Consider the following 144,179-nt stretch of genomic DNA (forward strand, 5'->3'; position numbering starts at 1 on the left):
TAGTCTTGCAACGAACTAGAGTGTTTGAGCTCATGAACCATTCGGTATGTCTGCCTCTGCGCATTTCTTGGCATAAAATAGTTACGCAACTCCATTTTGAAGTCGTCAAAGGTGTTTATCACACATTGACCCCTCTCCATGTCGCTGCGCTTTCGCCTACACCAAGCGATAGCATCTCCATCAAGTAAGGCTGCTGCAGCCTTAATCCTCAGATCTTCAAGGATCGCATTCTAGATATTCAAGTAGTCTTCTACTTTGAACAAGAAGTTCTCAATGACTTTGTTGTCATGAGAACCATTGAATTTCGCAGGTCTTGGCACATCAATCCTTGATGGCCTCTCACCATTTTCGCCATTTAGGGTCACCATTCACTGCAACGTACGGTTCTTCAACTGAAGCTCTCCTACTTCAATCTGTAAGTCAGTCACTGTAGTTCTCAACGAAGTGACCTGCCCCATTAGTAAGTTTACTTGCTCTTGCAGACTTGCCACCACATCATTCAATCTACTAAATGATTCACATGGGCGTGAAATCACTTTCTAATGCGACGTCACATCTTCCATCAGCTTGTTAACAATTGCAACCAACTCTTCTTGGCCCCGATGTGAACTCATGTCATCAGCTTTGACAATTGTCTTGCCTTTGATGTTGCGCAAGTTTTGATAAGGCGCCACGATGTCTTGCTCACAAATCGCAGCCTGTCGACATCAACTCTAGAGTTCCTTCTCCAGCACGAGAACGAGCTCTAGTACCACTTGTCACAATCCCTCTTCACCGCCGCAAGCCTACTTGTCAGCTCGCTTGCCGATCGTGGAAGCTTGTAATTAGAGTGCAAGAGAGCAAGAGAGAATAGAGAGAGAAATTGCAATCACAAGAAGCAATCACAATGAGGGTGAATAAAAGAAAGCTCAACGCATTTACTTCATTCACAATTTTGCCCGCATGCTATTACAGTTCAAGTATACGGGCTGCCCCTTCGGGGTATTGATTTACCTGAACAGGGCAGCTTACATCAGACTCAACAAAAGCAAAACAGACTCTGAGCTCAAATGTACAATGTAAGTCGCAAGGGAACAATATATATGGTTTGTTTAAAAAAAGGTGAAATTCAGCAAACAACCACAGATGTGTTCTTAGCAATCATGTATTTTAGTCTGCGAGTGGATTCAATTCAGGTGAACAGTGATTAGCATAAATAGGTAAGGTGCAAGAAATTTCAGATTTTCAATTTGACTGAAATTAATCTAGTTTAGTTCAGAGAATTTCTATTTTCATGAATAAATTTAAATGAGCAACATGCAGTCAGGTTTCAAGCTTCGCGTGTGGCTGAAGCTAAGACTAGCTGAAGCTGAACAGGGGTTCAGCGTGACCATCCAAATCTGTGTCCACGGCGTGTATGATGTCCAGCAGTTGACAGAAAATATGCGACAACAGGGTTGCTGATCACTGTTCGTGGGCATGTATGAACGCCAAAAACACTAGACAACAACAACTAACTGTTCACGTGGGGCGTTTGATTGCATGAAACAGGTTAGATAAATTAACATTCAACTAATCTCTGGTTAAACAAACTACAACAGGTCTTAATTCAGATTGCAGGGAATCGACAGATGCGCACAACAACCGTGGAGTTCGATCACACGTCAATAGCAACAACAGTTAATATAAACCAAATTTTTGCGTGAATCTTTTGGTAGCAAACATAGCATAAGAAATTCAGGAACTTAGTTCCATATGGAGCACTTCAAGTTCAGGAAATTAGTCCCCACAAAATAAGAATGACAAATCTGAATGATACAGTCTTGAAAATTCTTAATCTAAATGCAGTTATGCGGTTTGAGAAGGTGACCATGGCAATGATTTCAAACCCACAACAACGCAGTTAGTCTATGCTGTTGTCAGATAGAAAACACAATTACACGAATGTATACGCCTAGGCCATATCTCCAAACTGGAGAGACTCTGTGTTGTACTCACAGATGTGTAATTGTCAAGTGAAAATAGAATGTAAAATGCATGTAGATAGACCATTGCATGCATCATTTAAGCATGAAAATAATAATTTAAGATAAAAACCTACTCATGCACGAAGAACTTGCATCACTGAAATGGTAAGTTCATGCATCGTGTATATGTTCATATATTCCTATAAATGTATATGATTTATTGCATTGTTGCACATCTTAGCATGAATGGGTGTGCACTATCTTGTTATTTTGTAATTTAACATGATTTCATGTTTATTGTCTCCTAAGATATGTGTTGTGTGATTGATATGCGAAGTTGTGTTTGAATGTATTCTAATATCGTGCATTTATTGCATGTTATTTCTTACTCCGACTCGGGTTGTCTAACCCCACTATTTAATATTTTTTAGGTTCTGAGAAGGCCAAGTGATCTTACACCTACTTAGCTATTCGCATTTATGCTTGTGCACTTTGAACTTGTTAGTAGACACTTTGTTTGTGCTTAAAGGTGTCATACCTCTCTTTGTATGGTATCAAAGCTAGGCTCTTTTTGTTATTCTCATTTAAGTGCTCTTGTGTGAGTCATTGGTGGAGTGTTCGTGAGATCGTGATTGTGCAAGTGCTTGTGGATTGCGATCATGCATCTTTGAAGTTTTCAAGTAATCGTGTGACACATTGGTGGAATGCTCTTATTCTCCTCTTTTGCTTCCTCCTTCCTTCTATCTATTATCTCTTCTCTATTTTTGTAAAATGGATGACAATGAAAATGTCACATGTGAAACTCAATGATTTCAAATATGTAACATGGGATTCTATTATAAAGCACATTATTTTAGGAAAAGGGTTGTAGGAACTAGTAGATGGATCTGACCCCAAACCTAAGCTGGTTTTCAAGTGGTGGTTTTGGTTCTTCCTGTTAGGAAGATTTCGTTTTGGCTTGAACATTTTATTCGGAGATGCTTCCGAATCTAGAATATTATGGATGATTTAAACTTTTATTTAATTAAATTCAACTTATAATGATGTACTTTAATTTCTACAATTTAGTTAGTGAATGGTTTGGTATGACAAGTGTGAATCTCGAATTGTATGTTTTCCTTGAGTTTTAAAAAATAATGTTTTTCATAAAAAAATCAAGTTATAAATCGGAGTCTTTACACACATTGGTGGGCCTCTAGTTGGTAAAACCCTTGAGGTCCCCCTTGCCCAACAGAGAGTACCCAACTTCGACCTTGCAACAAAGGACACCACTCATGGGTTTTGAACTCGTGACTTCTGTCAACTTGGTAACATTCACAAGTCAACCCTATTAGATGAGCCGAGCTCTTGTGGGCCCCACCTAACTCTCCACGTTTTATAATTTCACCCCACTTCCTGAGCCAATAAGATAAAACAAAGTGAGAACTTCTCGTACAAAACTTAGATTTTTGCCAAGAACAATGTTGCAAGATACAAGACCATCTCACGTTATATGTATACTCTGATTAGTCATCAGCCGTGCATATTCATGTAATGGAAACTAAATGATGCCCCCTTCTTGGCATGGAGCTGAACACATAAATATGGGATTAAAATAATCGCTGTGTGTGAACACGCACGCAAACGCACAATTTCCAACACTTCTCAGTTGATCAATACTAACAAGCATATAGACAAAAACAATAAAATTTTGATGAAATGCCAGCCTAGAAAAAACTTGAGCTGGTGGTCCTCCGCTCCCACCATCTTTTCTTAGTCCTCTCTGCATTACCTTCTTCACTCCCTAACTTGTGCAAAATTGACTTGGCTTTCCGCAAACTTGTGTTGAATTGCCTTTTCCATGCTTTGAAATCATGTCTTAGTTTCCTTAGTTGGTCATCGACGTTGAGATCTGCTTCAGCCTTACCCAATTTCACCTCCTTCAAGGATCTTACGTCGTCATCAAAAACCTGTGTTCTCTGCTCAAATTCCTTTGCTAGACGACTGATTATGCTTAAACCAGTGCTCATTTCCCTCTCTAAAAAGACACCGTTGTTTCCCTGCCCTTTCTTTTCAGGAAAACTAGTACTCCAGCTTTGACATTCTTCATCTTCTCTACCATGGATTGATGCATCAGACTTCCTGTCAATGTCATCAATGGCCAGGCTCTTCTTTGCAGTCACAAGACTCGACTTCAATGATGTCATCTGCTTCTGCCAAGTCTCCTCCATTGATTTCATCTTCAATTCGTATCCAGACCATCTTGTCTCATACTGATGGAGCTTCTGGCGGAGGATAGCATTCTCTTCTTCTTTCTCTCGAAGGGCTGCCTCTGCCTTCAGTACTCTTCGCTGGAGTTCTGCCAGAATAGATGGTCTCACTAAGACATGTTGGCCGTCATACCCCTGAGACCCAAATTCAATTTAGTACTCTTAGGAGGGCACGAAGATTTAAAAACCATCAAAGCACTAATATATGTGTACATATAAGTTGACAATGCACAGAGAGATGAGTCCAAATGATTTTTCAAAAAAATTGTATGTATATAAGTTGCCAATTCACAGATAGATGAGCCCTTTGTGATTCAACAGCTGATAAAGACAGTTTATCATAAAAAAAGCACTACCATTATGGTACAAAAAGCATCACTGAATCAAGCATGCCAAGAAATTTACACACAAACAGATGGGGCACCGAAGCAGCTAACAGAGAGAATCATTACTGTTCCAAGAGACAAAAAGTGGCCAACTAGAAAGGAAATGGCTGGCTAGTCAGACTGAGAACTCAGCTGATTTATACAGTTCAAGATCATTCAGTAATACAAAAACTGTATGGAGACATACATAAGAAAAAGAGCCACAGCTATACACGAGAATAATGTAATCCTAAAATACACAAATAATTAATGCAAAAGCGCATGGTGAGAAATTTTCAACCATGGCAAGGCTGGATACCTTTTGAGAGAGTGTAGCCCTTGCAGATGGAGCCAACACCATGTGTCTAACATTGCCATGATCAGGAACAATTATTGCATTTATGAGTGTGTGTTCATGTGTGCAACTGTGCATACATGTGCTTGCATGTGCATGTATAATGGTACTGATTCTACTGAACCACCACAAGTTTATGTTGGTAACATATCCAATCACCAAAAACAATGTATCCTTTACATATGTCTACATTGGACTACTATTATGGAAGGTTTATTCATTGCTAACAAATTTCAAGATTTGATTTCCAGGAGGGTAGAAATCAAGCTTCCTATTAGATTAAGATTTCTATAATCATGAAGTCAGTGAAATTATTACATTGGACTCAACCTTCGCACTTGAAAATGGTAAACAGGTCATGCTGAACATATCCTGAAAACTAATTCTGGCTTCAACAATGGGATCCAAGCCAGCCAGCACGCATGCACACATGTATGCAGTGTGTATTTTCTGGTTTTATATTCTTGTTTACAAATTACAAGTCAAAAGAATGAATTTAGGATAAAAAAAGGCCTTCCATTTAAAGGCATTGATCAGTTCCCAGTGCGTAGAACACAACCAACCAGAAGAATGCAGCTCCACCTAAACCCACATGTCCATTTCATTCAATAAATAAACCAACAAAGCGTACCTCAGAGACTTCAAGTCCTCTAGCTGATTTAAGAAAAACAGCATCATTCGAGCACTTCCTCACAAACCAGCCACGAATAACTGTAAATAGAAAAAATCATGGCTAAAAAAAATTATGGCTAAGACTTGACTGTTATATAATATTTATATCTCAATAAGCAGCATAAATGATACTACCAGATTGAATCACTATTGAAGCATCACGGATAGCCAAATACTCTTTTTTAGCAATCTTGCACTTTATCTGCCGTTGTATAATACTGGCAGCTTTGTGCCTATGAATTAACATTGCATATTCCCTTCGTGCTCTCTCTCCCCTGACAACTGCAAGGATAGGCATTTCACAATAAAACAAATTGCTATAGTCACAAACTGAAAGGGAATTACATTTCACAAACCCAACTGAGAGACATTAATTCATACATGATTGAAGCACTGCTATTGCGCTCTTCATCTCTTTGAAATAGCGGCGGACTTGGTGACCTCTAAAATACTTCTGCACCCCAAGTATGCCATGAAGAGTGCGATTTCTTGTATCTTCAAGAGCACCAATCTGCACAGAAGAATATGAACCAGTAAAATTTTATTACCATGGAAACAAGAAAGCCAAGCAAAAGAAAAAAATTGAGAAAAAAAAGAGAGGAGAAAAGAATGGGCCTCCCCAAAATGGCAAAGAAAGTTTCAAGACAACAAAATATCTTGATGAAAATGTCACAGTTTCTCCTCTTATATCTCAAAGACTTTGATATAAAAATGTGGATGCCAGACCAGGATGACACTCTAGACCCATCAGATAGGGTTCCAATTGAATTATAAAAGAAAACGACAAATACAGTAGCATAATATAGAATACGAAAATGAAACGGTTGATAGGATTGTCTAGAAAATTTTGCATTTGGACCAGCTATGCAAACGTAGCCAGAGACCAAAGCAAATCATGAGAGGCAAAAAGAACAAAAACTGCACATCAAATTCAAGAATGATTTACCTGCCCAGTTCGGAAAAACAATTTACTATAGCCAACTTGATACATGTCTGGAAGAATATTGAACTGCTGAAGGATAGCAACAGACACGCTGAGAGGATCTTGAGATGCAACATTTTCCAAAAGAAGAAAACCGTACCTAAAAGGAAATGGACACACTGACAACAGGAAGGAGATGAATATTTACTAGTATATATGACGCAAAGCACACCACGTTACCTCCTGGCAAATTTTTGGTGTGACATCCTAGTAGGATATCCAGATCTAGATATGCGAACAACCTCCAGAACTCCACAGCATCTCAGTTGTTGCAACACAAGGCCCTGCTTATATATGCCAGGAACCTGCATGTTGTTTGGCTTTATGCATCTAATGAAATGAGGAGTGGTATTTTCCAACCTCTGCATCAACTTAAAGAGTTGACTCTGCAACATTCACATCAAAAGGAAAAGGTTAGAGGATTACACAGCGAAATCCATTTTGTACAAAATTTCATCTTCAAAAATGGTGCATCAGATTTTCCAAAAAATTTCCTCCTATGCCATGCACTCTCAAAAATGGCTCGTGAGTTTACCCAAAAATTTCCTATACATAAGTGCATGCATCCACACATATATATAAGGTAAATAGTTGGTGCTAATGATGATTTGATATCATCTAGTATAGTCATTGTTGCAGGTATTATCTACCTAATGGGACCCTATAGATGTTTTATCACAACTTTTTTTAGTAGGAAATATCACAACTTTCTATATTGTGAAAGTTTGGTGCATCGAGGGTCATTGATTTTTTAAATGTTAATTACAATACCCAAGTATCAACAAATTATAATCAAAACATGTTTTTTAATAAAATAAACTCTAAAGATAACATCTGTATTGACCCATGAACCACTCAATGGATTATTAAAAGTAAATGGACCTTCCTAGATATTATGTTTACCATCAATAGTATCAGATACAACCCTGATTTCCTTTGACTGCTAACATGAAAACCCTTTGACAACTCTGTAAGAATATTTTTTCCTTGGAAGATGGGTATAGTTTGGAGAATACATCTCCTGTCACCTGCATATGGAGAATTACTGTGTTGTAATGGCAAATTTGGTGTGAATTATTCAAACATTTTATTGACAGAATAATTACTGATTATATTTAGGCAAGTGATAACAGATGCATGGGTGTACCAGCATCAGATTTTCTCAGTCCACAACAGCGAGGGGGCTTTCCCAAGTTGACCATTGTGGTGTTGCTTGTATAAGGAAATGAGTTCCTTCAAAGATGTTTGCTCAATCACCAATAGTGGACATTCAAGAGAGTTTCACCAAAATACAAAAATGAACACTCAAAGAATAAAAAATGGGTTCTCTCACAAACACCCACTAAAGGGAAATAAAAACAAGAGATAAAAATACTGATTCTATTTATCTCAACATATGCAAGATTCATACATTTAACTCCGCCTGTGTAGTTATACACTGCCGGTCCCAAGCCCGGATAAAGGAGGAGGGTTGCGGTAGGCCTGTGACAGCCAGCATAAAAACTTTGTCATATCCTATGAAAATGAACCAATATGAGAATTTCGTTGGGGCGTTCCCTACTGAGCGACGCGCTGTACTCTCTAGGCCCGGAGGCAGTGATAAATGTGCAAGGGTTGCTAGGTCGTCGCCCAGAAGCGACGCGTCACACCGGCGCCCGGGTGTGGTGTCAAATAGGCAAGGGTTCCCTCACTTTGTTGGACGGGTGGGGGTAAAGAAGTTAGTCCAAGACCATAAAATTAGGTTAGCCACTTGGAACATAGGGTCTTTAACTGGTAAGTTGGTAGAGTTAGTAGATGTTATGTGTAGGAGAAAGATTGATATTTTATGTCTTCAAGAGACCAAATGGGTAGGTGAGAAAGCTAAAGTGATAGAACCTTGGGGATATAAGATTTGGTATACAGGAATAAATAGGAATAGGAATGGAGTAGGGATTGTTATGAGTCGTCAGTTTATAGATAATGTAGTTGAGGTCCGTAGGAAGGGTGATAGAATTTTACTTATTAAATTAGTATTAGGTACGAATATTATTAATATTATTAGTGTTTATGCACCTCAAGTAGGTTTAAATGATTCCATTAAGCATCAATTTTGGGAAGATTTAGATGGAGTAGTACAAGAGACATCCTATGGAGAAAAGCTTTTCATCGGCGGTGACCTTAATGGACATGTAGGCATTAGTAGGGATGGATTTGAGAATATCCATGGAGGCTATGGTATAGGAGAAAGAAATGAAAGTGGAGAAAGGATTTTAGATTTTTGTTTGTCCTATGATATGATCTTAGCAAACACTTGGTTTAGGAAGAGGGAGTCTCACCTAGTAACATTTAAAAGTGGGGTTAATACGAGTCAGATAGATTTTTTCCTACTTAGAAAGAGAGATAGGGGTTGTTGCATCGATTGTAAGGTTATACCAGGAGAAAGTGTAGCTACACAACATAGAGTCTTAATTTTAGATCTTAGAATTAGACAATGCCGCAAAAGGGATAGACATAGGATAGATCCTAGAATTAAGTGGTGGGCACTGAAAGGAGCTAAATAAGGAATGTTTGTAGAGCAGGTAGTTAAGGAAGTTGATTGGTGTCTCGAGGAGGATTCAGAATCAATGTGGAATAAGATAGCGGGTGGTATGAGAAAAGTGGCTAAGGAGGTATTGGGTGAGTTTAAAGGCGGTGCACCGCTAGGTAAGGATACATCATGGTGGAACGAGGATGTCAAATTAGCTATTAAGGTTAAAAGAGAGTGTTATAGAAATCTAAGTAAGAGTCGTGATAATGAGAATTTGGAGAAGTATATGATAGCAAAGAAGGAAGCTAAAAAAGTTGTTCGAAACGCGAGGGATAAGGTATATAAGGAGGTTTATGACAAGTTGGATACCAAAGAAGGCGAGAAGGATATTTATAGGCTTGCAAAGATGAGAGATAGGAAATCGAAGGATTTGGGTATGGTTAGATGTATCAAAGATGAAACGCAAAGGGTTTTAGTCAAAGATGAGGAGATTAAGGAGAGATAGAAAGATTATTTTGATAAGCTATTTAATGATAGTCATGCTCAAGATCTTGGAGACTTCTCCATTCCTTTTCATGAGATAAATCGTGACTTCATGCGCAAGATTCAAAAGAAAGAAATTGCAGAGGCTTTGAAGAAAATGAAATCAAGAAGGGCAGTTGGCCCAGATGGTATACCTATCGAGGCTTGGAAATGCTTGGGAGAGAAAGGTTTAGAATGGTTGACAAATCTTTTTAACTTGATTTGGCGAACAAATAAGATGCCTAATGAGTGGAGGAAGAGTACTTTGGTGCCTTTATATAAGAATAAGGGTGATATACAAGATTGCACAAACTATCGTGGTATAAAACTCATGAGTCATACTATGAAACTTTGGGAGAGGGTGATTGAGTCTAGGTTGAGGAAGGTTGTCATGATATCGGAGAATCAATTTGGTTTTATGCCTGGAAGATCAACTATGGAAGCTATACATCTTCTTAGACAACTTATTGAAAGATATAGAGAGAGGAACAAAGATGTGCATATGGTTTTTATTGATTTAGAGAAGGCATACGATAGAGTACCTAGGGACGTTCTCTGGTGGACAATGATGAAGAAAGGTGTTTCTCTCAAGTACATTAGTATAATTAAAGATATGTATGAAGGAGTAGTAACCAATGTCCGCACTTGTGGAGGGGTGACAACCAATTTTCCGATAACGGTTGGGTTACATCAAGGATCTGCTTTAAGCCCTTTCCTATTTGCGATAGTGATGGATGAGCTTACGAGATCAATTCAAGAAAATGTACCGTGGTGTATGTTGTTTGCTGATGATATTGTTTTGATTGATGAGTCTAGAGCTGGGGTTAATGCTAAGTTAGAATTATGGAGACAGACATTGGAAGCTAGAGGTTTTAAGTTGAGTAAGAGTAAGACTGAATATATGGAATGTCGGTTTAGTAAGCAACGAAGTAGGGATGGGAGTGTAGTGAAGCTTGGTGAGCAAGATATACCGGTGAATGATTATTTCAAATATTTGGGATCCATCATTCAAAAGTATGGAGAAATTGATGGAGATGTAAATCATAGGATAAAGGTTGGGTGGATGAAATGGAAAAGTGCTACTGGAGTGCTGTGCGATCGTAGAATGCCATTGCGGTTGAAGGGAAAGTTTTATAGGACGACTATTAGACCCGCTTTACTATATGGTACGGAATGTTGGGCTGCCAAGAGACATCATATTCAAAAAATGAGTGTAGCTGAGATGCGGATGCTTAGATGGATGTGTGGAAATACAATAAAAGATAAGATTCGGAACGAAGAGATACGTAAGAAGGTAGGTGTTGCACCCATTGAAAATAAGATGCGAGAGAATCGTTTACGGTGGTTTGGACATATTCGGCGAAGGCCTAATGATGCTCCAGTTAGAAGGTTGGAGAAATGGAAAAATATATTAGTTAAAAGAGGTCGGGGTAGGCCTAGGAAGACTTGGATGGAGATGATAGGAAAGGATATGAATGCTTTGAACCTCACCGAGGACATGGCGTTGGATAGAAATGATTGGAGGAAAAGGATTCATGTGGAAGACCCAAAATGAATTTCTTTTTTGGTTCATATCGCTGACCCCAATTGTTTTGGGATGAAGGCGTAGTTGTTGTTGTTGTTGTTGATGCAAGATTCATACATTTGTAGTGAGGCTTTGCCCCATATTTATGCACAAGTGAAGCATGCCATAGAGTCGTTGGGTCGCCATTGGTTCCCTATGTTGACTAGTCAACATGTGTTGACTAGTGCAAATGCAACCAAAAAACAAGAAAACCTAAAGAGACTATTCTTAATTACATTACATATGACTATATATATATACACATTTACATTTTTAACACTCCCCCCTCAAACTTACGGTGGATAACCAAAAGTTTGTCCAAAAGAAAGTGAAATCTAAGAGCATTGAGAGGTTTGGTGAAGAAATCCGCCAATTGATATTATGAAGTAATATAGGAAAGATCAATAGTATCGTGTAGAAATTCCTCTTGTAGATAGTGATAGTCCATCTCAATGTGTTTGGTTCGTTCGTAGAAGGTCTAGTGGTTGGCAATGTATATGAAACTCTTGTTGTCACATCATAATCGTGATGCTCCTTTACTTTCTACACCCATTGTCAACCAGCAATTTCCTTAGCCAGACCACTTCTATAGTGGTTGTAGTCATGACTTTGTACTCTACTTCAGTTAAAGAGAGAGAAGCTTTTTACTGCTTCTTGCACCTCCAGGAAATCAACGATTCACCTAAAAATACACAAAAACCAATGGTTGAGTATTGGTTATTTAGATCATCACTCTAGTCAGCGTCAGTATAAGCAATTAAATCTAAGGATGAGAAAGCAGACAAGAGAAGTCCTCAAAAATAGAAGTTTTAATATATCTAGTAATATACAAAACCTATGTCACAGGGATTCGGCTAGCAGGGTGCCGCACCCGCGTCGACGTGAGTGCGGGTGCGGTCAACCCCATCCTGGGTGCGTTGACCACACCCAGGATCATTTAGGTCCTTTTTTTTTTTGGATTTTTTTTTTGTTAAAAAAAAATTGCCCTATGAAATGGGCTGCGGAATTTTTAAAAAAAAAAATTCTGCTAACAGTTGTTGTTGCTCCTACCTTTTCAATCCTGATCCTTCTTTTTCGTAAAGGATTTTCTCTCTCCATAAAAAATGATAATGATGGTGGTAGCCTTGCTGGCTATTAGTATTCATTGTTCTCCTGACGAGATGGGTGCGTTATCGTGCAACTGTATATAAAATGAAATTTGAAAAAACCGCGTCGGGGGAACCCCCGACCCCCTTATATATATATATATATATATATATATATATATATATATATTTGCCCGTGCCACACCAAACTCCGCCTGTGTATAACTGTTTAGTTATACACTGCCTGTCCCAAGCCCGGATAAAGGAGGAGGGTTGCGGTAGGCCTGTGACAGCCAGCATAAAAACTTAGTCATACCCTATGAATATGAACCAATATGAGAATTTCGTTGGGGCGTTCCCTACTGAGCGACGCGCTGTACTCTATAGGCCTGGAGGCAGTGATAAATGGGCAAGGGTTGCTAGGTCGTCACCCGAAAGCGACGTGTCACACCGGCGCCCAGGTGTGGTGTCAAATAGGCAAGGGTTCCCTCACTTTGTTGGACGGGTGGGGGTAAAGAAGTTAGTCCAAGACCATAAACTTAGGTTAGACTCTTGGAACATAGGGTCTTTAACTAGTAAGTTGGTAGAGTTAGTAGATGTTATGTGTAGAAGAAAGATTGATATTTTATGTCTACAAGAGACCAAATGGGTAGGTGAGAAAGGAAAAGTGATAGAACCTTGGGGATATAAGATTTGGTATACAGGAATAAATAGGAATAGGAATGGAGTAGGGATTGTTATGAGTCGTGAGTTTATAGATAATATAGTTGAGGTCCGTAGGAAGGGTGATAGGATTTTACTTATTAAATTAGTATTAGGTATAAATATTATTAATATTATTAGTGTTTATGCTCCTCAAGTAGGTTTAGATGATTCCATTAAGCGTCAGTTTTGGGAAGATTTAGATGGAGTAGTACAAGGGATATCTTATGGAGAAAGGCTTTTTATCGGCGGTGACCTTAATGGGCATGTAGGCATTAGTAGGGATGGTTTTGAGAGTATCCATGGAGGCTATGGTATAGGAGAAAGAAACGAAAGTGGAGAAAGGATTTTAGATTTTGGTTTGTCCTATGATATGATCTTAGCAAACACTTGGTTTAGGAAGAGGGAGTCTCACTTAGTAACATTTAAAAGTGGGGTTAATACAGAGTCAGATAGATTTTTTCCTACTTAGAAAGAGAGATAGGGGTTGTTGCATCGATTGTAAGGTTATACCGGAAGAAAGTGTAGCTACACAACATAAAGTCTTAATTTTAGATCTTAGAATTAGACAATGCCGCAAAAGGGATAGACATAGGATAGATCCTAGAATTAAGTGGTGGGCACTGAAAGGAGCTAAACAAGAAATGTTTGTAGAGCAGGTAGTTAAGGAAGTTGATTGGTGTCTCGAGGAGGATTCAGAATCAATGTGGAATAAGATAGCGGGTGGCATGAGAAAGGTGGCTAAGGAGGTATTGGGTGAGTTTAAAGGCGGTGCACCGCTAGGTAAGGATACATCGTGGTGGAACGAGGATGTCAAATTAGCTATTAAGGTTAAAAGAGAGTGTTATAGAAATCTAAGTAAGAGTCGTGATAAGGAGAATTTGGAGAAGTATATGATAGCAAAGAAGGAAGCTAAAAAAGTAGTTCGGAACGCGAGGGATAAGGTATATAAGGAGGTTTATGGCAAGTTGCATACCAAAGAAGGCGAGAAGGATATTTATAGGCTTGCAAAGATGAGAGATAGGAAATCGAGGGATCTAGGTATGGTTAGATGTATCAAAGATGAAACACAAAGGGTTTTAGTCAAAGATGAGGAGATTAAGGAGAGATAGAAAAATTATTTTGATAAGCTATTTAATGAAAGTCATGCTCAAGATCTTGGAGACTTCTCTATTCCTTTTCATGAGATGAATCGTGACTTCATGCGCAAGATTCAAAAGAAAGAAATTGCAGAGGCTTTGAAGAAAATGAAATCAAGAAGGGCAGTTGGCCCAGATGGTATTCCTATCGAGGCTTGGAAATGCTTGGGAGAGAAAGGTTTAGAATGGTTGACAAATCTTTTTAACAAGATTTGACGGACAAATAAGATGCCTAATGAGTGGAGGAAGAGTACTTTGGTGCCTCTATATAAAAATAAGGGTGATATACAAGATTGCACAAACTATCGTGGTATAAAACTCATGAGTCATACTATGAAACTTTGGGAGAGGGTGATTGAGTCTAGGTTGAGGAAAGTTGTCATGATATCGGAGAATCAATTTGGTTTTATGCCTGGAAGATCAACTATGAAAGCTATACATCTTCTTAGACAACTTATCGAGAGAAATAGAGAAAGGAATAAAGATTTGCATATGGTTTTTATTGATTTAGAGAAGGCATACGATAGAGTACCTAGGGACGTTCTCTGGTGGACAATGATGAAGAAAGGTGTTTCTCTCAAGTACATTAAAATAATTAAAGATATGTATGAAGGAGTAGTAACCAATGTCCGCACTTGTGGAGGGGTGACAACCAATTTTCCTATAACGGTTGGGTTACATCAAGGATCTGCTTTAAGCCCTTCCCTATTTGCTATAGTGATGGATGAGCTTACGAGATCAATTCAAGAAAATGTGACGTGGTGTATGTTGTTTGCTGATGATATTGTTTTGATTGATGAGTCTAGATCTGGGGTTAATGCTAAGTTAGAATTATGGAGACAGACATTGGAAGCAAGATGTTTTAAGTTGAGTAAGAGTAAGACAAAATACAAGAAATGTCGGTTTAGTAAGCAACACAGTAATAATGAGAGTGTAGTGAAGCTTGGTGAGCAAGAAATACAGGTGGATGATTGTTTCAAATATTTGGGATCTATCATTCAAAAGTATGAAGAAATTGATGGAGATGTAAATCATAGGATAAAGGTTGGGTGGATGAAATGGAAAAGTGCAACTGGAGTGTTGTGCGATCGTAGAATGCCATTGCGGTTGAAGGAAAAGTTTTATAGGACGACTATTAGGCCTGCTTTACTATATGGTACAGAATGTTGGGCTGCCAAGAGACATCATATTCAAAAAATGAGTGTAGCTGAGATGCATATGCTGAGATGGATGTGTGAAAATACAATAAAAAATAAGATTCGGAACGAGGAGATACGTAAGAAGGTAGGCGTTGCACCCATTGAAAATAAGATGAGAGAGAATCGTTTACGGTGGTTTGGACATATTCGGCGAAGGCCTAATGATGCTCCAGTTAGAAGGATGGAGAAATGGGAAAATATATTAGTTAAAAGAGGTCGGGGTAGGCCTAGGAAGACATGGATGGAGGTGATAGGAAAGGATATGAATGCTTTGAACCTCACCAAGGACATGGCATTGGATAGAAATGATTGGAGGAGAAGGATTCATGTGGAAGACCCATAATGATTTTCTTTTTTGGTTCATATCGCCGACCCCAATTATTTTGGGATGAAGGCGTAGTTGTTGTTGCCCCTGCCACACCCCCGCACCCAGGTTTTTTGGAAGTGCCGAATCCCCGCACCCGCACCTGCACCCGCACCCACACCCACACCCGCACCCATGTGACATAGTACAAAATTGTTCCTATATAAACAACGGTAGGAGCATGCTAAAATTGGCTTGTTGTGTGACTTGCATGCGCAATGTCAGGTCTCGTAATTGAGAGATATGATAATGCCCCGACAAGTTGTATGCATGGTGTTGAATTTTTAAGTGGTTCTCCATCATCAATCTTTATTTTGACATTAACAACTTCAAGAGTGTCAACCTTCTTATCATTCGAGATACCAGACCTGACAATAATATCCAAAGCAAAACTTAGATTGAGTCAACATATATCCTCTAGAAGAATAAGCAACTTCTATACCAAGAAAAAAAAAACTCAAATTAGTCATTTCAAAATGTGTTTTGATAAGCTTTTTAATGTGTTCAACTCCCTGTTTATCACTACCAGTGATGATCATATCGTCCTGTGAACACCCCAAATTTTCCAAAAAATCCCTTTTTACCCCTGGGCCCATTCTCTGAATCAACTAGATCAATTTCTGATCAAATTTCCATTTATTCCTCGAATTCGCTAGAATCCAGACTCAATTTCCCTATCTGACCCAATCTTGGATCCAAATCGGATATCCGGATCCAATTCTGATCCCGGGTCTCTTATTATTCAAAAAATCAATTTCTTTATATTTTCTCAAAGGTTTTTCTCAACTCAGGATTCGATCTCAATTCAAAATCTGAATTCTAATGTTTTATCAAAACTTTCGGACCCAGATCCATTTTTAAAAATCAATTTCCAAAATTATCCCTATTTTTCTAAAAAAAAACTCATTTCAGAATATCTTGAATATTTTAAAATAATAATTTTACAAAAACCTTTCAAAAAACCCATTTGGGTCCCGCTTGTTAAAATCCTCACATTTTCGGGTTTTTTTTTCCTTCAAAAATTCAGAAAGATAGTTTGCCCTCCTTTTCTGAAATCCCTTTTCTTAAACCAAAAACCCCTTTTGAAAAAAAAATTCTTCTGAAAACCTTCTTTTGAAAATTCTGAAAAATATAGGGGACCCCTTTGGAAAAAGCCATAACGGTTTCCCGTTATAAATACACAGTCGAGCCCCCTTCGTTCTTCACCGCCTTCACCTCCCCATGTGCTCTTCTCCTTCACAGAATTCTTGATTCTTCTTCCCCATTCTCTTCCTCTACTTTCTTCCTTTTCCCTGCTTCTTCTCTTTCTTTTGTTAGAAAATTTTTGGATCGGGCCTGCAGGATGCTCAAAGGAGATCCCACTCCCTCTTCAATTGAAGATTAGCAATCTGAGTGCCATTCTTCTCCTCCCTCTCCTTCAAATTCTGAAGTCTCTACAAGCAAGAGGAACCAGAGAGCTTCCCCTCGGGTTCCACCAAAGCAGCATTGGCTCCCTCTTTCAGGATTTCTGCAAGGCACGTCTGTAAGTACCCCTCCTCCTCTGTTACTTTCCCTGAGTTTTCTATCAGCCTCTTTTCTTTTTTATTTTTTCCATTGAACGCACCATCGAGTTGCGATTGGGTTGCTTATGGCACCATTAATCCCTCTCTTGTGCAACAACAAAAGGAATTTCTTAATTCCAACATTTAGTTTTCTGCTCTATGATTCATTTTATTGGATTTCCTCGGTTTATATAAGGATCTATATATATGTCCCAACATTTATTTTCTTGCTCTACCGTGATTTGCATTTTATATATATATATATATATATATATATTCTGTTAGATTCAACAGACCATCATTTATCTGCATCTTCTTTTCCTTTTACTGGGCATCTGCATCAATCCACGGATGGCCATTTATGGCTAACGATGACGGTAGGAATTTAACCTGTTAAAATCCAATACCCAGCAACAACATTATGATGACCTCTGGTTCGATCTCATCGTGAATTCCATCTGTTTTAATTTGCTGCGAGAATTCATATTTGATTTACCTTGAAAACGCGTTATTCGGATTTAAAACCAGACTCACATTCCCTTGGGAATGGCCATGAGATCGACATTCATCAGATTCAGATCAGATCGGTAAGCCTTCTTCTTCTTGCAAATCTTTGTTATTATCTTCCTTATTTGTTCATACAAATGGTTTTCTGCATCTAAGGGCAAATCAATATCATCTATTCACTACATCATCTGTCGCGTGTCTTGCGGCTGTGTACATGCCATCGATTCTCTGCATCCAATGGTTTCCCCTTCTCTCTGCATAGCTTCTGCTTTAACGTCACAACACAGCATTGCTTGGTTTCCCATATGTCATTGTATTTTTTTACATCTTCGGTTGCATTTTTGTCATCCTCATTTTCATATCTGTGGCTTAGCATTTTCCCTTTTACCTTTTGCCATTCTGTTTTTCCCATTTATACTATGTTTCTTGCAGTTTAGTGGTTATAATTCTGTGTATTTGTGTTGTGATTTCATCTTGTTACTTTCTCTGCTACATCGCATCCCATCTTGATATAGGATTGAATGAGCTGCAATCCATTTACCTACGTTCATCATCCATCCCTGCATTTTGCATTTCATGTGCACCATATTTTCTGCAAAACACACTTTCATCCCCTCAGCACCAATATCATTAGTTGACAGTACCTGTTTATGCCTTTGAATAGGCAAACCTTCAGATTTTCTCAACCTTTCCTCTGATGCATTGTCATGTATCTTCAAATAACCACTCCCATTTGCATCAAGTTCTCTAAGATTCAGGAATGCATATAATCTGCCTTTTCAAATTGCTGAAGCTTCTTTCCCATTGCAAAGGGGTGACTCCATTACCATTAGAGACAGAACCTCCACTAAAGTTGCAAGTGTAACATGAGTCATTGCAGCAATACCAATGTCCATTAGCATCCTTGATATATGCACAATAGTGCCAAGATTCTGAACCTCTTGTTGGGAAAATTGTTGTAAGGCTTCTTTCAAAGAACCGCTCTGGAACAAATCCAGACTGATGTCCATCATGTCATCTATCTTATTTGACTCGGAACTGCAAGAAAGGCACTTGATCCGGCTTTGCAACAATCATACTTCTGTAATGAGATATTGCGGAAATATAAAGAGTGCATACAAGCACTTACAACAATGAATAAAAGAGACAATATCACAAGTCCACAAAGGGACAATACAAGCACAAGCCTTTAAGAAGGCAACAATATAAAAAGCCTCTTATTGAGAAGAGAGAAAGCTCTCAAGAATGAAAATACACAAGGGGTTCACCCCTATTTATACAAGAGGGAGAGGAGGAAAAAGGAGGGCCAAAGGGCCTCAAAAGGAGAGCCAAAAGGGGGCTCCCATAGAGTCGTTGGGAGCCCCCAACGGTCACATTTGTGACCGTTGGGGGCTCCAACGACTCTATGGTTGGAGCCCCTTTTAGTCCTCAAAAAATACAAAAAAGAATTCTAAAAAATAAAAAAGAAAATTACATTTTATGAAATTCGAAAATAGTTGTTTTCTAAAACAACTATGTGAAATTACAAAAATACCCCTATCGGGTATTGATGTAATATACAGTGTATATATATATATATTAGATACATTTTAACACCCCCCCTCAAACTTTACGGGGAAATGACGGAAAGTTCGTCAAGAAGAAACATGAAGCGAGGAGCCGGAAGAGCTTTAGTGAAGAAGTCCGCCAACTGATATTCTGAAGTGACATATGGCAGAGCAATAGTTCCTCGTAAGAATTCGTCACGAACATAGTGGCAATCCATTTCGATATGTTTAGTACGTTCATGAAAAGTATGGTTGCTCGCAATATAGATGGCACTCTTGTTGTCGCAACATAGCTTTGAGGCTTCGGTAATATCAACTCCCATGTCTTTAAGCAAACTGTGAAGCCATACAAGTTTCATTGTCGTGGTTGCCATAGCCCGATACTCAGCTTCAGTAGATGATAGTGAAACTTTCTGTTGCTTCTTGCATCGCCAAGCAATCAAAGAGTCCCCTAAAAAGACACAAAAACCAGTAGTTGAGACTCGATCATTGGGATTACCTCCCCAATCCGCATCAGTATAAGCAAGAAGATTCAAGGAAGAAGAGGAGGATAGAAATAGCCCTTTATTGATAGTATTCCGAATGTAGCAGATGATTCGGAGAACAACACTCATATGCACAGTTGTAGAAGCATGCTTAAATTGGCTAACTGAGTGAACCGCATGAGTGATATCTGGTCTGGTGATGGTTAAATAGGTAAGAGACCCAATGAGTTGTCTGTAAGGTGTAGGATCTTCCAGAAGAACCTCATCCTCCAACCGCAATTTGACATTAATAACCTCGGGAGTCTCTACTTTCTTATTATCAGAAATCCCAAACTTAGAACATATATCTGCAGCAAGCTTCATCTGTGACAAAATATATCCTCTAAAGGAATATGCAACCTCAATGCCAAGAAAATATCTGAGAAAACCTAAGTCAGACATATCAAAATTATCTTTTAACATATTTTTAACATTGATAATACTACTTTGATCATTCCCAGTGATAATCATATCATCAACATAAAGCAACAAAATTACGATACTAGAACCTGCATGTTTAACAAAAAGAGCAGTGTCAGTATAACAAGAGTGAAATCCTAACTTTATCATGATATTACTGAAACGATCATACCAAGCTGTGATCATCGCAAAATTTTTCCTCTCTCATAATGTTCTCTCTCTTCCTTCTCTTTTCCTTTCCTACCTCTTATTTTCCTCCTTTTTGAAGGGAGAAAAATAGAAGTCGGAAAGTGAAGAGAGAAGAGAAAAGAAGGGAAGAGAAGAGGAACTCTTTGGCGGGTCTCACTTGACCTTAATTTTAAAAATATTTTGAAATAACTCGCCTCCGTTTTTGAAATATTTGCGGGAAAACTAGGAGACGGGATCCGCTCGTCGGTACGAGGTTCGACCGTTCCCGGCGCCTTCACCAGGGGTAATCGAACCAAGGGTCGAATTAATGCCTTTTGCTTTGCTAAGAAATTATCTAAGTATTTATCCTAAGTCTAAAAATGCACAATGAATCATGCTGGTGAAAATGCAAAGATGTATGCCTTTTTAGAAAATGTTTTGAAGAATCCCCAAGTGAATCCGATAAAGTGAAGAAATGTTTTCTAACTTAGAACTTAAGATTAAAGTTCTAAGTTTTAGAATAATCAAGAGCTTGGGAAAATAAATCTGGAATTTGGAAATTGATCTTGAAGTCTTGAAATAAAAAGAGAATGAAGGAAATTTTCAAAGTCATAAATGGACTTTGAATTTAGAAGTTTTGAACTTGGATGAATATTTGGAATGGAATTGAATTCCAATTTTGAAGTTTTGATTTTAGAAGGAAATGTGGGAAATCTAAAGGAATTGAGAAATGGGATTTGTAACAATTGGAATTTCAAGATGAAATCCGAATCCAAGTTCTGGATTCTGAATAGAGTTTTGAGTTGATTTTTTGGATTTAGGATCCGAAATAGGAACTCGGTTTGAATGAAATAGAATTGGCTTTAAGAATTGGAATTTAAAGTGGAATTTGGATTTTGGAATTTTGAATGGAATCGGATTCAAGATTTGGAATCCAAGATGGTATTTGGATCTGAAATCTGAGATCCGAGATAGGGTTGGACTCTGTATCCTAAATGGAATTTTGGATCTGAAGTTTGAGATCCAAAGTAGAATTGGATCCTGGATCCTAAGATGGAATTGGATCTGAAAATCTGAGATCCACAATAAAATTGGGTTCTGGATCCTAGAGTGGATTTGGATCTGAAGTCTAAGATCCAAAGTGAAGTTTGAGTCTGGATCCTAAGATAAATTTGGATCTGAAGTCTGAGATCCAATGTAGAGTTGGGTTCTGGATCCTAGAATGGATTTGGATCCGAAGTCTAAGATCCAAAGGAGAATTGGGTTCTGGATCCTAGAATGAATTTTTGGATCTGTGATCTGAGATCCAAGGTGAATTGGGTTCTGGATCCTAAGAATTGGAATTTGGATCTGAATCTGAGACCCAAAGTAGGGTTGGATTCTGGATCCTAAGAATTGGAATTTGGATCTGAATCTGAGACCCAAAGTGGGGTTGGATTCTGGATCCTAAGAATTGGAATTCGGATCCGAATCTGAAATCCAATGGTAGAATGAGGATCTGGATCCTAAGAGAAATTTGGATCTATGATTGGAGATCCAAAGTGGAATAAGGATTTGGATCCTAAAAGGAAATTTGGAGTTAAATCCAAAAGATGAATCAAGAATTTCTAAGTTTAATTTGAACTTAAAAAAAAATGAAATTTAGAACTTGAATATACAGATGAATTTCAAAGTCAAATTAAACCTTGAATTTCTGAATTTGGAATTTAGAAGATGAATCGAGAGTCTCAAAGTTTAAAATTGAACTTTGAGTTTTGATTAGAGTTTTGAATATAAAGTGAATTTGGAATTTCAAAGTCAAATTGAACTTTGAAATCCGATTTGAATTTGAATAAAAATGACTTTGGAATCTCAAAGTTAAATTAAACTTTGAGATTGAAAATAAAATTGAATTTTGAAAATGAAAGGATGAATTGGATTTTATAAGAATTGAAGATAGATTGAGGAAGATGTTTACATCACTTGGAATTTTTGAAAAAGGAATTTTGAAAATATGATGCAGTTCTATCCTAAATGATGAATGATTTTGAAGAATTTTGAATTTAGACTTTGAAAAGCTATTTCATTCTTTAAATGAATTGAAATAAGATTGAAAATATAATACATCCTTGACTATGGTCATTGAATGTATTATATAATAATCTATATTTAAATTCTAGTGAAGAATAAAACACATTTTGTGCTTTTATAGAGTTTAGAATAGAATTAACCCTCAATATACCCTGACTATGGCCATTGGTATATATATTGAATTAATTTTAGATTAAATTCTGATAAAAGAAGAAAATATTTAAGAAAATATGATGAATTTTGAAAATGGATCCAGTGTTATTTTGTAAGAGATAAAAATGCTAAGTTTTTGTCCACACCCTGACTATGGCCATTGATGTGGATCATCAACTTAGTATTTATTATCTCTTACGAAATGGTGCATGTGCCATTCGTGTTTTACCATTGTGAGAATTTGAGAAATAAAGAAAAAAATGCATGAAAAAAACAGCAATTCATGACATTTACCATGCTCATTCATTCTACCTAAAGCAGGAAATGTAAATTCTCATTGATGATCTAATTATTACATTATGGATATGACTTCTGAAGGGATGGAAAATATCTAACTTGAAAAAGAGAAATCTATAATCCTGAAAAACAGGGTTAACAATTTATGACATTTGCAAGGCATAGAAGAAAATCATGCTGAAAGTGATATACACATGATCACGATTAATGAAAGGATGCCTATGCTATGTATAATATGTGATGTAGGTGATGGATATTAAAATATGCATGTGATATGCTAAACTGGTGTATATTATGGTACGCATGGTAATGCTAAAGCATATTAGGCAAATACAAAGGACTAAATGCATGCTAAGGCTGGTGTTAACATATGTTACAACATGTTGAAACTGCTAATGTGTATGCTTGATGGGAAAACATTAAGAAAATGTTAAAGACTGATAAAATATCTACTATGATGGTCAGCAATCAAAAGGGGATTGAAAATTACTTTTCCACAGTAAGCACAACAAGATTCAGAGGTACCAAGCAGCCCACTCAGCTTGCAAGACCTTACTGGAGGATGATGACACTGGTTATCAGAGTTACTCAAGCTGTTGGGCAATACACAGATGAGAGGACGCCGGATATGATAGTGAGGTTATTCCTTGGCTAAACTTCGAGTGAGAGAAGGGAAGTGCGGCTACGCGATCTTGTTGCAGGGGTCAGCTCCCAAGGGAAGAAGGGATGCGTGAAAATAGATGGATTCCAATGGCCCCCCCTGTTTTGATTTCAACAGCTTCTCACCAATTTCAAGAATGTTTGAATGAAGCGTATTCTTGCTGCAGATCCGGAAGGAAGAGGTTTTTAGTAGCCTGGTGTGTGGAGGGCTTGAATCTCCTTCGAACAGCTCCAGATGAGATACTTCGAGGGGTCACCTTTTGGCTCTTGCAGGAGAGATCCTTAGGTAGAGAAATGGGAAATGAAAGAGAGGATGCTAGTAAAGAGTTGTTGGAAAAAGAAATCTGATGCCCCTCAAGGAGATGGGGTGTCTCTTCTTAAAGAGAGGCCGGATGGTTCGAGAATGGAGGCTGTTAAGGATCGAAGGTTGAGGAGGGGGGAGGCTGTTGGAAGATCAACGGTGGAGAGAGAAGGAAAGAGGTGCGGGAGAAATCCGTTAAAGCTTTTTCCTTTTTTCAAAAAGATGGTCCTCTTTTTAGGAAATTTTTATAAAATGGTTTTGAAAATGAGGTTTCTGGTAAAAATGGCTTCAAAAGCTTGAAAATCATCCGTTTTCTTTGTAGCTCTTCTCGATTTTTTTGGTTTTTATGTTATTTTTCTATTTTTTTGTATTTTTAGAATAAAATCCTAGAGCTTTACGAGAAATAAAAGATTCAAAACTAATTTTTTTGTGTTTTTGTAGAATATTTACAAAAGGGAATTTTTCTGAGCTATTTTGAGAAAATTTCTTAAAAAAAATGGGTTTATGTCTGAATTTTTGAGACATATTCGAGGTTTACAACCTCGAACTGAGAAATATAGGGCCGAGGATCCAACAGAGTGCCGAATGAGCCGCCCGAGCCTTTCAAAATCATTTTTTGGTATTTTTGCGATTTTATTTTGGAAATCGGACAACGAGGCTCAGATTTGGATTTAAAATACTGAGTTCAGACCCGGAGTTGAATTTGAATATGTCAATGTGGAATCTAATCCAGAAATCTAAAGAAATAACTTGATTTTCTCAGAAAACGGGTTTAGGGGCAAAAGGGTCATTTTTACAAGACTTTGAAAATTTTGGGGTGTTCACAGATGCCCCTCTTTGCTACTAAGCCGGTTGAGAGCCGAGCTTAGTGGCAAAGACAACACTCCAAATTTTGAAAATGCCCCAGTCAGCAGATCTAAACTGGGTGTGGAAGAATTATTTTTGAAAATATGATTTTTCAGGCTTTGAAACTTTATCCTGAATGGTTTTGGGGAGACGAAATCCTCGAAAATGATATGATTGAGTGGAAAATGAGGAAATCGTGATGGGACTTTAGATGGAAATTCTGAAATGGTGGGAAATGAAAATTTTGATCAGGTCTCATGGGTGAGACCAGATACTATTATTTGGAATGATTCAGGTTTAGCCCTTAACCTGGATGGGACGAAAATATATCAAGATGAATTAGATGAGGAAAGGAATACATGAGAACCTTGATGGGACATTTTTTGGAAAACGCCTTGTGAGATGCGGCTCAAGTAAAATCCTTTCCTGCATGGATATACAAAGCATGGATTCCTTAATGGGAAGAGCCATGATGGGACTGGAAGAAAACATCTCATCAAAAACGAGGAATCTCATTGGAATGTGACTCAGGTTTAACCCAAACCTGCAAGGAAGATACCTCGCGAAGCGAGGTTCCGGTTTAATTTTAAACCTGGATAGGAAATCTACCATACGGGTTTCTCAAAAATGGAGAAAGCACGATGGGACCTTCGGAATTTGGACGAACAAATCCGAGAGGGATTTTGGCGAAAGAAGGAAATATAGAACCCCTAAAGCTTTGAAAAATGAATGATTCTGGGTGTCTCATTTGCTGAGACTGAAATAGCTTTTTGAAATCAAATGGCCTCTCGCAGAAAATTCAGGTTTTGACCCTTAACCTGAGTGGGAACACCATACGGAATTCTTGACTGAAGAAACTGTGATGGGACAGGAAGGGATACTTCAACTGGATGAGGCAACTCTTCTGGAAGATATAGACAACGCTAGGTTGCATCAAAATGGATATTGAATGTTTATTTTATTTTTGGAATAGCTAGAAAATTTTGCCAATAAGATAAAATCGTAGTCGGTTCAAACATTTGGAAATGTGCATGTATGTGCAAAAGATATTCTCTCTTTTACCTAGAGTATTTCCCCCAAATGAGGTTAACTCCTCAGTTCTAAGAGTCAAATTCAAAATTTTAGCACTGATGATTTCTTCAAGGAAGCTGTCCATTTCCCTGATATGAGAATAAAAGAAATATTCTTAATTTCATAAAAGCAGAAAATGAAGAAATATTGATAAAAGAATTTTGCATGAGAAAAGATGACTTTTGGCAACTTCGGCAGTTTGATATCTGGGTGTCCTCCCATGATGATCTTTTTGCACTCTTTTTGAGTCATTGGGCTTTCTCGGTCTTTCACATCATCCTTCATTTGGATGTCCTGACTTTTCTCTCTTTTTTTCAGGGAAGGGTACGTCACAAACTCCTTCATCTTGGAGATGCTCCGATCCTTTTTTTATCTCAGGGGTTCTATTGATCTCACTGGCTCAAAAGGTCTTTAGACGATAGCAGAAATCAAATATCTTTTAGGGTTTGTTGGTAGGTCCATCATACTCGCCTTCATCTCGACGGTGATCTGAACTTTCCCTGGAAGGATCCGTCACAAACTCCGTCATCTTGGAGATGTTTCAAATCTTCTTTGGCCCCGGGGGTCTACTCGCTTAATTCGCCTTCATCTTGACGATAATTGAGAGATCCCTTTTGCGGATATTTGATTGCAACTTTTAAACGAAAATGAGAAGGGATGGGTTGAGTGGATTCTTTTTATAGCTCAAGATATTTCCACTGCCTGATTGTCAGAAAGTCGTCTTAAAACATGCGTCATAGCCATGATCAATAGCAAATCACTCTTGGCTTTTCAACATCATTGAATATTTCTTTTATTGATCATATCGAGGACATTTCTTACATCCTTTTGGTTTGATCAACAGGAAAAGATTTGAATTTTACCTCTTTTCGCGAAAAGTTTCACCTTTTTTGGAAGGAAATAGAAGAGGTAATCTGAGAAGATTCTTTTCGTGCAGTCAGACTTTTAGAATCAACTAATGCTTTTAGCAAATTGGCAAAGTTTTCACGAATTTCTTATGAAATAATCACTCAATATAGATTTTGATTAGACATTTAGCTGTAATTTAAAGAAATGGTGCAAGAAATCAGTCTTTAGAAAACTGGACAGATGAAATATATTAGGTTTTGGAAATCCCGACCAGTTTATGAGAAACTGGATTTTTAAATCCCGACCAGCTGAAAAATACTGGATTTCAAATCCCGACCAGTTTATGAAACTGGATTTCAAATCCCGACCAGTTATGAAACTGGATTTCGAATCCCGACCAGTTATGAAAACTGGATTTTAAATCCCGACCAGTTATGAAAACTGGATTTCAAATCCCGACCAGTGAAAAATACTGGATTTTAAATCCCGACCAGTTATGAAAACTGGATTTCAAATCCCGACCAGTGAAAAATACTGGATTTTAAATCCCGACCAGTTATGAAAACTGGATTTCAAATCCCGACCAGTGAAAAATACTGGATTTTAAATCCCGACCAGTTATGAAAACTGGATTTCAAATCCCGACCAGTGAAAAATACTGGATTTTAAATCCCGACCAGTTATGAAAACTGGATTTCAAATCCCGACCAGTTGAAAACTGGATTTTAAATCCCGACCAGTTATGAAAACTGGATTTCAAATCCCGACCAGTTATGACAACTGGATTTCAAATCCCGACCAGTTGAAAAATACTGGATTTCAAATCCCGACCAGTTATGAAAACTGGATTTCAAATCCCGACCAGTGAAAAATACTGGATTTTGAGAATGAAGGATTTAATCTGATGGTTTGAAAGTGATTGAATTTGGGAGATTATAACCCAAGGGTTGAGAAAATGATAAGACTTTGAGGATATTATAACCAGAGGTTGGGAAACTGATAGAATTGAAGACCTTGAAATGATAGAATTGAGGAGTCGCACCCTAAGGGTTTGATCTTTTGGAATACACGACCAGCGGGAGCTGGATCTTTTGGAATACAGGACCAACGAGATGCTGGATCCTCTGGAAATACATGACCAGCGAGATGCTGGATCTTTTGGAAATATATGACCAGCGAGATGCTGGATCCTTTGGAAATACATGACCGGCAAAAGCTGGATCTTTTGAAAAATACATGAAGTTTTGGGAATACTTAAGTCAGAACTTGAATTTAGAAGGAGAAAGGTCTTTGGTCAGAAGACTGATTTTAGAAGGTTACCGGTGTGAGAACCGGGTTTTTCTATATATGATTGAAAAGTTTGAAAACAACCAGTGCGAGAACTGGGTTTTGAAGATGAGCTTAGATTTTTCAAAATGAGTTTTTAGAAGATAATTCAGGATTTATCCCCTTATCCTGAACGGGGAAATAAAAGGAAGAATACCTCATTGAAAGGAGGCATCAGGTTTATCCCTTATCCTGAAAGGGGTGATTTGAAGATAAAAGTAGAGAAAATAAGATTGGAAAATTTGTTAAAACTTGACATAAACGAGCATTAGCTTGATGTAAATCTGATCAAAGCAAAATGAATCAAATGAAAAGACAATAAAAATCACAGGACCAATTAAGAATTATCAAAATTTGAGGATAAGAACTTTCGTCTAATCCTGCCTGCATATGATGGAAGAAGATGATTATGGATTAAAATAAAATGCCCCAATATCATGGAGAAGAATGTAAGAATTGATAGAAGATCATTATTTTTATTGAAATGGCTCTTTGAATAGTACAAAAGATTTTTGAATGAAAATTCTAAGTATAAAATTTCTTCAAATGCAGAGCATTGATGGGATCTGGCATCTCCACTCCATCTGCATTGATTAGACGATACGAATTGCGAGGCAAAGCTTCCTTAACCACATAAGGGCCTTCCCAATTGGGTGACCACTTGCCTTGTGGTCGATGCTTGAGATGAGCTGTCGATCTGAGCACCAAATCGTTAACTCGAAATTTTCGCTCAATGACAGACTTGGCATAATGTCGAGCTATCCTCTGTCGATAAGCTTGAGCGTGCTCTGCTGCTTTGAGCCTCTTTTCATCCAGTAAGTCTAGTTGCACCAATCTCTGCTGCTGATACTGATCAAGTGGCAATTCTATGAGAGAAGCAAATTTGAGAGTGGGCTTTTGGATATGGAGAGGTAGCACCACTTCAGTCCCGTAAACAAGTTCTGAAGGAGTGGCATTAGTCGGGGTCCGAATGGTGGTTCGATATGCCCAAAGCGCGTCATGAATTTTCTCATGCCAGTCTCGACCTGTCTTCACAGTCCTTTCCAAAATACGAATCAAGATTTTATTGGTGGCTTCAGCTTGGCCGTTCCCTTGAGGGTAATAAGGGGCTGAGAAATGATGGAAAATTCTGAATTTAGAACAGAATGTTTTCATCCTCTCATTTTTGAAATGGGTTCCATTATCTGAGACAATATCATGTGGTATGCCAAAGCGGCAAAGGATGTTCTTATGAATGAAAGAAACCACATGGCGGCCTTCTACTGTGCGTAGAGTAACAGCTTCAACCCATTTCGTGAAATACTCTGTCGCAGCCAGGAAGTATTTGTGGCCGTTGGAAGCAGAAGGAGTAATCGGGCCGACGACGTCAAAAGCCCACATAGAAAATGGCCAAGGAGAAACAACTGATTGTAGATATGTGGCCGGAGCATGAATATAAGGCGCGTGTAATTGGCACTTGACGCATTTTTTCACAAATCCATGACAGTCCTGCTGCATGGTGTTCCAGTAGTACCCTGCTCGAACGATCTGCTTGACGAGAGTTTGATAGCCAGCATGACCACCACAAATCCCTTCATGTGCCTCTTGGATAACTTCCATAGCTTCTTCTTTGTCTAAGCACCTTGAATACTCAGAACTGAATCCACGGCGGTAGAGGACATTGGCGAGAATGAAATATCGGGTAGACGTACGCTGGATTGCACGTTGCTCCCTTTTAGGCATTTCTGGTGGAAATTCACCAGACTCAATGAAATTCTTGATACTTTGATACCAAGGCTCCTCCTTCTGATTGACCTGATTTACTTGCATAATTGAATCGAAAGCGGGTTGTTCGAGTCTGCCAACTTCGAAAGAGCGACATGACTCACCACCTTTGAATGATAAAATGGAGCCCAAACTGGCTAAGCCATCGGCTATCTGATTATGCTCTCTTCTGATGTGATTGAGCTGAAATTCTTCGAAGCTGTCAACAAGAGTTAAGACGATCTTCTGATATGGGATCAATTTGGGATCTTTCACTTGCCATTCAGTGTTAACTTGACTGACAACAAGTAGTGAGTCGCCAAAGGCGTGCACTCTCTTGACATTGAAACATTGCAGAATTTTGAGGCCTTGTATTAAAGCTTCATACTCGGCCATATTATGAGTGCATTGGAAACCAAGCTTAAGAGAATAAGGGATCATTTCTTTTTCTGGAGTGATCAACAGGACTCCAATCCCGATGCCAGACATATTTTTAGAGCCATCGAAGAACAAGTTCCAAACTGGGGGCTGTTGGACATTACAGATGTGCTCGTCAGGAAAATCATCCTCTGTTTTAATTTCTTCTGTCAGAGGGAAATCTGCCAACTGATCTGCGATCGCTTGGCCCTTAATCGACTTTTGAGAAACATACTCTAAGTCATATTGCATCAACAGGACTTGCCACTTTGCGATTCGTCCAGTGAGAAAAGGTTGTTCAAGAATGTATCTGAGCGGATTAAGTTTCGATAGAAACTTGATTTCAGAAGCCAATAAGTAATGTCTCAATTTCTGGCACATCCAGACCAGAGCTAGACAAGTTTTCTCCATCTGAGAATACTTCTTTTCATAATCAATGAATGTTTTGCTCACGTAGTAGATGGCGTGCTCTATCAAACTGCCTTCTTCATACTGAGCGAGGAATCCACCACAGGCATTTTGATTGACTGAAATATATAGCAAGAGAGGCTTTCCCAGCTTAGGCGGCTTTAAAACTGGTGGATTAAGGAGATACTGCTTGATGCGCTCGAACGAGAGCTGACATTCTGATCCCCATTCGAATTTAACTCCTTTTCTCAGCAAGTGGTTAAAAGGCTCACATCTCATAGCCAAATTGGAGATGAACCTGCGAATAGACTGAATACGCCCTTGAAGGCTTCGCAGCTCTCTCAGATTAGTTGGAGGCGGCATGTCAATAATGGCTTTTGCTTTAGCCGGATCCACCTCGATCCCTTTCTTGCTGATGATAAAGCCGAGCAGTTTGCCGGACTCTACTCCAAAAACACATTTCTGAGGGTTAAGCCTCAATTTGTAAAGAATAAGTCTTTCAAAAACTTGACTAAGAGCATCGAGGTGATCCTCTTCTTCTTTAGACTTAACCAAAATGTCATCCACATACGCATCCATATTCTTGTGCATTTGATCGTGGAAAATAACGGCCATTGCCCTTTGATAAGTCGCCCCGGCATTTTTGAGCCCAAATGGCATAACTGTATAGCAGAAGGTTCCCCATGGAGTAGTAAATGAGGTCTTCGACTGATCACGAACGGCCAACTTGATCTGATTATAACCTGAATATCCGTCCATGAAAGAAAACATGGCGTGACCTGCTGTACTATCGATCAAGAGGTCAATATTAGGAAGTGGATAATCATCTTTCGGGGTAGCCTTATTGAGATCCCTGAAATCAATGCAGATCCGAACTTTTCCATTCTTTTTAGGGACTGCTACGATATTTGCCAACCAATCGGGGTAATCAATGGCCCGGATGAAGCCTGCTTTCAATAAATCTTCCAGTCCTTCTTTGACTTGTTGCTCAATTCGAGGGTCTAATTTCCTCAGTTTCTGCTTGATTGGTCTGGCTTCTGGTTTCAACTTGAGTCGATGCTCAACCAGTTTGATATCCAACCCTGGCATATCTTCGTAAGTCTAGGCAAATACTTCCTGATGCCTTTGGAGGAATTGGATGAGTCTAGCTTTTTCAATTTCGCTTAGGCTCGACCCAATTTTGAGAATCTTCGGATCATCTTCCGACCCAATGTTGATATCCTCAGTTGGATCTTGAACCAAGGCTGATGGTTCATCCTGCTTCTGAATGTGAGCAAATTCTGGTAAATTCTGAATAGTGGAATAAAATTCAGCTGGCTCTTCAGTCTGCTCTGTTGCCTGACTGACCTCTGCTCTGTCTTTCATCTCAGGAAACCTTGCCAATTTTAGATACTTGGGATTGATAATAAATCTTGTCATTGATTCAGGAGTTTAATGGTCCTGAAAATGCCAAAAAGAGGTTGTTTTCAAGAGAAAGTATGAGCCAAATCAAAATTTTTGTATAAAGCAAGAGCAATGACATAGACAAAGTATAAGAAGAAAAATGATAGACGCTTGAAGAGAAGATTTGATTTTTTCATTGATTGAGGTAAAGTATTTACAAGACTTTAACAAAAGATGGGACTGTATTGTCCCTACAAAAAGAGAAGAAAAGAAAGCAGGAAAACTAAGGCATCATCTTCACTTATTTCCCCTGACGAAAACTGTCCTTTTGCTGGAATCCTGGCCGGTGAACCCCAACCCTGAGCTGTCTGAATGCTGAGTAGGAACGATTGGCTCCACTATACCATCTTCATTCTTTCCTATGCCCCGGAATGGCTGATATCCATGTTTTATCAGCAGATCAAATCCCTTTCTGGCTTTGGAGAACTGAGGGAATAAAGGGTGATCTTTGAAGGAGGCGTAATCAATGCGTCCTCCTAACTTGAAGAAGCAAGGTCCCTGCCATTGGACCGTAGCTGCAATATTCTCCTCTTCCATGACATCTTTCAGTTTCAGCATCTCTAGACTATCGCTGAGGTTGATCTCATCTGCTTCTCGAATGCTTGGGATATCTGCTGTAAATGTCGGTCGAGGAATCATAGGCTGTGGCAGCCTCTCTTCAGGATCTTCACCCAAAATGGTGGTGATCATTCCACCCTTAGACCACTTGATGCACTGGTGGATAGTTGATGGAACGGCATTGGCATTGTGGATCCATGTTCGTCCCAACAGAAGATTGTAAGTCGGTGGTACATTGACGACATGGAACAATATAGTATGCACTGAGTAGTTGATGAAGATTTCCAAAAAGACTTTGCCTTTGGCAGTTTGCCCATGATTATCAAAGCCATAGATGGTGATGGGATCAGGCAAATATTCTTCCTCCTTTAATCCCAATGCTTTCGCTGTCATTTCTGGGCAAATATTCAGACTGCTGCCCCCATCAATGAGTACGTGCGGGACAGTCATGCCCCTGGTCCTGACCACTATATACAATGCATTGTTGTGGAATGAATGAGGCTTAGGCAAGTCCTCATCTGAAAAGGTAATAGGCGCGTTAGTCATTGCTTGGTTTACTATCTGCGCCATGTCTTCGGGCGTGGTGCCCGGCTTTACTTTGATCTTTCTTAATAGATCATCTAGTTTTTCTTTATGCTGGGGAGAGTCGTGAGTCAACTCAAAGATGGAGATATTGGAGAGCGCTGTAATGGGCTTCTGAAGGCTTTTGGCCCGTTCTTCTGCTGCTTCCGAGGTTTCTGCTTCCTCTATGCAGGCTTCCCTTTTCACAAATCTTCTTGGAAAAACTTGGATCTTTCCACTCTCAACTGACATGTTTCTAATATTTAAAAATGAGAGGATATCCCCTCTGTGAAATGCAGGTTGACTCTGATGTAGAACCATCACCTGATGCTGCAAACTTATTTCTTTGCTGGAGCAAGGATGTATGTGACTCTGCGGGAGAAAAGAACCTTCTGAAACGGTTGACACTGAATGTTTCGGGAATGGGGCGGACAGAATGTCCATTTTGCCCTCTTCTTCATCCTCGATGAGGATGCTTTTATCAATACAATCCTGAATCAGATGCTTCAGGACGAAACAGTACTCAGTGTCGTGGCCCATCGCTCTGTGGAATTTGCAGTATTGTTCCTTAAATCTTCCCATGAGCACTGGTGGATCTGCCACCTTGGGAAGTTTTACCATCCCGTGAGACAGCAAATATTCCAAAATCTTCTCCAGTGGCTGGTCGAGGGGAGTAAACTTCCGATCCCTGCTCCAGTTTATATGTTTAGGTTTTTCTTGAAGGTCCCCCTTTTGTTGAGGACCGGTCGGGAGAGGCTTATCATTGTTTTTGAAGAATTTCCCTTTCCTTCCTCTGTTCTGCTCGGGCTTCGTGCCACTGCCACTGCCCTGTTTGCTGCTACTGCCCTGATCATCCCCTGGAACCTCGGCGGAGTAGGTGAAGTGTGCCTTCTTCTTAGGGTCTTGCACATTTTTGGCTAAGGCAACACCTTCGTACATCCCGTTTTCTACTCCCATCTCGAGCCATTCTGCTCGCTCCGTCAGTTCAATAAACGATTTGGAGGGATATGGGAAGAGGAGGCTTTTTAGGGGCTGGGAGAAGTTGTTGAGAATGACTTGGAGGGCATGCTCCTCAGAGATAGGGTTTCTCATTTTGTTGCACAGGCTTCTCCACTTGTGGATAAAATCCCTAGCCTTTTCATTGGGCTCTTGTTTCAGGTTGCACAGGTGGTTCAGGGTGGGCAGAGCTTCCGTGTTGAATAGGAAGCGTTCCACAAACATATTGACGACTTTGTCAAAATCCCTTAACTCGATGGGATTGACATGCTCGGCATACCATTTGGCGGCTATTCCCTCCAAACTGCGGGGAAAACAGAGGAAGAGGGCACGGTTGTCTTCGCTGAACCGGGCGCATTCTGCGAAGAACATGGCAAGGTGGGCCTTGGGGTCTCCGGATCTATCGAATTTAATGAATTTTCGGGGGAGATTCTCCAAATTGATGTCTCCTTCCAAACCAAGGTAGAAATCCTGCCTAGTGTATGCCCTTTTTCCTTTGTCCCGGACTTGCAGGTCTTTGACGATTTTGGTCAGTGCCTGGATAGAGTCTTCTGCAGGGGGCCCATGCTTGGGCTTGTTCACTGACACTGGCTCCTCTACCGGCCTCTTGGACTGCCGCAGATGTTTTGGGATGTATATCAACTGCTCTTCTTCAGAATTCTCTTCTGCTGACTCAGAATCTTCAGAGGTACTGTCACGTTGTACCTTTTGCTTGCTGATCTTGACTGGCTTTTTCATGGGCTTCTTCTTAGCCTTGGTCTTAGAAGCCGCCTTCTTTGGAGCCGCCTTAGCCTGCTCGGCCATCATTTTAGTCATCATTTTCTGAAAAACCCGGTACATGGCCGGATCAACATCGCTTTCATTTCCGGAGTCATGCTTTTTGGACAATCTAGGAGAATTCATCTCTTCTGACTCGTTGTCACTGTGTTGTTGAGCAGCCCTCTTGTCAGCCCTTGTCTGAACCATTTTCCAGATGCCTAAGCTTTCCTGCAGAATATGGGAATGGTTAGAGTATGGAGAAGCTTTTTGAAAATCATGATTCCTTCGAGAGAAAGCAAGAAATGAGGGGATTTGGTAGACAATTTCAAGAGATTATCCCATTACCCGGGATTGGGTCATCGCACGATTTATGATTATTGTGTTACCATTTGATGATAACAGAGAAATGTGCCTTGTTACCTAGGCGAGGTCGTCAACCATGATAAGATTTGAAGAAATGCGGAAGGAATATCCCTTTTACCTGGGATTAGGTCGTCACTCAAGTTTTTGTGACTTTTATTTGTGCTACAAACAAAATACAGAAAATAACATTTTTGGCCAAAAACTAAAATTTTATTGATATTTGTAACTTTCAAGGATAAAGAGAGGGTGGGCAGACAGTTTGCCACCACTCTTGATATTCAGATGATACATTTGGCCCAGGAAATATAGACAGAGAAATAAAGGAGTTCCAGGTATATTTTGCGACATGATATGCCCCAGACCACTGATCCGACTGCAGGTTGAATTCTGACATATTGCCTGTCGGGAAACGGGTGTTGGCACGGACCTGCCGCTGTGAAAAACTGCCTCAGACATCGTTCCGGCTGATAATCGACACAAAAGAAAGGGCCCATCAACTTGTAGCGCTTGTCACGAGCATAAGTGTATCGAGGAACAGTCTCTCTTCTGTCAAAGAAATCCCAGGTGATCTCCTCCTGATGCAGCTTCTCGATCAGAGCTCGGCATTGGATGACTGTCTTTGGTTGCTTACTGTTGAACCTGAAAGAACTGGCTTTTGAGGGAACGTGGCGTAGGAACCACGACTGCAAGGCATAAGTGCATCCTTCTACCAGAATGGTCTCCCCAAGAGCGAATCGAGCCAAACCTCTGTAAAGGAAGGCTAATGCGGCCATGGAGACTGAGAGCTGACGGGTCTGCTTGCTTCCCCATCTCCGAAAGAGCTGGGCAACTCTGATGTCTATAAAATTCTGACCATCTTGGAAGAAGGCTAACCCCACTGTGCACAGGATCATGGTGTGCTGAATTCTGTCCTTCGCTGCTCGGGACAAAGTGTCAACCTCTTTGTAGGCTCCGTACTTTTGATATAATTCAAACAGGTCGATGAACTGATTCTCACCAATCTCGGTGAGAGGCCAGGATCTGCTCCCTGTTGCTCTTGCTAAGGCTTCTCGAACATCTACCCCTTTGATGTTGATCAAAAATTGCTGCTCGACGGGATCATCTGGCTGACCATCTGGTTCGGGCAATCCCATAATGTCGTTGAACTCGTCCATCAGTAGAGTCATCTCTCCCCAGGGAAACCAGAAGGTGCAGGTACGTGGATTCCATCGTTCTGCCATGGCCTGAATCAACGCTCCATTGATGACTCGCTTGCCTACCGCTGATGCCATCTCCAACCCACAGTCATCCAAATGATCTGGGAACATACGTGAGAAGGTGGCGAACCAAGAATAATACCACCGTGGGAAGAAAGTACGAGACTGGATGACCCGCAGATCTGGGGTTCCATCCCTTATTTGATAGAGGACATGATCCCAAGGAAAGATAGTATCGGGAGATTTAGATGCCATCGGAGAGATACTGAGGCAAAGAAAATAAGGAGATTTAGATAGAATGCAGGACTTATGGATAGACTCTTTAAAGAATCAACCTGGAAATTTCTGAAAAGGTTGATAAAATTTTAAAGAAATTTTCCAGGGTTTTGAAGAAAATTTGATCTAGAAGAGAAAATGTAGGTAGAGAGAAATATACACCTGGGGTTTTTAGAAATAAGGGCAAGTTTTGAATAATACACCCAGGGTTTTTGAAAAAGGGTCTGATACACATATATGAGAGAATAAAATATCACACAACCAAAGCTGCATAAACAAGGATGCGCATACAGCACTCCCTAATGGCTGACTCTAAATGCAAAAGTTGAAATGGCTTGTAGGACCTTAATCCTAACTCTAAGGTTCAAATTATCTGATTCCAATCAAGATACGCCGATATACCCAAGCCGAAGCTCGAAGTACGTGGCATAGAAATATCTCTCCGGTTCTAAGGTAATGGCTTCCCGACATCCTTGAGCACCTACCGATATACCTCGGACTATGGCCCTTAGGTACGTGGTAGGGGGGCGCGAACCCAAATAAGTGGTCCAGTTGTGAGGCTCTCTCCCGAACTATGGTTCAGTGAGACAGCCCAGCAACGTGAAGACCGGGACAATATAGGTAAGGGATGTTTTTGAAAACATGTTTCAACAAAAAGTCAGATGGCTCTAATGCAAGTCCTAAAGAGATAGATTTAAAATAAAGAGGAGCATACACTTGCATACATTGTTTACATTCAATCCCTAAATTTGAGGAGAGTTGTATTCAAGACCTAAGTCTAATGTGAGCATGGAATAATCTCCTCAATATGGTACTACCAAACCATACTTAAATCCTATATGCAATGATGTCAGCTTTAGGACAGAGTCTAGGCTCCTAAGGTTTGCATGAAAATGTAGCTGACATATGTAGAATAAAGACTTAGATAATATCAAAGCAAAAGAAAAGGCATAATTCGACCGGACGGAGACGAGTCCCATCACGGTCGCCAAACCTGTGATCATCGCAAAATTTTTCCTCTCTCATAATGTTCTCTCTCTTCCTTCTCTTTTCCTTTCCTACCTCTTATTTTCCTCCTTTTTGAAGGGAGAAAAATAGAAGTCGGAAAGTGAAGAGAGAAGAGAAAAGAAGGGAAGAGAAGAGGAACTCTTTGGCGGGTCTCACTTGACCTTAATTTTAAAAATATTTTGAAATAACTCGCCTCCGTTTTTGAAATATTTGCGGGAAAACTAGGAGACGGGATCCGCTCGTCGGTACGAGGTTCGACCGTTCCCGGCGCCTTCACCAGGGGTAATCGAACCAAGGGTCGAATTAATGCCTTTTGCTTTGCTAAGAAATTATCTAAGTATTTATCCTAAGTCTAAAAATGCACAATGAATCATGCTGGTGAAAATGCAAAGATGTATGCCTTTTTAGAAAATGTTTTGAAGAATCCCCAAGTGAATCCGATAAAGTGAAGAAATGTTTTCTAACTTAGAACTTAAGATTAAAGTTCTAAGTTTTAGAATAATCAAGAGCTTGGGAAAATAAATCTGGAATTTGGAAATTGATCTTGAAGTCTTGAAATAAAAAGAGAATGAAGGAAATTTTCAAAGTCATAAATGGACTTTGAATTTAGAAGTTTTGAACTTGGATGAATATTTGGAATGGAATTGAATTCCAATTTTGAAGTTTTGATTTTAGAAGGAAATGTGGGAAATCTAAAGGAATTGAGAAATGGGATTTGTAACAATTGGAATTTCAAGATGAAATCCGAATCCAAGTTCTGGATTCTGAATAGAGTTTTGAGTTGATTTTTTGGATTTAGGATCCGAAATAGGAACTCGGTTTGAATGAAATAGAATTGGCTTTAAGAATTGGAATTTAAAGTGGAATTTGGATTTTGGAATTTTGAATGGAATCGGATTCAAGATTTGGAATCCAAGATGGTATTTGGATCTGAAATCTGAGATCCGAGATAGGGTTGGACTCTGGATCCTAAATGGAATTTTGGATCTGAAGTTTGAGATCCAAAGTAGAATTGGATCCTGGATCCTAAGATGGAATTGGATCTGAAAATCTGAGATCCACAATAAAATTGGGTTCTGGATCCTAGAGTGGATTTGGATCTGAAGTCTAAGATCCAAAGTGAAGTTTGAGTCTGGATCCTAAGATAAATTTGGATCTGAAGTCTGAGATCCAATGTAGAGTTGGGTTCTGGATCCTAGAATGGATTTGGATCCGAAGTCTAAGATCCAAAGGAGAATTGGGTTCTGGATCCTAGAATGAATTTTTGGATCTGTGATCTGAGATCCAAGGTGAATTGGGTTCTGGATCCTAAGAATTGGAATTTGGATCTGAATCTGAGACCCAAAGTAGGGTTGGATTCTGGATCCTAAGAATTGGAATTTGGATCTGAATCTGAGACCCAAAGTGGGGTTGGATTCTGGATCCTAAGAATTGGAATTCGGATCCGAATCTGAAATCCAATGGTAGAATGAGGATCTGGATCCTAAGAGAAATTTGGATCTATGATTGGAGATCCAAAGTGGAATAAGGATTTGGATCCTAAAAGGAAATTTGGAGTTAAATCCAAAAGATGAATCAAGAATTTCTAAGTTTAATTTGAACTTAAAAAAAAATGAAATTTAGAACTTGAATATACAGATGAATTTCAAAGTCAAATTAAACCTTGAATTTCTGAATTTGGAATTTAGAAGATGAATCGAGAGTCTCAAAGTTTAAAATTGAACTTTGAGTTTTGATTAGAGTTTTGAATATAAAGTGAATTTGGAATTTCAAAGTCAAATTGAACTTTGAAATCCGATTTGAATTTGAATAAAAATGACTTTGGAATCTCAAAGTTAAATTAAACTTTGAGATTGAAAATAAAATTGAATTTTGAAAATGAAAGGATGAATTGGATTTTATAAGAATTGAAGATAGATTGAGGAAGATGTTTACATCACTTGGAATTTTTGAAAAAGGAATTTTGAAAATATGATGCAGTTCTATCCTAAATGATGAATGATTTTGAAGAATTTTGAATTTAGACTTTGAAAAGCTATTTCATTCTTTAAATGAATTGAAATAAGATTGAAAATATAATACATCCTTGACTATGGTCATTGAATGTATTATATAATAATCTATATTTAAATTCTAGTGAAGAATAAAACACATTTTGTGCTTTTATAGAGTTTAGAATAGAATTAACCCTCAATATACCCTGACTATGGCCATTGGTATATATATTGAATTAATTTTAGATTAAATTCTGATAAAAGAAGAAAATATTTAAGAAAATATGATGAATTTTGAAAATGGATCCAGTGTTATTTTGTAAGAGATAAAAATGCTAAGTTTTTGTCCACACCCTGACTATGGCCATTGATGTGGATCATCAACTTAGTATTTATTATCTCTTACGAAATGGTGCATGTGCCATTCGTGTTTTACCATTGTGAGAATTTGAGAAATAAAGAAAAAAATGCATGAAAAAAACAGCAATTCATGACATTTACCATGCTCATTCATTCTACCTAAAGCAGGAAATGTAAATTCTCATTGATGATCTAATTATTACATTATGGATATGACTTCTGAAGGGATGGAAAATATCTAACTTGAAAAAGAGAAATCTATAATCCTGAAAAACAGGGTTAACAATTTATGACATTTGCAAGGCATAGAAGAAAATCATGCTGAAAGTGATATACACATGATCACGATTAATGAAAGGATGCCTATGCTATGTATAATATGTGATGTAGGTGATGGATATTAAAATATGCATGTGATATGCTAAACTGGTGTATATTATGGTACGCATGGTAATGCTAAAGCATATTAGGCAAATACAAAGGACTAAATGCATGCTAAGGCTGGTGTTAACATATGTTACAACATGTTGAAACTGCTAATGTGTATGCTTGATGGGAAAACATTAAGAAAATGTTAAAGACTGATAAAATATCTACTATGATGGTCAGCAATCAAAAGGGGATTGAAAATTACTTTTCCACAGTAAGCACAACAAGATTCAGAGGTACCAAGCAGCCCACTCAGCTTGCAAGACCTTACTGGAGGATGATGACACTGGTTATCAGAGTTACTCAAGCTGTTGGGCAATACACAGATGAGAGGACGCCGGATATGATAGTGAGGTTATTCCTTGGCTAAACTTCGAGTGAGAGAAGGGAAGTGCGGCTACGCGATCTTGTTGCAGGGGTCAGCTCCCAAGGGAAGAAGGGATGCGTGAAAATAGATGGATTCCAATGGCCCCCCCTGTTTTGATTTCAACAGCTTCTCACCAATTTCAAGAATGTTTGAATGAAGCGTATTCTTGCTGCAGATCCGGAAGGAAGAGGTTTTTAGTAGCCTGGTGTGTGGAGGGCTTGAATCTCCTTCGAACAGCTCCAGATGAGATACTTCGAGGGGTCACCTTTTGGCTCTTGCAGGAGAGATCCTTAGGTAGAGAAATGGGAAATGAAAGAGAGGATGCTAGTAAAGAGTTGTTGGAAAAAGAAATCTGATGCCCCTCAAGGAGATGGGGTGTCTCTTCTTAAAGAGAGGCCGGATGGTTCGAGAATGGAGGCTGTTAAGGATCGAAGGTTGAGGAGGGGGGAGGCTGTTGGAAGATCAACGGTGGAGAGAGAAGGAAAGAGGTGCGGGAGAAATCCGTTAAAGCTTTTTCCTTTTTTCAAAAAGATGGTCCTCTTTTTAGGAAATTTTTATAAAATGGTTTTGAAAATGAGGTTTCTGGTAAAAATGGCTTCAAAAGCTTGAAAATCATCCGTTTTCTTTGTAGCTCTTCTCGATTTTTTTGGTTTTTATGTTATTTTTCTATTTTTTTGTATTTTTAGAATAAAATCCTAGAGCTTTACGAGAAATAAAAGATTCAAAACTAATTTTTTTGTGTTTTTGTAGAATATTTACAAAAGGGAATTTTTCTGAGCTATTTTGAGAAAATTTCTTAAAAAAAATGGGTTTATGTCTGAATTTTTGAGACATATTCGAGGTTTACAACCTCGAACTGAGAAATATAGGGCCGAGGATCCAACAGAGTGCCGAATGAGCCGCCCGAGCCTTTCAAAATCATTTTTTGGTATTTTTGCGATTTTATTTTGGAAATCGGACAACGAGGCTCAGATTTGGATTTAAAATACTGAGTTCAGACCCGGAGTTGAATTTGAATATGTCAATGTGGAATCTAATCCAGAAATCTAAAGAAATAACTTGATTTTCTCAGAAAACGGGTTTAGGGGCAAAAGGGTCATTTTTACAAGACTTTGAAAATTTTGGGGTGTTCACACAAGCCTTAGGGGCTTGTTTAAGACCATACAAGGTCTTCAAAAGCCGAAGTGTTTGACCTTGCTTAATATTTATTCCGGGTGGCGGATCCATATAAACTTCTTCACTTCAACTTCCATTTAAAAAGTTTTTACGTCAAGTTGATAAATAGGCCATTTTTTGGTTGATGCGACAGCTATTAAGGTCCTGACACTAGGCATTCGAGCTACGGGAGCGAATGTTTCTTCGTAATCAATGCCATATTCTTGGGAGTATCCCTTAGCAACTAATCTAGCTTTATATCGTTCTAAAGAGCCATCGCTTTTAGTTTTAACTTTGAAGACCCAGCGACAACCAATAGGTTTTTTGTGTGAGGGTAGATTAACTATTTCCCAAGTATTGGCCCTTTTTAAAGCATTTAGTTCAACTTGCATTGCTTCAACCCAATGAGGTATAGATTTAGCTTGATTATAGTGGGTCGGTTCAAAATAAGAATGTAGGGTTATTAGACATGCCCGATAGTTGGGAGTTAAGGAATCATAGGATAAAAACCTATTTGGGGGTATTGATATTCTAGAAGAATGCCTAACTTGTGGTTCCTCAGTGGATTTAGAAATTTGAGAGTATTTTTCGAGGGAACTAATAGGATTTTCTTGATTTCTTCTTGAGTAAACATTTATATTGGTATCACTATCATGAACATTTATATTTGAATCACTATCATTTGAGAGTGTTATGTCAAGAGGGGATACCTCACGAGTATCGTCTATGTTTTCAAGAAAATTTTCTTGTATGTCATCAATAAGATCATATAAGAATACATAATCAATTTCATTTGTTTCTTCTATTTTATCAAAACCATTTTCTTCTTCTAGAAATGTTACATCTTTTGAAATATATAGTTTATCATTCTTAAAATCATAACATCTATACCCTTTTTTATTTTCACCATATCCCAAAAAAAACACATTCAATAGCTTTTGGAGATAACTTATCCTTTTTATGTAGGACAAAACATTTGCAACCAAAAATACGAAGACGATTGAAATCGGGTGAAAATTTAAAGAGTTTTTCATAGGGAGAAGCATTTTTTAACTTAGAAGAGGGCATTCTATTGATTAGATAGGTTGAGGTTAGAACGGCTTCGGCCCAAAACTTCTTTGGAATATTCCTAGAAACAAGTAATGTTCTAGCGGTTTCTATAATGTGCCTATGTTTCCTTTCCGCTAGGCCATTTTTTTGAGGAGTCCTAGGACATGACTTTTGATGGCAAATGCCATTTTGGGTTAAATAGCTTTGAAATTCGTGAGATAAGTATTCGCCACCGGAATCGGATCTTAAAATAGATATGTTACTTTGAAATTGATTTTGAACCTTTTTATGAAAGTCTTTAAAGAAAGTAAATACTTCTGACTTATGACTAAGGAAATAAACCCAAACATACCGAGTAAAGTCATCAATAAACGTAACATAATATGAATAGCCCCCTTTAGACATAACCGGAGAAGGCCCCCAAACATCCAAATGCACCAATTCAAAAGGCCTTGATGAAAGAAAAGTTCTAGTTGGAAATGGAATAGACTTCATTTTTCCAAAAATGCAATCTTTGCAATTAATTTCTTTTTCCTTACAAAATTTGTTTCCAAAAGGAAAGAGATACATTTTGGAATAACTTGGATGACCAAGTCTTTTATGCCAAGTTTCCATGTTTTTTTCTTGGACATAAGAACAAAAAAAGTTTGTAGGGAGATCAAGATGGTCCATATAATAGAGGTCTCCCTTTCTATAGCCTTGCCCAATCCGCTTCCCGGACCGGAGATCCTGCACAAAGCAACCATTAGATGAGAAAGATATTTCACATCCATGGTCGGCAATTTGAGAAACCGAAAATAGGTTTAAATTTAGTTTGGGAACAACTCTTACTTTTGGAACACAAAAATTTTGTGAATCTTTAAAAGAGCCAATACTTGAAATTTTCAAAAAAGTTCCATCGGCCGTAGAGACACAAGAGTCCTTTGAATTGGTGCAAACATCACTAAGTGCATTTTCATGAGGGGTCATATGAAAAGAAGCTCCAGAGTCAAGGATCCAAGAATACATACCGGGTGATGATGATGAAGCAATAGCCGCACCCAATGCGGAGGAAGAAACTTTTAGCATTTGTTGGAGAGCCATAGATATTTGTCCAAGAGTTTCTTTAATGTCATTGTTCTTGCCTTCATCTTCCTTGGTGGTGGTTTCTTTAAGAGAGGCCACTTTAGGCTTGAAGGTTCCAATAAGCTTTGGACAAGCGGGTCTAATGTGACCCGGCTCATTGCAATAATGACAAACAATCATTTTTCTTCCTCCATTGTAGTTTCCTTGTTTCCCAAAATAAGGAGGCTTATAGGTTCTAACATTGTTACCCGGTTTTGATACGGCAAGGACTTCATCAACATGCTTACTCATGCCAAGCCTTGTCTCCTCTTGAGTGATTTCGGCAATAGCATCCTCAATAGGAGGAAAAATAGATCTATGGAGAAGTGAAGATCTCACTTGCTCAAATTTGGGACGTAGCCCAAAAAAAATTGAAACAATCGCTCTTGTTCCATTTGTTTTTGCCTTAAATCAATATCTTCCATAGAAACCCATTTTGGCTCCAAGAGAGCCAATTCATCCCATAGTGGGTTTAGGGCACTATAATAGTCTTGAATGCTAGAATCACTTTGCTTGGTGGTTCTAATTTTTTCTTGCAAGAAGTATGCTCTTGCAAGATCCTTTTGGGTATACATACCCCTCATAAAGGACCAAGCCTCATTGGCTCTACGAAATTTAGCTATATTAGCATATACCTTAAGCTCCACATTGTTCATAAACCACGCAAGGATTTTTGCGTTATTGCTTTCCCAATCTTCCACTTCCTTTTGATGACTTTCAATGGCCTTGAGGCGAGCATCTCCCTCAAGAGCCTTTTCTTGACCTTCTTCCATCTTCGTGAGCATAAGCTTTGGTTCCGGAACGGTCCCCATGACAAAACCCCAAAGCTTCTTTCCTTTGAGTTTATTTTCCATTGTCGATGCCCACATCATATAATTCTTTCCATTGAGCTTGAAAGATAGGTCAATCTTTGTCTCCATGATGTTGCCAAGAAGTGAGAAGATGTCCACTAAATATGAGATACACGAACCACACCTTTCCTTCAAGAATCGAGTGGCTCTGATACCATGTAATGAGATATTGCGGAAATAAAAAGAGTGCATACAAGCACTTACAACAATGAATAAAAGAGACAATATCGCAAGTCCACAAAGGGACAATACAAGCACAAGCCTTTAAGAAGGCAACAATATAAAAAGCCTCTTATTGAGAAGAGAGAAAGCTCTCAAGAATGAAAATACACAAGGGGTTCACCCCTATTTATACAAGAGGGAGAGGAGGAAAAAAGAGGGTCAAAGGGCATCAAAAGGAGAGCCAAAAGGGGGCTCCCATAGAGTCGTTGGGAGCCCCCAACGGTCACATTTGTGACCGTTGGGGGTGTTAAAATGTATCATTCGACAATTGTAATCTTATATATATTTTATATATATAAAGGATAATACATATTCATATATGGTATATATGCATATGTATTATCTTAATTATATATATAAAATATATATTTATCTATTTATAGGCATAGGGGTAGTTTAGACATTTCACATTTTTTACGCATATTCCATTTGGAATATGTTTGTAATTTTATTTTTAATTTTCTTTTTTATTTTTCCTTTTTTTTATTTGCGCCACCTAGGGAGGCTCCCCAAAGAGTCGTTGGGGAGCCCCCAACGGTCACAAATGTGACCGTTGGGGGCTCCCAACGACTCCTTTGGGAGCCCCCTTGGTGGCCCCTCTCTTGTGTTATAAATAGGGGTCTCCCCCCTTTGTATTCTTTACTCCTTGGAGGAGCTTATGCTCCATTGTATGGGGTTTATACCCCCTTCTTCCTTCTTCTTCAATAATATTCAACTTATGACTTTATGTCATATTTTTGCCCATTGTGTGGGTTTATGTGTTACCACATTATGTGCTTGTGTTGTTCCCTTTAATGGGTTTGTTCGCACTTCATGTACATGTGTATGGGTTCTTTATTGAACCTAATGTATTCAAAGCCACTTTCTAACAGGGGGCTCCAACGACTCTATGGTTGGAGCCCCTTTTAGTCCTCAAAAAATACAAAAAAGAATTCTAAAAAATAAAAAAAGAAAATTACATTTTATGAAATTCGAAAATAGTTGTTTTCTAAAACAACTATGTGAAATTACAAAAATACCCCTATCGGGTATTGATGTAATATACAGTGTATATATATATATATATATTAGATACATTTTAACAACTTCACCCTCACGTATTTGCTGTTGGTAAGTATATTCACTATACCATTTCAGCATCTACTGTTGTTTTCTCCATAGCAACTCACCACTTTCATCATACAACACCCATTGCTGTCCACTTTACCAATCACATTTTTTTTTTTTAGGTTCATCAACCCTTCATAAGTATCCACTGTAGCCACATTACAAGCTCTTCACCCAACCTTCCAGCTGCACACACATTTGTGTCATTCACCATCACACTCTACACCATGTCAACATTATACCCTTGTTCATAGCTGTTACATCAGCTCTCGATTCTTTGACGCTGATAGTATTTTTCTTAGTAGTTTAAGTTATTATTCAGATTCTCTTTTTTTTTTTTGCTTGTTTATGTGCATTATGTATGTTGTTGGATTTGTATTTTTCTTAGCTTTCAATTATATATGTTATTGGATTTCTTATAATTTTGTTTTAATGGTTTTTTCTTCAGAACTCAGAGTTGTGGCATTGGGCACTGGAACAAAATGCCTTGGAGGCTCGCTTTTGAGTCCACATGGTGATGTTCTCAATGATTCACACGCAGAAATTATTGCAAGACGAGCGCTGATGAGGTTCTGAACGTGCTTATCCTTATTTATTTTCACTTTCAAAATAAAACCTTCAAAATATTTTTCCTGTCTCTGGTTGGTTGTCGTTGGAAGCGTACTGATAGTTCCTGGGCTCTGTTATCGCTTTTCGTTGTTATGTGAGCTAAATTGATTGCAACTGGGGGGAATCTTCATGGGCTAGAGGACTTACTCCAATCCCATATTGACTTGGCTATGTCACAACCATATACCAGTTGAGTTCTGTGGACAAATCACCAAGTCCCAAGACAATTAGGCAATAATAGGGCTTTGCTGAGTCCAGAGTTAATGCTCTATCCAGTTTTCATTTCTTGGTGTAACTATGTCACCCCTGCGATTCAGGTTCTTCTATGGGGAGATAGCACGCCTCAACAACTTGCATGATGATAAGATTTCTGACACCACTGATCTGCTCTTCGAGTAACACTTACCATTTCTCACAGTGTTTACTTTACCTGCTGTGACCCGTACACCACACAATGCACCTATTATACAGGTATACTTTTCTGCTAAAAGCACTGTTCCTCCATATCTGTAGTTACATTCACTACCACCCACTGTCTTCCCCTTTTACCACATTCATCATAGCATCCTATGCAACATCTTTATTTACCATCTCCAAACAATACTAAACCATTCCACAACTACTGTCTACCCTCTATCTGCTGTAAATTACAGCAAAACCTCCAACCTACTCACTGCCTTTAACGCTTGCTGCCTTCACTTATATGCAGCAAACATTATTTTTCCTCTGCTATACCATTCGTTATCCAGCAATATCTTCACTACAGCATTACCATCACCCTGCTGGACATTATCATATTCACAGTTGTTACTATGTTCACCCCCTGCATCTCATCATCATCAGCTCCTTCATCTTCTTCATTTCATATTCATATCCATACACTTCACCATTTCACCCACATTGCTAAATACCATTTCCACCTTGCAGATCACACCCTCCATCCCAAGTCATTACCAGCACTAATGCAGTAACACTCATCTTCATCACACCATGATGTTGTGCTTCTAGTACTTCACCTAATCACTTAGTTCCCCTGCACTATATTTTCCCACATTTCCATCACCCCATCACTACTACTGCACTCATATTTCATCTTGTGCATTTCACATTTATATATTAAATAGTGCATTTGCATAGACATTTAGTACCTCTCCATTTCACCCTTGCATGTTCATAGCCTCTATTTGATATTGTAGCTCATCTCATTGTCTCCTTTGCATATTAGATATATGTTATCGTCATGTTTGCACTTCCACAATTATATATATTACATGCATCTCAGTTCCAATATAACATCGTAATATTTAGCATATTGTTCTATGCTAACTCTGTTTTGCAGGAATATATGAAGAATTTAGATTTTCTTTCTTAAATTAGAGACTTTTTATCTTTTGCAGAATTCCATTCAATGATGTAATAGTTAGGTATTAATGAGAAACTTTGTTTTCCAGTCTTAGATAGAATGTACAAGCATGTAAACACCTTGAATTACCTGTTTCATATTATTTTCCTCTTATTTCTCAAAAAAAAAATCCACCATGGTGAAACACGAATGGCACGTGCACCATTCTAATGAGAGGTAATTAATCTTAAGCAAATAACTCACATTAATGGCCATAGTCAAAATGTGGGCAATGCTTAGGATTCTTATCTCTTATGAAATAACACTGGATCCACACTGGATCTCTTTCAAAATCATCATATTTTCTGAAATTTTCTTCCTTTATTAGAGTTTAACTTAAAACTAACTCAAAATATATATCAATGGCCATAGTCAGGATATATTGAGAGTTAATTTTATTTTAAACTCTATAAAGGCACCAAAATATATTTCGTTCTTCACTTGAATTTAAATATGATTATTATATAATACATCCAATGTAAAACCCGAGATTTTTATTAGAAAATATTTCAAATTTTTCAATTTGGGCCTAGATCCACATTACGGATCCAGGACCCATAAAGGGGGTAATTAGGATTGATTTATTTGAAATCTTGATTTAAAGGGTAATAATAGATAAATGAAAATTTTTCTGATTTAAAATTTTAATTTAATTCGAGGATCCACAGTGGATCCATTTGGATCCACTTGTGGACCCATTTTGTTTTGGGGCCAGGTTGCGGGTCCCGGGTTCGGACCCGAGCCCCACCCCAACTAACAGCCCTTTTAAAACAGAAAGGGCAACCCGATAAGGGTTGCCCGATAAACCCTAACAGGAAAGGAAAGGGGGGAAGGGGGTGTTACGCAGGGCGTAACCGACCTCCCCCTCCCATCTCGGCGAGGAAGGAGGGGGCCTGGGGTCGATAAAAGGGGAGTGAAGAGAGGGTTATGCCCTCTTCACTCGGGCCCTCTCTTCCCCATCTTTCCCCATCTCTCTCGCTTGCTCGGTGCGCACACGCCGGAGGAAAGGAGGTCGCTGGAAAGCTGCGACAGCCATCAAAAGCCCTCCAACGAGCTCCCTGTCACGGCAGCAGCAAGGAGCAACCCCAGCCGACCGTGTCTTCGCGTCCCCAGCATCCGATCGCCGGAATACTCTTCAAAAGGTACGGTTCTTCTTCGAACCTGGGTGAGGAATCGAACAGGGGTTTTTCTTGATAAACCCTAAATACCCAAATCAAATTGATTTGGGGGTTTTCTTAATATGCCCTAAATATTGAAATCGGAAAACTGAAATCGTATATGCTTATGAAAACAATAATCGTATATGCTTGAAAAAAAAAATGTGTTGTTTCATGTTGCAGGCCAATAGTGCATTGGTAGGGGGCGACAGGCCCAGCCGACCCAGTCGGCTGGGTGCTGTGTTAGCAGGGTTCCAGCCGAACCAGTCGGCTGGGTGCTCTACTTCTTTTGGATCCGGGCCATAGCAGGCCCAGCCGACCCAGTCGGCTGGGTGCTGGCCTGTGACTCGTATGATTCAAAAAAAAAAAGAAGTATGTATGCGGTGTACGTTCAATCCATAGGGGCTGAGTTTATTTTTAATTTAGGTTGAAGGCTTAGATTAAGTTGCTGCATAAAAAATTGGGCATCACGAGCTCTTATGCAAGAATTGTTAGGGGTGCATTGTGCATGTTGTTCTATGAACATGATGGAGTTTCAACAGCAGTACATGGTTTATGCATCCTATTGATTAGATCAAAGCGTGTTTTCTGTATTTCACAAGCTTATTCTTTTCCTTATATTGCGTAGTTTAAGTAATTGTTCCCTAGTGGTGTCCTGGAACAATTGCTTTTTGGCTATTACATTCATTTTAAAGGCTGAATCTACTATGCAAATGAAGTTGCGTTTGACAGTATGAAGTCGATGTGTTTTAAATAGTTCTCTGTGCTTTTTAAAACTTAGCAGAATTAACTTCATTGCAATAATTTACTTATTATGGTAGACTGTCCTGAAGAAGTCCAACTTAGGTTGCCTTCTTGGGTTTTGACACCAGTATATCCTGAACCAGATATCCTTTAGTATAACTGGAACTCTGACCGGGAAAAATACCTGTTAGGTGCCCACCTTCTATGAGCTATTCTAGTGCTGAACAGAAAATAAAATCCCTGTTATAAAATTGTATGTGTGTGCGTGGGTTGTTTTGACGCAGAATTGGTGAGGATAAACAGCTTGAATATGTGTTGGTATACAGGCATTAAGCTAACTATGGTGGTTAAAGTTAGCGTTATCCATAATACTGATTTCATTCATGCATAATAGCTGAAAACATTGCTTATGCTTGAGACTGTTTATGTTCATGCAGCATATGTATATAGCTGGTTTGGTTAATCAGATTCATCATTTAAATTATGAGTGAGTCCCTATGAATGTACCTGTAATCATGGATTCTGAAAAATCAAATTTGCTCATGATAGTCGGTTCTTATGTGTTTCCCACATGCTTTCCTTTTGGTATAGATCCTCAGCGGTATGCGAACAAAAATTTGATGAAAGCTTATGTTGTGTCAGCATAAACAGTGGATTTGGTTGGACGACCCACTCCAGCTGACCCAATCGGCTGGGATGGTTGACAGGCTCAGTCGATTGGACTGAATTGACTATTTAGTTAGGAGGATAGGGGTCCGAGATTAGTAAGCCCGACCACCTTCCCTAGCATGTGCAGAAATTTACATTTTGCCCGGTGAATATGTAAAATGTTATATTAGCATCTTATTGTACTGTTTGTGCAATCATGAATGTGATCATAGATCGGTTGTTGATATTTTTGTGAGCATGTATGCTTGATGAGAATGTGTAATGTATGTGCATACTGACACACTCAAAAGAGGTGTGCATTGGTGAACACCCATATGTGATGTATGTAACACACACATATTGAAATTTCATATGAATGAATTATGACATGCATATGTTTGAGTTTATTATTTCATATGTGCATATGCTTTTGGCACTTTGGCTTAATGTTATAAATAAAACACTACTTTTGTTTTGTGATGTGATGCATTGATGGCCTGGTTGAACCATCATCGGCCTGGAGAGCCGTGGGTTTGGTGCTTTCACATAGGTTTTAAATACACCACTGGAACCACATAAGATGATTTGGCACATTACTACACTGTTCTAATGGTTTATACGGGCTGGAGTCCCGAATGGGTCCCTGCAAGGAAGGATGCGGGGTTTTTACTTTACTTTTGCATATGTGTGGCAAACTTAAAGAAATGGACTTAATTAAAAATATTATAAGAACAGTGAATATACATTCTGGGATATCTCATCTGGAGTATGAGAATCTTAGTTATCCGGTCTTGGGGAGACTGTGAGGATACAAAAACTCCGTGTGCGTTGTTGCCCCTGAACCCGATATTGAGGTTCTTCTCCTGGCCACGGTTTTAGGGAGAGCCCGCCACTTTACCCGGGAGTGGTGTGTTAGTCACAGCTGTGAGTTTATGGTACCAAAAAAGTGACACTTGTGGGCGTGGGGTGTCCCTTGTGTCCCCGACATTAGATGTGGAGGTCTAATGTTCCGATGGATGGTGTTGTTTCCTGATATCGGTCGAGGGCTAAGTTGGAACCTAGTAATAAAATATAAATTGTGTGTTAAGCTACCCTGGGAACTTACTTGACCTCGGGGTTTGTACCCGTTTGGTGTATCCGCGGGCCACGGTAATTAAAAAGATGAACTTAAAGATGTGTGCATTTAATAGGGCATGCATATGGAAAGATTGAACATAAATGAAAGATAACAGAAGAAATCATGCATTGCACATCATCATGCATTTTTCTGTTATGCATTAGATCATGCATGTTTGAATCATTCTTGATATCATGACATCATTTGGTGGTAGCATACGCTTTACTTTGTGAAATCATGCTGAAAGGTTGGTTATTTAGTTGTTGATATATGACACTGTTTACTGTTATTGATTGGTGAGTAAATGAAATCATTGGTAGTTATGGATATTTAAATGTTGCAAATTTTATATCTGCACTCACTCCAATCACTGCATGAAATCTTATCCATGTTCTTTCTCTCACCTGGTTTCTTTAGAAGTAGTTGTGCTCAGAATTTCGGTTCTGACACCCTACTTTGTTGGTTTTTCACAGGAAATGGTGAACAGGGAAGTTGGTCATGCATCTGGGGATGGATGAGTTATACTTGGGCTTGTCGGCTTCAGTAGAGGACTTAGTGGCTCTATCATTTGTCTTTTAGTTCTTTTAATTTTTGAAATTGTTACTTTACTTTCAGTTGAAGAAAACCTTGTCTTTGAAATTTGCTTACTCATTAATAAAAGAGTTTTAGTTGGTTGATATGGATGATAATTGCAACTTCGTTTGTGGTGGATGGGCTATCCAATGGAAAGTGGAACTGTGAGGACCCCAGATCTCTGGGAAGGTTTCTGCAACTCTTAGAAGAAAAAAAAAATTATTCCGCATTTTTAAAAGGGTCTGGATTGGGGTCGTTACATCCAATGACCATAGTCAGGGATATATTATATTCTCAATCTTATTTCAATTCATTTAAAGAATGAAATATGCTTTTCAAATATTCAATTTTCAAAATTCATTAATTCATTCATCATTTGGGATAGAATTACATCATTCTTTTTCAAAATCCAAAGTGATAATTCTTCAAATATCTTCTTCACTTCTCAAATCAATTTTCAACTCCTGTAAATTCAAATTCTATACTCAGATTCCAACTTCAAAGTTTAATTTGACTTTGGAATTTCAAATTCATTTTTATATTCAAAATTCGATTTCCAATTCAAATCCAAATTCAAAGTTCAATTCAAATTTGAAAATTCAGATTCATTTCCATTTTCAGGATTTGATTTTAAATTCAATATTCAAAATCAAAATTTCAAAGTTCAATTCAACTTTGAAATTTCCAGATTCATCTCCTGATTTCAAAATTCAAGTTTGAAAATCAAAGTTTCAATCTCTTCTTCCCAAATTTTGGAAATTGATCTAGGATTTCCCAAAATCCAAATCCCATCTATATTTCCAAAGCTCAGACCCATCTTCGGATCTCATTTAGATCTCCGAAATCCAGATCCATCTTCAAATCTCATCTGGATTTCCAAAATCCAAATCCATCTTCTAATTCCATATTTGATTCCGGATTCAACTTTATCTTGGATTCCAGACTTCGGATCCAACTCCCTTTAGGATTCTAGATTCCAGATTCAACTCCATCTTGGATTCCAGACTTCGAATCCAACTCCATTTAGGACTCTAGATTTTAGATCCAATTCTACTTTTCAAATCCCATCTTGGATTCTAGATCCAACTCCATCTCAGATTTCGGATTTCGGATCCAATTTCATCGTGGATTCCAGATTTTACACTCAATTCTAAAATCCCATCTAGATTTCTTCCACCTTTCATTCTGATTTCAAATTTTAAATCTAGAGTTCCACTCTATTTTCAAATTCCATCTTGACTCTCAATTCTAGATCCATTTTGAAGTCTATATTCAACTTTCAATTCTTATTTCCTAAAACTCCCTTTTTCAAAATTTAGGTTCATCTCAATTTTTTATTATTTCAAAACTCACGATCTATTCTAAATCTTAAATTAGAAAATCTAACTTTTCCAAGTCCGTCTTCAACTTTCAAAAACCATTTCTTCATCATATTCTTCATAATTTCAAAATCACTTGGATAAAATTTCCAAATTCGTCTTAAAAGAGCATACATCTTTTGCATTTACACAAGCATGATTCTTTGTGCATCCTTAAACTTAGAATAAATTCTTAGATAATATTTTAGCAAAGCAAAAGGCATAAATTCGACCCTTGGTTCGATTACCCCTAGTAAAGGCGCCATGAACGATCGAACCTCGTACCGATGAGCGAGCCCCGTCTCCCAATTTTCCCGCAAATATTTTAAAACGGAGGCGAGTAATCTTTTTTTCAAAATTAAGGTCAAGTGAGACCTTCGCAAAAGAGTTTCTCTCACTCTTCTTTCTTTTATCTTTTCTCTTTTCTCTTTTCTCTTCTCTCTTCTTTTCTGTCTTTTATTTTCCCCTTTAAAAAGGGAAATAGAGGTTAGAAAGGAAAAGAGAAGAAAGAGAAGGAATACAAGAGGAAAATTTTTGGGATGATCACACGTCCATGGAGAAATATAATAATACCTGTATTACAAATCTTAACAAACAAAGTTGTGTGAGCCAGACAAGATTGAAATCCAACATCAAATATAACTTGGCTAAACCTGTCATACCAAGTCTTTAGTGCTTGTTTAAGATCATACAGGGCCATCTCTAAGCGAAGAGATTTTCCTTAAGGAATATTTATGTCAGGCAATGTTTTCATATAAACTTCTTCAACCAAGTTTCCATTAAAAAAAGTATTTTTAACATCCATTTGATATATAGGCCATCTCTTCAAAGAAGCAAGGGCTACTAAGGTCCTAACTGTGGTCATTCTAGCAACTGGAGCAAAGGTTTTTCATAATCTATTCTATATTTTTGAGAATATCTCTTGGCAAGTAATATGGCTTTGTACTTTTCAAGAGTTTCATCACTCTTGGTTTAACCTTATATACCCATCGACAACCTATAGGTTTCTTTCTTTGGGGAATGTCTTGGACAGTCCAAGTATTCACCTTTTCTAAGGTATCTAATTTTACTCTCATAGCTTCTACCCACTTAGGATGTTTCTTTGCTTTAGAATTGTTGGAAGGTTCTATATAGAAATGCATTAATGCAATGTAGGCTTGATACTTAGGTGAAAATGACTCATAGGGCACAAAATTTTCAAAGATTTTTTTATGCTCTAGAAGACCTCGTTTATATTTTTACTTGTTTTTCATCATTGGTATACTTTTCAAGAGCACATGGATGTTCAAAATTACCACGCCTGGAATATTGGATACAATCTTGATCTTTATGAGATTGTTCTTCACTTATCACATCACTTTTAACTTCTTGATCTTCATCAACATCACAATCACCAATCTTTGGAATTAAATCCAACAAAAACGAATACTCATTTATTTTCTTAGTTTTCTCAATTTCAAAAAAACTTTCTTTTTCTAAAAATGATGCATTCCTTGAAACATATAGCCTTTTAATTTTAAAGTCAAAACATCTGTAACCCCTTTTATTATTTGCATATCCTAAAAAGATACAAGGAATAATACGAGAGAGTTTGTTATTTTTGTCATTAAAAATAAAACACTTACATCTAAAAACTCTTAATATAGAGTAATATGAGACTTGTTTGAAAAGTTTTTCAATAGGAGATACATTTTTCAAGAAAAAAAATGGCATTCTGTTAATAAGATAAATTGCAGTTAATGTGGCTTCAGCCCAAAAATCTTTAGGTACTTGGTTTGTAATAAGTAAAGTTCTTGTTGTTTCTATAATATGCCTATGCTTCCTTTTAGCAAAACCATTTTCTTGAGGGGTATAAGGATAAGATTTTTGATGTGATACCGTATAGGTTTAGATTATCTTTAAATTCTTTTGATAAAAACTTGGCCCATGAATCAGTGCAAAAGATGAAAATATTATTCTTGAATTGGTTTTTGACTAAATTGTAAAATATTTGAAAATGTGAGAAAACTTTGGACTTTTGTTTAAAGAAGTAAATCCAAGTGTGTCTCGTAAAATCATCCACAAAAATTACATAATACATAAAACCACCCTTTGATATAATAGGTGCAGGTCTCCAAACATCTGAATGTATTAACTCAAGTAATCAGGAAGAAACAAAGGTTATTTCTTGAAACAGTAATCTCTTCATTTTACCAAGAATACAACTTTCATATGTAAAATTTTCAAAATTACAAAAAATTTTCATCTTTAAAAAAAAATGAATCTTGGATATACTAAGATGGCCAAGTCTCTTATGATATAAATCCAAATCCAATTTATGAACATTGCAACAAAATGTATTCTTGGGTATTTTCAAAAAATCTATGTAGTACAAGCCACCTTTCTATATAGCCTTCCCCAATCAGCTTCCCTGACTGGCAATCCTGCACTCGACAACCATGAGAGGAGAAAAAAACATTACATCCATGGTCAGATAATTGAGAAACAGATAAAAGATTTAAGTTCAATTTAGGAATATATCTAATTTTTGAAAAATAAATTTTTTTTTGTGTTTTAAAAAATGTTTTTAAATTTTTCTATTCTTTTTATCTCAAGAGATGTTTCATCAGCAGTGAAAACATTTGACCCACTTGAGTTATGACATTAGGATAATATATCATCATTTGATGTCATATAAAAAGAAACACCTGAGTCAAGAAGCCAAAGAGATTTACTGGGATCAGAAAGGTCGAAGGAAGAGACAGCGACTCCAGTGGATGAGGATGCTCTTTTGAGTAGAGATTGAAGAGCCTCCACTAATTGTGTCAATGACATGTTTCCAATAGATGGATCACTTGACTCTTGTAGAGGTCCAACAGAGGCAACCTTCTTCTCATAAGGTTTTTGCAGTTTAGGACAATATGTTTTCACATGTCTCGGTTCACGACAATAGTAGCAAATAACTTTCTTTCATACTCATTGTCTTGCTTCTCATCATTTGGCCTTCTATCGTGTGGTAGTTTGCAAGTACGAACATAGTTTTCCGATCTAGATACAGCTAGAACTGAGTCATCATCACTCTTAGAGATTCACTTTTTAAGTCTATTCTCTTCCATACTTCATACTCATTGTCTTGCTTCTCATCATTTGGCCTTCTATAGTGTGGTAGTTTGTAAGTACAAACATAGTTTTTCGATCTAGATACGGTTAGAACTGAGTCTTCTATAGTGTCTTCTATCGCATGGACTTTCCCTCGATGAAGAAGAGCAGATTTGGTGGATTCAAAATCCGATATCAACCCATTAATAAGTAAAAGTGTTCCACGTCTATTTGATTTTAGTGGAGTTCTATGTCTTACGTACAATGTCACTTTGGTTCAAGAACAACCAACTCTTCCCATAGTTCGGACAAACCATTATAGTATTCTCTAATGCTTTTGTCTCCTTGAACCATATTTTGTATCTTATCTTGCAAGTTACACACATGTGCAATATCTTTAAGAGAATACATTCTCTTAAGATAATCTCATGCATTGTTTGGATGTTCGAATTTAGCAAGACTTGAAGACTTCTTAATGTCGACGCTACTAATGAGCCAAGACATAATCTTGGCATATCTCATTCTTCATTCCTTTCACTTTTTCTCATAAGTGGTCACTGCCTTATTTTTCTCAACCTTCATAAGAGGTACCTCTTTCTCACCTTCTACTTTGGTAAGGATTAGTTTGGATTCTGGATCGATCTCATCCACTAATCCCCACAACCCTTTTTTCTATATGAGATGCTTCATAATTGAATCTCATATTACATATTTTGAATCGTTGACATTTATGGGTTTGTGGTGACATTTTTATTGTCATCCATTTTACAAGGATAAAGATAAATAAATAAAAAACACTAGAGAGAAGGAGAGAAAGTATAGAGGAGAGAACAAGAACAAGGGTGAAAACCATGAGTACTCCACCACCATGCAAACGCCATCGGTCAAGAGCACAAACACTCATTTTCCACGTAAGCACCAACAACCTATTTCTTGAAAACAATCACGATCTTACTAGTACTTGAATAAGAATTGCAATAGAGCTTTAATACTTTCAAATTTGGAGTGGCATGCTTCCCAATTTACTAAAAACAATTTCAGCTTGATCACCAAGATTTTGTAATGAAGTATGAGGAAGAATCAAGAATGCAAATGCATTCACAATGTCCAACAATGGACTTAGCACAAAGGCACAAAGAAGAAATCCACTAAGGGATAATACGAAAGGCCTTGTAACAAGGCTACACACATAAAATAAATACTCCTTTTATTAAAGAGGAGCTCCTATTTATACACTTCAAGGGACCACAAGGGGGCTCCCAATAGAGTCATTGGGAGCCCCCAACGGTCACATTTGTGACCGTCTGTTGGGGGCCCCAACGACTCTATGGTTGTGACCGTTGGGGGGGCCAACGACTCTATGGTAAGGCCCCCTACGTGGCTTTAAATAAAGAAAATAAAAAGTAAAAAGAAAAGAAATACAAAAAAAAAAATAAATACCCCTATCGGGTATTATGTAAAATGACCATAATACCCCTATCAAGTATTATGGTGTATTTGAAGAAATACACACACACGCACACACACACACACACACACACACACACACACACACACACACACATATATATATATATTTTAACGCCCCCCTCAAACTTTATGGGAGGATGACCGAAAGTTTGTCAAGGAGAAACAAGAAGCGAAGAGCAAGTGCTTTAGTAAAAAAGTCTGTGGGCTGATGTGACGTATGACAGTGTAACTGTCCCACGAAGATACTCATCACGAACATAGTGACAGTCCATTTCTATATGTTTGGTCCACTCATGGAAGGTGTGATTGCTGACACTTTTGTTGTCACAACACAGCTTCGAGGCACCGGAAATTTCAACTCCCATATCTTGAAGAAGACTTCGAAGCCACACAAGTTCCATTGTAGTGGTTGTCATAGCCCGGTACTCAGCCTCAATAGATGATAAGGAGATTTTCTGTTGTTTCTTGCATCTCCAAGCAATTAGAGAATCTCCTAAAAAGACACAAAACCCAGTAGTTGAGATTTTATCATTTGGGTTTCCTCTCCAATCAGTATCAGTATAGGCAAGCAAATTTAATAAAGAGAGTGAGGATAGAAAAAACCCTTTAGTTAGAGTGTTTTTGATGTAGCGAATAATCTGAAGCACGGCACTCATATGCAAAGTTGTAGGAGCATGCTGGAATTGGCCGGCAGAGTGAACGGCGTGAGCGATGTCTGGCCTGGTGATGGTCAGATAGGTGAGAGATCCAATGAGTTGTTTGTAGGGTGTAGGATCATCCAGTAGAACTCCATCCTCCAACCGTAGTTTAGCGTTGATAACCTCTGGAGTCTTCACCTTTTTGTCATCTAAAATTCCAGATTTGGAACATATATCTTCAGTAAGCTTCATCTGTGATAATATATACCCTCGAGGAAAGTATGCAACTTCAATGCCAAGAAAATATCTGAGAAAACCTAAATCAGACATATCAAAGTTATCTTTTAACATATTTTTAACATCAATAATATCACTTTCACCATTGCCTGTAATGATCATATCATCAACATAAAGCAAAAGAATAACAATACTATTACCTGCACTTTTAACAAAGAGAACAGTGTCAGTATAACAAGAACGAAATCCCAACTTGATCATGATAGCACTAAATCTATCATACCAAGCCTTAGGGGCTTGTTTAAGACCATATAAAGCTTTTAATAATTTAAGGGTTTGACCTTGTTCAAGAGTAATTCCCGGCAGAGGATCCATATATACTTCTTCATTTACTTGACCATTAAGAAAGACATTTTTAACATCTAATTGAAATATAGGCTATTTCTTAGATGATGCTACAATAATTAGGGTTCAGACACTAGTCATTCAAGCAACAAGAGCAAAAGTCTCCTTATAGTCAATGTTGTATTCTTGTGAGTATCCCTTAGCCACTAATCTATATCGTTCTAAGGAACCATCACTTTTTGTCTTAATTTTGTAAACCCAACGACATCCAATAGCTTTTTTATTTGGAGGAAGTTGAACTAATTCCCAAGTTTTAGCCTTTTTAAGGCATCTAGTTTTACCCTCATTGCTTCAATCCAATGCGATATATTTTTTGCTTGATTATAATGAGAAGGCTTATAGTATGAATGTAAGGCAATTAGGAAAGTTCTATAATTTGGTGAGAGATATTCATATGAAACAAACCTATTAGGTGGAATTGATTCTCTAGAGGAGCGCCTAAGGGAGGTTTCTTCTAGAGGTTCATTAAGCCGCAAGAATTTTTCTAAAGCACTAATAGGTTTCTCTTGCTCACGCTGGGTGTAAACATGTAGATTGTCACCATTAGTTGGTGATGTTTCAATATTACGTGTCTTCTAATATTTTTGAATGACTTAAAGTTTCATCATTTGTATCTTCTAAAAGATCATTTAAAAACATATATTCAATTTCATTTTGTTTGTCTAATATTTCAAGTTTGTTCTCATCTTCTAGAAATGTCACATCTTTTGAGACATATGACTTATTATTTTTATAATCAAAACATCTATAGCCCTTTTGATTTTCACCATATCCCAAGAATACACATTCAATTGCCTTTGGTGATAATTTATCTCTTTTATGTAAAAGAACAAAGCATTTACATCCAAAAATACGAAGATGATTGAAATCGGGTGTAATTTAAAAAAAATCATAAGGAGAGATATTATTTAATTTTGAGGACGACATTCGATTGATTAAGTAAGTGAAGGTTAACACAACTTTGGCCCAAAAAAATTTAAGAATATTTTTAAAAATAAGTAATGATCTAGTGGTTTCTAAGATATGCATATGTTTTCTTTCTGCTAGACCGTTTTGTTGTAGAGTTCTTGGACATGATCTTTGATGACAAATGCCATGTTGTTTTAAATATGTTTGAAATTCATTTGATAGGTATTCTCCTCCAGAGTCGGATCTAAGAATGGATATGTGACTTTGAAATTGATTTTGATTTTTCGCACAAAATTCTTTAAAAAAGGTAAAGACTTCTGATTTAAGATTAAGAAAATAAATCCATACATATCTAGTATAATCATCAACAAAGGTCACATAACATGAATAACCACCTTTAAATAGAACCGAAAATGGTTCCCACACATTGGAATGCACCAATTCAAAAGATCTAATTGAAATAAAGGTTCTTGTAGGAAATGGAATAGACTTTATTTTTCCAAAAATGCAATCTTTGCAATTGATATCTTTTTCTTTACAAAACTTGTTTTCAAAAGAAAAAAGATACATTTTAGAATAACTTGGATGTCCAAGTCTTTTATGCCAAGTTTCAATACTTTTATCTTGGACATAAGTACAAAAAGAGTTTGTAGAGAGTGTCAAGTGATTCATGTAGTAAAGATCTCCCTTATATGGCCTTGCCCAATCCGCTTCCAGGACTGGAAATCCTACACAAAGCACCCTTGAGATGAGAAAGATATTTCACATCCATGGTCGGCAATTTGGGAAACGGAAAAAAGGTTGAGATTTAGTTTAAGAACTATTCTTACTTTTGGAACAAAAAAGTTTTGAAAATTTTTAGGATCTAGAGTTTCAATTCCATTTATTTTGAGAAAAGTTTCAAATGCCATAGAGACACAAGATATTTTTGAATTGGTGCATACATTGGTTAAAGCATTTTCATGGGGAGTCATGTGAAAAGAAGCTCCGGGATCTAAAATCCAAGAATACGTACCGGGAGGTGATGAAGAGGCAATGGCGGCACCGGAGGTGGAGGAAGTAGCCTTTAAGATTTGTTGGAGAGCCATGGATACTTGACCAAGAGTGTCCTTGAGATCCCCGTTTTGCCTTCATCTTCTTTAGTGGAGGATTCCTCAATGGAAGCCACCTTAGGCTTGAAAGTCCCATTTAATTTTGGGCATGCGGGTTTGATATGTCCCGGTTGATAACAATAATGACATATATGTGAAATTATCTTCAACAAGATACTATGATCAATACCTTAATATTCTTGATAACAAATATGTGCACATATGCACAATAAGAACACTTGTGCACAAAAGCACAAATCAATCTCACAAATGCACTAAAAGAATAAAAAACTTTATTGAATGCTTGGGCTTTGACCCAAAGCCATAGAAAATACATGAGAGAATGCCCATATTTATAGGGCTTAGTGGGCCTTGGAAGGGGCTCCACACATAGTCGTTGGATCCCCTCCAACGGTCACAAATGTGACCGTTGGAAGGGTCCAACGACTAGTGTGTTGGCCCCTCCCAAGGTAAGTACACCATTAAATGCAAAAAGAAAAGAGAATTTAAGAAAAGAAAATACAAAAAGAATTACAAGCATATTCACGAAAAAGAATATGCATAAAAAGACTAAACCACCCCTACGGCTAACAATAGAAAAATATATATATTTTATATATATAATGAGTAGATACATATATATATATATAGTATATGTATATGTATTACCTTATATATATAAAATATATATATTAGATAACATGGTTGATTATACATAATTTAACAATATAATCATCTTCCTTCCACCATTCCCTTGTTTTCCAAAATGAGGTGGCTTGTATGTTTTAACATGATTGTCGGGTTTAGATACGGCAAGAACTTCATCCATGCTTTTACTCATGCCATGTCAAGTCTCTTCTTAAGTAATTTCGGCAATGACATCCTCTAATGGAGGAAGAGTGGATCTATGAAGGAGTGAGGATCTTACTTGTTCAAATTCGGAACAAAGCCCAAAAAAAAATTGAAACAATCTATCTTATTCCATTTGTTTTTGTTTAAGCTCAACATCCTCCGTAGCCACCCATTTAGGCTCTAAAAGAGTCAATTCATCCCACAAAGGGTTTAGAGTACTATAGTAATCTTGGATGCTCATATCCCCTTGTTTTGTAGTTCTAACTTTCTCTTGCAAGAAATAGACTCTTGCAAGATCTTTTTGGGTATACATACCCTTCATAAAAAACCAAACTTCATTGGCTCGGCGAAATTTTGCAATATTGGCACATACCTTAAGTTCAACATTATTCATAAACCATGCTAGGATTTTTGCATGGTTGCTCTTCTAATCTTCCACTTGACGTTGATAGTCTTCTATTGCTTTGAGGCGAGCATCTCCCTCAAGAGCTTTTTCTTGACCTCCTTTCATCTTTGTGAGCTTAAGTTGAGGTTCTGGAACGATCCCCATTACATAACCCCAAAGCTTCTTTCCTTTGAGATTATTTTTCATTGTGGATGCCCACATCATGTAATTTTTTTCATTGAGCTTGACTGTTGGGGGCCCCAACGACTCTATGGTGGGGCCCCCTATGTGGCTTCAAATAAAGAAAATAAAAAGAAAAGAAATACAAAAAAGAAAAGAAGAAAATAAATACCCCTATCGGGTATTATGTGAAATGACCATAATAACCCTATCGAGTATTATGGTGTATTTGAAGATATATATATATATATATATATTGATACATATATTTTAACAGCTTTGATATCATGTAAGGAAATGAGTTCCTTCAAAGATGTTCACTCAATCATCAATAGTGGACACTCAAGAGAGTTCCACCAAAATACAAAAATGAACACTCAAAGAACCACAAATGGGTTCTCTCACAAACACCCACTAAAGGAAAATAAAAACAAGAGATAAAAAATAATGATTTTATTTATCTCAACATACATTTCTAGTGGGGTTTTGCCCCATATTTATACACAAGTGAAGGAGGCCATAGAGAGTCGTTGGGACCCCAACGGTTCCTTATGTTGACTAGTTCAAATGCAACCAAAAAACAAGAAAACCTAAAGCGACTATTCCTAGTTACATTACATATGTACATTTACATTTTTAACAGCTGGGTCCTACTTGGATGATATCTAGTTATATTTTAACCTTGGCCATCATTGTGTTTGCTAAATGGCTTCAGCCAGTTTTCTTTCAGAGAATCTTAAGTGACTATGGAGATCATTTTTGTTTAATTCTCAAAAACCATAGTAATACAGATATAATAGCAAAAGGAAATTCACCATTATAAAATCATAGCACCGAATTAGTCATCTCTTTGCAGTCAAGGGTCACATAAAGATAAACTGAAATTACCTTAAATTTTGTTGCAACACTTTGTCTTTGGGAATCTGATCCGGCAGACCTAAGTTGAGAGCTTGATGTGTTTTCAGATTGACAAAGCATATTTGATGAAAATATCCGAGGAAGCTTGCACACACAAGATGCAAGAAGTTGAATCAAATCAAAGTGAACTAAATCCCTGTTTTTCTCAAGAAATCCGCATGTGTTGTACAGGACCTGATGAAAGCAAATACTTATACAACAATGCAAAAATCCAATTGGAATAAATGATGATCTTAAGACAAAGGCATTTGTACCAACCTCCCCTGCATAATGGCAGATGCTGAAAGCCTCACCCCTTTCTCCTCTGAAACAAGGATTAGAACTCAGATGCTGCTTAAGCTTGTTGGCAAATGTTAAATCCGTACCATTTGGAAAAGTGGACTCCTCGTCCAACAGAGATAACAATCCCAAAGGCCACTGCAAATGCAATACATAAATCATCAATGACTGAACTGAATTTTTTCACGTAAGCAGCATTCAAGTACATGAAGTACAGCATCAGTCAAGATTTCTAAGGCCTGCTAAGAGGGTGGCTTGTGTCATGTAGAAAACCCTCTGCAGACAATGCCTTCACATGACAAGAATCCTATAAGACCCCATTGAACTTTTGTCATCTGAAATAGAGAGAGTGGTTGGCATGATGGTGGCAGCCATTCTCCTCAAAATGAACAGCTCTCATTTTTTCAGAACACTTGCACCTCCAATATGGGCCCTGCAGAAAGTGGTGCTTCCACACAAAGCACAACACTTTGCCAGATGATGCTGGCATTTCCTAAGGAAAAATAAGATAAATGATAGAAACATTACATTCAAAATAATCATGTAAAGAGATATATCATGCAAAAGCTTCACAGAGTACACAGCAGACAATAAGTGGTCACTATCACAGTTCGCAAAAATGGCAATGAGAACATTGCAAAAGTGATGGCTTACTTCCACACTCAATTATACTGTATAAAGATAATATATTTCCTAATACCGTGAAAACATTTCAACAATCCAAACATGAAAAACACGGAACTAAAAGTTAAAAACTTTTCGTTAGATGTTCTAAAGGGAAGCTCACTTCAATCTTTAGTCATCAACTCCCCATAGACAAAACCATGATAGCCAAGAGCTTAAGGATACCAAATGCAGAGAAAAAACAATTAGTTCAACTCAAGTAATAATAAGAGCAAAGAAAGGAATAAGAATAAAGAGAAAAATAAGGTGTGTTACATGCAAGTACTTGTCCATGTTTATACGTGACAGAAATGATATATATGCACGACAATTATAGTTTTTATTTGAGTGTCCTACAGACATCAAACTCATCAATTTAACCTAAAAAAAAATTTATTAACCATCTCTGTAGACACCTTCTCAAAGAGGTTTAAGCAATCTTGGTTGTCTTCAAAGTCAACCTTTGTCCAGTCAATTCCATCTTGAATATATTCCTGAAAGAAGATAAAACAATAATTAGGAGAGGTCAGCATGCCAAAACATTTGCAAGCAGATTTGAAGAAGATAAGATGATTTTCCTGATAGTGGAAAAGCAAAAGAGAATATCACCAAGCACTATTCCGTGAAGTTACACATAATGCCTATTTTTTCACCCTATATAAATCTTATATTCTTCTTCGTCTCTTCTAAGTTTCTAACTCTTCAACATGTGTGCTTAACAATCAATAAAATGTAATTTCTAGAGTAAAAGTGCATAAGCCATTCCAAGAAATATAAGTTGACACTTCAATACCCATTTCTGCCAACTCTTCATCGTAAGTATGCCACATGACACCTAATAAAACTTAATTTCCAAAATTTCTAACAGACCTTGGTAAATGATGAGATTTATCTGAAAAATAAAAGCACACCAGCCATTCCAAGAAAACCAAATTTTATGCTTCAGTTGATTGGTAAAATGGCCTAATGGGTATCCATGTGGATGTGGGTGTGGGTGTGTGAGAGAGAGAGAAGCAGCATCATAACATGAAAATTTCCTCATCTGTATCAGTTTTCTGCTTGGAATGGCAGTAAAACTCACCCATTATCTTTTGGTTAAGAAGTCATTGCTCCAACAGTTAAACCATTACTTCAAAACTAACCTAGATAAGTTGTTTTTGGACTGATTAGACATATCTTTTCTAATGTCCAAGGTTTGATTTTGGCAATCCTGCCATTGCTAATCCCTTTTATTTTATTCCATTAACCAATGGACTTTATTATCCAACAGGATCAAGCATGGCTGAATATTTCAATGTCAGCCATCTAAGAAAATGGTAAAGATCGTACACTAGTCAATACAAAAGAGTCGTTGGACTCTTAGAGCCGTTGGGAGCCCAACGACTCTCTCCTCTCATCCTCCTTTTTGTATATAAATATGGGGCATTGGCCCCTCTTATTGTAAGTTTTTTGTGTGGATTACAATCAATAAAAACACTATTTTTTCTCTCGTTCTTGAAACCCATTTAGTGGGTATTTGTATATGAACCTTTCTTGTGGTTCTTTTGAGTGTTCATTTCGGTACTTTTTAGTGGAACTCTTGGAGTGTCCATTGTTGGTGATCTAGTGAACATCCTTGAAGGAGCTCGTATTCTTATATATATATATATATATATATATATATATATATATATATATATATATATATATATATATATATATATATGAACAATTTAACGGTGTTTACATCCAAAACATGAGAAAATAAGATCTAAAGTTATAAACTCACCTAACAATAAAGGTAATCATACAGGCAATTAGCTTCAATAATTACCTCTTGCTCCAATTTAAATAAATGCCGATTGAAGTGCTGCTGCAACCTCTCATTTGCATAATTTATGCAGAACTGTTCTAAACTGTTTTTCTACAAAGACATTGCTAATGAATCAATTCCAGCTTTAAGTGTAGCAAAAATATCCAACTCAATGCATTTAGGCTGACTTACATGAAAAGATTCAAAACCATAAATATCAAGGATACTGATAGATCTACCAGTCCGTCGCTTGCCTACTTCTAGTGAGACATTGATCTGTTCTACTAGCCAGTCAAACAAACAGGCATAGATTGACTTTGCCAATGCATCTCTTGTATCAATGGCCTTGTCAAAAGAAAATAATGTCAGATTACATCATCTCAGGAGAAGGGTGTGAAAGAAAGATAACTAAAGATAAGACTGCAAGTCCTCACCTGTGGCAATGTTAATTTTTGAACAATATTGTCATTTCTGACACACATTTTACGAGTTGATAAGGACGAAAAGAGATCTAAAATATTGCATCCTATCAACTTAGCAACATTATGCACACCTGTTCAAAGGAAATCATGACAAGTTAAGAAGCAAAATCTTCCATTCCAAAAATCATGAAAAAGAAATTATCAGATATTTACAACAAAAACAAAAATGATGAAGAAAGCAACCCTATCAGTCAAACACAGTTCTTGATTAACATCAATTTTTACAACAGTGACTGTGGATGAACCTCTCATTTCATGTTATTAGATCCTAGTGTTTCCATCCAGTTCATTTAGGTATATGCTCTAGGTAGCTCCCAATGTTTCAAAAGTTCTCTCATCACTTCTAGCCTTCTAGCTCTGGGTATATATCTCATGCAGCTCTTTCATTTTGTGTTAACAGATCCTACCATCTCACAAGCCAATGTTCTGAGCAGGATTTTAAAAGGCTAGAGCTGAGACTCTAGTGGTTTATGCCTTTAGTCCTCATGGTTAAGAGGCTTTTTCTCAGTAAATGTTATGATGAAACCAGTTACTCTCAAAGCTTTATTCTTTGGTTATCCAAGTTAAAAAAAAAAGTAGCAGAAGACGTTAAGGGTACAACACTTGGGCACAACTTCCATGTAGTCAACTGTGGTCAACTATATTGGGCTCCATTTCTGTCCGAAACTGAACTCTGTTAACCTAACCAAATCCAGTTTTATCTATGTTATACACATAAATACATACACAAAATACATGCATACATGTGTGTGTGTGTATGCATTCTTTGCACCTGTATCCGCACTTGCACCTATGTTGTAATACTGTTATCATCGCAAAATTTTTAACTTTTGCAAATCAAACTGACCTTTGAAAAAAAGTTTTTTGAAAATAACTCGCCTCCGTTTTTAAAATGCGGGAAAATTCCGTAGAATGGGACTCGCCTGTCGGTACGAGGTTCAACCGTTCCTGCCACCTTTAACAGGGGTAATTGAACCAAGGATCAATCTTATGCTTTACTCTATTCAACTTGTCTAAATCGTATTCTAATTTCTAAATGCACATAGAATCAGGCATGTGCTATGAATTTTCAGAAAAATGCACATTTGAAAACATGATGTTTGCTTTGAATGATTGAAATATAAAATGTAAATCTTGGAAAATCGTGAATTGGGATTTCAAATATACTTCTGAAAGAAATAAAAATCGATTTTGAGGAATCCTTGACATTTGGTGAAAATCGATTCTGAGAGACTTGGTTTCTCTGAATTCAAACTTGGAAATTGAAATTCTAACTTAGAAAATTTGAATTTGGAACTTGGAAAATACTTGAAATATCCTTTGAAATTCAATGTCTTTGGGAAAATCGATTTTGCTATAAGACTTAGGAGATTTTGAGAAAATGAACTTCTTTGAATTGAAATTTGAATTGGAATTGGCAAATGCATGAAATGAATGAATATGGATTTGAGGAATTGAGAAATACTTTTTGTATTTTTGAGAAATGCAGTGCATTTTGAAGTTAGCCTAAGAGTGTAGGCTGAATGTGGCTAATGTGAAGATCATAAATCTAAGTATCATTCATATTCTGACTATGGCCATAAATACGAATTCCACCAAGTTTATAAACTTCATAAAAGCTAGTGTATGTGTCATTCGTGTAGACCATAGTGAATTTGTAAAAATATGCATGAATCATCATCCATCACACATTAAAATTATAAACTATATGCAATGCAACCTAAGCTAAGCAGGAAATATAAATTCTTATTCCAAAGTTTAATTACAAGTTACATTACTATTGAAATTTAAATACATGAAAAATAAAGTCTTCAGTGTACCTGCAAAACTAGAAAACTTGGTTAATGAAAATATGTTGGCTTTTCTAGATTTATCCAACAATATCAGGAAATTGTTGGATTTTGCTAGATATAAGCCTTTTTGCCATGATTCCCTTAAATCAAAATGATAAAATATGAAGAAATAATAAAGGTAAAATATGAAATTTCGAAATTGGGGTCCAAATGACCAAAATACCCCTAATAACAAGACTATGGCCTTGAAATTAGGGTTTTCGGAAAGATATTTTGATAAAATGCAAGTTTTGAAATTTGAATGTAATAAACTAAGCTAAATATGATATGACATGCTTAAATATGTAAAAATTAGGGTTAGGAATTTCGAAATTTAGGTCAAATGACCAAATTACCCCCGATAGCAAGACTATGGCCTTGAAATCAGGGTTTTTTAAAAAGAGATTTTGGTAAAAACTTAGGTTTTATGCACTAAATGAAATCAAATGAGCACAAAATTAAACCTAAAGCATCCTAACATGATTATGAACATGATTAAACCCTAAAAATATATGCTTATGCACGAAAATCCAATAATATCACAAAAACTGTGATTTTAGCAGTGTTTTTGGATCTTTCAGGAACTCGGTTTTGCAATTTGTTTAATTCAGCCATCAAATGGATTCCAAAATCCATAAAAATTGGTACCTGCACTTGTTATAACTCTAATGTCGAATTGGAATTATACAAATAAATTTTTGACATTAAATTAATCTGAAAATTGCATTAAACCCTAAAATATGCTATTTTTGACCTAATTCACCAACCAGTTTCAATCCCAGACCTGAATCGGGGGTCAAATCTCCATGGAAATTTATGAAATTTTACAGAGACTAACTAGAAAGAAAAACAAAGATTTCCCAATTTACAAATCGGAAAAATCATCTCCGGTTAGGGAGAAACCCTTCCGGCAATCTGGGCTAAAATATATCACTTTTAACAGGGATTAAAACAGCTATTCCAGATTGAAAATACAGACATAAATAGCAATTCTAAACAAAAATCTCTGAAATTTTAGTGGTGAACAGTAGACAGAAAAATAGCAATACTCACTTTTTACAGATCATGAATCGGATCTGTGGTTTGGGATTTATGACTAACACAAGTCTGATTAGGGTTTTGGTAAACCCTAACGAGTTTTAAATTTAAAAACAGATTCTCTAAAAGGGGAAAAATACTAAACAGAGATCAAAAAATCCGAAAATTTCACAGCAGACAGATCTATTCAATGTGAATCCATAGCACTTTACAGATCTAAAATCGGATATAAGATGAGAGAAATATCATAACAGCAAGTTACCTTCTTGATTTTAACCATGATTTTAAAGCTTTAAAAACCCGATTTGATGTCTGATTTTTTTGACAGGGTTCCCGAGATCCAAAACCTCTGATTTTTCTACAGTAACTCAATAACTCATGCATGCATCACATATAAAAAAATCAGAAATAAAAAATGAGTGCTTCAACCCGAAATAACATTATCTTTACTGTTCTAAACCTAGAACACACAGAAATTTAAGAAACTTGAAAAACCATGCATTAACTAATGTAAATAAATAAAATAAACCATAAAACAGTAAATAAAAATTATTTTTATGCTGTAGAACGTAAAACAAACATGAATAAACCATGAAAATAAATTAAAAACAGGGAATCAATGGCTGGAATTTGATATCACCTTTAAAACATAGATTTAACCCATAACAAGGGTAAATCATATATTTTATTGGTTAATAATGTAAAGAATCATATTAAAATCAATTCTAATGGATTAAAATCCCTGTAAATCATCCAAAACAGGGTTAGATCACCTTCTTGGATCGTTCTTGCTGATTCTTGATGGTTCTTGAGGTTGAATCCATGGTTTTATCCATGAAGGTGATGGTGCCAATGGCTAAATCATGCTTAAAACAATGAAAAACATTAAATAAAAACTAAAAATTAAAGAAAAACATTACCTTGAGGTTGCTGCAATGGAGGAAGGGCTGGAGAGGAGAGAGAAGCTCCAAGAATCCAATAGGAGAGAGATTGGGAAAATCGACCCCCCTTATGCCTCTATTTATAATAAAAAAATTAGGTTTAAAAATTGACAATTTTGAAAATTTTGGACTCTAAAGGGGGGGCGATTTTGGGCTGGAGTTACCTAACTACCCCTAGTCTAAATTATCCTAAATAGTTCCTAATTAACCCCTAGATAAACCTAAGAATCCCCCAAATGTGGTGCCACTTGGCATTCTCTCACATTGTTTTTTTTTTAAACACTTTTAAAAACCTTTAAAAACACTAGTTTTAAAAACTAACTTTCAAAAATGAGTTTTTCAAAATGGTTTTGACTCTTCTAAACCTCTAACACTAACCAAGACATCAACTAACCCTAGTCTAGCCCTGACTTACTCGAATATGGCGCCACCCCGAGTGGGCCCTACTTGAGTTTTTCAAAAAGCGATTTTAAAACTTGAAATTGAAGGAGTTTTCAAAAGATTTTCAAAAGTAAACTTTGAAATTAAAATTTTTGAAATGGCATATGGTCCTAACTGAGTTAGAATTCCTCTGGATATGGTGCCAACTGAGTGGGCCCACATCGAATTTTGAACATTTTTGAAATAAACACTGAAAATGGCTTTGAAAAGGGGTTAAAATCAGTATTTGAAATTCAAGATCTTAAAAAAATAGGGTCTCAAGCGAACTGGAACTCCGGGTTAGAGTCCTGAACTCTTAGGACTCTGAGATTTTAGATTTTAAAAGCCAAATGAAAGAATTTTCAAAAGATTTTATCAAGAAATGATGAAATAAGTCAGAAAACACAGTCAGGGTTAGACTCCCAACTCGACCGAACTCTAAAATAGAGTCCTGAACTAACTGGACTCTGTGAAATGACCTAAATTTCGAAAACAAACGAAAAAGATTGAGAATGGAAGTAAAACAGACTTAAAAACCAGACTTCTGACCGGATTAGGACTCTGAGACAGAGTCCTGATCGGACTGAAACTTTCAAAAATTTGAGAAATTTGATGAATAGAGGCATTCAGAAGCGACACCATCTAAATGGGTCTCATCTGTGAATTGAAATCGATTAAAGTTTGAATTTGAAAGGAATCCAGATTGTTTTCTGAGAAAATATTTCGAAATATAAAGTCCTGGGGTTGGAAAATGACAAAGTATTGAATAAAAACCCAGGTTTTGAAATTGATTTTGAAATAAAGCTTTAAAATTCAAATCTGGATTGAATGTTTTGAAATAGGAGTGCTGGATCTCGAAGATGAGATGTAATGACATGCAATGCTATGCAGAATACGTGCAATGACATGCAATGATCTGTGATGACTTATGAAATGGACAAACACTGGATGAAGGTAAAAATTTGGGGTGTTTACAAATACCCATAAATTTTATCAGATAAATAAACTTAAAATTTACGTCCTTGGGTTGTTACAAGGATATTGTATTGTTTAATTGTTTATTTGTACTTGAATATCGGATATCCTATTTAGATCTTCAATGTCGGATTCATAAATATCTTGTTCAAATCTTCGATAATCCGTTACGAGCATTAGATATCGGATCACAAACCTTAATTTGAATATTTAATAATCAATTTTCAGTCAAGGGGATCAGATTTTTGGTTATGGATCCGCAAAATCCTGGACATCGGAGATTTAAATTGGTTTGGGTCCAATTAGAATTTCTGATTGGATCTGAGATTCGCTGCTTGGAGTCCATAATAGTTGGCTTGGACTCGTAAATATTAAATTTAAAGTCATGGTACGATGAAAACTTTGGATCCTTGGATCCAGATTTATTTAAGGGGTGTATGAAGCACAATGGATCCCAGATCCATAGTAAGTTAGTAGAGATTTATAATAATGTAATTGGATCCACAAAACTTTTAATGTGTTATATTAAAAAAAATATTGAATAAGTTAAATATTTAGATGTGGGTCTGGATCCTCGGATGGATCCAGATACGCCCAGAACATGGACCCAGCTATGGCGGGTCACGGGTTTGGGTTCAGTCGAACCAAACTCGCAACCATGGTGCATTGAAAAGGTAAACATGAAAAAAAAAACTTAAGGTTAAAAGAGAGGATTATGCAAACCCTAAAAAGGGTTTGCTTTTGAGTTAAATGAGAAAGGGACTGCGTGTTTTCACACAGCCGTTGGAAAAAATGGGGTAACCAATCCCTTCTCTCTCTCTCTCTCTCCCCCACAATCTCCTCCACGATTCTCTCCCTAACCGACCCTCATGCTCCCCTTAAGACCCCCATTCCATTTCCTCTCATTCCTCCTCTCTCACTCATTACCTTCCTCCTCTCTCTGTCGCACGACTTGAGGAAGAGCGAATGACGGCAGGGGAACTAGGGGTGGCAATCGGGTCGGGTTGGCGGGTTGGCGTGTCAGCATACCTCAACCCGAACCCGACCCGTTTATTAAACGGGTCGGCTGTGGCAAACACGAACCCGAACCGTTTAATAAACGGGTAACCCGACACGACCCGCCAACCCATTTAATAAATGGGTTGGGTCGGGTAAACGGGTTTTCAGGTTCGCGGGTCAGGTTGGCGGGTCGGGTTGGCGGGTTGACAGATCGGGTTGGCAGGTTGGCGGGTCGGGTTGGCGGGTTGACGGGTCGGGCAGACGGGTTGGCGGGTTGGCAGGTCGGGTTGGCGGGTTGACCCACCCGCCTAACCCGTTTATTAAACGGGTCAGCCGGGTTGGCGGGTTGGCATACCCCCAACCCGAACCCGACCTGTTTAATAAACGGGTTACGCCGGTCGACCCGTTTATTAAACGGGTTGGCTTAAGCACAACCCGAACCCGCCTAAGAGGCGGGTTGGCGGGTCATGTCAGAAATTGCCACCCCTAAGGGGAACTATGCAATAGGGGGAAAAGTTGTGAATAAGGTAGGTTTTACTGTTGTTTTTCTTTAGGGTGTACTGTGGGTCAAGCGTGGTGTGTGGACTTGCCGTGAGCCCCAAATCAAGAAAAAAAAAGGGTTTATTGTTAGTACAGAAGTGTTGTTTCATTCTTTTACTGTTCATGTAAGATTCATAATCAACGTCTATTGTTGTTTGTGTCTGGAAAGGGGTTGCACAAACCCCTCAATATCATGATGCCATGTTAACTTAAATACAACAAAGAAAAATCTGCAATTACTTCTTTGTAGTTCTCATTAGAAAAAAAAATGTAAAGATTACTGGTAGTAGTTGCCAGTGCACGTCTTTTGCAGTGGGATGTTGCAGGTGCAAAACTCATTATATGTTGAATAATAGGTTGAGACTCCTATAGTGTGGTTTTCATTGTTGATAGAATCTGTCAGCAATACTTGAAATACTATCAAATAGGGAGGGAGGGCCAATCTTGAAAACAATTTGTAACATGTTAAATATTCAGATGAGGATTTGGCCTTGATTTATACGTGGAAACCCCTATTCGGTGGGTTTTTGTTTCTGATAAGAAATGATACATTATGCCTTTGTTCAGTCGGTTATGTTGGTACTTTGATTTAAGCAATGCGTGCGAGAGTAGGGTGTCATGAAATGTTCATTTTAGCTACAGTGTTGGGATTGTGTTATTCTGATCTTCAAATTTCCTTTTTGTGAAGCTTTGGAAAATCTTGTTTTGATCAACCCTGTCAATGGACATCAAAGTTTCAAACACTGAAATGTTACCTAATGTTGTTCCCGGTTAAAAAAAAAAATCAAAACAAAACAAATATTTGTAGTATGCATGTATGGCTTTGAAAATATTCAGTATTAGGTCAAGGGAGGAATTTCGATTAGCAGCATGGTTGACTCATAGATTCAATAACATGTTTGATCTGGCTATTTTAGGCATAAACATGTTTTCAATGAAGGAAAAATCAGAGAATCCCTAATCAGATTAGACATGTGATTGTTGTTAATCACCAAATCGACTAAGATCTCTATCTTTTGTGTGTGTACTATAATACAGGATATTTAACCAATGTGTCACAACTATAGAGTCTCTATTGTACCATCTAAAATGATTTTAGGCTGGATTCAAATGTAATGTTTCTACAGAAACTACATGCTTGTAAATGTATATTTTTAAGTCATGTTAACCGGAACCTGCACACCCTATTGTAATAGAACTGCGATGAAACTTGATGAACTACTAATCGATATTTTGGTGTAAATTCAAAGATTGAGATGCATCAAGTAGACTGATCACAATCTAATATGCTTGTTATGAGTGTTTACCTGAGGAATCGTTTGTACGAGATGTGATTAAAACATGTCAAGTGTTGCAAATCTGTGAACTTGACTGAGGCTATATATTGTTGTTCTGCAGTGTTAGTTTACACAGAATTTCATATGGTGTAAATTCATTATTTAATTGGCAATTTTATGTTCTGAATGTATTGGATGAGAATCAATTTCTGGTACATATAATCAGAGATACTGTGAATTTTCCTGTTAAGAATATAACCGAAATAAAATTTTGTTTTAAGTTTAATCCCAAAAAACTTTAACTTTTGTAGGGAGTCCCTTGAGGAAAAACAAAGATAGTTGATTTCATGTTGCTTTTCTTTGAGAGTACCACTGGCTGATAACCATAGACTGCTTACATAACCATACACTATACCTATGCTAAAATGTTACATACAAATATTTAAAATGCAAGGGAATGCCTGTATATGCCCCACTCATGTATATATATAGTGTAGGGTTCAAGAGTGGTAATCATAGATACATGTTGATGAAAGGAATATCGGTATATAACTTTACACTTACCATTGGGTGACTCACCTTGGAATCTAACACGTCTACAAGGGGTTAATGAATGAACCCATAATCGAGCCTACGGGTCGGTTCAAGGTTGGCACAAGAGTTGCCAAAGTTTATAAACTAACTACACTGGTAAATTGAAATATAATTTTTCTGCCTGACTGGTTTAAAGGTACCGAGGCATCGGTGCTTGACAGTTTAAAGGTACCAAAGCACTTTGGGTAATAACCATAACACTGACGAGAAACTTAAATTTTAAATTCTGTGGCCTGACTGGTTTAAAGGTATCGGGCTGGTGTGCTTGACTGGTTTAAAGGTACCAGAGCACTCTGAGTGGATTTGTGCAATCAATATGAAAAGAAAATTGGGATGTGTATGCCTTGGAAAAAGGACTAAGGTTGGAGACCTACTACTATGATAGTAGGAGGTAGTTTGGAGAAATGCACATGTACTTTGAGTAATTTAAATAAATAAAAAGATTAACCCACTCAGATTCAGGCTTACCTTAGAGAGGGTAGGTGATACAAAACTCTGGGGACATGTGTTTAACTGTTTCAAGCTAAAGTGACTTGTTGGTCCCCAATCCTCGGAGTTGGGGGACCCGGACTACCAAATGTATCATAGGTGGTAGCTCTATGTTCTTCTGCAGAAGTTAAGGATGCATCCTGTTTTGGTTTTGGCCTTTGAGAGGTTCTCTCGGTCATTGGCCGCTCCCTTAGGATTTACAGTTTCGGTTAGAACGTTCGGGTTAATAAGGCATCCATGAATAATAAACCCCTAAATGTTCTCTTCCGTTATAGGTGATTCGGCCTGCGTGTACCCGCGGGATAATTAAAGATAAACATTTAATTAGAACATTTTAGGTATCACACTGAGTAAATTGCTAGATTTATAGCTTCATAACTCTTTCATAATATAGTTTTGTACTTTTATCATGCTTTACAAATTGTAACATGTGAGATATTTGAATCATGTTGATGTGTAGCTAAATGTTATCCATGTTAATGTTATGGTTGGTAGCTAAATGACATACATGTTATTGTTGTTGTGTAGTTCTTTTACTTGTTTCTGAATATGCTGAAAATTATACACGACACCCACATCACATACTTGACACATGATATACCTGTAAGAAAATTTACAGTATTTTTTACTTAGACAGTTGTAGTCTAATTCCTATAAATTTATCATTTTTCAGGTGAAGAATAAAATTATGAGCGACTGCAGGATGAGGCATCGGGTCGAGATTTTAGATTTATTGTTCCAGGGATAGTTTGAGTTCATTTTATGTCTTTAAGACTCTGATGTCATTACTCATTGATAGTGAAATGAAATAAACGTTTTGGCTTGCTCTCCACTGTAATGTTCCGGAATGTTTAACCCCATAATATTACTTGTTTCCGCTGTTATAAAAAGAAATCCTCATAAATTTGAGTTAAAATTTTGGGGCATTACATATGTGACATAGGTGACCTCTTGTGCAAGGGCCTAACACACAAAATATTCTATTTTTGTATAACAACCCTTATTAGGGCATATTACAACTCTTACATTTATTAAAATTATGCCACAATATGTGGCATCAAACTCAAAGCACTTAAGAACAACTTCTAATCCATGTATACACTAATTACAAATTGCCATCTATGTGATGTCACCTAACTCTGACTCATATTACACCAATCTTACATAAATAATGATCTACAACAAGGACTCTTAGGGGGCGTTTGCGTGTCACAGAAAATCTGAGTTTTCTGCAGAAACACATCGACGGGCATGTGTTTCCGCAGAGCCCACAATGCCAAAATAAACATGGAATCGTGGAAATGCCTCGACGGGTGTGCCATTTTACATGTTGGACCCCCTTTTCTGCAGAAACGGTTCCCATGGAGGGGTCCAATTCAGTTTCCGCAGCAGAGGAATTCACATAAGGGGTGCCGTGGCACCCTATTCTGTGACAAGCAAACGCCCCCTTAGGGTGCATTTGTCGCAGGGAAAATGGGGATCTTCTATGGAAATGCATGGGTGTCTATGCCGTTTCTGTTGGCCCCACCCTATGACACAAACATGGAGCCACTTTCGCTACAAATCAATTAATGTTCACTCTGGTATGGATCCAATAGAGCATGCAACATTAAGCGGTAACACAACAAATCTGTGGGTATATGCTTGTGAGTGTATACAAGAATATGCATATGTTCACCCTCAAAAAAAAGACAGAAAGACTTTGCACAAATGTGTCAGGGCGCAAATAGAAATACTCGTTGAAACGTGAAGAAAACAATAACAAAAATACATGATATCTGTATGCAAATGTGTGTGTGTTTACAGATTTTCACGTATGTGTGTATGCCTACATGAGAACAGAAATAGAATCACTTGTTGAAGCTTGAACAAAAGAATGTAGAAATACATACTATATGGTATATAATGTTGGCATAAATATACATAAATCTGCCATCTCATATGGCGATAATAGCATCTCTACGAAAGAAATACCAGTAATATCTAGGTCGAGCATACATCTACCACAAAAATGGCTATGCTTACAATGCCAAGGAGTGCTGCATTTGTTAGGTATAAGCAAATAAAAAATCATCATAGAGGATGCCCATAGCCCAGTGTAGGAACCACTAATTCACTTCAGATTGCATAATTCAGAGATAGAACCACGAAGCCCCTAGGGATATCTGTATGCAAATGTGTGAGTGAGTTTACAGATGTTCACATGTATGTGGTTATGCCTACATGAGGCCAGAAATAGAATCACTTGTTGAAGCTTGAACAAAAGAATGTACAAATGCATACTATATGGTATATAATGTTGGCGTAAATATACATAAATCCGCCATCTCATATGGCGATAATAGCATATCTATGAAAGAAATACCAGTAATATCTAGGTCGAGCATACATCTACCACAAACATGGCTATGCTTACAATGCCAAGAAGGGATAATCATCATAGAGGATGCCCATAGCCCAGCGTAGGAACCACTAATTCACTTCAGATTGCATAATTCAGAGATAGAACCACGAAGCTCCTAGGGATCTCCAACATAGACATGAATAAGCAAAGAAATAACTGGATTGTTATTGCACAAATTTCCAATATTAAAAGGAACAAATCATGTTGGAAATCACGTGCCAAATTTATGTTGTTGAACATTTTAATGTATTAAGAGGTAGGAGAATGAGAAACTCAAATTTTATAATTTTCCCACGGTTGAAAGAAAATAAAGTTTCCTCTTAAATTATGTGTAACTGATGCAAACAGACCAAAACAAGATCAAACAAACATATTTTGCAGAACATCAAATCTGTTAACGAACATGACGTGAGATAGAAAAAACTAATTAAACAAGACTCTGGAAGAAGATAAAATACTTCCATACCATTGATCAAACATAAAAAGAGAAAAGTTCTTTAGCACTAAAACAACAAAATAACATTGAACAGTCTCTTTACCTTCATCTTCAACAACTTCAACATGATTTTCATTATCAACCACTCTAAAAGAAATGTTACCAAGCCATAAAACTGCAGCAACCACAGCAAATGCATTGTGTTGATCCTCTTTGCTGATATGGACGGCATCCAGTGCATCCTGTTAATACATTTGATGAGTTCATTTTTCAGGTGTAACCAATATATGGAATTTATATTAATAATGAACATCTTTGACATGTATAGATGTTTAAAAGCCATAACAAAAATTTACCTTTACTTTACGAAACCTCTCAGAATCATCGACCCCATCAATTGTGAAGCATTTGCTCTGCTTAAGATAATTATATTCACTAGCATTTCTTAAATTTAGTTCCTCTGTTTCAATAAGGTGAAAGGATTAAGTAGGCAGTGGAAGCACAAATCACATGGAACATTTTGCGATTTTAGTGAAAAATGAAAAAAAGAAACATTAAGGCATCAAGGATTAGTTTGCTTTAGCAAATTGAGAACATTAGAAACAACAGTCTTTCATTCAGTCAAATGGAACAAAAGAACATTATGCATACTAAGATTAAGAAGAGGGTTATTAGTTATGGGCACGAATGAACTATGGACATCAGGCAAACTAGAGATAAAATCTAGTTGAAAATGAAATTCATAAGCAAATATGCTAAAACCAGAAACTACAAGAGTATAAATTACTTTTCTGCATGTAGGATCAACCAAAATTTTCTACAAAGAGAAACATTGAAATGAGGAAAGCTTTGAAGCATCTATAAATGGATTCCTTCAAGAAATTCAGAACTCCGAACACATGATTCAGAAGGCACATGATTCACAGATCCATCTGCCTTAACAATACATATCATCTGCTTTGTAATCTGTCAGCATAATCTCAGCACAATAGAAGGTGATGGGAAATAAAAGAGAATGATCCTTGCTCTCCCTGCTCTCTGCTCTCTCGTCTCTCCCTGCTCTCTCGTCTCTCCTTCTCCCTACTCTCTGCTCTCTCATCTCTCGTCTCTCCCTGCTCTCTCGCTCTCGTCTGCTCACTTGTCTCTCGCTCTCCCTCTCTCTCTCTCTGCCGACAGGAAGAAGAAGAAGAGAGGTACGCAATTTTTGTTTCTTTTTTCCTCTTTTTATCTCTCTTTCATCATCATCTTCTTCTTTTTCTCTTTTTTCCTCTTTTTCTTTCCCCTTTCCTTTTCTTTTTTTCCTGTTATGTTTTTTCCTCTTCATCTGAGCTCTCGCCCTCCACTCTCTTTGTTTTTCTTCTTCTTCTTCTTCTTCTTCTTCTTCTTCTTCTTCTTCTTCTTTCTTCTTTTTTTCTTTTGCCAATCTTGTTATGTTGTGTAGTTTTTTTCAATCTTATTAATGTGTAGTTAATCCTGCCAATCCTGTTTTTTCTGTTATGTTGTATATTTTGTTGTCAATCCTGTAATGCTGTGTACTTTTTTTCACAGTTATATAATTTGTTTCTAAGTTATATAATTAATTTCTCAATTATATAATCAGTTTGTCTGTTATATAATTTGTTTCTCAATTACATATGTTATATATTTAATTAATTATATAAATCTGTGTGTATTTGTATGAAAAACAAATATGCATACAAGTTAGGACATATTTTGTTGTGAACCCTTTATGTTGTGTAATATTTTTAACAACCATATAATTTGTTTTTAAGTTATATAATTAGTTTCTCAATTATATAATCAGTTTCTCAGTTATATAATTAGTTTCTCAGTTACTTGTACATGTTAATCTCATATTTTTTTGTAATAACCTCAATTTTTGACAACTATTTGTTTAAATTTATTTGAAAATAATGGGTATTTTTCTAAATTTGGGCCTCAGATCCACATTTCAGATCTAAGATCCATAAAGTGGTCTTTATATCCACATCTAAAATAAAACTAATAATAACAATAATAATAATAAATGAATAAAATTTTAATTTTTAAAATTAATCCAAGGATCCACAGTTGGATCCATTTGGATCCAACTTGTGGATCCATATCGTTTGGGGTCGGGTTACGGGTCTCGGGTCCGGACCCGAGCTGCACCCTGTATAAACAGCCTTTTAAAGAAAGGGGCAACCCGATAAGGGTTGCCCGATAAAGCTGTAACAGAAGCATGAAAAGGGGCAGGGGGGTTACGCAGGGCGTAACCGACCCCGTGCCTCTCGGCAAGAGAGGAGGGGGTTAGCCGATAAGAGGAGGAGTGGAGAGAGGGTTTTGCCCTCTTCTCTTGAGCTCTCTTTCTTTCTTCTTGTCTCTCTGTCTCTCTCCCTCTCGCACTGTCGAGTTGGGTGCGCATCAGAGAAATAGGGCACGCCGGAAAACCTGCAGCAAACAGCAGCCGAGTCTACCTGTCACGGCAGCAGTGAGGGGCGACTCCAGCCAGCTCGATACTCCCGCCACGGCAGCCTCCGATCGCCGAAAATTTCTCCAAAGAAGGTACGGTGCTTCTAACGACTTTGGGTGAGAGGTCGAACATGGGTTCGATCTCGTGTGAGGGGTTTGAGGGGAGGTCCCACGGAAAATTTGTAATTGGGGATTTTTGTGAATCCCACATTGGAAAACCCCAAATCTTTGATTTGGGGGTTTCGGTTGTCATGAATAAAGGAGTGGGAGAAGATTATGAGGGTTAACGGAAACCCCAAATCAATAGAAATTGAGGGATTTGACTGCTTTGATCAAAATAAAATAAAAATTTGGGGGTTTCTTTATTTTGAATGTGTTTGGTTACATAATGTGTATTATGTGCATCGCACAGTATGAACAGTTATGCAGTTTTCAGACATACCTAGTTAGATTTGGGCTATGAACCCGACATGGCTGACCCGAGTGTGTTGTATGCATTTTTTTTTGTAAAAATATATATATATTAGATGCTCTTAAAACTATATGGGTTAAGTTCAGGCTTCCATTTCATTGAGGTGACATAACCCAAATTCAAACCAAGACCAAACTGCTTGCTATTAGCTGAACCATGTGCAATCAATGCCTTTGATATCAATCCAAAGTGTTGTTGTGTGTGTTAAATCCACAGGGGCTGCTTTTATTTTAAATCTTGGTTTAGATATGCTGTGTGTTAAATCCACAAGGGCTGATTTTATTTTAAATCTTGGTTTAGATATGTTGTGTGTGTTAAATCCAGAGGGGCTGGTTTTATTTTAAATCTTGGAGGGCTGATTTTATTTTTAATCTCGGTTTAGGTATGTTGTGTTCTATGGACATGATTCAGTTTCATCGGCTGTAGTATATGGTTTATGCATCCTATTGAGTTGATCAGATTGCGTTTTCTGTATTTCACAAGATTATTCTTTTTCGTATATTGAGTAGATCTTTTTCTCATATTGCATAGATTGAGTAATGGTTCCTTGGGGGTGTCTTGGAACAACTACTTTTTGGCTATCACATTCATTCTAACGGCTGAATTTACTATGCAAATGAAGTCTGAATTTGACAATATGAAGTCGATGGGTTTAAACAGTTCTCTGTGCTTTTAAAACTTAGCAAGATGGATTTTCTTTTAATATTGTACCTCTTATTGTCGGGGACCTGTACGGAAGGAGTCCAACTTAGGTTACCATCAGATTTACATCAGAAATTCTGTTTTCAATTTTAAGTATTGCAGCATGCTAGGAAACGTAGACAATTTCGCCTATTTCGCCCGGTGAATTCCAAGGGCAAATGCTCTTTATGCCTACTGTCCAGCTATATCTAATAATGTTCATCATAACTTGTTCAAGGAGCAAGGACATATAAATCTGAAATCCAATACATGATTTCCAGATGTGACTTGCCTTTGTTGTTTCTATTTGGGCATTTCATTCTTGAATAGAATTCCATGTGATATTTAAAGACTTGCTTATTGGTTTGCTATGGAAGTCTATGATTACACTTGACTGATATGAATTAGTTTTTAATAAAAATGTGTTTCAGATCTAGTGACTATTGTGTATGATCTAAATTCCGATATGAATAAAGGAAAATTTTTGGAACCTATACCTATGTGTATGTCAAGAATCTCAGACTTTGGGGCTATGCTGGAATGTTTAGCTAGAAGGATGGGGGTTCGGGATTGGTAAGCCCGACTATCTTCCCTAGCATATGGCAAAGCTTACACTTCTGCCCGGTAATTGGTAAATGTTATTTTTGTATTTCATGATACCGGTTGTGAAATCATGAATGCGAGCATGACTCGGTTACTGATTTTCTTCTTGAGCATGTATGCTTAATGAATATGTGAAGTTTTACATGTACACTCACACTCAAAAGAAATGTGCATTGGTTAATACACGTATATGATGTAGGTACCACACATAGTGAAAATGCATATGATTGAGTAATGACATGCATATGGTTGGGTTATGTTTGCATGAGTGCAGTTGCTTTTGACACTTTGGCCTAGTATTATGAATGAAACACTACTTTGGTTTTATTATGTGATGCATCAATGGCCTAAATGGACCATCATCGGCCTGGAGAGTTGTGGGTTTGGTTTCCTTTTTACATATGTTTTTGACTGCATCACTTAAACCACATAAGATAGTATGGCACATTACTACATTGTTCTAATTATTTATACAGGCTAGAGTTCCGTAAGGGTCCCCGCAAGGGAGGATGCGGGTTTTCACTTTACTTTTGCATATAGTGTTGCAAACTTAAAGAATTAACTTTAATAAAAATATAATAAGAACAGTATAATATACATTCTGGGATATATCATCTGGAGTATGAGAATCTTAGAGATCCTGTATTGGGAAGACTGTGAGGGTACAAAAACTCCGTGTGCTGAAATTTTGTCCCCTGAACCCGATATTGAGGTTCTTTCTCCTTGCCACGGTTTTAGGGAGAGTCCGCCACTTTACCCGGGAGTGGTGTGTTTGACACAACTGTTGTTTATGGTACCAAGAAAGTGGCACTTGTGGGCGTGGGGTGTTCCTTGTGTCCCCGACATTAGATGTGGAGGTCTAATGTTCCGAAGGTGATTCGGTTGAGGACTAAGTTGGAACCCAGTAATAAATTACAAATTGTGTGCTAAGCTACCCTGGAAACCTACTTGACCTCGGGGATTGTACCCGTTTAGTGTATCCGCGGGCAACGGTAATTAAAAAGAGGAACTTAAAGTTGTGTGCATTTAATAGGGATGCATATGGAAAGATGAAACTTAAATGAAAGATAACAAAAAGGAATCATGCATTGCACATAATCATGCATTTTCCTGTTATGCATTAAATCATGCATGTTTGAATCATTCTCTATATCATGACATGATCTGGTGATAGCATATGATTTACTTCTTGAAATCATGCTGCAAGGTTTGGTTATTTAGTTTTTTATATATGGTACTGCTTTACTGTTCTTGATGGGTGAGCATATGTAATTGTTGGTAGGTATGGATATTTGAATTCTGAAAATCTTATATCTGCACTCACTCAAATCATTACATGAAATCTTATCCATGTTCTTTGTCTCACCTGGTTTCTTTAGAAGTAGTTGTGCTCAGAATTTCGGTAATGACACCCTACTTTGTTGATTTTTCACAGGACATGGCGAACAGTGAGGCTGGACTGACTACTGGGGATGGATGAGAGTTATACTTGGGCTTGTCAGCTTCAGCAGGGGACATAGTGACTCTATTTTTGCTTCTTTTAGTTCTTTTTAATTTCTGCAGTTGTTACTTCACTTTTGAGTTGTGTATGAGACTTTTATTGGTTCATTAATAAAAGAGTTTTAGTTGGTTCTCATGGATGATGGTTGCAAGTTCGTTTGTGGTGGTTGGGCTATCCAATGGAAATTGGAACTGTGAGGATCCCGGATCTCTAGGAAGGTTTCCGCATTGAAAAAAAAATATTCCGCATTTTTAAAGGGTATGGATTGGGGTCGTTACAGGTTTGGTATCAGAGCCCACCACAAAGACTTGCAATTTTATCATCTTTTGAGCATTAAATTTTTATTTTTGGTATATGAGCCCTGTCCTGAAGCGTCGACAAGTGTGACTCGTCCTCCAGAGCAGTCTTCTTCACTGGTATGGCTATTTAATACTTTTACTTAAAGTATGTGAATTCTGTGTGATTGATTGCAAATATAGTTCAATATTCTTGGGTGTGAATTTAAAAGTCTGGTGTGATTACATGAACGATTATTGTTCGTGATCAACCCTAAGGGGGTAGGATCTCTGGAAAGGTTTCCGCATTGAAAAAAAATATTCCGCATTTTTAAAGGGTATGGATTGAGGTCGTTACCTTTTTAGTATTTATTTGGGATTTTCTATTTCTTATTGGTTGTTTCTTCATTAATAAAATATTTTTTATTTATTTCTATTTTTATATATTTTTATAGTTTTTTTTAAGTTTTCAAAAAAAAATTAAGACTTACGCATTACGCCTCACCTCAGTTTTTGGTGGAGCACCTCGCTACAACTCAACATTTTTCACAAAATTGGTTGTAATGATCCCAACTCATCCTTATTGAAAAGTGGATTTTTTTTTAACAATTATGGAAACCAAAACCCAAGGATCTAGAGCCTCACAGACTTAACAATATTCCAAACCAAAAGGGATCTCTACATTGAACCAACCAATCAAAATAATTAACTTTATTAATCTATAATCAAAGTCTAAAAACATAATTAAAGTAAAGCATAAAATCCAAAAGCCACACTATCCAAGAATAACAGAACTAAGTCACGTGATCTCATAGACTCCCTGATGCAGTCATCCTCAAGGTTTCTCCAAAACCGCCATCCAAGATTCCCATATTGTGGAAAGAACATCTAGGAAGAATAATATTAATTACATTGTTTATCTCTTTTATCTTTTTTTTAACAAAAGTCAAGCTCTTTACACGAACCATTTTGCAAATCAATATCCAAAACCCACTGGACCTTGCCCGTTACAAATTTAACAGTGTAATTAAATTAGAAAACCAATAATTTCAGAATGGATTTTGCAATGCATAGACACAAATCTTAGAGTAATGCATGCTCCTGACCCACGTGGCCTACAGTGGTTAACATCTGACCACCGATGAATCTTACACAAAAATCCTCAGTAAACAAGTAACCATACAATTATTCAAACATGTCCACAATGCACATTCATTCAAACACAACAAGAATGTACATATAAAACAATTTACATACACATGTGAATAGATGCTTGCAACATACGTCTTCATGATTTATTTTATGAATAAGCTCTCAAACATGCACATGATCATATTTATGCAAATATCAAAATGAATTTCAAAATTTCCAATGCGTATGACATGCACAACTGCAAGTTGGTCAAATCCAAATCATATTTATGTATTATTTCACAAAAAATGCATACATCAATATTAAACGTGTACTTGATGTACTAGTCAACTATGAAGAAATTCCTTATCGAGCCAACAATCGGGGCTGCTCCATGTATACGGTCAAATTCATGTACATGGGTCAGCCAATGCTGAAATTACATATTTCCAGCATTTCCTTGTACATGATCAAAATCATGTACATGGGTCAGTCAAACCTAATATTACTTTCATACCAGCCTATACCAGGCACCGGCTGATTCATGTATAGGATCAAGAGCATTTGCATGGGTTGGTTAGACCATAAAGCATGTATATATGAGCTTGTGCATTATGCTGGCTGCATACATATATCAATAAAGCTTAACCTTACGTAGATGCATGAGCAAGTAATTCAAATCATTGCATTGTAATGCATTAGCATGTAATTCAAAAACATAATATTCTGATGCATAAACATAATGAACCAAGTTCGAATCAGGACCAACAGTTTTCAGCTATACATGCATGTAACAGAACCGATTTGAATCAAACATTGAAAGAATATATACCGGGTTGTCAGCTGGTCATAAGAAAACAAATCCTGGGCAGATCTGAACCTGATCTGCCCACCTAGTGTGAATCGGCAGATCGGTTCAGATCTGCACGAGTGTAAGATTAGCTCTAAACCGGAACTGCACAGATGTAACCATCAGTAGTTCGGTTCATTACTGTGTTTGTGTGATAGCTGGTAACATGCTGTCAGCAGCATGTTGCTGCTGCTGCAGAAATTCGCAGAAACATGATGTTGACAGCAGCTAATGTGCATGATAAGAATGTGCAGCGTGATGCTGCCAAAAACAACATTTCCTTACTACCAGTCGGGTGCCGATATTAGATGGGTTTTTGACAATTTATCGTTGTCCAACAAAAGACTTTGATATAACATAAACATGACAGTTTTAAAATACACTCATATCAGCAGTTTATAAGATTGTTTGCAAACATAGTTATTTCATAAGAAAAAAAAACAAGGTTTGGATCTGATCTGATTCAAAACCAGATATGGCAACATAAAGGAGCCCATGACAGGTATGGTTTGGATCTGATCTGATCCAAAACCAGACCCCAATGGGTCACCTATAAACCTGGCTGATCCCCAATTATATATATATATATATATATATATATATATATATATATATATATATTAGGCCATGCAGCAGGTTTGATTCGCTTTGCGTGCACACAAGAAAATCTGCAAATCTGTCCAAATCTATCCATATGTACAGATATGTCCACATGCACAATAGCATATCAGATTTAAGAATTTTTTTAAAAAATGTGCAGAACATATTTACAACTAAGAACTATGCAGAAAAATAACTCGTAGGTCAGATTCGGTTTTAAAACATAAAAACTATAAGCACCAAATCAAAAATCGTGTACATGCCAAAAGGAAACAAATGGCTGATTTAACAACATATATATATATATATAAGTATATATGTATATATATATATATATACAGGCTAAAAAAAGAAAGTGAAAATCGAACCATATATATATATATATATATATATATATTTGTATGTCAGTTCAGATTTTCCCCTTTTCTCATTAAATCTCATATAAACTGGATTTAGACTATTTCTCGTTGTTCAAATCAAGAGAGAAGCTCGTACCTTCGATCGAAGATGGAAAAAGAGCGAAAAAAATCGTTAGATGCCCGGAACGAAAAGATATCCTTTCTCTTCTTCTTCCTTATTTCCTTCCCTTTTTCCTCTCTTCTCTTTTTTTTCTTTTCTTTTCCCTTCTCTCTCTCTCTAGAAAATGAAATCTAGAGAGAGGCGCGAGTTAGACCCTTTTATATATTTTTTTTGTCTTCTAGAGAGAGGGTGATGTCCCTTCTAGAGTCCTTCTATAAAGGATCTCTCTCTCTAACTACTACTATTTATTCTCTTATTTTATTTTATTTCTTTTACTATTTTAGTTTAACGACATTTGGGCTCTTCTAGAAGGTGACACCCCCCTCTAGAATCCCTACATAATAAGTAGAGTTTCATAAATGTAGAACTCTACCATATCCAAAATAAATTTTCGGAATTAATTAATTTTTAATAATTATTTATTTATTATTTATTAAATAATAAATTTTCAGAAAGTTTCAGAGAGTGTCTTCCCCTTCTAGGAATCTTTTTAACATGGAATTTCACTCAATTAACTTTTATATTGAATTTAAAAGTTTAAATTAGTTAGACTTGGATTTTTGGATCTAGATCTAGATTTAAGATCCAAATTCATATCCAATATCTATATGGATCTCAACCTGGACCAGATCCTAACTAATATGGATCTTGGACTAGGTCCATATCCATATCAAATTAGATCATACGAATCGGATCAGATCGGATCCGACTCAATCCAAAACTGGTCACATCGAGACGAGTCATTTTTTTAAAAATACGATTTTCAGGCCAACCGTAGCCCGAATTCAGAAAAACAAAATATCAATGTTTTCAGATATTTGAGATGCATCTAATGCTATGTTACCTGGATTTCATCTTTGAATTTATCCTGAATTTAACCCAAATTTCGCTCGATTTTAAAGGTCAAAATAAAAAGTTTTACTAAATCTTAATTGGCTCATTTAGGTCTTGTCAATGGATCCTGGGCCACGCCCAGACTTAGCTGATGCCATCTAAAATCGAGGATTTTATCAATTTTACCAAAACACTTAGCCAAATTTTCTAAAATCTCAGAATTTAACATGGTAGAAAAAATGCACGATATTACATTGGTAGTGGTAGATCATACATTAGAAACAAAACTTTAAAGAAGCAACCTCAAATAAGAATCTTATATCAAGAATTTAGGGATTCTTAGGTACTCTTTCCTTATGTCTTTCTCCCAGTATTGAGACAAAGCCCATTGAGAGGTCCTAGCAGGCCATACAGCAGCATGGATTCTACTGTCCAATATGACTAAGCGTCTATCAGCCATTACTTTAAAATTGACTTATTTCCCTTAGTTCCACCCTGCCCTCAGGTGAAGGAGCCCCCAACAAATGCTCCTTTTTTTCTTTTATAGGCAAGCTAGGAGATAACCCCAGTGGGATTCAAACCTGAGACCCCTCAGCTATGGTAGTGTGACCTAACCGCACACCTAGTTTTTCAGCCCCAGACATGTTTTTTTGTTTGTAGCTGGGACAGAAAGAAGAAGCTGGAGTTGAAACACTAAGAAGTGAATACTCAATGAGAGATAGTGGTAATGTGCTCATATAGCAGGAACCACAAAGACAGAAATGAGTGATGTAGCAAATCCTCATGTGCTTGTGAGATTGAATAAGAATAGGAACTAGACAACCTAAAGGTCATAAAGGAATACAAAGACAAATCAAATAACACATTCTCTTCACATGAAGCTTTTCTCAAAATGCATGGAGAAATTTAAGCAACACCTACAGGAAAGAACTCCATGGAGCAAGAATCACAAAACTCAAATGGTAAGCCTATTTGAAAATTGTAGAGAGCCTGCTGTAATTTAACAGTCTCCCTAACAACTTGGAAAATGGTCAATGTGAAACAGATCTTCTTATGCTGTAAACAATATTGCAAGTTTGCAACAAGAAGATCACTGGGAACCAGACAATACCGGATGAAAGAACATGGATGATTTGCCATGTAAAATATGAAGTTATGAGTTAACAGTCTCCCTAACAACTTGGAAAATGGTCAATGTGAAACAGATCTTCTTATGCTGTAAACAATATTGCAAGTTTGCAACAATATCACTGGGAACCAGACAATACCTGATGAAAGAACATGGATGACTTGCCATGTAAAATATGAAGTTATGAGTTAACAGTCTCCCTAACAACTTGGAAAATGGTCAATATGAAACAGATCTTATGCTGTAAACAATATTGCAAGTTTGCAACAAGATCACTGGAAACCAGACAATACCTGATGAAAGAACATGGATGACTTGCCATGTAAAATATGAAGTTATGAGGCAATAATTTTCCTAGTGAACAGGTTAAAACTTAAAAGATGGGTTTTTTCAACCATGTTTACTTTGCTTTTGCTTAGGGCTTCCTCTTTTGTTTAAGCCAATGGACAGCCCAAATATGTTGGCTTTGATGTAACTTGGTTAGATTAGGATATGTGGAGGTCCTATGAGGAGACAATTGATTACTCCTAAATGTAATAAGATAGAAAGTTCGTTCTTTTTTTAAGACATTAGAAATCCCCGAATCATCTCTGATTTGATTATCCTTCAATATCTCATTCCTGGTTCTCTTTGCATCCCCACTATCGTGGCAACAACCGGTTCACCTAGCAAAGAGCACTACAAGATTATGGGCATCCAAAGGATGAGTTCTATATGGTTCAACAAAATCCCCTCCCAACACCTGCAGCCCCAGATGCATTAAGTTAAAATCTAGCATTTTGCATCATTTGTAAGGTAAATGATGGTGATGGCTCCAAGCACAGCATGCAGGCCACTGGGTGATGCAAAAGGTCATCTGGATTAAATTCTACATTGGCTGAATGCTGATGTTATCACAGGCTCTCACAAATTGCATGCATAAAAACCAAATGATTTTTTTCTGCACCTAGTGCAGCTAAGGTTTAGAACCTGGCAGGACTCTTGACCTAACCAAGCTATGGTACCCCGACACTTCATTTTTCCCTCCGTACCCATGTCGACAAGCATATCCCATGTTTACAAGCGTCGACACCCGGACACACCATTTTATCTTCCGTACATACAAGTTTGTATTTAATTTATAATTTATAATTATATTTTCAGTATATAATATATATTTTAGATTATAGCATATCTATTTAGATTATATTCAGTTTGTTTTGAATTTATTTTGTATTTATGTGATATTTAATATATATATATATATACTTTTTTTTTATATAGCCGTGTCCCCGTACCCACTTTTTTTGGAATTGCCTTGCCATACCCTGCATACCCGTACCCAGGTGACATAGTGCCCAAGTCTACCTGGATCATCCACTTACTAGGTCAACCCATTGAATGGACCCAGAAAATCAACTTGGCCAATTGACCAAGTCACAGACTGAATCAGCTGAGTGATAGTTCACCTGACTCACATGGTTAACATGCCCTGGTCAAGTCCCGAGTCTGTGTTCTTTTGAACCATGAGTACAATGATAGGTAGGACCAGAAAAGATGCTACTAGGATAAGATCATTTCATCAAATATGCTGAAACAGTGCTTGAATCAGAATCAATCATACGCCTCCACATAAAGATTGTCACATAGAGAAAGTTGTATTTAAAAAACAAACCTCTAAGAGCAGGAGATGCTCCAGCACAAAGTTGATAAAAGATATGATATGACCGTTCTCCTTCTGCACACTGAACTACTCTTGACTGTGCATTAAAAAAAAAATCAACTTTAGAAAGAAACCTAATAAGAAAAGGGTTTTTGCATCTAGAGGCAAGTTGAAGTACCTTTTCCAGAAGAACTGTCCATTTACAGCAAGGAAACCAATAAATACAAAGCATAGAGAAGAGTAAGTTTCCGTCCAAGAATTCTGCTGATAATAAGATCCTAAGACAGTAGTGTGGAAAATTTCAGTTCAATGATGGTGATCTTACATGTTTGAATATTGGCACCCGAAATTTTTCCGGTGGTACTAAAATGAATGTCGATAAGCTTGCCCTGCAAAAGAGAAGAAAAAGTGGCTTAACAAAAAAATGATGAGATTCTTACCCAAAGTTCCAAACAGAAGAAAGGAACCACAGAAATCACAATCACAATTAAGTTCAAACTAATTTAAAAAATCATCAAAAATAAAACAGTGGTTAGTTATTTGACACTATAATCTGCAAATCCTTCAGCAGTAGACACTTACAAAACGACTAGAATTATCATTTCTCAAGGTTTTTGCATTGCCAAATGCTTCCAGTATTGGATTAGTCTGCAGAATCTCATACTCTATTCCACTGCCACCTCCAAGAGCAGCCAAATATTGCATGGCTATTTTCGCAGTTTCAGTTTTCCCAGCTCCACTTTCACCACTGGGGATGAAGTGAATATCAGTTCCAGGTATATACAAAGGAATTATGTTCAAAAATCAAACTCTGCTGTCCAATCAAAGGAAAAAGCATTTGCAGGTATGATCCACACATAGTACATAGAAGAATTCATCAGATAAAAGATATGCTCGTCGGACACAATTTCTGGATCTAAGAACTAGTTCAAAGCAACAATGTTCAAAGGAAATGCCCTTTACATATGGATAAGTTTGAATTTTAACAAGCAAATAATCAGATTGTAAGCAACATATTTCTATGCAATGCAGTTACATAAGGTGCTGTTTGAGGGATGGCATTCTGGTGGGGATTGTGTGTTTGAGAATAACTTGAGCCAAGATCCTTGGGATGCAGCTGTTTATGACAAGGGACTTTGGAAGAGTATTGTGGGGTCGGGGAGATAGTTAAGAATCTTGGAAGTCTTCAGACATTTAGAGAGTGATTCCACAAATCTCAACAGGGAGGGCATACTAGCAGTATCTGGGATTTTTACACCCATCAGTTTTCCAACCCCTAATGCATGGCGAACCTGTGTTGATGCACTAACCAATAATGGCTGTATGCATGTATACATGATTTCATTGTTAATAACTCTTTTTCCATAATCTACATATTATCATTTTAGAAAGGTACATGATCTAACCATTAATTTTATTCTATACATACTTACACATTAACAATATATCCAACTAAAGTACTTGAAAATCAGTTACTCCATGACACATGAGAAAGATCCGTATCTTGTAATATCCACAAGCAATAAATTGTTTATCCTATTTAATTATGAAGACCATGACATCCAGATCCTTTTACATTTCCTTCTTAGTTGACACCAGTTTTAAACATCAGGGCGCATTTCAATGCACGGCCAAAAAATTGCAGGGAAAAATTCTCTAAGGAGAAAACTCAGACCTTCCCCTCCCGCCTTTTTCTCGTGAATTTGAGGAGATTTACCCCTCAATGTGTTTGATATGTGCAAGCAACCCACTCGAAAATGGAGAAAAAAAGTCAAGTGAGTTTTTTACCACCCCATCAAACACACCCTCCTTATGTTGTGAACTGTCACATGGACACTTCACTTAGCATGTGTATCCTGTACCGACGCGATACGATACTGTTAAATTGTATATATTCATATATATATTGTAGATGTATATAATATATATGGGCATATATTCATATGAATACATAGTACATACTAATATATGTATATGTATTATGTACATATATACATATGTACATATATGTGTGTACTATATATATATGTATATATATAGTTATTACTATTGTAAGTATAGTTTATTTTCTTTTTCTTTTTCTTAGTTCTCTTTGAACTAGTCAACTAAAAGTTGACTAGTCAATAGAGTCGTTGGAGCTGGTCCAACGGCTCTGTTTAGCAACCCAATGTCTCTATGGTGTTCATGTAAAGCCCGTCAAAAAAAAAATCGTCTCAATCAGGACCGGATCCAAGCCCGACCCGGATCTGAGCCCGAACCCAACCCGACCCGGATTCCCGAACGTTCGAGGGAACCTACGTCTTTTAAAAGACGCAGGCGCCTCGGGCGAGGGGTAGAAACCCTCGCCCCTTCTCTCTCCTCTCCCGTCTCTGTCCCGTGGCGGCATGATGCCGGCGACAGAGGCCACCGGTTGCCCTCGTGTTCCAGCAACCTCAACCGCCAGCGACAGTATCGTCGGCCCCTCCTTCGCCACCACCACTGCTCTCCTCCCTCTTTGCGGTGCATCCCAGTCATCGTCGATCGTGCTCAGCGTTCGCCGGCAACCACCCTCACTCCGGTGGCCTCAGCAGACAACCTGACGACCTCTCGTCTGATCGTCGGCTGCGCCAGAACCCCCGACGTCGGAGTCTCCGTCCTTTCCCCCTGCTACCCCGACCTTTCGATCGGCAATCTCCCGTTTCCCCTGCGGCCACTGACGATTCACTGTCGTCGACGGCCACCTTTTTCTCCCTCTTTTTGCTGTGATGGGTGACCTCCAAGCTCCGGCGACCTCTGCTTTGCCTCTTGGCTCTGGCCTTTTCTTGTAGACATCGGCGATCGGAGCCGTTGCCGACCTTCGAGTGCCAGCGACCCTCCCCCTGTTCTCGTCACCTTTCCCGACTCACTGTCGACGGCGAGCGCTACCGCCAAGCGACAACACCACCACTATCGCTGCTCTCCTTTCGTCCAATCGTCAGCTGCGCTAGAACCCCCTTCGACTGTCGACCACCGTCGTCGGCCATCTCACCCTCCGAGCTGGTGTCGGCGACCCGTCATCGGCCATCTTCTTCTCCTCCCAGCATCGAAGCAACCCCTGAGCAAACCCCCGACGACCCTGTTACCCTCTGCTCGTCGGAGCCTAACACTGGTAACCCCGAGGCCATCCTCTCCTCGGTCCCTTTTCGCCCATCGAGCGAGGTTTCATCGCCATCTCCTAAGTGGTCCGTGGACTCCCCCATCGTCGTGGTCTCCTAAGGTAAAACCCTACCCCCCCTTTTTCCTGTTTGGTGGTGGTGGACCAGAGCCACCATGATGGTGGTTGTGTCTGCCAGGGAGGGAGGTGTTGAGCACCTCCCATCCTTTCCACCTTGTGTTCCGGTGGGTCGGCAGGGACCAAGCCCTTGCCACCACATTGGGCTTTCTGGGTGTGTCGGCAGGGCCTGATCGAGCCTTGTCACCCCCCCCCCGTCTCTTCTCGCTTTGTCGGGCTGGTAGGGGGCTTTGTCCCCCTGCCATTTGTTTTGTCGACGGGAGGCTTCGCTCCCCCTGTCCTTGTTGGGTCGGTAGGGGGGGCTTCGCTTCCCCTTGCCCTTCTTGTTGTGCCGGCAGGGTGCTCCGTCCCCCTGCCATTCTCTTTCTTAGCAAGGGGGCTCCGCTTACCACTGCCCTTCTTGCTGTGTCGGCAGGGGGCTCTGTCCCCCTGCCATTTAACTTGTCAACAAGGGGTTCCTCTCCCTTGTCCCTCTTGTGTTTTCTGGCAGGGGGCGAGGCTCCCCCTGCTTTTGTGTTTCCCGACAAGGGGGCGAAGCTCCCCCTGCTCTCTTGTGTTTTGCCGGAAAGGGGCTTTGTCCCCCTGCCTTGATCCTGTAACCAGCAGGGGCAGAGCCCCTGCCTGTCACCTTCCCAGCAGGGGGGTTGCGCCCCCTGTCCTGTCTTGTTGTGGCAGGTTTGACAGGGAGCCTCTGCTCCCTCCCCTACTTTTCTCTGTTCTGGCAGGGAGCCACTGCTCCCTACCTCTGTTGCTTTTTGCCAGCAGGGTTGAGGCCCCTGCCTCTGGCACTGCAACCTGCGGGAGGCCTTGCTGCCTCTGTTGCTTCTTTGCAGGGAGTTGAGCTCACTGCCTACTCTCGTGTTTGGGGTCATGTACCACTGCAGGTCTTATCGGACCCGCTTCTCGTTTATATTACGACATATTACTAATGTTCTAAGTATCGCAGGTTGAACGGTGGATCCAGCTCGCCTTAGTGGCTCGAGCTCGTGCTTTCCTGCGCAGCAGGCGTACGAGGACCTGCAACCCCTCAAGGTAGGGGATTCTTGCGTAAAAGGACGATGAATGGATAAATGCTAAAATAAGGAAAGATAACTAAAATGAAAGAAGATGATATATGTATACGTATAATATATATGTATGTCTTTACATTCAAGGACGCAGTTTCGCGATCCTTGTCCTCTTTACTTTTCTTGCACTTTTCTATCTGTTGTCGTCGCGCTATATATGCCTAGGCTTTTAATTCATGTCTTTACATTCAAGGACGCGGTTTCGCGATCCTTGTCCTTTTTACTTTTCTGTACTTTACTTTCCTGTTGTCCCGCGCTTTGCGCCATGGCATTTACTTGTATATGTACGGTTTTTACTCCAAGATGCAATTTTGGTCCTCCTTTACGTTCCCGCACTTTACTTTCTGCATTTACCTTTGTTGCCCTGCGCTTTATGCGCCATGGCCTTACTACTTGCTTTTGCTCTTCGTACCTTACTTTCCTGTTGCTGCCATACTTGTTGTTGCACTTACTTTTTGTATGTGTTGTTTTGTCCTTACGTTGCTATCGCACTTTGCACATAGGCTTTACTATTGCTTATAATCGCATCTCTGTTGTATGGTCCTTTACTTGCCCCGTGCCTCGCAAGTTACCTTTTTGCACTTGCTTAGTGCCTCGCGAGTCACCTTTTGCACTTGCTTAGCTAGGGTACGATTTTGTACCTCGCGAGTTGCTTACGTATTGGTATAGCTATGTGTTTTGAAGATCGAGGTATGTTTTCATACCTCGAGTGTGGCTCGAGTGTTTTACGCTCGAGGTGTAGCTTTGCACATCAAGTCTTGCTTCTCGATTTGCCACGACCCTATGAGGTGCATTGGTTTACCCCTTGTCTGCTTGCACTCTCTGAGTGCAGCTTTGAGCGTATAGTGTATATCGTTTTGCTTCTCTATTTTAAAAGTCATGATACTCACTTTGCACTTCGATTCTTCAAATGGTGGTTTAGGTGCAAACCTATCTTCAAAATGTATAGCTTATAAAACAAATTTCGAAAGCCTTTTTGCGAGGTAGCGGTTATATCTCCCAAATCGATATATTTGGGAGAAGTGTGTTATAATTTCAGTTCGCGTATTCAATACGATTCGGATAACCCTGTTTAGGGGCATGTGCACGAGTTAGACAAAGGTTCTACTAAGCAACCTGTTGGATAGTTGTCGCAGCACCACTGATGCGAGACCTAGTTACTAGGCCTTTTGGTCAACTAAGATAGTAGCACCTTCCCTTTCTTCACGAGAGTATTGTTGATGGATTTCTTCTAAGAAATTCATGCCCCTCTCATCGTGGTTGTACTTTTGAATATGTACTTGGCATACTACGATGAGTAGGATGAGATGTCTATGTCTACCTCGAACGTGCAATGGCATGTGTTTGAGATCACAAGAGTGATGTTTCTACCCTCACTATGGGTTGACCCCTCTCATCGTGGTTGTACTTTTGAATAGGTATGTTGCGTACTGCGGTGAGTAGGATGAGAGGTATGTGGTTGCCTCGAACGCATAATGGCGCGTGTAATTCACATAATGATAATTATGCGCCTTCACATGCAAGATGCTTGAATGGGTCGAAAGACTAGAGCATGTAGAATGGGACGGCGGTTAAGAAACCCCCCGTCGTGCCCGTTCGGGATGGTTCATCAAGAGAGAGGATGAATGGTACAAAACTCCGATGGACAGGCTATTAATGGCTATTACGGGCAAAGGTCCGGCTTCCACAATCATCGGAAGTTAGGGGAAATGTTTCAGGCCACTTCTGCAGAAGTTAGGATGCATCCATGGGCCTTTGTATGCCTTTGGGGATTTACTCTCTTGGTCATTAGCTGTCCCCTTAGGAGCGGACCCAGTCAGTCATTCGGGGTATAATAAAATACATAGTATAATGGACACCCAAATCGATCTCGGTTGTTTCTACGTTTTTGCCTTGTGCGTACCCACAACAGTCAGCTCATAATGAGACACGATATAACTTACACACATGACTATGAGATATGCATGATGTGACATGAATGAGTTGCTTGCCTGCTCGGTAGTTCGGTATGCTACTCGTTGAGCTATGCACGACTGTCGAGGCGTTACACTAGTTGGTTAAACCGCTTACGCAGTTCTTTGCTTAGTAATAACTAGCTTCTCATACTAGTTAAATGTTTATTCGTTGGCTTGCGCCTCTTATGATTGATGCGATTGCATACAGCTCGTAATCTACAAACTGGTGACAACTAGGACTGATGTAGTTGTTTGTCTTATAAGCTGTTCACATATTGTGATATAACTGTTACCGTATGATTGCTTATCATGTGTGACTCATGAATTGCTTGTGATGCAATAGTTTGTGCTTTACAATTAATGTAGCTACTTGCCGATGGACCGAGCCATTTAATGGTACTTGTATGTATTGCGAGCATTGTTATGAATGCTTGTCTTACTCAGTTGCTTTGTTTGACTGTTGGATATAGTAGTCACTCTTCACCTATAGTATCTGTTGGATTGCTATAGTTGTTTGTTTAGCACTATGGTCCTTACTACTCTCGTATTTAGTTGTTTGTTGTATTAGAGTTTTGCTTATTCCACAGTACGTTTGGTTAGTTCTGTTGATCTTGCTTTTTCGCTTGATCTAACGGATATCTTGCTTATTTCAACTTTTGTTCCTTCTTGTCTTTTGCACCCCTACTAGTTTGTTGTGAGACTGACCCATTTCATGGGCAGGTGGTGAACATGTTGAGACAGCTTGCGATGGCACGATGACGTGATGCGTTCAAGGCAAGACCCTTTCCCTGACGTTGCGCTCCTGAGGACAATTTTGGTAAATGGGGTATAAAGTTTCTTTGAAAACATCTCTTCTTATTAAAAATCTGGATTACAAAAACTGTGTTACCAAAACTTTGTTCTTCTTTTCATTTCAATAAAATATATACTTGAGTTGCAAATCATCTTTTAAAGGGGAGTTTGCGTTGTAATGCGCCCAAGGTCTAGGAACTTGTTATTTCAAACATGATTTTCCGCTGAACTTTTATTTCAAACTCTGATAAATGATCGATTTCAAAGCTTCCAACATTTTTCATAAAAGGTTTCAAGTCCACGATTTTGGGGTGTTACAGTTCCCATGTTATATATAAATAGGGGTGAACCCCCTCTTTCAATGTAATGCTTCTTGCATATTTGAAGATATTCTCTCAAGTGTTTTTGTGATCCTTTTGGTGCTTGCTTGGTGGTGTATATTCTCCAAATTTGAGGTGGAGTGCCCATGTTTCATTTTTTGTCTACTATTGACTTCTTATTCTTCTTCTTCTCTCTGTCACCTTTTTTTTTATCCTTCTTATCCCTTGTAAAAATGAATGACAAAAATAATGTAACAATAATGTCCATCAAACTTAATGATACTAACTATGTTATATGGGCTTTTATTATCAAGCATCACATATGAGAAAAAGGGTTGTGGGGATTAGTGAATGGATCCGATCTAAAGCCAAAACTAATCTTTACTAAAGTGGAGAATGAGAAAAAAGTATCTCTTTCCGATGGAGAGAAGACTAAAGTTATAGCTAGTTACAAGAAAAAGTGAAAAGAGTGAAGAATGGGAAATTCCAAGATTATGTTTTGTCTTATCAATAGTGTGAACATTAAAAAATATTCTAGCATTGCAAAATTCTAACACACTAATAAGACTTGAGCATACCTTAAAAATATGTATTCTCTTAAAGATATTGCACATGTGTATAATTTACAAGATAAAGTTCGTACCATGGCACAAAGGGACAAAAGCATTAGGAAGCATTACAATGACTTGTCCAAACTATAAGAACAATTGGCTCTTCTAAAGCCTATGTGGCATTGTCCCGAAGATATTGAGTTTCACCAAAAGCAAATAGATGCAGAGCATTTCTATCAATTTATTATGGCTTGAGACCCGAATTTGAATCAACCAAATCGGCTGTCCTTTGTAGGGACAAAGTTTTCTCTATTGTTGACACTTGAAGGTCCAATAATGGACAAAAAAATACAAACACATAAAGTGTAAATACATAAACCCACTAAAGGAAAAATCACAAGCACATAAAGTGCAATTACATAAACCCACAAAAGGGTAATGCCAAAAGGCTAAAAAGAAATAATTTTATTAAGAGAGTGTGAGAACTCTATACAAGAATGAGGGGTAACACCCCTTTATATACAATGTGAAAAGGCATGAGAGAAGGGGTCATTGGGGCTCCCACTAATAGACATTGGGGACCCCAATGTCTATCTAAGTGGGGCCCTCAATGGTCCTAAAAGGAAATAAATAAAAAAGAAAAAATAAGAAAATAGAAAAACATAAATAAGTTGCATGCAACTTATATTATACTGTGAAAAGACCAAAATACCCCTATTATATTGTGAAAAGACCAAAATACCCCTATCAAGTATTTTGGAGTAAATAAAGAAATATATATATATATATTAACACTCCCCCTCAAAATTTACATGGGGAGGACGAAAAGTTTGAAAATACAATAAGGATTACAAGTCTTCAAGAATCTTCAATGAAAATCGTCATCTTTAAAGCATATAAAAAAAAATTGCAAATGTTAGCCTTCAACTATCTTTAATGGTGATCATCCCCAAGCACCTTCATTAACTATCTCCATGATGTATCAACAGTACTTTTCCATCTCATCTTTAAAAAACTGTGAAAAAACCCAGAGAGCTCCAAGTATACAAGAAAAATATCTTTTTCGAATATAATTTAAAACAAGAATAGAAGTTTTCAAACAAGATATATTGAATCAACCTATTTTTCAAGAAACCATAACATTGATTATGAGAAAATTTAATTATTTAAAGAGCATATGATTCAGCAAAAAAAGGTAAAACACTGATGCATAAAAAATATTCTACGCATTTCAATCAAGCATCATGTGAAAATGTCATCAAGAGGATCAAGCTCAAAGACAACTTGATAAATGTACTATATTCTTTATATATATATAACAGACACTATTGAAAAATTAAGTATGAAAGAGAACATGCTTAAAAAACGTACTTCCAAAAGTGAAGAAGACTCGGTCCTAGCCGTTTCTAGACCAAAAAATTATATATGTACCTACAAGACACCCCACTATAGGAAACAAGGAAATGGCAATGATAAAATAAAGATTATTTGTCATTATTGTCATGAACCAGGACATGTCAAGCCTCAATACCTCAAACTAAGGACTTAGGAGAAGAAGGTTGTTTTGATTGGCTCTCCACAAGAGTCAAATGACATAAATACTACCTCTCAAGATTCAACCATCACAAAAATGTCTCTAGCTCAATTAGTGAAAGCATTGCAACCTCTCCTCAAAGGAGTGTCCCCATCAACTAGAGTCGTTTCATCTTTTTCTGATCTTGGTAAATTTTCTTGGCTTCTTGACTCGGGTGTCTCGCTTCATATGACTCCTAATTATAGTATTTTATCTTAATGTCATAATAACTCAAGTGGGTCAAATGTTTTTATTGTTGATGGTACAACTCTCGATATTAAAGAAATAGAAAATTTTGAAAGTTCTTTTCAAAACTCAAAAAGGTCTTGCATTTTTAAAGATTATATTCTTCGAAAAATAAGGAGATTATCATTTCAAGAAAGAACTTTTTTTGCTTCTAGACCTCTTGAGTTATTACATTCGGATGTATGGAACCTAATACCAGTTGTATCAAAGGGTGGATATGCTTACTATAGAATTTTTTTTATGATTTTTCTAACTATACTTGGGTTTATTTCCTTAAACATAAATATGAAGTTTTATTATATTTTCAAATATTTCAAAATTTAGTTAGAAATAAATTTGAAATGGATATTTTTACCTTTCAAACTGATTCAGGGGAGAAATTTTTATCAAAAGAATTCAAAATTTACAGGGCATCTCACACCAAAGATCTTGTCCTCACACACCCAACAAAATGGTTTGGCCGAAAGAAAGCATATACACATTATAGAAACTACTAGAACTTTTGCTTATAACAAACCAAGTACCAAAGGATTTTTAAGCTGAGGCAGATTTAATTGTTGTTTATCTCATCTACAGAATGCCATCTTCTTTGCAAAATGTGTCACCAGTTGAATTTTTTTTTAAAATAACTCCTGATTATGCTAGACTAAGAGTCTTTGGATACAAATATTTTGTTTTTATTAACAAATATGATAAATTGTCCCCTAGTGCTATACCTCGTATTGTTTTAGGTTATGTAGATAACCAAAAAGGCTATATGTGTTTTGATTTATAACTTTATTTCAAGAAATGTATCATTCTTAAAAAAGGAAAGTTTTTTTTTAATCTAAGAAAACAACTGAATATTCCTTTCTGTTGGATTTTATTCCAAAATTTTATGATGATTATGATTATGAATGTGTTCTTGATAAAGATCATGGAATTAGAGATGATTTGGTGAATGAGGAGCAATCCCATAATGATAATTAAGAGCAATCCCACAGGGACAAAAACTGTATTTGATATTCTAGGTGAAAGGATCCTAAACCCCCATGTGCCTTAGATAGATATTTTGGAACTAAAACCCAGTTTGAAGACCAATCCAGAAGGATATACAGAATTTCAAAACCACTTGAAAAAATTGTATCCTATGATTCTTTTTCACCCAAGTACAAAGCTTATATTGCTTTAATTCATTCATATATAGAACCCTCAACCTATACTCAAGCCAAAGAATATTTTGAGTTGGTAGAAACCATGACGTTATAATTAAAAATCTTAGAAAAGGCCAAAACATGGACTATTCAAGACATCTCACATGGAAAGAAACCCATAGGTTGTAAGTGGGTATATAAAGTAAAAACCAAAAGTGATGGAACTCTTAAAAAGTACAAAGTCATATTAGTTGCCAAGGGATATTCTCAGGAATATGGCATAGATTATGAAGAAACCTTTGCTTCAGTTGCTAGGATGACCATTGTTAGGACCTTAGTAGCCTTAGCCTCTATTAGAAAATGACTCATATACCAAATGGATGTCAAAAGTGCATTTTTTAATGAAAACTAAGTTGAAGAAGTTTTTAAAGAAGGTCTACCTGGTATAACCATTCCTAAGGAAAAGTTATTCATTTGAATAAGGTTCTTTATGATCTTAAACAAGCACCAAAAGTTTGGTATGAGAGGTTTAGTCATATTATGTTTGATATTGAATTTCAATTTTGTTGGACTGACACAACCTTGTTTGTTAAGATTTCTGATATAGGAATCATTATTCTTCTCCTCTACATGGACGATATGAATATCACCAGAGAGGACAAACAAGGAGTTGAAAACATTAAAAAATTTCTTAAAAAATATTTTAAAATGACTGATTTGGGTTTTTCAAAATACTTCTTAGGAATTAAAGTTGCTTACTCTCATAGGGGTTATTTACTGTCTCAGTCTAAATTTGTTCTTGATATTGTCTCTAGGTTTGGAATAACAGATGATAAGAAAGTTGATATTCCGGAAGTAGTCAATGCTAAAATGAGAATTGATGATGGAAAACCACTTAAAGATTCACCCCCTTATAGACAGCTTATCGGAGCACTTTCTTATCTTTCAATTATGAGACTTGATACAACACATACAATTCACACAACCAGTCAATTTTAGCATGCTCCCACTTCTATTCACACGGGAGTTGTCTGAAGTATTATTAGATATATTAAGTCTTCTATTTATCAAGGCACTTTCTTATCTGCTTCTTCCATATTAGATTTAATTGCTTATATTGATGCTAATTGAGAAGGTGACCCTAATAACAAACACACAACCATGGTTTTTGTGCTTTGTTAGGTGAATAGCTTATCGCATGGCAGTATAAGAAACAACAGGTCGCTCTCTTTTCGACTGAAGTTGAATACCAAGTCATATATATACCACTATAGAGGTAGCCTGGCCCAAAAGATTGATGGCCGATATGGGAGTTCAGATAAAAAGAGCCTCACAAATGTGTTGTGACAACAAAAGTTCAATATATATAGCATGAGTGTATTAAACATATTGAGATGGGTCGTCACTATATATGAGAGGAGTATCTACATGGCACTATCAATTTGCCCTATGTAACCTCAGAATACTAGTTGGCGAATTTCTTCACCAAACCTCTTACGACTCCTAGATTTCACTTTCTGTTAGGCAAACTTTCAGTTGTCCAGCCATAAGTTTGAGGAGGAGTGTTAAATTGTATATATCGATATATATATATATATATATATATATATATATATATATATTGTAAATGTATATAATATATATATGGGTGTATATTTATATGTATGTATATTAATCTATATATATAGTTATTATTATTGTAACTAGAGTTTATTTTCTTTTTCTTTTCTTAGTTCTCTTTGAACTAGTCAACTAAAAGTTGACTAGTCGTTGGAGCTGATCCAATGGGTCTATTTAGAGCCGTAGGACCAGTCCAAACGTCTTTATAGTGTTCCCATGTCGTATGGAAATAGGGGTGAACCCCGTCTCTCAATGTAATGATTTTCTTTGTTGGTTCATATCGCCGACCCCAATTGTTTTGGGATGAAGGTGTTGTTGTTGTTGTTGTTGTTGTTGTATTCTTTGTGTGCCCTTGGTGGCATTTGTGATTGTGCTCTTTGTAGCATTTGTGATTGTGCCCTTAGTGGCATTTGTGATTGTGCACTTTGGACTTGTTGATGGACACTTTGTTCGTGTTTGAAGGTGTCTTACGTCTCTTTACATACACAACATGACATCTCATAGGCACAGTCAAACTAGTTTCACTCAGTCAACATTGTGTCATTAACTTTATTTATTTTCTTTTATGATCTTATTTACTTGTTTCATATTCACTTGAATTCTTTTTCTTTTAAAATGTCATCAATTACATTACATTTCAATTTACTTTAATTATTTGATGTTCCTAATAACAGTGAAGTAGAATTGTTGTTTTATACATACACACACATATACATCTATGTGTGCATACAGCCGTGTCCCCATGTCCTAATTACTGAAGATTATTGAATTGGACCAAGCGAATCAACATCGTGTCCTGCTCCCACATCTGTATCCATGTGACACAGGTTTTGAAAGTATTGTGATATTTCCTTTTGAATGAAAATATCATGATATTTATGTTTTTTATAGAGAAGTCCCAAAGAAAAATGGTTTCATGCATTTTTTCACATATTTCTATTAGATACCAAACTCAGTTCATAAGAATTAAAAGTTTGCAACACCAAAATTATTTATGCTGTCTTAACGAATTAGTTACATCAGACTCTGCACAAAATAAATGCAAAATCAACCACAAAGAGGAGTATTACAGTAATTTGCAATTTTGGACAGCACGGAACCAGCATTGGATATTGTTGACTACAAGGGAATGACCATCTCTATGAAAAACATCTTCAATTTTTTTAGATGACGTGAAAATCACAGAATTTCCATGAGACAAATATCCCTGGTCCATTTAGTAAGGTAGGTTGGGTCCAATTTACTTATACAGTTATACTTTATTTTTATGTGATTTTCCTACAAGTACAAATGCAAGGAATGTAATTGAATTTATCAAAATAAGATTACAGCTGTTTATTGTCTTCTTAAACTTTCTTCTTGTTTTGCATATCATTTCCACACTATAGAGAATATCATAGCACTGTGGTGACATAAAGGGAGACGATTGAAAAGGAAAAATATCATGATATACTCAAAATATTCAAATTCTAAAATGTCACGTGTCATGATAATATTGAAAAATTATCCCTATATTTTTTAAAGAGCTTCTACTTTCTTATTGTTTCTCTATTTTAGATACTATTGTTATTTTTTGTCCTTATATTTTTACGTATTTTTTCACTTTCTGAGATCCCCCATGATTTACCAAAAGATCCATAATATTGTGAGATTTTCCTGACTGATAATGCACACACACACACACACACACACACACACACACACACACACACACACACACACACACACACACACACACAGAGAGATATAGATATAGATATAGATATAGATAGATAGGGGAGTAGCTGCCTGCACCCTTCTCGTGCCTACGCGGGCCAACGTGTGTGTGGCCCATTGCACGAGCGTTGTGCCCGCATAGGGGGTCTTTAGCAGCGGTCAGTGACTGCTGCTAAATCATTACTTTGCACATGCACGTGCAATAACCCAGGGCCGCCCATCACTGCATGATGAGCGGCCCTGGAGCATTGGCCACTGTATGCAGTTAAGGAGGTAGGCAGCTACCCCCTTCTCATCTCATCTCATATATATATATATATATATATATATATTATGTATATATATATATATATATTATGTATATATATATATATTATACACATCACAATAACACCAATAACCAAGCCACAGTAGATAGCAAGACAAACTTGTCCATGAACAATTTAATATGAATGTGAAACATAATAGGACAATTCAATGAATGAAATGAAAAAAAAAGTAAAGGACAAATAGTCAATGTGTTGTTTATGTTCACGTAGATAGCAAATCCAATCTTACCTTTACCTTCTTGCAATCCAAAAATAATTTATGACTACTGCATTATTTATTGAAAATAAATTTCAAATACAGTGGCTAACCTTATAATAATAGATTGATTAACTTCATCTGCAAAATGACAAGAACAAAATAAGCAGTCATAAATTTGAGCAGAGAAATCAAACGGAAGAATGCAAAATTGAAACTGAGCTTCACAGCGTATTGGCTGAATCAACTTCATGATCACCTCGTATCATTTCACGAATGGCTGTATCTGCTATTGCATATACATGAGGCCTGTTAACCTGTTTCTTCCTATAAGCCTCAATAGGGTCATTTCCATAAAAAGGTACGGCTTTAAATGGATTTATAGCAACCAGCACTGGACCTGCTTTAGTCTGAAGCAGTATGCATTAGTGAACTGTCTGAAACACACAAGTTCAAGCCTCAAGGATGAATGACAGATTGAGGAAAAAACAAACAAGCCCAACTTACATAAATCATATCCCGAGCATATCTACATTGAAGATTATAAAGTACTGATGGTTCATTTAAATAACTGAGCTGCATAAGGTCATCTACAGCATCAAGGATATCAGGATTTGCAGGCAACAGACTTTCAGATAGAACCTTCAAAACCTGATATAAAAATGAACGATAAAGCAAGTGTAAGAACAACTTAGTAATCAAATTCTAAAAAGTCTCAAAGTCAGAGATGACGAAGCTCACTTTCCCTTCAGGCAATATGAGATATGATTCTTCATCAGAACTCGACTGTATCCTTCCTAGTTCCCATTGGCCATTAGGAAGTCGGACCCAAAAGCGAAGCTTCTGAAACATTAAACTTCAACATGTAGGTATTGCAATCAATAGTTGTAGATTTCACTAAACATGCCAGTACACAAAAATTAAATATAAAATTTAGAAATAAAAAACTAAGTTCAAAAAAATTCTATGAAATTTTCACAAAAATGGTCACAAAGGAGAAATCAAAGGGGGAGAAAGTCCTTCTTCTAGCAAGTAAACTTAATTATGTGTGAACTGAAAATATTGAGTGATATGACCTATGTCACATAGGTGCGGGTGCAGGTGCGGGTACGGGTGCGGATGCGGCACTTTAAAAAAGCTTGGGTGTAGGAAGGATTTATATAATTTTTAACAGTTTTAAGTTAACACTACCTGTATTTGTGTGCATTTATGTATTTATATATATAATATAGATAAAAATAGACTTGATTAGTGTTAACTGAATCTACTTTTGGATAGAAATGGGCCTCAATGTTGTTGACTTCACCTAACATAAAGGAAGTTGTGTCCAAGTGTCGCACCCGCCTGGGTGTGGGTGCGACGCAGGTGCGGTGCCCTGTTAGAAGAGTCCGTGTGACATAGGATATGACACAATTAGCAAATCATACATGACAAAAACAATACGCAATGTTGTAGAAAGCATATTGCAACATGTATCAGAAGGGCCTACATTTGAACAATGAAGAAAAATACTAACAAATCACAAGCCACATCATTCACAAAAGCATCAACCTTTCACAATGTAAAAAGATCTCAATGCTTCTGATTAATCGCTTTAAATAATCACAATAAAGACAAATAAAATATTCGATTTTGGAAAAAAGATTATTTCCTTCTTTCCGGTCTTCTTTTCTATTCTTTGCTGTGTATTTTTTATAATAAGCTGGGACAAAAAAACTCTTATTGGCTCATGAATAGGTAAAAAAGACCAAAATGAAGTCTTATGTATTCAGAAAAGCTGGTCTCATTAAAGGTGAAAAAGGATTTTAAGAAAAAATAGCACTATCTAAAACTTTTAAACAAGACAGTGTAATACAAAAAGATAACATCTGGGGTTTGTTATATCACATGGACCTGTGAATCTGTTATGCACAACCTGATCGGTAGCAAACCTAGTGAATTGTGAGCACACTTCTTCAATATGCTCATAAAATACTAAGGATGAGGCCCAACCACTCCTAGCAATTAAGAAAACAAGAAAGATAATGAATACATTTCACAGCTGTATGTGAATATATTTCAGGAAGTGGAAGAATAAAGAAGCAAACATATTTAAAAATGGATCAGTGGTCACTGTCATTTCTTTTCTTTTCTGTAAGGGTAAGGTAGGCTGTTAACTGACTGGTCGTAGGTTCACATCCTACTTGGAGAGATTTGATTCAAGGGCTTGCTGCCTTTTTAATCAAGCAAAAAGACTATAATAGCTTCTGAAACCAAAAATCCAATTTTCTCAAAGTGAAATTCAATAAATTAGCTGAAATGCAATGACTCTAGCAGACCGAAGATTAAGAATTATTTTAAGTACTTTCAGAATACCTAGTAATATGTCTCAGTTTACACCTCCATGTGACTTAATAATGTTCTATACCCATGCTTTAAACCTCGCATGTGCACACAACAGTAATACAAACACTATCAATAGTTTTGCTTGTTTTCTGAAAAACACTATCAAGCATGCCTTCTTTCAAAATAGCAAGCACAAATATGTGCAGATACAAACAACTATATCAAAGTATAATATGCACTTACAGTTTATTATGTTCTTGTACATAATCTAAAACCATCAGCTTCCTTAAGTTCAAGAAAACATGTTTGCATTGCACCAAACTTCCTATAGATGTATTATCACATCCTTTATCAACCACATTAAATTTTTTCATATTACAAGCTCAGCAGTTTGGCAATTAGTCCAGCATCTTTTATTGTTAGATTTTAATAATAGTTTTTACTAATACAACTATTCTATCTCTTCATATGGTTGATAAAGGTGTTTTATAAATGTTATATCATGAATATGATGTTAATAAAATGAAGCAACCACATAACAAAACATAGACTACAATCAGGTAACAAGTTTTTCATCGTATTTTTATTAAAAAATTACTTACAAGCTAGAGAAATTCACTTCTTTTCTATGTCTCAATGCCAAATTTCGAATAAACGAGACAAGGAAAAGCAGAAATCAACAGCAGAGTTACCTTCTTCGCACCGTACACGCTGTGGTCACTCCAACTCAATTCATTACTCAGCGGTAAATATAGTGACTTTCCCGAGTGTTCACCGTCATCATCGCGTACAATAACAGCAAACTTCTTGCTGTAAGGCGACTCATCATTACTGCGATCAATGATCTTACTCTCAGAATCAACCTCGATGCTGCTCGCCACAGCAGCCCGACCTTTTCCAGAACTTGTAGCTCTCTCAGACCCGCCGGCCGTAGGACGTTCCGGGCGGCCAGAGATTCTGAAATCAACAGGCAACGATTTCATGGTCTGCAACGAATTGGGCACCCTAGCTTTCAACTTCCGCTTCTTCGGACTCAAGGCCGCCTCGTTCTTCCGAGAGTTCGACTGAATCATCTTCTCGGATCTCTTTCAACTCCACAAATCCAAAGAAAAAAATTGTATTCTTGGGAGATTAAGACACGATCGCCCCTGCAACAATAAGCTCTTGCCTAGAAAACGTCTCTGTGATCTGATTTGAGCTATCTAATTCAAAATAAACCCAAACCTCGCCTTAAAAGCTTAATATCATCTGAACCGACCAAACGACTCCCTGTTCCACTTCCGCTCTGAGTTTAAACAACGGAAACCTCCACCGATCACGACGAACTCTTCCGAATAACTCAGATTCAAGCAAAAAAACATTGGAAGAAGCAAAACCTTAGCACGAAAACACACCAATTCTCCTAATCTCTCACACGGCGCTTTGAACCATATACTACTGTTGCTGAAATGAAACGCAGCAGCCTCGGAACATAATTATGCTGCTTGCATGAAATGGCACTCTGTTTCCCTTCAGAGCTAGACAAGGAAGATCTTCCTTGATCACACCAAAACTTTAATTTTTCTCCAGGAAACCGTCAAGACGAAGGAAATCACCATTCACCACCAAAAAACCCTAAGAAATCCCCGGAATTTCTCAGAAAGCGCCTCGTTTTTTCGTTTCACCTCCGGACTAAAAGCAACGAAGATCATCAGCGATCGCGACGATCTCTTCGGAGAACTCCCGTCCGGAGAGAGAGAGAGATTTCTCGGAGAACTCCCGTCCGGAGAGAGAGAGAGAGAGAGAGGCTTTTTGGAGAAGATCGTCGAACTCCGCAAGGGGGGTCGATGATGCTCCTTCCTGCCTTCTGCGAGCGAGATTTTTTCTCTTTGCCTTCTCTTCTCCTTCGTTTTTCTACTGAAGTCGAGAGGACACTGTAGAGAGAGAGCAGGCTTTTTCGGAGAAAAATAACAATTTAATTAGAACGGATTATTAGCTGCGTGTGGAAGTCAGCGTATGGAGGGAAATTACGGAAACAGCCTGATGTTCTCAGAAACGACGGATAGCTCCTTAAATTTTAAAGCTGCACTGAAGGCGCCTGTCAGAATGACGAAATTATCCTCGTATTGATATTTTTTTTAATCTTTGTCCCATTTTTGAACGGTTTCGGATAGCCGTTACGGTCACATCGTATATAACCGATCATCGATTATATTTCATTCTCACCACACATTTCACTTGATCACCGTGCTTCTCACTGGGAATATGTGGATGCACGGTGATCAAGTGAAATGTGTGGTGAGAAGAAAATCTAACCATGATCGGCCGGCCCGCTAACAGACTGGGGCCGGCCTGTCCCATCAATTGTTGGCTGGGCCAAAACCCCGGTTAGGACTAAAACCCTAGCTCACAGCCTACCCGTCAAGCCCGTGGGTTCAATCGGGTCAGGATGGGCTTATTATATTATATATAATATATATTATGTTATAATAATATATGTAGGGGTCAAGTTGACCTCTATTTGTGGGGCTCTCTATTATCCAGCAGAGAGTTGTGAAGTTGTTGAGTTGAAGACCCTAGATCAAACTAGGCTGGTGCACGAGTGTGTTCGTAGCTTTCATAGTAAGGCCATGTAAGGCAAAATGGTTGTGGACCCCACTCAAGGTTTTTCCTCACTTCGATGAGTGTTCGAAAAAAAAAGTTATATTTGCGGTGGTAATCCAGGGCAGAGGAAGGTTGGGGCTAGGGTGGTCAGGTGCCCACCCTGACCTGAAAAACCCAAACATGGGGTTTAGGCCAATGTGGTCAGTGCCCACCCTGGCCCAAAAATATGCCCACCTCCCCTTATCGAAAGTGCCTAAAATTGTTCTTTAGGGAGACACCTCAAAAACAATTGATTTTCTTTTTTCCGATTAAGAGAAAAACTTTATTACAAAAGAAAAACAACTGATCATTTGTTTCCTCATCTTTACAGCAAAGTGACACCTATTAGGAAAAAGCAAATCAAATATTTTCTCATAATATTTTTCAATGAAGACGAAATGGTAAAAGATTTCCCAACTCCTGCTAGCTTTAGCAGCAGTAAGTGTCCATGCCAAAATGGCTGACTGTAAAAAAAAAAGGTCTTCCTTTAGAGTAGCTTAGAATCACAATTTGGAGAAAAGTAAAAAACTTTGACTAAAATTTTTAAATGATAAGGACCAGCAAAGACTATAAGTAAACATCACCCCTTCAAATGTCCCAAATCTTTGAACTTATGCTTGGACTTCTACTGTGCAAACTAAAGTACAACCACCAAATTTCACGTTAATTTTCATGTAAATGTTTTGAATTAAATATTAATGTTGAAAGAAAAATATCACAATAGATTAATTAAATATGTAATTTTGAGATATTATCATTTTTTATTAAAGATTGTTTTCAAGAAATATTATTTTCATTTATTTCAGATTTTTATTTAAAAAGTTAAAAGATATTGCCAACAAAAATCTTTAAATTATCATTAAACTAGCTACCTCCTGCACCACTTGTATTTGCTCACTATCGTGTGGGAAGCATATGAGAACATAAAGTCAAGGCCAAATTAAATAAAATGTAGCAGCTAAATCATAAAAGCAAGAAACAGGTAGGGTTGAGAAACTGAGAAGTAGGGCTGAGAAAAGATATGAGCTGCTTGTTGATGGGCTCATATTCATCTCATAAAGTGCTTGTTTGAACCTGTGAAATAGGCTCGATGAGCTTGACCATGAACAACCAATGTTCATCTCAACTTGGCTCATATACTCGTTTATTAATAATATATATATATAGAGAGAGAGAATGAAGATGGTTGAAGTGTTTGGCAAGCAAACAAAAAGTTTAGTGTTCCACTTCTATTGCTTATAAGTTTTATTTTGTAAATGAGCTAGTTTGAGCTTAGCTTAGTAGGTTTAGTGTCTAAATTTTATTGTTTTTAACTTTGAAAATATATATTTTTCATAAATGAGCTTACTCATGTACGTCTCATTTAGCTGAGACATTTCATGAGCTCAAGCTTCGCTAGGCTCAACACAAAAAACAAGCCAATCTTGAACACCCTCCATTGTTCAAAGTCACAAATAGGCTTGACAAGCCAAATATGAATGTAGGTGTTAAAGCTCGGTTTGGCTTGTAAGGGCAGTCATTTGGGCAATTTAGGTGGTCATGTGAACGAATTTGAGTTGACCTCGACCCAATAATTATTAAGTCAAGCTTTTGATGGTTTAAATCCATTTTAAGGGTTTTGTTTTGTTTGTTTTTTGTTCAATTAGCATAATATGTTATCTTTGTTAGGACTTAAGATTTTTATATATTTTTTCTTTAATAGCATGAATGTTTAATTAGGGTTTTAAGGCTTTTTGTATGCTGCATTTTTTTTTCAATTAGCATTATGCATGACTCCATGAATGATAAGTGGTTGATTTTATTTAGAGTATTAAGGGTTTTTTAGGACTTTTAAAACGAATTATCCTTATAATTTATTAGTAACTATATTTTCCTTTTTATTGTGTGTTTGTGCTTAAGGGTGTCAACTTGGATCTTGTTTGGACCTAGATGGGTCTGAACTTGGATGTGACTTTGATGTGTTGGTACCGGTTCAGACATGAGTCTAATGGATACACTATAAGAAAAACCACACGTGGTTATAAGGATTTTATGAACTGGTAAAGTAATACTTTTTATCTATTTCACATTGAAAAAAACACGAATGTCTGATCAGGGTTTGGAATGAAATTTCATAAACTATACCAAGCTCTATATACTAATCAGATCCTTAAGATCCAACCCAGATTCTAGTCAGACCTTCTTCTTTGTCACCAGACCCTGACTCTATAAGTTTGGCACGGGTTGAGTTTGGGTCAAACCCGACTTATTGACACCCTACTTATGCAGTTGTGCCTACCCTAATTTAGATTCCTGGCTCCGCCCCTGGTGGTGATGAATAGAACCAGTAATTTGGTAATATATAACATGACTGCAACTACTCTCATCGTAGCCAGGGTTAAGACTGTAGCACTCAGTACTGTGGACCTCTAATCCTTGATTTTATTATGGATGATCCTTCCTTTTTTGTACCAAGTTAGACATGGATTTCGGTAGGCTGGCATAGATAATGGGCAAATTAATCCAAGATTCATCTGGGACCACGTCCAACTCGAATTTTTGTTTGCATATAATATTCAAATAAGTGGACTTCTGTTTTAATGGCGATTAACCTACTCGAAATGGAATTCCATCCTGGGATGTAAACTGTTTGGATTCGAATCCGATGTGGTCAAATATCATGTTCGATTTATTGGATTTTAGCTAAACAGATTCAGATTCGAATTCGGACTCGGGTGGTGAAAAGCTCATACAAAATCCGTTTTTTTACATGCAATGCCAAATCCAGATACTTACTGAATTCGGTAGAAAAAAATCAAAACCATATCTGCATATGATTATAATCGGATATGGTTTCGGCTTATCAAATTCAACAAAATTGAGTCAGAGAATCCTCAATGGTAAACCCCAATTGTTTTGGGATGAAGGTGTAGTTGTTGTTGTGTATATATATATATATATATATATATATATATATATATATATATATATATATATATATATATATATATATATATATATGTGTGTGTGTGTGTGTGTGTGAGCGCGTGCGCACGAGAATAAGTGGTTAATTAATATGCATTTCAGCAAAACGTTTTATTATTAATGGAGAACTTTCAGAGATGCATGGAGATTTGTTGCAAGCTTCGTGAATTGGATTCATCCGTGTAAAAGGCAGCGTGGCAACTTCATTTGTTGTGTGAGTCCTGGGTAAACAACATGTGTTCTACCTCAATCATAGGACACGTATGCCATATACATGACACGTTCAATAATACTCAATGTTATTTTAAGTTGCTTACGTACATCTTGTTAACAAATAAGATTTTTCATATAAATTATTAAAAGCACATTATTTGATCAATTAGAAATAAGATATATTTATTCGCCTGCCCTAGTTTTACAAAGATTTAGGTTGTTTATGCCTCAAAATCATATTGAGGACCCCATTTATGTTGATGCCGTGTGAAGTAGGTGCCATACAAACGCCCTCTAAGGGTATCCAGATCTGGTCAACGGCCCGGTCCAATGCCCAACCCAACTTGTGAAGTAGGTGCCATACAAACGCCCTCTAAGGGTATCCAGATAAACTCATTCGTTGATCATGACCATTGAAGATATGCCACGTGTTGTGGCTTTGCCGCCCAAACAACTGAACAAGGCGTTACGCCGTTACCCTTAATTCAAAAATAAATAATAATAAAAACATTATTAGAGAAAAGGACCTCTCTCTCCTCCTCCTCCTCCTCCTCCTCCTCCTCATCATCATCATCTCCTCTGCAGCGCATTAGGGTTCTTCTCCGGCAACTCCCCTGACAATCCGTCGAGCAAGAAAACCCAAAGATCCGACTGAGTTTCCTCTTGCAATCCGACATAGGTCCCACCTCCGTTCTATCTTTCTCGCTCCCTGAGAAACCCTAGGGCGACCCCGGGCTTTTTCTGTGTATGTGAGGAAGCCCATTGCTATGGTAAGCAAACACTAATACGACTCACTCACTGGCATACCTTCAATTCTCTGACAGCCCCGCGTCTACTTCCCCAATGAATGAACTGTTAAGACGAAGTGCTCATTCTCGGTTGCATATTCAAGGACAATGAGTTTCCTGTCTAGCCATGATAGGTGATGAAGATGCAGATAGTGGTTCTTTTTCACTTTTATGTTTTTCTAAATCTTCATTGACCAGATTTTGTCTATAGAAATTTCAGATTTTGAAGTTGGTTTGGTGCTTACATGTGCTTATTGGTTTGTTCATAAACCAACTGAATGTTTGTTGAGATGCTTGAGAAAGAATTTGGTTTATTTGCAATCTGCATATCAGAAATTCGTATGTGGGGTTTCTGTTTTTATTTTTCACATTTTTTTTCTATATTTCTGTTCTTACACAGTGTGTTCTATTATAAGGTAAGGAATGTTGAGGCTGGTCTTCAGAGTTGAGTTTTCTTAGTCGTTTTGGTTTTTGTAGCTGAGGGTATTGGGACTTTTATGGTGTTTTATTTAAGATGGGCTTCTGGTTTCTGTTTTTAATGTATTTTTTGTTTCTTTTCATGCAGTACTGGACTCTGATTTTGTTGATCACTAGGATGGATATGTGTTAATGTTTGGAATTCATTAATGGTGTTCTTGGTGTATTCTTTATTGATTGAAGGGACCATCGTTATCGTGATGGCTTTTTACCATCTTTATCTTATTACACTTGGTTAGTCTTGTGAGCCTTGTTTTTTTAACTACGGTGCCAACGATCCTACTGGAATACAAAATTTTGAAGTAAGGTGTTGGTGTAGGAAGGGGCATTTTTTAAGGGTTTTCATTTACTTTTATTTTAATCCGACTAATACATATGTTATCTATGTACGTGATCTCGTAGGAATTATACTGTTGATCCTTTGATTACAACAAATTAGTGGTTTTAAGGCTTAAAAGTTAACGGTCTAATTAAATTTTAGTAAATATTTAAGCCTCAAAAGGTCATGTTTTTTAATTGAAAAAACATTTGACAACAGTCGATACCTAGCAAATGAACCAATCCAAACTAAACTAATCAAAACTTATTTATACCTGCAAATTTTATCGAAATGTTCTTGTTTCATAGTTGATCCTACCCAACACAGTCAAGTTACATCCAAACTAGATGGGAGAGCATCAAAGGGTTGGCTTGGCCATCCCAGACTAGCATACGTAGGAGCATCAGGTAATGCATCCAAGTGAGCTGCACTTTTATTACTAGTGACATTTCTTTGACAATACTCCTTACACACAGAACTTGCACTTCAAACCTTTCCTGGATGAATAGTCCCTTGTCCTTTTTTAGGCTAATACATAGAGTTGAGTATAGTAAATTAAAGAATCGAAAGATTTATTGAAATTGTTACATTTGAAAATTTCTCGAAAAAGTTAATCATAGGTTCTTCTCTTAATTGGAACTATAAGGTGGTTATGCTTATTACTAAACTTGTAAAAGAGATAAAATATAACTGTGTATCTTTTTATCAAAGGTTGAATCAGTCATCAGAAGAAGAATTAGGCCAAAATTTAGAATACAATCCAGAAAAATAAAACTTCTATTGAAGAGAAGCGACAGAAACACTTTCATAAAAATTCTAGTACAGTCAAAATGAAGTTTTCATTCTGGACATGCTAGATCATGAATTAGTAACTGCATCATATGTCCATAAAAAACTACATTTATATAAAATACTTCAAATAAACTCTATTGTGGATCCAGTTGGATCAGATCTTGAATTTGGATCGCAATGATCCTTGAATTTGAAATTCATAGTTCCTACTCTAACTTAATTTTCAATTCAAAAAACTGTCAAAGAAAACCAGTCCTTTTGAGAAGAACATTTTTAACATGAAAAACTACATTTATACAAAACACTTAAAAAAATCTATTGTTGTGGATCCAATTGGATCAGATTGCAAGTTTGGATCACAATGCACAGTTCCTAGCCTAACTTGATTTAAAAAAAAAAGCTCATGGTGAAATGTAAGGTGGTTCTGTACCATGATACCATGATACCATGTTGTGGTACACACTCTTGTTTATATGGTTCTAACCTCCAAATGCAAGATCCAACCATATAGATGTGTTTATCATATTTTATTTACTATGTCAAGAGGTTTTATCATATTAATATACCACAAGTTTTTATTTTTTACATGGCAAAAAATCAACAACTCACAACATACTTCATGACAAGGGTGGTTTAAAAATGACATAAAACATCATATTAGAGTCTATCTTAACACCCCTGGTCGTCCCAGTGGCATCAAGCTTGGGGTGAAGGTGTTGACCCCTTCATCTCAGGTTCGACTCCCACCAGGTGTGCAGGTGCCTTTAACTAGTAGGCTCCGAAAGAGCTTGGGTGTTGGTGACCCCACCTAAGGTTTACCTTGAAGGGGATGGGTCCATTAAGTGGTTGTCGGTGAGGGCTCCTGTAACAAAAAAACCATGAGGATATTATAAATACAACATGCACGCCAAACATGATCCGAAGATTAGATTTTTACTTTTCAAACATAGATCCACGTAAATTAATTATGTACCACAATAAGTTATGGTGGTATTAAAGGTGGGCAATGAGCCGGCCAATCAAAGCCCTGCCCATTAATTGAGGGGTTGGGTCAAAGGCCTGCCCATTAGGCCCGTGGGCCTAAACAAGCGAGGTCGGGCTGAATATATACATATAATATATATACATATATTTATATATAATAATATAAAAGGGGTATCATCGAACCCCCCTTTCGTTCGATAAGTATCGGAGATGCCTGGAGCATCCGTTAATTTTGTTTTTTATGTTTCAATGACATTTAGTGGCGGTCATGACACCACTAAAAGTCCTTAAAACAAAAAAAAAAATGCACCATTGATCACAAAATGCGCTTCATAGGTGTATCACCAAACGATTTAACTGTTTGATGATACACTCTAATATATATATATATATATATATATATATATATATATATATATATATTCCAGCTGGGCTTGCCCACGTGTTGGCCCAGGCCCTGCCCGAGGGCTGCCCAGTGCCCACCTCTGGGTGGTATTGTACCATAAGAAGCACCATATATATATATATATATATATATATATATATATATATAGAGAGAGAGAGAGAGAGGTATCGTTCGACATTCATTGCACGAGCCTGCCATGCCTGATGGATTTTTTTTCCCTCCTGGAGCTTTTATGTGTGTGTGTTTTCTTGCACTATTTTATAAAATTAAAACAGAATCAAACCTGTATATATTGGTTGGCAAATTTTTGTGTATTTTTTTTATGCCGTTTCCTTCATCACTCTTTGAATGCATAACCATGCCTACCCCCAACCCGATGACCTAATTTGTTTTAAAAATGTACTCAGGAAGTTCCAACCAAACCCAAATTTAGTCCGATGAAACCTGAACCCTATCCTATCATACCCAGTTAAAGCCCTAATCTTTTCATTAAGATCATGCTTAATCATTTCATTAAGACTATTGCTAACTTCTTATTACTTAATGAAGCCTTTTTATTTGTTGGGAGACTACAAGCCAACTTTTTTTATTTTTCGGAAAAAAAATTACAATACCCCCAACTAACCACTGGCAGCTCTTACATCTGCATTTAGAATCTTACCAAATAGGAATGAAAGATGAGATCTAAAAACATCAAAACATTCATATGCACACCATGTGAGTGTGTCAAATCCGAGTCATTAAACGTTGGATCTGGTTTGGCTTTGGTGGCAAGTATAGGTGGATGCATTCAATACACCAACCTGGACATTGATTTTCAAGGTTGGCAAACCTTGGCACAGGCTCGGAGTAGGTCCCTCTTGATGACGACAGTCGTTTCACCAAAGTCTCTCTCCCTCTCTGACTTGACATGCATGTGCACATACACACATACAAGACAAGGCAGAGCATTTTGTTTATTTTCATTTTCTTCAAGCAGTCACTAAAAGTGTTGGCTTTGAATGCACAGACCTCTCAAGGATCTAACTTTAAAATCAACATAAAGTGTTGCCTGTAAAGCACATACCTTACCTAGCCTGCATGCATCCGAATACAAGGCATCATCCTTTTTGGGCAGATTTTTCTTGTGGAGTAGGTTTAAAGGAGAAGCAATGATACCATGTTCAGATTTAAATTTTAGTGATGCAAGGTTAAACCCATGAAGTTGGATCTAAGGGCTCGTTTGTAAACCTATGGTATAATGTCTTACCTGAGAAAGTAGTCCATTTTTCTTTGGTGAGAAAGTTTTTCATAAAATTTGCAAGGGTTTTTAGCAAATTGGTCGGTCCTATAGTCGATTTGCAAAATAGTTCTTGCACTTGTGCCATTTGCAAATTGGTCCATGCATTTTCATTAACCCTCGCAAATCAGTCCTTGAGGTTAACAGCTGTTAGCTTTCCTGATGGTAAATGTTAAAGGACAGACAAATTGATGATATTATTTTGCAAATTGGTATTCTTCTTCGGTTTGCAAAATAACATAAAAGGGCACATAATTTTCTCAGTTAAGAAAGTTCCCTGTAAATAGTTTACTGCAAGACACCAAAAAGGAAACAATTCTTAACTATTTTTTAAAAAGTTTGTTGTTCCCAACATGCCTTTAGGTTGTCTTAGGATTCACATAATTGCCTTAGAATCCAATTCCTTCAGAATATTTTGATGGGATTGGAGAGAAGTTCCACCAATTTCCATGAATCAAAACATTTGTTTTTGTTGACAGGGGTTCCACTCATCCCCTATGTCATCCCTTATTTTCATACTCTTCTTAGATCTTATGATGCAATGTTTTGATCAAATATGACCCTGTAGATAGATTCAGAGTGGTTAATTTATAGTAAGAATCGACCTTTGAATCTTATTTTTTAACGAAAAAGTATGATTTTTTAAATCATAAAATTTTGTATTTTGACAACCATTGATTTTTGAATCACCAAACAATCCCGCACACAAGTTGGATTTTGGCTATTTAAATATAGATCTTCATTAAATGAATGATGTAGATCACGACTTGCATCAATGAAATCCCAAGTAGGGGTATGAAGGTAGAGATAGGGGATCAGTGAAACCGATTTGCATTTGTTCACGCAGAGTCAGTTTAGATTCCTGTATTTATTTTTATATTTTTTAAAAATCAATTCTAAAACAATATATATATATATATATATATATATAGAAAAAGTGATAGCTGCCTACCACCAGCTTACTGCGAGCGAACCATGTTTTTGGGTAGTTTTTGCAAATCTAACCCTGCAGGTGTATTAAGCATGGTTAATTTGCTAGGAATTGATACGTGGATCATGTTTTTTGGATAAAAACATGATTTTTTTAAGCCTTGAATATTTATGTAAATCTTAGACGGTTGATTTTTAAACCCTATAAAAACCCAATTGCTCAGTAGAATCACATGATGTAAGAGTCCATTCCTATAAAATCAAGCATGTAGAACACATTTGTACAACCAGATTTAAGGAAAATATAAAAAAAAAACCTTCAAAAGCTCGATAGACTAGGAAAGTGGTAGGCAACTACCACCTAATAAATATATAAATATATCAATATACAAATAAATAAATTATATATATATAGCGATTGGTTCCTCCTAATATGGTAGGACAATGTCAACAATTAATTTTTTTGAGTTTTTTTTTTAATCTAGCCTTATATATGTGATCTACATGGTACGTTTAGTAGACATAGGCTTTTGGATTTTCTGATTATAATATCTAAGTCTTCAAAAATAAACAACTCAAAATTTTTCTAAATTTAAAGATTCATAAAATTATATTTGTTCACCAAAAATTTGTGATCCAGCAGTAGATTCCTAACAAATAGATAATGTTAAACACATTTTTGCAGTCACATTCGCCAAACATGACTTGGAACATTGAAAAACTGCAGTGTGCACACCATACAAACAGTAAGGCTACTAATGAGAACCAATTTTTCTCTCATATATATATATATATATATATATATATATATATATATATATATAGAGAGAGAGAGAGAGAGAGAGAGATGAATTTCCTTTTCTGTTACCCACCATTTGCTCATCATGTTCAACAAATATGCCACCTAAGCCGCTAAGTGATCCATGCCCCATGCCCATGTGAAAATGCCTTGAATGAATTGAAAGTATGAACGAAATGAGAAGGCAAGGGTGAATACTGACAAAGGTTTTTGTTTGTAGATGGTTGACGTCTCACCACACAATTATTTGGAGGTTTACTTTTCCAAGTGACTGGCCATCTAACCACGTGACTAATAGACCACAACCTTCATTAAACATGTGCATGTGGGACAATTTCCTAAAAGCCACTCAATTTTTGGTCAAGATTTACGATAAAAGAAAACAAAATTCTAAAATGAAGTAATAATTTCTTAGCCTTAAACACTTTTGGTTTCCGAATATATCCTTTTATCATATACATAGAGTCAATTATGGTTCCGAACTTAATGACAATGCAGGAAGGCCCAAGGCCGTAAGGACCCGGGACTTTTGTTTGAGATGACCTGGTCATGTTGCTCTCCAGCTCAGCCCAAGTGAAGTTGATGCATGCATCCACATTTGTATGATGCAAATTACCAGAATAATTATTGTGGTGAACTTTTTTGGCACGCATATATAGATTGAAGTAGTGGAATTTAACATTAGTCACATATATTTGAACTCTTAAAATTGAATATATATCATCGATTCATGTTAAATGACTCAAATGATCTCATAAATGCTTCACATAGTTATAAGTTATATATATATATATATATATATATATATATATATGGCGACATGAGGTACAAGTTTGTATTAGGTACTCCACTCGACCCGAACCTGAATTCACGGCTATGGGCATGGAAAGTGCTGACCCAAATAATTTTTGGGTAAACGTGAACCCACCTGAGCAATATGCGGGCCCCGTTTGGGCCATGATTTTTTCTGGCTACCCGACCCAACCCAGCTTTTTTGACAGGTACCTGATATATATTTTTTAATAAAAATAAATTTAGAAAATTATGTGGGTATGAGGTACAAATAGGGCTGTCAAGGGGTCCAGTTTGTATTAGGTACTCCACTCGACCCGAACCGGAATTCTCCGATATGGGCATGGAAAGTGCTGACCCAAATAATTTTTGGGTAAACCGAAACCCGACCTGAGCAATATGTGGGGCCGGGTTTGGGCCATGATTTTTTTTTGGCTACCCAACCTGACCTAGCATTTTTGCCAGGTACCGATATATATTTTTTAATAAAAATAAATTTATAAAATAATGTGGGTCCAGGTTTGAGATTCTATTTTCGTGACCTGACACAACCCGAAACCCAACTATTAGTTATATGGGACCCTGACCCAAGCAGTTGACGGACCCATGTAGAAACAACACTTTTTTTTCACTTTTATAATTTTTTGGTTTTTTTTCATGAAACTAACCTTACAAATGTGATCTACATGTTTTGCTAAGTGGGAATCGGTACTTGAAATCTCCTATTACGATAGTAGGCATGTTTTTATAAGGCTTCAAAAATCAATGTACTATATTTTCGAGTCATAAAATCATATTTCTAATAAAAAAACATTATTCAAATCACGCTTCCTACTAATTGGAACATGTTGAACACATCTATGTGGTCCAATTGGATCAAAACAACCTATGCATGTGACTTTCACAGGTGACATTATGTAATGGCGTCCCCTCCACACATCTCTCTCTCTCTCTCTCTCTCTCTCTCTATATATATATATATATATATATATATATATATATATATATATATATATATATATATATATATATGGTTAGTATTGGCTACTAATGAAGGTATGCAACTAATGAGTATAAATCACTTTTTTCTTCAAAAATTACCATTTTTTTGTAGATCAAATGTTATAGATGTGATTTACATGGCTTGTTTAGTAAGAAACTTGTTTTTAATCATGTGATTATGATAATTAATTAGGTTTTTTAAGGGGTACAAAAATCAATGGCCCACAAAGTGCCAAAATTTCATAACTCAAAAGATCAAATTTTTACATCATAAAAGCAAGATTCAAAGCTTGATCCTTAGCAAACAAACCATGTTGAAGGCATCTATGTGGTTAGATTGAGTTGATACAACATGCACCTATGATTCATAGCTCATTAGTTTCATACCTTCATTTGTAGCAAATATTAACCCACACACACACATACAATGGTGTATCATCAGACGTGATGGGTGTTGAACGAGGTTAGACATGCCTAGCTTATCCAATTATACTTTTTTTTTTTACCTTTAGTGCAGTCTTGGACGAGAGGGTGGTGTATGTTCACCCCCGATGATTCACTGAATCCCACGTCTGTGTTCGGGGCTTTGAATGAGCACCACGTATACAAGCACATGGGGCTCGTATTCCCGTGTATGTTGACATAACTTTGCATCGGACTCTGGTGTTGTTGCAAAGACTTAAGTACCCTTAATTTCTTGATATTCTTCTCATAAAGTGATGGTTTGAGAAAATGACAAAAATGCCCTTCATTCAAAAAAGAAAAAACAAACAGTTCAAAAAAGGATAAACATGTCCTCCATCCAGAAAGTCGAGGATGATGTTGACTCTTCAAAGTCTTCTTCTTCTTTCTCTGTTAAAAAAAAGGACAAACATGTCCTCCATCCAGAAAGTCGAGGATGATGTTGACTCTTCAAAGTCTTCTTCTTCTTTCTCTGTTCAAAAAAAGGACAAACATGTCCTCCATCCAGAAAGTCGAGGATGATGTTGACTCTTCAAAGTTTTCTTCTTCTTTCTCTGTTCAAAAAAAGGACAAACATGTTCTTCATCCAGAAAGTCGAGGATGATGTTGACTCTTCAAAGTCTTCTTCTTCTTTCTCCGTAAAACACTGTAAAACCCTCTCTCTCTCTCTAGAGAAGAAATCAAGGGAGGCAAAGAGTTCTTTCTGGAGAAGGCCATGAACATCAACTCTCTCACTCTCTCTCCCTTCTCTCTCTACTTTTGTGCACATCCAACAGACGATCCTACATTGCTCCATCGCCATCTTCTTCTTTTTCCTTCCTCGTAAAACACTGTAAAACTCTCTCTCTCTCTAGAGAAGAAATCAAGGGAGGTAAAGAGTTCCTCCTGGAGAAGGTCATGAACACCAACCCTCTCACACTCTCTCCCTTCTCTCTCTACTTATGTGCCTGATTTAGAGTTTTTGCCCTTACAGGAGGGGGGTCCGGGGGTTCCCCCCTGGCGCGGATCCCGCTGCGCGGTCAGCGGGCGGGGGGCAGCGCCCTTCGGACCAATTTTTTTTGGGCCTTCCAACAACGATTTGTAGTATTATCAGGCTTTCCTACAACAATTTGTAGTATTTTTGGGTCTCCAACGAAACGCTATAGTGATTTGCGGAAGACACTACAAATCGCTATAGCGATTTGCGGAAGACACTAAAAATCGCAAATCGCTATAGCGATTTGTAGTGTCTTCCGTAAATCGCTATAGCGATTTGTAGTGTCTTCCGCAAATCGCTATAACGATTTGTAGTGTCTTCCGCAAATCGCTATAGCGATTTGTAGATTCTTCCGCAAATCGCTATAGCGTTTTGTAGTGTCTTCCGCAAATCGCTATAGCGATTTGTAGTGTTATTCAGTAAGCAAATCGCTGTAAATCGCTACCCGAATTAGGACCAACTTGTCAGGGCCATATCTCCCTAACCGGAGGTCATATTCCAAATCCGTAAAAAGTGGTGTCTTCGTTATTGAGTCTAGTTTATTTCTGTAAATTTTCAGCGATTTCCATTGTCATTTCATTCTTCATTTTAACTAAAAACCAGACCCCAATTATTTTATGTTATTTGAGTTGCACAACACCATTCTTGATTGACATCCACATCTTGATTCTGGCATGCTCCTTGTTGGATTTTCCATTGATTCCTTACAACCTTGCTTGGAACAAAAATATGTCTTTCTCACCACGATACTCTGTGCATTTTTTTACCACGACACCCGAGACCCGTGCCGGGGAGAGCCCCCGGACCCCTCTCCTGTAAGGGCAAAAACTCTAAATCAGGCTCCACAATGAATCAAGTTGAACGATGCTACCCACGCTGGAAGGATCCCCCAAACCCTCCTCCTATAAGGGCCAAAACTCTAAATCAAGCTCCACAATGAATCAAGTTGAACTATGTTATCCATGCTGGGAGAAGCCCCCAAACCCTCCTCCTATAAGGGCAAAAACTCTGAATCAGACTCCACAACTCATCAAGTTGAATGATGCTACCCACGCTGGGAGGAGCCCTCAGACCCCCCTTTCTGTAAGGGTAAAAACTCTGAATCAGACTCCACAACTCTTCAAGTTGAATGATGCTACCTACGTTGGGAGGAGCCCCCAGACCCCTCTTCTGTAAGGGCAAAAACTTTGAATCAGGCTCCACAACGAATCAAGTTGAATGATGCTACCCACACTGGGAGGAGCCCCCAAACCCTCCTCCTGTAAGGGTAAAAACTCTGAATCAGGATCTACAACTCATTTAGTTGAATGATGCTACCCACGCTGGGAGGAGCCCCCAAACCCTCCTCATGTAAGGGTAAAAACTCTGAATCAGGCTCCACAACAGTCAATGTGCAGGTTAGTCGGTGCTTGATGGAGCAATGTAAGTTCTTCTATTGGATGTGCATAGAAGTAGAAAGAGAAGGGAGAGAGAGAGTGAGAGGGTTGATGTTCATGGCCTCCTCCAGGGGAGATTTCTTTCTCAGATAATCCTGCAGTGCAGAGACTGGGTCTTAAATAATCATCTTTGGGGCACTTAAGTCTTTACAACCACTCCTTTTCAAGAATCGTCATTTTTTTTGGCACCAATGGAGGAGAGGGTACTTAAGTCTTTGCAATCGCATCAAACTCCAATGCTAATTAATGTTGACAAACATGGGGATACGAGACACACATGCTTACATACGTGGTGCTCTTTGGGACCCCCGAACACGAGATGTAGCTAACTGCCCTGTTCGGGGGGGGGGGGACATATAACCTGCTTTGGTCTTGGACCACACTAAACGTCTGGGCGGAAAACAATCCAGGACTGCTGCTAAAGGTCCTAAAAATCAAAAACCAACGTGTGCCGCTGATCGTGGCATGCATTCCTCTGACAAAACATCAAACTATTTGTGAGTTTATATATATATATATATATATATATATATATATATATATATATATATATATATATATATAACCTTCTTATTATTAACCATGATTGGTTTTGATGTCAACTCAACAGCCCTATTGCATATTCCAATATTAAAACTTGTCAGCACCCCCCTTTGAGTACTCCCAAGGTTGCCTTACTAATCCGGAACCCTTTCGGGGCTCAAACTTGTAAAGAATTCAATATTTTAAAAAATCAGTGGTGATGATTGTTGGATCTTGGTACTAGATTCAGATATGACCACAGGGTCTCACAAGAGGAACCCCAAGAGCCATTGTATAGTGGGCTCATTAAAGATTATAATGGGACCTGTTAAGTAGAATTAATATAAATATTAATCCTAGTTTAATGGCAGCAAGTGTAACCTACCTAATGCTTATATGGAGGAGTTATTGGGTTTAATGGGGCAATATCTCTAAGTGAGTGGTTGAATTAATCCAATCCTCCATGGTTGTCTGTTTAAGAAGATCATTGTTGCGAACTGCCTTTGCAAGTCCCTAGGATCTCACGCCGTGCTAGGATCTCACATCGTGCGAGCAGGTACAAAGGCTTCTTTATGCACGCAAGCACGGTTCAGATCTGGCCACACAGGTTCTGACAGTATTGACGCTCGTAGGCATTGTCTGGCTAAGTGCACACAAACATTGCTTACCTCTCGCACACATAGGCATTGATCTCGTATGGCGCTCACAGTCGCTAACTGTAGTAGGTGCACACAGGCACCGCTCGACACACATGTTGTGGACCCTCCAGAACCCAGGCCAAGACAAGAGGTGAAGGCACATCGCAAGGGTCATGCAGTAGGGATAGCCAACGGTCGAGAGATTTGACAGGGCCTAGTGGACAAAAGGGCAGTTAGCCGGACAACGAGCAGCGTGGCAGACAGTTGAGGACCGTTTAGGTTTGGACAGTGTGGATAGCGTTTCACAGTGGGCAGAGTGACTTCAATTGATGGTTTAGGAATGACAACATTAGGGTTTGATCCTTGGGCCGCCCAAAGCTGTTGGCGCCAAGTGATAGTTAGTGGTTATAAATAAGTGAATCATTTGTATTTTGAGCATCATATAAGCTTTTGAAATTGTGGAATAAAATTTAGATTCTTTTGGCTCCATTTTTGGAGATCGGCCTTAATTGAGGATCGACCTTTCTAGTTCAGTCATTGACTATATCGGATTCTTCTTTTTCTTCCTTGCTTCTACATTCCTTCTTGTCTTCACTTGATGCTAGACGATCGAACCATCCACAGCCTCAAGCAGTGTTTCATCCGGTAACAGCGGCTGACTATCGACGTCCCTATTTTTTCCTATCACAAAGTGATCTCCTCAACCGAACGCAACACAGTCAATTCTGTGCAAGGCTTAAGACGATTCATGAGCATTGAAGCTCATGCATGCACGTCTCAAACTGCTAACAAATAAGTGTAAGCATGATTGTTAATACATTTTAACTAAAGCTCTTTCTAAGATCGTGTTGTTGATTAGCTGCAACATTACTATTGGACTTTATTAGGTCAAAAGACTTGCCGCACTACTACAGTACACTAAAGACTGAATACACAAGCATATGACGTCTATGAGCTCAATCTCTTTGTATCGACTTAACTTGATCAGCTAAGTGCATAAGCAAGACTTTTGGATTGATCTTTTGTCTATTGTATACTTCAAAATCTATTTTTGCAACAGATTCCAATTGATACTCAAGCAAAATGATGCAGATCGCATAGATCGCGAGTGACAGATCATATTTGGCATATTGAGCCTTAACACACAGGATAATGTACATTTTCTCATAAACTATGCTTGAGCTAGATTCTTTAGTGCACCTAACAGTCCGTGCGCCTGTGAGCATGCGTATCACTCACTGCGCCTGTGCGCCCTATTCAACATGTGCCTGCGTGCACAATACTTATGGCACCTTAGTGTGCAAGTCAAGTAAAGTCTGTGCACGTGGCAGCCAGCTTAGCATCTGTGTGTGCTAGCCATTTTGTAAACTTAAGAGTACTAGTGCATCTGCTAGGCAGTGATCGATCCTAACCTCTTCACACCAAGTGGTATCAAAACATGCCACCGAAGGCTATGCAAGGAGGTGATGCGGGACCAAATGCAGTAGAAGGTGGATGAACGCTTCGAGGAGGCGTCAGTTCGGTCTACTGCAATTAAAGAAGAATGGAAAAAATAAACGGGAGACTTACCGGCTTGGAGGCACAATTATGATCCCTATAGCAAACATCCATGAGCTGTTTGCGGATTTAAAAAATCAGTTGAAGGCAGATGGAAAAGACTTGAAGCCATCAGAAACTCAGTACACAAGCGTGAGCCTAATGCGCATGAGCCGAATGGTAAGCAGACCGCTGCCGGTAATTCTACAAGTTATTCTGGTGATGTGCAACATGCACAGCCTAATGCGCATGACACACAAGGCATCGACGCAAATGCCGCTATGATTGACGTGGTCAAGCGTGGTGCGTTGTTCGGCGAAGGACAATGCACTACTGTGTGGACGTGCTTTGCGTCACCACATGATATATGCATGTGTGCTGGCACATACGTGCCATAACACATTATGTGCAACACGCTAACATGCAACGCGCGAGAGGGGTATTATGCAGGCAGACAACCGCATGATGCGCACAAGGAATATTGCGCGGGCAGTCAGCTGCACAACGTGCATGGCAGTTTTTGCATGGGTGGACAGTCATGGAGTGCATTCAAAGAGTATGCTATGAGTGAGCAGCCGCGTGCACGGGTGATGTGGGAGCTCATGGTGCGGGCAGTGCGGCCTAAGGGGGCAACTGCGCACACCATGGTTGACAAGGTGCAACCTATGCACCCTGCAAGCGACATACCCAAATATGCCTTTGATGATCAATTTTGTGAATTTCCACCTTGGCAAAATGAAAATGAAGACAATTCCTATGATGAGGATTCCATAGACATCCATTCATTCAAGAGCATGGATTTGGGGCACACCCCTATAACTGACAAGAAGACTTCTATGAGGCAAATTTGCCTAGATCGGTCAAGATCTCCTTTCCAACTTGAAAAAATACTTTGCACCAAACAACTCATTTAATAACTCTTCAATCACGAATATTGGATGTTTGTCTTTGAATGTCACCTCGTTCAATGCTCTATAGTCAATACAAAACTGCCACGCATTGGCTTTCTTGAGCACAAGAAGAACTGACAAATAATAAACACTTGAACTTAGTCGAATGATGCCACTAGCAAGCATATCTTGCACTAATTTTTCAATTTCATCTTTTATGCAAAAGCATACCGATATGGCCTCACACTAACCGAACCTTGCCCCGATAGAAGATGAATGTGATAATCTTGTGTGCGTGAAGGAGGTAACTCTTTGGGTTCTTCAAAAATATCTTCATAAGACCCTAGAAGCTCACCCATGTCTGACGGAATGGTACTTTCCACATCAGACTCCTCTTTTGGCATGATTGGTTGAGCGACACATAGAAAAGCCACATGAATAGCTCAATATATTTTGATGGCCTCTTGTCCATCAATAACCTCACCATCTTGCATGGGATTGACTCTTAGAACCATAGGTTGGCCCCTCCTTGGCTAAGGACATCTCCATACTCGTGAAGTTTCAAGTGACACTTCCCAAGGAGCGTAGCCAACACATTCCCAAGACAATGTCGGCACCATGCATAGGTAGAACAAATAAGTTATGTGTAAAATGTGAACCTTGGAGATTGATATCCACACCCATGCAAAGTTCTCCTCACTTAAGATGACTTCTATCCCCCACCATAACATCGAATTTCGGATGCTCATGTGGGCAAAACTTGAACTTAGACACTAAGTCCTCTTTCACGAAGTTGTGGGTAGACCCCGTGTCTATAAGCACCTCTACTTTCTTGCCAGATAAAATGCTAGAGACACACATGAAATTAGGAGCAAACTTACTTCCCAAAGCATAGCATTGGCCAATTGGTTCTTGAATTTCTTTAATTTTCTCTTGATCAATTTCATCCATGGTCTTTCCTTCTTCCAACTCATAATCATTCTCGTTGTCGGTAACTATCAAACATTTTAAAGCTTTGCATTCGTGACCTGGCATCCAATTGCTCTTGCAATTGAAACAAAGTCTTTTCTTTCGTAACTCATCCATCTCCTCTTTAGAGATATGCTATGCCTTAGGGTAGTTAGAACCTCGAAATTTCACTCCTTTTTTTGGTGTAGGCCATGGTATAAATTTTGCACCATGATTGCACTAGTGGAGTTCTTGCAAAAACTGTGCATTCACTTGTGCTTTTCTAATATAATTTGAGCTTGTAAATAACACTCCTTAAGAGTGTGATGATTTTGAGCTAAGAGCTCATATCGAATGTCATTCTTCAAATCGCCAAGTTATGTGCTCAAAAGAGCATCATCATTCCATTCCTCGCATAAAGAGCACAGGTCTTTGAATTGCACTTGATACTCTTGCACTGAACCAACTTGACGTAATTGTTTCATTTCCACCACGTGGTTTGTGTAGAGAGTTAGCCCAAACCTTTTAAGCAGTTCACACTCAAGCATATCCCATGTAGGGTACCCATGTCGTTGGTCAAACCAACAAAACCATCTAAGAGCTTCGCCTTTAAAGCTCATCACGGTGCACCTTACTTTTTGTTGGTGCCTCACATTGTGACTTATGAAAAATTGGCATGCTTTGTACACACATTCCAATAGGTCTTTCCTGGTGAAGGTAAGAAAAGGCAATTTGACGGATCAAGGTAGATTAATTTCGCTATAGTTCTCATGGTGTACATAGGCTTGGTAGCCATTCCCATGCTCGGGCGTGTGTTTGCTACCACGTGGATAGAAACCTCGCTTTTGCCTATTCCCTCGCACATAATCATCCTCTCTATTCTGTCCATAACCTTGATAGAATCTTCTTGGATTTTTGAACTCATAAGCCTCGTCTGCTCGCACATCATAATCGACATAGTGCGCATTGAGCACCAGAAGGTTTACTTCCGAACTGTTGCATGTGTGATTGCTTGTGTCGGGCATGTCACACACAATATAGTGCATGTCATAACCTTGCTATGCATGGGCACTTGCGACAATCATATAGCGCGTGTTGCACGCAGGAGCGTGGTGCGTAAGGTTGCCTGTGCCTGGCATGTTGCGCATATGCATGCCTATGCTCATCGCATCATGCTAATGTGTGCTTGTACCTTGCGCATGGTGCAGATGATCGGGTGCATTATACAAACTGTGTGGAGGTGTGCCGAATTAAGAGCCATTGTGTGTAAGGTTGTTGTGCATGCTTGTGTAACGAGAAAATTCATCAATCATCTATGCATGAGAAGTATGAATATGTGAGGGTTGGACGTGGTGCGCAGATGCACCAGACATGCACGCTGCAACCTCAACGTCACCCGGTAGGTGCTCATCAAGGCTGCGCACATCCAACACATGCTCAGGTGGTATAGGTTGATTGCCTTTCGCCCGAAGATGTGTTTTCAAGTCAAAAAACATTATCGTGAATTGCTCCTGCAGAGTGACCAAATGTGATTCAATGCTTGTCATTCAACTATCCACATGGTCGATCTTGCCCTTGAATAAAGTAGTCTGGGATGAGGCCTCATCCATCCGCTCTTCCACGCGATGCTGCAATTGATCAAGCGCGCCTTCCTTCAACGAAGTTGATTTCAGCGGCATGGCGCTTTGATACCAATTGTCGCAAACTACATCTGCAAGTCCCTAGGATCTCATGATGTGCTAGGATATCACATTATGTTAGGTGTAAGAAGGATGATAGAGAGAATTCAAAGGAGAAACTGGGCTGTTTTGAAAGAGGTGGTCTTGATGAGGTGGAATAGTCCCACATTGCTTGTGCTTGAGTTTTCTGTGGGGTTTATAAGCCACTTGAGAACTCATACACTTGTTCTTGAGAACAATAGAGTGGGATGACCACCACACACACGCGCGCGCGCCCGCCCGCCGTGCCGGGCCGGGTTCGGGTTCGGGTTCGGGTAATTGGCCCTTTAGGGCCGTTATGACGCTTCGGATTCCGTAACGGGCTCCTTCCACGTTTCATAACCGTTCGTGGGTTATAAAAGCGTGGTCAGGGGTGGGGTTACGGAGAGACAGAGACATTTCCCATCTCTCTCTCTTTTTCCTGTGAGTTATCCCGAAAGGGGTTGTTCTGCAACTGTGGTTCGAAGAGGCTGTTTTCGAAGGACGATCCATCGGAGTGCACCGTTCGGTTCGTCGTGGCTATTGTATCCTGGGGGAAGGACGCCGAACCCTGATCTGCACAGTATGTGGGGGCGAATCTTCTCTAAGGGGAGTACTTTCGTACGCCTTAGCCTGCTGCATATTCTAAACATGTGCATGTTGTTTTCTTTATGTTCTGTGCCTGTGTTTGTTTATATGCCTACGTCTGGATTTTGGTCTGATGCGGAAAATGCCATGCTTGCTCCCTGTTATTGTTTCGGTCGTCTGTTAATCATGTTATTTACACTGTTGTATTTCTTGATTTATTTTGTGTTTTATATCATGATGACGATTGTGAAACTGTATGATATGAAAAATGATCCAGCACATTATGCATGCATGCACAAAGGCTTCTTCGCGCATGCAGGCACGGTTTGAATCTGGTGCACACAAGTGCTAACGGTATCGATGCTCATAGGCATTGTCTGGCTAATCGCACATAGATGTTGCTTACCACTCGCACACATAGTCGCTGATCTCATATGGCGCCCATAGTCGCTAACCGTAGTTGGCGCACACAGGCACCACGTAGTACACGTTCTCGCAGGCACTCAATCATGTTGTGCATGCAGGCACATGATCAAGGAGTTGTGCATGTTGGCACTGAGACTTCAGACGACGCACACTATTGTCATGCGCAAAAGATGCAATGTGGTACTAAGCCCTCGTTGTCAGCAAAGCCTTATGCGCCAGCGCTCGGAAGGAAGTGAAGTTCTATCTATGCAACAAGTAGCAAAAATGTTTGAATCCTGCTAAAGATATAAAATAAAAAATAATAGATTACGTTTAAAACTAGTGCATTTAATGCGAAGGAGTGAAGGAGTAGATGCACTCATTTGCATGATGAATATAGACGATCAAGGGCGAATGAGCTCTTAGATGTGTTTGCAGCTCTACACAGGCAACACCCTGTGTTGTGCATGCTTTTACGAACGTCAGGCCACTGCAGTAAAGTGTATCTCCACCGATGAAGTCGTGTGATCAAATCAAAAGAGTACGCAAATGCAGAAATATTTTGCACAATTGAGCGTCCTCTATTAAGTAAGAGTTATGAGAGAGATACTCTGTTAAGGAAAGAGAAAGAGAAAAGAAAAGACTCTTTCATGTAGATCAAAGATGATCTAGTTAAAGCCACTCCTCAAGTGAGGTCAATCTCCAAAATGGAACCAAAGAGAATTCTATTTCCAAAATTCACTCAAGATTACATAATGGCCAAAAGAATAAATATACAGTATTTATAATGCTCACATCTTAGAATGGTGCCAAGCCTTGAGCGGTGCCTCCATCGAACCTCATTGTGAACCCTCCTATTTCATCTGCTGATACCGCACAATTACTCAACTAACCTTGCTACTGGCACACCTGTGTCGCACATGTGCTCGGTCTGGCCGACTGACTGCTCCCTCTGCGCACCCATACTGCTCGTGCAATGGCTATCCTAGCCTGTGCTGAAGCTTCCCATGTTGCGGGTCTGAAGCTGTGTACGTCAGCTAGTACTGAATGCTTTCGATGTTCCACTTATAGTCGAATCCACAACACCATGGCAGATAAAAGAACAAAGCCATCTTTGAGATGGGCTAGAATAACTCAAACAAGTAGAGCATGTGGCTTCACAAGGTTAGAGTTCAACCCCTCCTTTTAGTGCATGAGCCCCATAATCCAGTAACCCTTCACCATATCTGAGACACGGACCTAACAATGATTCCTATCTTTATAACCAGTTGTCTGACATATATATTTGCTCTTACAAGTAGCCGCGAGAGGATTACTTGTTTTATCTCATGAGATTTGGAGTTTGGCAAGTCTCATTCATAGCACATGTGAACCATTTTCTTTTTTAAAAGTTGAACATGCCACAACACTTTTTTTATTTGCATGGCAAAGCATCCACTTGCATGAAAGAAGGAAAGTTGAATTGCTTCCTTAGTTCTATTAAAAGAAGCAACTCGCACATTGATACACAATTCACGCACCATCTCCTTCATACCTACCTACATATATGTTGAGATGCAATATAGTTTTAGAAAATAACTATAGTGTCCTAATAAAATGGTGTACTTTCTAAAATGCCTACCAATTTGCTAATATCCTCTACATATCCAAAATTTCTTATTCCTCACTTTTTTAGGATATTTTTGCCCTTTTAACAAACAAGCCTACTGAGGTTCGTGTGATATATAAGTATGTTATAGGAAGTTGGCTACCTTTCATTAAAAAGAAGATTCAAGTGATCATTTTGTGGACCTCATGAATTTCTCATAAGGAAATTTATGAACTTGGCTAACTTTTATCTCAATAAAGGAGATTCACATAACACACACACATCTTTTGAGATTCATAATCCCTATGCGAACTTTCTCTAATTAAAAGGTTCTAATTCAATAGGTTTGCCCCATTCATTTGCAGCAGTTCCAAAATTTGTGCATATGTCATGCGAACCTTCTTTAATAAAAAACCTATAGACCTCTGCAAATATAGTATGACCTTCCCTGACGTTCACACTCTCATTTGAGATATGAAAATACAGTGTGACCTTCGCAAATATGGTACAATATTCATGAAGAAAACCTGCAAACTTTCTTTAACTAAATACTTCTAACATACATCCGCAAATGTCTGGTCATATTCATAATTTTTTGTTGTGAATGTTCATACCTTCGCTTGCTTGTTGATTTATATATAAATACTTTTTTTTTGTTTCTTGTTAAAGCTCTAATTCTTTTTTCTCTAGAACCCTAACTCTTTTTTTTCTCCTCTTTGTGGCAATTCCTATGAAATCATCTTGCAACATTTCGGTGAGGTTAAAACATCCGTTTGGTCAACTTCTTCGTCTTTCAGTTAGATCGAAAAGTGGGTTTCATATATATATATATATATATTATTTTTTGTATTCTTAAGATTTTTTTAGATATATATATATATATATATATATATATATATATATATAATATGACCTTGTAGTATTTGTATTTGGTTGTTATCATAGATTAATTATGTATATTTGGTTGTGTTTTATTTAATATTTGACACTAGATTTTTTGTTTAAGGTTTGCTATGTTTATAATTTTTTCATATATATATATATATATATTGGTGTTGTAGTTAATTTATATTTAATTTTTTGTCTTTTATTTAATATTTAGTTGTTTTGTCTTGGGATAATGAGGTTAGAATTGACTGTGCACAAGCATTCAATTAATGTGATGAGGTTTAGGGTTGTTTGTATACAAGTATTCAATAAGGGTTAGGGTTTTACATATAGTTGGATTGTAGACTGGTTATTATAGGTAGTTTTGTTAATTAAATGTATGAAGGATATATGAATGACCTTTTTATCAGATGTTATTTTCATTAGATGTATGATATGTTGTGTGGTAGGTGTAGGCAGTTATTGATAGCATATGAAAGAGTTAAAGTACACTATTGTAGTACTGACCACCCTACTTGGAGGTCTATATTGGTATCTAAAAGTAGTAGTTTTAAGAAATTTATGGATTTGATGTTTCGTAAAGATGAATATGAGCAAGAGTTATTGAGCCTTCGATATAGTTATTCTCAAAACGTAGATAGCCAACAAATATAGATAGATGTTTTGGATGATGATGATATAGAATCAATGTTATTTAGTGGTGATATTTACTTGGATGGTCGTAAAGTTAAACAATGAGCAATTCTTGTCAAAGCTAAACAAAAACACAATTGAAAGCGATGTGAAAGTAAGAAATTGATAATGAGAATCCTATAGAGAATATGCAGACACCATCTATTAAGCTCAATCATGGGCAAATATCCAATTGTCCCAAATAGTAGGAGATATTGATGTTCTTAACATGCACATGGAAGAAATGTAGTTGCCCAAACCAATTTCGAATATAGATGTTTGACGTGCAGACAATAAAAAACTTTCACAAACAATTGATATTGTATATGATTAGTGGATCACTACAGAGTTGTAGAACTATTTCAGCAAACCTATCCCACAGATGATCTTCACTGCATTAATTTAGATAACATTTAGTCTTTTAGGACAGATGACATAACTAGATATATTTGGATACAAGTTATATAGGCACAATTTGACCGCCTAAGTTACAAATCTAACCAAAATAGGCAAATCGATCATTAGGAGGTTAGATCCGTCGAATATGGAACATATCGGGCATGGTACAGATCTGGCCGAGGTTGGCATGAATCGACCATGTAGGGGTCAGATCTGCCGATGGCAATTGATATTCATCGGCTATATGGCGGAGAGAGAGAGAGAGAGAGAGAGAGAGAGAGAGAGAGAGAGAGAGAGAGAGAGAGAGAGAGAGAGAGAGAGAACTAACTTGAGGCCACCATCATGCTTAGGCACTTGCCAACAAGGAACACAAATAGGTCTCTTCCCTCTCTCTCGGTTGCTCAGAATGGAAGGCACCAACGAGGAGCATAGATAAACTACTCCCATATCTCTCGGTTGCTCAGATTGGGAGACGCCAACAAGGAGCTCTTCGACCACTCTGCCCTTCCCTCTCTCTTAGTTTTGCACATTGAGACAACATAATGAGGAGCCTCACTGTTCACTGTCAAGGAGTTGTATGGCCACTCTACCCTTCACTCTCTCTTAGTTTTACAGAGGTGAACCTCATAGTTCACCATTGAGGAGCTCTATGCCACTCTACCTTTCCGTCTCTCTCAGTTTCACAGATGGAGGTAACACAAAGGGAAGCCTCATCGTTCAACATCGAGGAGCTTGTCCGCCTTTCTGCCTTTCCCTCTCTCAGTTTCACAGGGTGAGTGACCGTAGAGGGAAGCCTCACCGATCTCCAACAAAGAGCTTTCTAGCGGCCGCTCAGGAGAAGGCGATGCAAAGAGGGTGGGGCTCATTGATCGCCGATGAGCCATGTTTTTGCTACAACTCACTCTTTTCCTCTCTTCAATGGTTTTCCCCTCTTTCGTAAAAGAGAAAACCCTAATCGAGCTCCTCTTTTACGAGTAAAGGTGAAGATAAAAAGAACAAAAAAGGTAAGAAAAAAAGAAAAAGAAAGAAAAAAAGGAAAGAAAGAAAGAAAAAAAAGGAGGAAAAGAAAAGAAAAAGATAGAAAAGAAAGAAAAAAAAGGAACAAGGTTGGATCTAGTTGAATTTGAGTGGATCAAACCAGATTGGATCGAGTTGAATCTAAGTGGATCAAAAAGATTAGATTTGTTTGGATCCGAGTGGATTCAGTGACTTGATGGTCCATAATCACATTTGGATCTAGTTAGGCATTAGCTGCATCAAAGCAAGTTTTTTTTTTGTTGGACCAAAAAGATTAGTTCAAACTTCTATGGGTCATGCACATTAGCTCCTAGAGGACTGTCACTGTCCTTCACCTCAACCCTTTGAGTACCCTCACTCTCCTCTACTGTAGCCTTGGCATCCTCCCCTTGCTGAGGTACCTCTTCACCCTTTCCACCCTCACAGTGTTCATACTATTTCTCTCAATCTCACTACTGCCACTGCAGGTGGCCACATCTCTTGCTTCTTCTAATCAGGCATTAAGGTTAGCAACAACATCAGATTGAGTCAATGACTTTTTCAACTTCTTTACTATTGATTGCACACATGAATCCCTTTTCCTAGATGCTTTCAGAATGAAAGACATGAGGTTGGCCACAAACGTGTCAACTAACATGTTTATAGCAACAACAAAATAAAGAAACTGGTGATCCGCATAAAATTCATGTTTATAGCAACAACAAAATAAAGAAACTGGTGATCCATATAAAATTCATGTTCATAACAACAACAAAATAAAGAAACTGATGATCCATATAAAATTCATATTCATAGCAACTAACAATATTTTATATCTTTTTTGCTTGACACGAGTTATAACCATTAAGTTGATTTAAGCTGATGAACCTATTATATGTTAAAAAAACCACCCAAGAGTTCATTGTTAAGAAAGAATTACTATGGTTGAAATAAAAAAAACAAAACTAAGCATCAACTCTTTACATTAAAATATTTAAAGCATGCGAAATAAACAAACAAAAACCATTAAGCAAGAGTAGTTATTCGGATTTCATAAGAAAGTTACTTTGTAACAAAATACATGACCATAGTGATGAAATCGAAAGCACAAAAAAAGGGCACATGATAACATCTATTACAAATTTTGTTATAAGGGGTTCTATGAAAAAGTACAAGCTCATAAGCATGAAAATGTTTATAATTCATTAGTCACTTCTCAGAAAGAACTATATTCAACAAATTTAATGATTAAGAAAAAACAATGCACTAAATGTAAATTTCTGTAATGTAAATCTCATCATCACAACAGATAAACAAGCACATGAAAATGAAGGCATACCAAATTAAGAAAACAAAGCAAAAAAAGGAGACACATAAAAATGAATACACAAAAATAACTTAGGAATCATGCAATTTTTTCACAATAATTTATTCATACGAATGTTTTAAAAAATAACAGATTCATGCCAAACATCAATGACTCTCTTCTAATGTGCGACTTAGATTTGGATCTAAATCTACACGTGTTTTCATGAATAGAAATCCAATTTTGAATCAAGGTCTTGCCAAGCCCATATTCAACTCTTTTTATTCATAAGGTGAAGGATATGACAATCAATGGGTCGGGTTTGTATTGATGTTCTGGTTCAATATGAGCACAAATTCTCAGATATGGGCATAAAAAATGCCTTACAAAATATTATTGGGGTTGACCTAAATCTATCACAAGTAATATGCGAGTTGGATTTGGGTTATGATTTTTTTCTAATGTCCAACATGACTTTCTATTTTAATTGAACTCCTCAAACTATAAGGATCTAGCTTGGGTTTTTATTTTTGTAACCTAGTAAAACATGAATTCTTAAGAACGAGTTTAAAATTGGATCCAGATCTTTCCCACTCAAACATCACATCTTCACAAAGAAGTTATGGATTCATATGGGATCTAAGCCCATATTTAACCCATTTTGATTCCAGTACAAGGATAGTTAGCATGGAAAAAAGACATGCATGCATTTGCAAACAAGCGTAAGATGGTAATTATGATAAGGTAAAAATGATTGGACTTCCATAGTAAAAGGTAAAACAATATTTTTTTATCAATCATAAAGAAAGCTGCAGTTCAATTGCCAAAAGGGTAAAATAGTAACTCATTAAAACTTCACCTTGATTATCAGACATGCATATTTAGTTTTCTTGAATTTGCAGGGAATTCTAGGCTCAAATTGAATGCTAGAAAACGAACTGAGCCACTAGTGGTTCAACTTGTGCACGACTTGTAAAGAGCTATTCAAACTTGTAAAATTGGCTTAGCAAGCCAAAATGTATATAAAAAATAGGTGCTTGACTCAACTTAGCTTGTATAGGCTTGTTAAGGAGTAATAAATATATTTAAAAATATATAAATTTTTTATACAATATAATATAGTTTTTTTTAGCTAGGCCAAGGTAATCCCTGCCCCCCAATCACCAACTGCACATTAGCATGCTGCCAGTTGGTCCCATTAGAGAGTACACCCGGTTTTGAACTTGTGGCAGAGACACCATCCTTGGGGTTTAGATGAGAATATCATAGTGCAGTGTAAAATAAATAGTTGAAAAGTTTTTAAGTGTTCAATTGTGGCAAGAGACAACTCCCTTGGGTTTTCGGGGTGTTTGTTACCATTTGACCTTGTAAATGCATTTAAAGTGACACTTGGATTGTGTTTTTTCAATTAAAAGACTAGGATTTTTCAGCTTGGATATTCATAAAAATCCAAAACTGTAATTTTTCAAATCTTATAAAAACCTATACACATGTCCAAATTAGATGATCTAAGAGTCCATTCCTATAAAATCAAGTATGTACAACACATTTGTATAGTCAAATTGCCACCAGTGGGTGGCAAGTGGTTGACTGCTATGGGGACCCACAACCACCCACTGACGATGAGAGAGAGAGAGAGAGAGAGAGAGAGAGGTGGCTGTCTGGACACTAGCAAGGGTGGAGGCATGCATTGGGTAAGAAGGGAAGGGTAATGGGTGGAGGGTTTCAACAAGAGAGGGTGAGGTGCATTAGGGAGGAGGGTGAGCAAAGAGAGTGGGAAAAGTGTGGTCCAGCATCATCTGGACCATCTAGTCTGGTGATCCAAATATCGTCCAGATGATGCTGGACGTTGTTGGACCCTCCTACTGCTGGATGGTGGCCCTTCCATATGTATAGAGAATCAAAGACATTTGGGTAGCCTGAATCCTTAAGGGTGTGTTTGATTGTTTTTTTTTTTTTACTCAGAGAAACCATTCCAGGCCCAGACCTAGCCGTGCTGGCTCAGCCTGCCGTACTTACGGTCTCTGTTCATGTCAGCGTAAAACTCCGAGGGCTTACCCTTCGACCCCAGGGACTAGCCAAGCTTCGGCTTACTCAGGGGGTGATGCCATGGGATTTAAACGTAGACTTCCTGTCTTACGGTCAAGGCCCCGCCAAACCCCTTGGGTCTAAGGGTGTGTTTGACTATTGGAGATAAACACTTCAATTTTTTTTTACCTTGATAAATACTCCATGAAGTTTTTGTCACTGAAAAATTATCTTTGGTTTGATTGCTATAGGAAAAAGTGTCTGGACTTATTATCGTGTTTGATTGCAAACTAAGAAAAACTAAGATTTTACTCAACCTTTGATCTTTATAGTTTAGAAATCTTAATATCTTCTCAAAATTGAGAATCCCGTGTTCATAATTTGATTTGCCAAAAGGAATCCAATAATCCTTCAAACTGAAAAACAAAAAACACCAATAAATTCAGAATCATTTCAACCATAGCTATGCCATCCCACACAAACAGTAGAAGAAAACAAGAAGCTCAAAAACTACCAAAACAACAATTAACTCATAGAAATCCGTTCCTTTGGAAAAGAGAAGTGATCAACTCCTTGTAATTAATTTTCTTAAGCCTCTAATTGGGAGATGATAATTGAAAGGATTTGATGAAAATAAGTTGGAGGGAAATGAAGATAAATTGATTTCTTTTATCTTTATTTGGCAAGAGATACAACCTATTAATTAGCAGGAGCAAAGAAATGGCTTTTACACCATTAGGTTGGATAAGTAATTGGAAAGATCTAGATCTGGAAATTTCTTTTCATGGTTGGACCAGGACCTAGTTCCACCAGATTTGGCTCACTCCGACTAATTTGAGTCCTACTACATCTTAGAAAGCTACAAAGGTGCCAGGCCTGCAAACTGGCCCAACTCTGGCTTTTCTGGTTTGGTTTACTAAACATTGAACTGAGCTGTCAAATTCAGCAAGAGTTAAGCTCGACTAAGCATGTTCATAATTTTTCAAGTTACATAGTTCTTAATGAGCATATTTGACTATTTAACAAACCTTGCCAAGAGTTTTAGATCTTAATTTAAGTTTGAGCTCAGTTTAGTAAATAGTTGAGCTAACTCTATCGGATTTATTGCGCAACCCAACACGTAAGCGTACAAACAGGTTCGATATGGGCGGCATCATGCTTGATCCAAATTAGGATCTAAATTATATATGATAGATCTGATTCCGAGTTTGAATGTGAATCAGATCTAATGAACGAGGGCTGAATTCTCAGAAATTATATGGTTATACTGGAATCAGTAAAAGAGATAAAAAAAACAAGTTTTTCTATTTTGAATTTGGTATTGCGCAATAAAAGAGGCAAAAAACAAGGTTTTTCCTGTTTTGGATTTGATCCAAGTCCAAGCATAGATCTAACATAAAGTACTGATCAGGATTTGATCCGAGTTTGAAAAGTTAATCATATTAAGCATATCCAAATCAATCCAATTTGAATACTTCTTTCGATCTTATCTTAAAGATCCTTATACAATAATAAAGTAGTGTTGGGTTTGGATCGAGGCCCAGCTAAATTTGATCCATTTGCACCCCTACCTACATTGTAGGCTTTAATGGGATAGGCACAACCGGACTGGGCACATGCATTATAATGAGCTGGAATGATATTTCATTTGGAAATAAACCTACACCAACTGTATATGGATTTGGTACAAACTACAAAGTAGGGGTGGGCATATTGGTTCGGGGAGATAAACAGCCCGATGGAACTCAACTAGGGAAGTAAACGGACCAGATTAGGATCAGATGTGACCAATACCATATATATTCGACTAATCGGATCTTGACTAAATGAATTCGAATGAGAAAAACTTATACAGATCCGCATTTTTCATGTAAAAAATTCAGATATTTGTTGGATTTGGTAGCAAAAAATCAAATCCATATCTGTCCGATTATAATTGGATATGGTTTTGGTTTACCAAATGCAACTAAACAGAATCAAATTCGATATAAAATCCATTTTATTGACATCCCTAAACTCAATCTGAGCAAGGACCAAACTGTGCCAGATTGAGTTGGGCTTGAACCCCAACCAATATTTAACTGGGTCAGATCAGGTCCAAACTGTGCCAGATTAAAGATTTTTTTTGACAAAATGACCTGAAAGATAAGTACCAGATATTTTGGTGGAGTTAGGGCAGCTCGGTTAAACTTGGTCCTATATCCAATCCACATAGGTTTCAGTGGATCTGTCTCGATTTCCGATTCAGTATCAGTCGGGCTAATCCATCAAGGTCTGGGGCACCAGGTTTAAATACATAATTAATGAATAAAGAAGTTTGAAAGCCTTAGTAAATTACTATGATTTAAATCTTGTTATGTTTCATTTGGCATCTTAACTTCCGGTAAACATATGATGATAATAACATCATCTATTTTTTATATCTTACCACTTCTTAAAGATGGAAGAGGGGCATTGGTGTTTTAAAATAATTTACTTTATAAAGTTTTTTAAAAATTACATTGAGGTTTTGTTAAGTTCAAGTGACATTTTAAAATTTTCAATATATTTGGTCATTATACCCCATCACCCACAAGAAAAAGAATGAAAGAGATTGAGTGTTTTTATATAGAAGAGGACGTTAGATAGAGAGAATCTACAGGGACATTAGATTAGAAATTAAAAAAAATCTAAAAAAATTTATCAATGTAATTTTAAGCTATCATATGTGGCCCGATTTTGGTTATTTTTTTTGGTTCGTGTACATCATTGCTCTTACTTTATGTTCATATGCATACTTGACTTGTTTGAACATTGGTATTAATTTTGATTCTGGGTCCAATATTTTAAATTAAATTAATTGAACCA

At 37.6% G+C, this 144,179-nt stretch overlaps 1 protein-coding gene across 1 annotated transcript; it reads right to left on the minus strand.

The window, feature by feature from the left end:
* Positions 1-3,491: 3,491 nt before the first annotated feature.
* On the minus strand, positions 3,492-110,918 carry LOC149842343 (myosin-1-like). The gene is made up of 23 exons (XM_089999077.1): positions 109,683-110,918; positions 107,407-107,508; positions 107,173-107,316; positions 106,925-107,075; positions 106,779-106,806; positions 92,500-92,665; positions 92,243-92,306; positions 92,096-92,109; positions 91,930-92,014; positions 79,586-79,689; positions 79,333-79,471; positions 67,237-67,355; positions 66,995-67,147; positions 66,824-66,913; positions 65,427-65,504; positions 64,327-64,485; positions 64,039-64,242; positions 6,750-6,955; positions 6,534-6,669; positions 5,969-6,098; positions 5,723-5,869; positions 5,547-5,626; positions 3,492-4,330 (listed from the first exon to the last, which is right to left on the minus strand). The coding sequence occupies exons 1-23, from the start codon at positions 110,061-110,063 to the stop codon at positions 3,653-3,655; spliced, it is 3,558 nt and encodes a 1,185-aa protein (XP_089855203.1). The 5' UTR covers positions 110,064-110,918; the 3' UTR covers positions 3,492-3,652.
* Between the last annotated feature and the right edge of the window lie 33,261 nt (positions 110,919-144,179).

Source organism: Nuphar pumila, chromosome 3 (assembly GCF_984573655.1).
Source record: "Nuphar pumila chromosome 3, dmNupPumi1.hap1.1, whole genome shotgun sequence".
Taxonomy (NCBI): Eukaryota; Viridiplantae; Streptophyta; class Magnoliopsida; order Nymphaeales; family Nymphaeaceae; genus Nuphar; species Nuphar pumila.

Excerpts from the sequence above, each read along its gene's own strand:
- LOC149842343 (XM_089999077.1), bottom strand. The coding sequence starts at position 110,063 with ATGATTCAGTCGAACTCTCGGAAGAACGAGGCGGCCTTGAGTCCGAAG. Across the intron at positions 107,076-107,172 it reads ATGCTCGGGATATGATTTAT|ACTAAAGCAGGTCCAGTGCT; the intron begins GTAAGTTGGGCT and ends ATACTGCTTCAG. Across the intron at positions 6,956-64,038 it reads GTGTTGCAACAAAATTTAAG|AGTCAACTCTTTAAGTTGAT; the intron begins GTAATTTCAGTT and ends TGAATGTTGCAG.